The sequence below is a fragment of the Dysidea avara genome, chromosome 1 (genome assembly GCF_963678975.1).
Source record: "Dysidea avara chromosome 1, odDysAvar1.4, whole genome shotgun sequence".
Lineage (NCBI taxonomy): Eukaryota > Metazoa > Porifera > Demospongiae > Dictyoceratida > Dysideidae > Dysidea > Dysidea avara.
The window spans coordinates 51,975,932-52,120,110 of record NC_089272.1 but is presented as its reverse complement, the minus strand read 5'-3'; the positions used below and the strand labels follow the sequence as shown (position 1 = coordinate 52,120,110).

The 144,179-nt window shown below is 37.8% G+C and overlaps 3 protein-coding genes across 3 annotated transcripts; 1 reads left to right on the top strand and 2 right to left on the bottom strand.

Annotated features, from left to right (window-relative positions):
• Window positions 1–38,946: 38,946 nt before the first annotated feature.
• LOC136247374 (eukaryotic translation initiation factor 3 subunit F-like) lies at window positions 38,947–66,258 on the bottom strand. Its single transcript, XM_066039044.1, has 4 exons — window positions 65,837–66,258; window positions 64,287–64,366; window positions 62,951–63,091; window positions 38,947–39,166 (listed from the first exon to the last, which is right to left on the bottom strand). Exons 1-4 carry the CDS (start codon window positions 66,047–66,049, stop codon window positions 38,947–38,949), a joined length of 654 nt encoding a protein of 217 aa, XP_065895116.1. The 5' UTR covers window positions 66,050–66,258.
• On the top strand, window positions 66,075–78,872 carry LOC136250991 (DDB1- and CUL4-associated factor 4-like). Its single transcript, XM_066043357.1, has 11 exons — window positions 66,075–66,157; window positions 67,432–67,735; window positions 69,446–69,530; window positions 70,241–70,296; window positions 70,362–70,461; window positions 70,866–70,915; window positions 72,372–72,526; window positions 73,343–73,467; window positions 73,967–74,149; window positions 74,660–74,783; window positions 78,600–78,872. Exons 1-11 carry the CDS (start codon window positions 66,154–66,156, stop codon window positions 78,788–78,790), a joined length of 1,377 nt encoding a protein of 458 aa, XP_065899429.1. The 5' UTR covers window positions 66,075–66,153; the 3' UTR covers window positions 78,791–78,872.
• Window positions 78,873–86,018: 7,146 nt separating this feature from the next.
• On the bottom strand, window positions 86,019–129,641 carry LOC136247371 (uncharacterized). The gene is made up of 23 exons (XM_066039029.1): window positions 129,627–129,641; window positions 128,051–129,583; window positions 125,865–126,135; window positions 106,652–107,214; window positions 95,840–95,912; window positions 95,701–95,783; window positions 95,516–95,647; window positions 95,349–95,427; window positions 95,187–95,281; window positions 94,930–95,068; window positions 94,758–94,868; window positions 93,679–93,831; window positions 91,313–91,432; window positions 91,135–91,230; window positions 90,923–91,042; window positions 90,711–90,815; window positions 87,221–87,303; window positions 87,099–87,165; window positions 86,883–86,968; window positions 86,735–86,831; window positions 86,611–86,678; window positions 86,388–86,531; window positions 86,019–86,187 (listed from the first exon to the last, which is right to left on the bottom strand). Exons 1-23 carry the CDS (start codon window positions 129,639–129,641, stop codon window positions 86,125–86,127), a joined length of 4,296 nt encoding a protein of 1,431 aa, XP_065895101.1. The 3' UTR covers window positions 86,019–86,124.
• Window positions 129,642–144,179: the final 14,538 nt, after the last annotated feature.

Genomic DNA, 144,179 nt, shown 5'->3' with positions numbered 1-144,179 from the left:
AACAACAACAAAAAGAAAATTTTGTCAATACTGTCTGTCCTAACCTTGTCCCCAATTGTCCCCACAGTAGTCATGCAGGGTCTTCTTTCCCTGCTGGCCCATTCCCTTCGTTGTGGTTTTGCTAGTTACCTGTGTGGGGTCCAGCCATCAATATAATTATATTAAGGACTCTTTGTCTCATTTAAATTGTCTACAAAATCGAGCTCTTTGTTTGACTTGTGATTTGTGGAAGTACGACCACGTGTCACAGTGTACAATAAACCTTGGATGGCTTCCAGTGTATAGTTGTGCAATACAGAAGTGTTGCAAGGATACTACTATCTTGGTGAGGGTACTCTGTTCAATCCACCTATTACGTTAGGTAGAAACATCTCTACAGAACTACAGATGTCCACCATGGTTGTGGAATTACCTGCTATTATAATAATAAGAACTTTAGTCAACATTTTTAGGTATCAAGTTATAGGCTACAGCATGGTGGAACTCATTACCACCTAATTTGTTTGATGATGTACGTTACTGGCTTTTTACGTGTTAAAGTACAAGTCTACTGGATTGAATTGATTTATTGCAATTTTTTTTTATTATAGATTATTTACTTGTAGGTTACGTAATTGTGTGTAATATTATGTGTACTACAGTATGAAAGAACAGTTTTTGCGGAGTGTGTTATGTTTAAAATTATAAGTCAATTAAACTAGAATATATTTTATGAATAGATAAATCTAGTGCATCAAGGGAAGCGATGGGTCACTTCTATATACTTGTACCACAAATACATGATATAAACTGAAATGCCACCTGTGTCTGTCTGTCTGCATACCTTTTGGGTCAGTCAGTTATTTAGCTAAACATTGCACGAGCTGAAGTGGCTTTTGTGCCTCTTGAAGCACTCATCATCTGAGTTTGTTAAAGGAAGATTCTAACTGCTGCAGATTGTTTGTTGTCTAAATGCAAGGGTGTAGAACAAAAGTCACTGGAATTGTGTAAAATGCATGGCAAACCGCTCTCCCAAGTCGTTCAACATCTGCATACTGGTTTTACTGGCCTCAAAGTTGTACTGTTTAGTAGCAAGAATGAATACCTTCTAAGCATGAAGTAGTGTGTTTGATTTCCTCAGTAGTACAATTTTTCCTTCACTTTAGCAACTGTTTCAGTTACAACTTTTCTGTTGTGTGTACTTTTCCATGCATACCTTTTCCCTTGTTATCGACCTTTAGGTGCAACATATATATTTTTTTACTGTTAGCTACTTCTTTTTATGCTATTTTTATGTGCATGCTGTACCTACTGTGCACCTAGCTACCAAAAGCTACATTGTACAGTTTTTTAAAACTTATAATTAGTAAAAGCGAGTATATAGTGCTTACATTACTGCAGCTTTTATTATTATGATTAAAGTACCTGGTAAAGGCAGAGCCTGTATACCAGAAGGCCTTATAAGGCCCAAGATGTTTATATTAACTGCACTAAGTATGTTTGAAAAGTAGGAGAAAGAGAAAAAATCCATGACTGGGCCTGGGCAGCCTTTAAAGGAAGGGGATGACAATAGGCAGGTTGCAGAGTAGTATGTTGGTATAAGTATCTTAGAGTACTGTAAAAGCCATAGAAAGTTTTTTATTTACCTGCATATAGTTTAATGAGCAGTTGTTACTGTATGGGCAATAAAGTTCTGTATGCAGAACATGCACAAGTTCTAGTCACAAACTATTACTTGAATGTATGCTCCTGCATCATACGGCAGGTATCAGTGTTAGTACAACCAATAAATCTAAAAGTTTTGATAGAACAGTCAAGTACTACTCCTACTACCACACAAAAATCTATTACCACAATATTGCATCTACAACAGCACTAATATAGCAACTTATTTCAAACAGTTGGATGATTACAACTGATGTGTCTAGCAATACAACATAATTATAACTACTTGTGTGTGGGTTGTGTCATGCATGCATCAAAATGCACTTAGTCATAAAGTTTAAGTTACTTCTGAAATGGTCTGTTAACATCAAAGCATTGTCGGTAACTAGGTGGTTGACCATTTCCAGAGTCTTGAGGTGTTTTCAAAAATTTTTTCACCTTTCTAAAAAAGTTTTTTAGTGCATCAAAATTTTTGATATTAAAAATGTGGCTAAAATTATTATTTTTTCCTTGTATACATTTCAGCTCTTCACGCTCATCCTGACCAATATTTTCACCAACCCTAATAGTAAAAGTATTCACATCATAAATGTCACTTGTGTTGTGAAGACACTTGGCAGCTTCACAGGGATTTAGACCACCATTAGAACGTCCATCTGTAATCACTATAACATCAATTGGTGCTGGACATTTTTTGTACTGCCTTTTTCCAGGTAGGCCACACTTTTTAGTTAGAATTTCATCACAAGCACATTTGATTGCTTCACCAGTTGCAGTGAATCCTCCATGATATGGAATGTTTTGAAGAGCCAGTTGAATTTTAGATGTGTGGTTATTAGCTGAGCAATTAAAACAGAACTCATGATAGGTGTGTGATCCAAATGTAATGGCTGCTACTTTAGTATTTCGACAAAATAATGGAATAAGGTCAGAAAGAAGAGATACCACACTTTTGAATACAGTTTCTCCAATGCTTCCAGAAGTGTCAAGCATGAGAAGTAAATATCGATCATTGCAAGTGGTCATTCGCCTTTGTCTATGCTGATCATTGATGATATGTAAATGTTCAAGTAAATTAAAAGGCTCTGGAGTTATAGTACTGTCCAAGATTGGAATTTCATAGTTATGCATTGTAAATTCACTGAATAAGCTAGAGATATCTTTCCGTTGTCCTGCATAAAAAGATACTTTAAATTTGCTATATGTGCACAATGGAGAGTTGATTATCTAAAGGGTAGACATTAGTATGACACCCATTCCTTGTATACACAGGCTTGTTCTAACTGAAACTGATGGCATTTCCCTAAAGTCAATTGCTAATTATTCATAATTGCTACCTTCGTAATTGTGTTTGGATAATTGACTCTCCACTATATACACTTAATTGTACTTAATGGACTACTTTCAAAGGAAGTTAACAGTTTCTCTTAGCAACCTGATTTTACTTCATTTGTAGGTGTCAAAGTCTAAGGTAGCTTCTCCAAGTTTTAAAGGGATTGTTTGTATAGGTCTTGAGATATGGCATTTTGAAGTTTGTAGTTTCCCACATAATTATGTGAGGGAGCAACAGCTGTCCCTTCTGGACAACCATATATCTCAGGGGCGGATCCAGGAGTTGGCAAGGGGAGGGGTCACAAACAGGCCAAAGTTATAAGTGGTTGGGGAGAGCCAGATTCTCTAGTTCAGTGCTGCATTTTTGAAGCAGCAAATAATCATTTCTTAATAGTGTCTCACTGTTGATTTTTAACATTTTGTCTTTTATAGGACAATGTTTGCAAGAAAAGATTGAGATACTCTAATAGAACAGTCACAGTATTCAGAGAAACAGTGTAGCAAGCTATACTTAGCTACGTATGTGTAGGGAGATATAGTTGGTGGAGGGCAGTTATTGTCAGCAGGTAGTTACCTTTTTTTGGGTTACAGCTAGTGGACTGGCCCATTGCCCCTGTTTGGTTCACTTTCGTTTCAGGTGAATTTGTAATAAATGCTAGTAAAAATGTGCATATTTTCATGAATTTCTGACATGAAGTTTAGTAGCTATTTTAATCAGAAGTATGGCTGGCTCCTCCACAAGGTGAGGGGGGGCTTTGCCCCAAATGCCATTGTATCTTAGGACCTACGTATATAGTACACTACCTTGAAGTGATTATTTTTGATAATCACATCTGTAAATAAGTTTTTGAATTTGTGGTTTTAGATTACGTATGTTCAGATACAGCAACTGTTGCCTCCTCCCATAGGAAAAACTACAAACATACCAATGTAACTGTTTCTATATAAGGCAGCTTTAGAACACCTTGATAGACCCACAGTTCTATATCAGGTATAGTTATAGAACTGCCAAGAATAATAGCCTGCTTTGGGTGATTAATTATAATCACTAATTCTGGCCAGTACAACCATTCAACCAAGCCAGTTTAGCCTAATAGCCTGGCTGACCATTCAACCCTACCAATGAGACTGGAACCACTGAAGCTGGATCTAATTTATAGACATACTCGAAGATTTCGATGAGGGTTGCTTGTAGTCAACAGAAGTGAATGTTTTTACTACGTTTTGCATAAATGGACAAGTCCTAGGGATATCGCATAATATGCTTATTAAGTACCACAATCAAAAATTATTTAGTTGTTAAAAGATGGATTACACTCATCCAAGCACACAAAAGATTAATGCTTGTGCAACACAGGTGCAATGCCAATTCTACTGATGATAAGGCTACTCCATGAGTTTCTAATTGTTTTGTGTGTCTTGTGTGTTCCTGAATTTGATGGTTCCCTATAACAGTTAAAACACTGCCTAGGCTTGTGCTATATATTTTATAATAATATATTATAGCACTAAATGAGTGGCCTCGAGATGAAATAATTATAATACTGAATTTGCTTCACCTTATGTTACACCCCTGTATATTCATCTCTCACCCATTCTTTGTGTGATATATTTGATGTATAGCACTTGCAGCAGTGCTTTAGCCCTTACATATACGTATATCTCGCACAGTATTTAATAGTAGTATACGAACTGTGTATATATTTTGCCTTGGGATAGTAAATTTTCTCTGATTTCTGAGTCGGGGTGTATATAAGTGCTATACACCCCATAGCCATGGTTTATGATATACGGTATAGCATGCTTTGTAATTAACACACACTGCATGAAATGCTAACAGACCATTATGTACACAAACTAACCTATAGGAAAATTTGCCATAGTTTGGCATGGTAGACTTATCTACAATTCTTGAAGCACTTCTGCTTGTTAGTTGATTGTGGGACTTAGTAAACATTTTTCTGTATGTATATTCTAGGACTTCTCCCTGTATATCAACAGATGTAGGAGCTACGTTACCTACTGCCACCCATCATTGAAGTTGTGAGGTATGTCTATAAATGAATCCACTGGTTTTGAACTCTTACTGGCTAGGGTAATTGAGCACCTGGGATATTGCTTGGGTGATAGATCGTACTGACACCTTAAGTGGGCTATTAGTCTGCAAAGAGGTATGATATGCATTAGAGTCATGTACCTCAAATCATAGGTGAGCATAATATATATGTAATTTGTAGTATGGTGTGTGGGCAGATCAAAGGCTGCCGCCAGTGTTACAAATCAGTTGTAAACTGGTTTACAAATAATTGTAACATGGCTAAGTACCGTATAGTAAAAAACTTTGGCGAATAGCATCACAATCACCAAAATTTTATCCGCCAATTATTTTTAGCAATCACATGAGCAGATTAGACATGTTGAAAGGATGAACGTGACAGGTATTGTGGGTATTCCCTTCAATTGTCAGGGAGGTTCATTGCCCACAGGAATTCACAAAAATCCAAACATTGCTCTCAACATCTCTACAGAATAACTTGCAATGTAATAAATTATAATTCTATAATGGAGTAAGTTATACACGTAGCTGAATGCTCTATTAGGGTGACTGTTCTATTAGAGTATCTCGATCTCGCATATGCTACACGTAGTTGGCTTTGGAATCAGAACTCAGTGGTTTATAATTGGATTCTTCTGTACTACTACAAGGACTTTCTATGATAATTATTCTAGCTATACACCGATTCTCAGCTAAGCGGTTTATCTGGTAGGCGTGAAAACTAAGGCCAGGCTAAATTAATTCACAGTTTATCGTCACCGCCCACATGGGTTTTTAGGAATAGAGCAATAATTTCATAATTCATTATTTCTCACGTGATAATCATTGCTTACGCTTCTGAACTCGTTTTGTATATAAAACATGGTGTGTGCAACAAACGTGACGATTATTCCGAGCCTGGTCTTGTTAGTACCTTCAATAAATGCATTTCTAAAGGGAGATTGCATAAACGAATAGCTAAGTATTAACCGTGACGTAATCAAATAAGCTCTGCAATCATTGTTAAAGTAGCTAGCAACTGTGTGAAGCTATTTTTTAAATGTTTTTCCATGTTAAAAAAATTATGAAATATGAAAAATGACCTCCCGCCCCCATGACTTTTTCAAATATCCCGGACGATAAACTGTCAATCAACTTGGCCTGGCCTAATAGTTTTTTATTCATAAAAATCGATCGAGTAATTGTGACACAGGTTGGGTTTTGTGTCATATCTCGATGGCCTTTAACTGGATTTCTTTCAAACCACAAAAAGGCACTCCTACGATAGTTACTCCATCTACATAGCAATTTGCAGCTCATTCCTTCCAGCGGTTTATCCTATTTGATTTACCATACGAAACTCGTCTAGAGAGACTTGGTTTATATTCACTGTATTGTAGACGTCAAAGGGGAGATCTAATTGAGACCTACAAGATATTGAATGATTACTATGACATCAACCCTACCTCATTTTTCACTTTTAGTAATACGGATACCACCAGAGGTCACCACCGTAAACTCTTTAAATTTCGATCTCGGCTGCTAGTGAGGCATAATTTTTTCACCAACAGAGTAGTTAATTTGTGGAATTCTCTTCCAGCAGATGTTATTTCTGCACCAACCGTGGCATTGTTTAAGAAGAATCTTGATGATTTATGGAGAACAACAAGATATGGGCACTCTCAAAGGCCTGCGGCCTAGCTTGACAGTCTTGTACTGCCAAGCAATTTTTGTCCATTAATAATAATAATAATAATAATAATCCTGTGGGCGTGACAGACCTTCGACGTTATTTTACGCAAATAATCGGTCATAACTCCGTGAATGTTCATCGTATTCCTACCAAACTTAGTACTGAGATTTGCCTTCATGAGCCCTTACAGTGTGCCAAATTACAGCCCGATTGGAGCACGCATTCGTGTTTTATGGCGGATTTTGCAAGTGTGCGAAAAGAAGAAGAAAAAGTAGAAGAAAAAAACTCAAACTTTGGCCGCTTGTATCTCGGAAATGGCTAGAGCGATTATCTTCACATTTCACGTAAGTGTTATATAAAGGGAAAAAGCACAAAATACAGGCACAATACAAAACTACTCTACAACTAAACTACAAACACAATTAACAGCGGTTTGGGGAAAGGAAAATCAGAGTCCTCACACTGCAAAGCCCAATACCGTAAAATCATACGGGCATTGTTTGTCCATAAAGAAACTGAAAGTTGTTGTAACAAATGTTTACAAGCCTGTTTGGTTGGCGCACCACTTCTGGCTGTGGTGCGTTCAGCGATGGTACGAAGGGTTTGAAGCGTTATCTTCACATTTGGAATGTGGACTCCCCTACCTAGCCGGCACTTCTGCAGCAACTTTGGTTTCAATCGGATAAGGAATCACGGAGCTACAAAAGTGTGAAAATCGCGTTTACTTTCTTCCTGTAAACAGTGGCGTAGCCAAACCCGGGCAAGCCAGGGTATTAGACTTCTTTGCCCCACCATCAGCTCCTAGAGTAATTATAAAGACGTGGGCTGGATAGCTCGAGATTTTCCTAAAGTTACTTAACTAGCTAGTCACTGTACAAGAATAAGTATAGCACAACTTATACAACACTCACCGTGTCATTTTCGCCGATGGTTTCCTTCTTTTTGGCTAAACAGAGATGGGGTTATCCAAGGGATTTTCCCTACGAGTAACTTGATTGTGCACAAATAGAGGAGGCAATAAATAGAAGCAAGATCACGTGATTACAAAAAACCGCGCAGCATTGTGGCAAGGAGTGAAGGACAAAGAATTGGTTTCACTATAGTGGACTGGACGGTTTACATTTGGATTAAGTGATCACGGTAGCTATTGGTGTGGTAAAAACTCGGGAGGCAAAGCAGTCTAGAGGTATTTGTGAAATTAGCACCCATCTATCCGTGTGGATACTGCTCAGTTCAAACGGTATGGAGTATTTGTTCAGTCAGCAATTCTTTTCATTTGTTTCCACTTTTCTAGGCTATAACTGTCGTGGCAGAGCATAGTCATCACGTGATAGAGCGCCTCGTGCTTTAATTCAAGAATCTTTGTAGTCTGGTATTAAGACACACGTAGCTAGATGTATGTAATGTTAGAAGGCCAATAGCTAGCTAGGCGTTCGCTTCTATTAGTCATCTTGCATGCAGTAGTGTAGGATGATACATAATGCATTTTAAAAATGTTATATTGATGTCCATATGAAGATGGGCATGTGTACGTGTGTTGCATGGAAAATGGCTTGCCCACCCATTGCCCAGGCATGGCGAAAAGTCTGGCTACGCCACTGCCTGTAAATATATGCGCGGTGTGGCGCGCCGGCTTCTTGGGCCGCACAACACTACCGTGTGTCTTGATAACACTGTAAGTGTTATACACCTCGTAGCCATGGTTTATATGATAATTATACAGTATAGCATGCTTAGCTTTGTAATTAATGGCTGTGATGGTAGGTTAATAGTAAAAAATTTAATAACGACAATTCAAGTGAATTTTTGTGCTGCTTGGTCTTGGCACAAAATTCACTTGAATTGTCGTTATTAAAATGTTTACCATTAACCTACCATCACAGCCATTTCTTGGCCGCCACCTTGGATTTCACATCTTTTTTCACCATAGCCTTTTTTAGGGCTGCACTCTTTTTTTTACAGCTTGGCTGTTTTGGATTAGATTTCACTTCTCTTTGTATTTGTATACCCCAAAATAGGCTGGCTTTGGGACTTTTTTAACCTATTCTATTTTTTCTTTACCACAGGAAGAAGAAAAGATGAAGCAGATGTACTTTAAATATTTCTGATTTTATCAGTAAATGTACAAATTATATATATATATAACACATATTTATTACAGAACTCTCCATGGTGGTTTCTTTGTAACTGAACACTCTACAAGGTGACTTCTTCTAGCTGCTCTCCTACAGGGTGAATTGTTTGTAGCTGAAAGATCTACAAGGTAACTTCTTCCAACTGACAGGGCAATTTGTTTGTGGCTGAATTTTCTACAGGGTGATTTCTTTGTAGCTGAACTCTCTACATGGTGGTTTCTTTGTAGCTGAACTCTCTACAAGGTAATTTCTTCTAGCTGATCTCTCTACAGGGTGATTTGTTTGTGGCTGAATTCTGTACAGGTGATTTGTTTGCAGCTGAACTCTCTACATGATGGTTTCTTTGTAGCTGAACTCTCTACAAGGTAACTTATTCTAGCTGATGTCTCTACAGGGTCACTAGTTTGTAGCTGAATTCTCTACATGGTGGTTTCTTGTAACTGAACTCTCTACAAGGTAACTTTTTCTAGCTGATCTTTCTACAGGATGATTTGTTTGAGCTGAATTCTCTACAAGGAAACTTCTTCTAGCTGATCTCTCTACAGGGAGATTTGTTTGTAGTTGAACTCTCTACAAGGAAGCTTCTTCTAGCTGATCTCTCTACAGGGAGATTTGTTTGTAGCTGAACTCTCTACAGGTGATTTGTTTGCAGCTGAACTCTCTACATGATGGTTTCTTTGTAGCTGAACTCTCTACAAGGTAACTTCTTCTAGCTGATCTTTCTACAGGGCGATTTGTTTGTAGCTGAACTCTCTATATTTTGGTTTCTTTGTAGCTGAACTCTACAAGGTGATTTCTTCTAGTTGAACTATCTCTTTCCATAGTTGCATGAACTCCCTACAAGGTAACTTCTTCTAGCTGATCTTTCTACAGGGTGAATTGTTTCTTATACAGGTTACTTGTTTCTAGCTGATCTCTTGAATTTTCTTCAGGGTGACTGCTCTATTAGGATGACTGCTCTATTAGAGTATCTCGATCTCGCCACTTGCTACACCAAGTTGGATTTCGTATTATAACGCCGTGGCTTTAAGTATAGCGATTTCCAACCTCCTGATTTTACACACATACTTTTGCTAATCAAAATACAACTATTTAATAAATGTTTTACGAGCTTCTGTTCTAGTACGTGATAGCCAATGCTTTGTACTTCGTAATGCACTTTGCCGAATTAAATTTCATCCAGTAATTATTGAAATACGCGAAATCAAAGTTGTAAAAATAAAATTCCCCATAGGAAGCCCATACAAAAAAGACTGTACGACGTATTGTATGGAAAAGTACGGGATTTTACGGCACCACTTGTCAAGAGTTATCGAGTTTTCCGCGAGTTTCTGTGACCTGTGAGGCTGAAAGAAGTCATCCTGGGCAAAGTGGACACGCTGATTTTGAATTTACATTGGTTTTTTGGTGAAGAGACGTTTTCCGGTCGCCCACGACGAAAATATGTCTTGTAAAAAGGTATACCACCATCTAAGACTGATCCTGCGTAACAACCACCCTGGTGTTCAAGACACCCATCCGCATCAGTCCAAGTATAGTTTAACAGTAAGCAGTTTGTTGTATTGTGAGGAATAGCTTAATAGCATACAACATCATGCATAACTTTAATGTTAGGCACATGATACATAGCTACCTTGTAAAGCTTCTTAACTGCCTGTTGTGATATTCTGATGTACTACTGCTGTTATTGTTAATTATTTTGCAGTTGCAATGGTTGTAATTCATGTCAGAAACAGTTTATTGTTGCTCTTTAATAAGTAGTGATGTCATCATATTATATAATAATAATTATTAGTATTCTCCATACATTTAGTGTCGCATATAAAGTGAAGTAGTATCTAAAAATTCTACCTTGTCATAGCACTGAACATTACTGATCATGTATGTTGCAATCTGATTGTCATGTTTTTACAAAGTAATTGTTAATTATGACCTGTGATGCCAAAAGTCATATTCTGTGCAGTATTAATTATACACAGGTACTCCACTTACATTTAGAGATAATTAACTAGTGATATTGTGTGACAGAATGCATTATTCTTAGCAAATTACTGACTCAATCATTAAATATTACAACTGGTCATTCTACAGAGAATTGGTCACTTTAGAAAGGTTTTACTTATCTCATGCATTTTACTACATTGAGTGGTTACATGGTGAAAATTTCATGTCATTAGGAGATTTCTGTTAAAAGTTATGACACTGGATGTTGTGCCTGGTGCCATGCTAATGTACAGAAAAGCCCTAAAAATGTCGTACACAAAATCACCGCTCTACCAACTTCTTTTGCTTGTATCTCTTGATTGGAACCACCGATTGAGATGAGCTGTGCACTAAAATGATTCTAAAAGAATGCATAATATTTGCCATACCAAAGAATTTAAGGAATGTAAACTTTTTAATTTAGTTGGAAATCCCTACTTTAAGTCTAATTCTTCTACACCATTGAAGAGCCTTTCTAAGATGATTACTCCATCTGTACAGCAATTTTCAAAGTATTACCCCAAGCGGTTTATCTGGTAGGCGTGGCAAGCAGTCGTTTTTTATTAGCTAATCTCGATTGCATAATTGTTACACCCTTTTGATTTTTTCGTTGTATCTTCCTGGTTTTTAGCTCGGTTTCTTTCAAACCACAAATGGTTTCAGGTTCAATAGTTAACCTATTCACCCACCGATTTTCAGCTTCTTCCCATACGCGGTTTACCCTGTAGGTGTGACAACATATTGGTGTTATTCTTCATGAATAATCGCTCATAACTCTTTGCCTGTTTATCATATTCCAGCCAAAGTTGGTACCGAGATGTGCCTTTATACCCCCCTTCGGTGTGCCAAATTTCAAGGCAATCGGATATAGCGTTCATGTTTTATAGTAGTTTTTGTAAGTGTGCAAAAAGAGGAAGAAAAATAAGAAGAAAAAAAAACCCAAGAAACTAAGCCAATTTTTGAAGTCGCATATCTCGGGAACACTTGAAGCGATTTCGTTGAAATTTGGAATGTGGAGTGCTGAAGTTGGAGGGCGTGTCCATAGCAAAAATCGTCTTGTTTCATCAAGGCAGCACAGAGCTACGGAGGTGCGAAAATTGTGTTTTCGTTCTTCTTGTCAATATATTCATGGGTGTTGCGTGCCGGCTTCTTGGGCCACACAGCACACTACTGTGTGTCTTGATACATATATAGCAGGCCCTCAGAATTCATACTGACCAACAAATGCTTAATTAAGTCTAGGATATTAATTTATGTATCTGTACACAATTTGTGTCCTCCTCATGTGATACCAGTTGTTTAAATGAGGATGGATCAGGGTGATGGATTATGACATGGCTAGAGTTGCCAAGGGCAGACCACAGTAATATCTGGGACAAAAGAAGCCGAGCCTCCACTGTGTGTCACACACTGCCGTTATCTGACCCATCTACTGAGTGGCATTTTTAAGTATGAGATGGGCCGACATGTCAAAAAATAGTCACATGATGTCTTGGATAGTAGATCGCTGTTAAAGGTGGCAGTGCCTTCAAAGGAACACTCATGGATATGGCACATCGGTGCTCTACAGTAGTGATTGGCATTTCACAGCTACAGGAAATGTTATTATTGTTACTGGGTAGTTAAATAACACAGTACAAACAAACAATGCAAACAGTATTACAATACAACATGAAAACATAGTATACCTCTGTTAATAATCCACCTGAACGCATGTACTGGCAGCTGGCATGGCGACTTGGGACGGCTTACAGCAGCACCTGGCAATTTTCTGAACATTTAGAAAACGAAGATCTGGACACAAACGATTAGTAGACAAGTTAGTAGTAGACCTGCGGATGGTCGCTAATCTTCTCCCAGCCTTTGAAATTATGGGTGTGGTACGGGGAATTATGTAGAATTACAAATTCGTTCAAGTCATCAGCATGAACAGACTTAAGTGTTATATGTTTGTGCCTTTGTTCACCGGTGAGTTTACCCCGGTTAGTACAAGTTCATAAGCCTTGTAGTTTTCCCAAACATTATTTATTATTTATGACGTAATTTTAACTGCATTTCGTATTATTATTAGTACTTGGTTGTATAATTAGACTTTACCTCGGACTTTACAGCATATACTGAGTATACAAAGGCATAGTGATGGGAAGAAAGAAGATACAAATGTTAGTGTATGCTGATGGTCTGGCAGCAACCTGTGCTGCCAACCAAAAAAAAAAAAAGTAATTACTAACAAAAAATTAACAATAAAGCTACTTACTTAATTACTTAACAAAACCACTAAACAGTTACTTAATTAAGAGCTTAATTAGTAAAAGATACAGGGATTTGTAAGGGTTGAAATAACCAAACTACAGTGTGGAGGTAAGAGTGGGGTAGTAATGAAATTGAGAGTATGTTTAGGTATAACCAAGCCCAAAACTGCATTCAGTACGTAACTTTGCTCCAAATTTTAATATTTTTTTTATTTTGTGAAATTTTCTACTCATTAATGCCTTCAGAAAAGTGTAACTCAATAACGGCTAAGGCTTGATTTTTCACTGCTATGTAGATGTCGCTTCAGCCTGACAGGTGCCTTTTGACTTACCACACTATGTACAATGCATGCATCATGGACTTACCTTTGTCTTCCTGTGCATCCATTTCTTTTTGCTTGCAGCACAAGGTGTCAATTCATGGTAACACATAACTTCCCTGTGATTTGTTGACTAACTATTATGGCTATTGTCCATAAAAATTTTCATAGCGCCTGGATTGATTGCAGAGATGCTTCTCATATTATTCTATATTAACATGTTTGTTGCTGTGACGATGCACTCCAGGGGGCAATGGCAATGTCACCACCCATTCAGTACTCCATTCTATATACAGGCTATACATACACACATGCAAAAATATTTTATGGCATGCTTAGTGCCATTCATTCCTTTGATGCAGTATGTGTGGATTTATCAGTCATAGTTGTTACAAGTAAGTACAAGTTTGGGATTAAATGTCCACCAGTACATTTTCAGGTGTAGGCAACTTCTCTCATGTTTTGCTACTTTTTACCTTAACTCCTTGTACACAATAATGAAATTCAGTCAACAGGTCTTTGCATGGTGCGCAATACTTACTTCCTGATGTACAAATCTTATGAATTTCTCCTAGATCAGGACAGGATTTAGTAGCCCTCTTTCGAGGAGAAAATGGAATCCTCCCGTCAGGAGTAGATGTTGACCTCCATATGTATATCGGCCTTTTGGTTGTAGGCCAAGGTGGCCTTCTGTTTGTAAGCCAAGTTATAGTTTGTGTTGTGTTAGTGGCAATTCGGCAAATTTTACACGACGTTGGTGCAGGTGGTCTTGTGGTGGGTGGTCTTGTTGTAGGAAGTCTTGTTGTAGGAAGTCTTGTTGTAGGAAGTCTTGTGGTAGGTGGTCTTGTGGTAGGAGGTCTTGTGATAGGTGATCTTGTGGTGGGTGGTCTAGTGGTAGGAGGTATTTTGGTGGGTGGTTTAGTAGATGGTTTTGTGGTAGATTTTGATGTAGTAGGTGTATGTGTGGTAGATGGTTGACTTGTTCCTAAAGAAGGTGGTGTTGATATACCCAAGTCTAGTGCTTCAATAAAAATCTGTGCTCTTTCATCTAGAGTTGGCTTACCTATATAATGAGCAAATAGAATACAAATAAAGGCATGCAAAAAGACAAGTTAAACATGTTTATATGTCTTGGTAAAAAGTAGAATAGACATGCCTTCCCTCACATACAGTGAATCACTCAAATTACAGATAGAACTGCATCTCATGATACAACAAAATGAACGGAGGTTAATTGGTAATATCACATTGGCGATAGCAAGAGTCCATAATAAGAGACAGACTACCTTGTTATAGTTGTTGTCTATATATATACAATCACAGATGCTGCTATATATGATCAGTATATATACACACTTACAAGTGTATCTAGTTTCCGTTTCATTTTTACAAACTTTGTGATAGTCAGCCCGTGTTCTGACTTCTTTGAATGCTCTCTTAGTAGTACAGTTTTTAGCTTTATATGTTCCTATAAACTCCCATGAACTCCATTCACTACCAGTGTAGTAACAGTGATCTCCAGGCTCTCGGCAGTGTTTAAACAGATTAGGAAGTACAACTCTCAAGTTTGAATTACAAGGTAAGTTTGCAGCTAAGCCTTGAGCTACAAATACTAAAGCCAACAGTAATACAACAATGCTCAACATCATGTAGTCTAACTGCTGCATTTACAGCAACTGCACAACATGCTCTATCGAAGTGACTTATATAACTGTTTAAAATATACATATATGTATACAGTAGCATTGACATGCAATTACATAATCAATAGCCAATATTTCAGATGCTTCAGGTAAGTCATTACCATAAGGTATTTAATGATGTTGAGGGGCTTCCCACAAAAGGGATATTAAAAAATTAAAACAATTTTTATGACTCAGTTGTAACTAGTGTATAGTCTTTATGGGCATACCAGATTATAGGATTAGCACAATATATTGTAATAATTCTATGTTGGCGAGGCAGTGAAGTTTCATTACTATGTAGCATTACACTTTGATGGAAGCAAAACTCCATCAGCTTTGATGAACTAAATGTCATGAAATCATAGAGCTAAAACACCCACTTTACAAAGGCACTAATCGAAGTTTGAAAAATTAAAAGTTGACAAACTCACCAATTGGATCAATTTTGTTAACTTTTTCTTGTGTTATACAGTAGAGGGCCACTTCATACTGAAGTCATGAAGTACTGCTTTTTTCTTATCGTAGATAGTAGAGAGCACACATTACAAGGTGAGCTCTCTATTATTTATGGTCTTGTCTGCTTTTTTAAACATTTAGGTCTGAGATTATGTGTGATGATAAATTAACAAGCTTAATTGTATTGATGGAGTGCAGTTGAACTTACTACATGGAGCCATGCCCACCATTTGGGAATGTGTTTTGCTGTCTGAAGGAAAATGCAGAGCCTTGTGGTTGCTGCTTGTAGGTTCATGCGTAAATTAGTCTGACATCAAGAAAGTCCACTATAGTAGCTATAGCAAACTGGCGTGACATAGGTATATAGTGTAGCTAACACTAATTATTGGTTTAGTAGTTATAGATACCATGTGTGACCCAGACTGGGTCACATATTATTGTACTGTACAATCATCTCATACAAAACACACCAGCAGAAAACACAGATCATATTATCAAGAGTTCATAATATTTGTATGGGGGAGAGTGTCTAACTTTCATTATGGTCTGTACAAACACCCTGCGTAAAGTACACCAAAGTTCACCTTTCATCAAATCAACACCTTCACTGGGGATAAAAAACTGCTGATTGGTGTTGATTAGTGTTGATGAAGACAAATCCTTTGTTCTGAAATAAGGTAGAGCTGTTACTTTACGCGGGGTGTTTGGTAAATGCATTCAAGTTAGACTCTCTCCACCATACAAATATTATGAACTCTTGATATTATCTATGCAACTGAGAAGAAGCCAGACCTCATGGTTGATTGTGCTGTACTAACATTTAATGGTAACGTTACTGACTGAAAAGAAGGTTAAGGGCATAATCGGCAAAGAAGGGGTTATTGCAAACAGCAAAAAGTAATAGCAACGGACACAAAACCAGTTGAAACTCATGATAAACGGTTCCCTCCTTTCAGGATATCTGCCTTTTGTCTTCCAATATCAGAATTTTATGTATTCATTATCTTTCTTGACAACATGTGACATACATATGTAGTTTGGTACATCTGTATGGGAGAGCTGTATATACCAATATACTTAAAAGGTCAGTGCATGCTATTGTAGCATTCATGATATTAATTTTTTAATATTCAAAAATGATTCAAACAGCAAATGGCATACCTTCTGTAAAAAAATATTACGGTAATAATGTAAGACCCATGGGTATTAATAAAGTAGATAACAGCCATTTACTGTGCCTCAATAAAGGTACCAAATATTCATGGTAGGTCATCAAGCCTGAGGTACAGACAAACATGTTTACATAGTTTGGTTAGCTGACTACATCACCACCTGCCTACAAACATTGTCACATGTCTGGTTACCTCAAAACTGGCATGCTCACAGATTACTAAGTGGCAAAACAATACAGATATAGCTATTACCCAGCACTACAATTCAGTAGGGGGTTACTATTCAGTGGACTGGAACACTGGACTGGACTACTGGACTGACATGTTTTTGGTTTTTGTACATTCTATGGTTGGATTTATGGGGTCTTGCTAGTAGCTAAGCACCCTTAGGGCACCTGCAGCCCACTTCTAAATGCTGAAAACGAACAGTGGAATATGTGAAAACTGTCTCTTAACAATTTCGCTACTATTATACAACACTTATTCCTTACCCTGGTGTGTAATGCTGTAGGCAGTGCAGGGAATGTGACAGCAATAGTTAAACAGCGATCAACTTGCCAGTAGACAATATCCTTCGAGATATCCTTAGCAAGCTTGAGGAGCAAGTTAGTCTCGCATGGCCAGGCCTTTAGTTCAGTGCAGGAGCTTACCAATTCGATTTTTCAGCACGGGCACTTAGCTATAATCTTTAATTGATAAGGCCCTGCACTGAAACAGAAGTCTATAGCAGCGAGACTAGCTTGCTCCTCAAGCTTGCTCCTCAAGCTTGCTCCTCAAGCTTGCTCTAAGGATATCTTGAAGGATATATTGTCTACAGGCAAGTTGATTGCTGGTTAACTAATGCTGTCACATTCTCTGCACTGCCTGCAGCATTACTACACACCAGGGTAAGAAATAAGCGCTGTATCGTGGCATAATGTAAATGACAGTTTTTGCATATTCCACTGCTCGTCTTCAGCGTTTAGAAGTGGGATGCAGGTGCCCTAAGGGTGCTTACTAGCAAGATTCCATAATAAATCCAACCATAGAATGTACAAAAACCAAAAATATGTCAGTCTAGTAGTCCAGTCCAGTAGTCCAGTCCAGTAGTCCAGTCCAGTAGTCCAGTCCAGTAGTCCAGTCCACTGAATAGTAACACCCAATTCAGTATTAAGTTTTTTCTGTCTTGTAACATGTCAACTATAAATCGTTCAGTTTGGGGCACTGATGTAGCTCAATGCACCATTATTTAATTTGATACAAATTTTGTATGGTCTCTAAATAAATTTTTTGAAATATAATTTTTACCATGTGGTAAAGCTGCTACATAAATTTTAATAACACAGTACAAGTTTTGGAAATAATTTTAACTTGTGGTTTTTCAATTAACCATTTATTGCAACTGTATAGTTACAACATGTGTAGTAAACAAGTTGAATTTGATTACTGGAAATTTATATTTTTAAACTACCACATTCTGTTTACTCCTAGTCAAATGGCATTGTCATGCTGCTTATAGCACACATTGTCATGAAAGTACCTGTACATACTACATTAGTTTCTACCATCGAATACATAATACAAAATAGAAGTGATTTAGTAGTCAGTGTATTCATTGGATTTGCCAGCTCTTCAGTTTGTATGCTTGCAAATGCATGTAGAATACGATTGCAGTTTTTTACAAAATGTTGCTTTATATGCCTGTATGTGCAGAAACTGTTCTCTGGCTAACTGTTAACATTATTTCTAAGACATAAGTAGACCAATAAAACTAGACTACAATTAGTTCTATGTGCCTTTAATGCAACACTTAATAAGTGATATTCATAGCTATGGCTAAATCATTTTTGGCAGTTGAAAGGAGTGTTCGAGTAAAATTTATTTGAGTCTAGTAATCCAGTCACACTAGTCTGTTTTAGTATATTGGCTACATGCCCATTATTTGGAAATGTGTTTTGTTGTCTGAAGGAAAATGTAGAGCTGTGTGTGGTTGCTGCTTGTAGGTTCATGCATAAATTAGTCTGATATGTATCAAGTGAGTCCACTATAGTAGCTATAGCTAACTGGTGTGACATAGGTATATAGTGTAGCTAACACTGATTGTTGGATTACATAGGTTTTGCAGTTATAGATACTATATGTGACCCGGTCTGAGAAAATCGGTCTTATCGCCTATGTCAGCAGATTCGATTTTTCACCCAGGACACAAAGCTACATGAATAGACTATCTAATTCCACAATCAAGACTTGAGTGGTCTGGTTTTGCTGGCTGCTTTTCCCAAGCCCAGTGGCGATCTGTACGTGTGGTGTGGGGCCTTAATGGAGCTCTGGTCAGCCTGGGGATGCCTGTATGTGGCTGTACTGCTCTGTGGTGTTGAATAAGTAACTCTGCTGTTAATTTGCTTTCATTTTAGCCAATTTTGAGACCTCAATGGCCCAAAACGTGGCCCAATTCATCCCTACGCCTTCCTTATCAATTTTTGAACACCATCTTGTCCGCTTTCCAGGGCCCCCCACCTCCCATCCGATTTGCAGCTCACCTGATACAGTCAACCTCAGTTTAAAAACCATCTAAAATGGCGGGAAACTTAATTGTTGGCTACTTGCACAGTGGATGCTGTGGAAGGTAAGGAATTGGTGTAAATCGTTTATACAAAACCAGTTGTCTGCAGGGAGCCACAAGCCACCGACCAAACTGATGGAGAGACTAATTTGCATGCATGTGTGCGTGTTATTATGTAGCATGTCATTGCATTTTAAAATTATTTGAGTTGATTGAACTATAATGTAGTAGTCATTAATAATATGCTGTATTGCAACACTTACGCCGTGTAAAGTGTCTTGTACTGGAGCGACTTGTCCTGGAGGGAGCTGGTCTATCACATCGTACTTCAGTCCTTTTGCTTTTTTCATTATTGCTAGTGTATAACTAGTCAAGCAATTTTTGGTCCAAATTTACACCAGATTTAACCTCAGATGGGTAAATTCTTACAAAATTTACCCATAGGTAAATAGGGGTAAAGGTAGGTATGATGTATCTGATTTATACCCTGAAAAGGAGACTATCTCATTTGGCGCCAGTTTCAGCTAGCTACTACTTCCATAGTTTACTTGTTGGGGATAACAGAATACCTATAATTAGTTGGATTGAGCTTTCTTTGCTATGCTAGAACTCTATCAGTGATATAGCGCGTGTGATTATAATGATTGTTCAGCCGGATCGTGAATTTAAAAGAAGCTTGTGTGTGTCTCTAGCTCAAATGAGTGGTCTTGGCCTTTAACAGCACTGGGCAAAGGTGAATGGTGACTAGACAAAATGTCATAACAATACATATGATAGCCTTATGAAGGTGGGTAGCGTGAGCCCCTATGTTTTATGTACATTGTTAGAGTTTCCACCGTGAACAGTCAGAGTCACTATTTCTTAGTAATCACTGTGCACGATTGTTGATAAACGAAAGACAAGTATGAATTCACGAAAAAACCGGGAGTAAAACGGTTCATAGTTACGCAACGAAGCCTAATATTTTCAGCCGTAAAGTGACGAAATATGACCACGTGCGTTCTTTGTTTTAATGACAATGAATGAGCTGTAGTGAGTTTGTGAAGCCAAAGGTACGTCATATAAACATACACACATTCTTATGAACTTTTATAGAGGCATATATGAGGTACCACTGGCTTGACAAGCTTACTACAGCTCATTCATTGTCATGTGAACAAAGAACGCACGTGGCCATATTTCATCACTTTACGACTAAAATATTAGGCCTCGTGTGTAGCTATGAACCGTTTTACTCCGGGTTTTGCCGTAAATTCATACTTGTCTTTCTTTTATCAACAATCTTGCACAGTGATTACTAAGAAATGGTGACTTCGACTTTTCACGGTGGAAACCCTAATCCGTTGGCCCCTCGTAGAGGAGTATAATCCAACCCTGACCAAGGGTATTATTAGACATTACGTTTCTGGTAGCACCACCAGAGGTGGGAAGCCATGTTATCGCGCCCATCTTTTTGTGTGTCCAATGGGTCCCTGTACATTCAACTAGTGAATGGTGACCAATGGGATGTCGTTTAGGCCACTCCAAATAAATTCTCTGTTTCCCGTCCTGGATTCAAGCATATTTGCATGCGGGCGGGCGGTCCATTTCCATTAGGATTGGCAGCTTTTCAAGCCATTATTTGCCTGGCACAACCATAAAAAGCTGCATAAAAGCATGCTTAAGCTTGTTCATTCCCTTTTAAGTTGCAAAAATAGCACAAACGTGAAGTCTGTGCCGACTTGATAGCACTGCTGACATGTGAGCCAACCCTGTTTCAACATGGCTTTTACTGAGCCTGTCAGTATGCAAGAATAACTGGAATATAATGGAAGAATACGGAATAATGGAATATTTAGAGCTGACAGTAACTAGATGCGGGCAGTGGGCGGGAAACAGAGAATTTATTTGGAGTGGCCTTAGTTGCTGGCAATGCATTATGCCAAGACAATTTTCAAGAATTTTGATTAAAATGCACAATGCGTGCCAAAAATACTGCAAGACATGAACATACTGCAAATTATTACTGCATTTCATATCAAAAACCTTGCAGCATTATTATTTTTACTATTTCTTGACTGATTATTCAAACTTTATGGAAATAAGATCGAGATACTAATAGAGCAGTCACTTACTCTAATAGAGGAGTCAGGAAATGCAGATAGACTCTAATAAAACAGTCAGTTCTTGAGCATAATCTTGATTTTGAAAGCATAATTTTGAGCATAATAGGCTGCATTTTTGAGCACTGCTCAAAAACATAATAGGCAATTTTCAAAGCATAATTGGCTCAAGCCTAATCAAGTCACCTCCCGGTCTTGACTGGAATTCTTCTATACATGCTCAGGCTTTCAGTAGTCTTCTTGCAGGTCTAAATTCCCCAGATGGGAATAGTGACTAATGCAATTATTAGCACTTTTAAAAATGTGTGCTGTTAGTTTTATATAATTCTTTGGTACCCATTATTAATAGTATGAATTTTCCATTAGGGTAGTTTGACTGCATTACATCTGACTGCTTTGTTAGAGTATCTTGATGGATTCAAATTTGAGACAAGTTTCCTATATAATTACCATTTGTACTGCCTTGCTCTGCTTCCATTTATTCTGTATTAATTGTGCTGCTTAGCTATGATAATCTGGTGTTCCTGCTGCAAGCCTATACAAGTTAATTATAAAATTTCAGAGGTGTTTTCTGGAACCCCAGGAAACCGCCTTACATATGCAGTAAATTTTATATGATAAAAATATGTGTATATATAAAGTAAACTATATTTACTAATAGTCTCATTAATTGTAAATCACAAAAATGACTGATTTCTCCACCAAAACAGTGGATGTAGCAAGACTGGATATAGAACACGAGTCTATGAAAAAAGTCCAATGTTAAACTTTGTTAGTTGTATTAGTATCTAATCCAAAACAGTTAAGCTGTAAAAAAAGTGTGCGGCCCTCAGAAAGGCTATGGTGAAAAAAGATGTGAAATCCAAGGTGGCGGCCAAGAAATGGCTGTGATGGTAGGTTAATGGTAAAAATTTTAATGATGACAATTCAGGTAAATTTTCTGAAGCCGGCCTATGGCCAGCTTTGGGACTTCTTTAACCTATGTTTTTTTTCTTTACTACAGGAAGAAGAAAAGATGAAGTAGATGTACTTTAAATATTTTATCAGTAAATGTACAAATTATATATATAATACATATGTGACCGGATTTGCGAAAGGGGTCTTCCACACACATCCAATTTGCCAACTTTGACAATTGATAACTTCAGATTGGAAAGAGCTATTGCCTTGAAATTTAGGCAGTGGTGAGCACCACTATAGCTGAATACATGGTGAAATTTTCAGGTTAATATGTCACTTGAACACTGAGTTATGGTCTCCAACGTTTACAGAATTGGATGTGTGTGGAAGACCCCTTTTCGCAAATCCGGTCACATATATTGATTACAGAAATCTCCATGGTGGTTTCTTTGTAACTGAACACTCTACAAGGTGACTTCTTCTAATTGCTCTCTCTACAGGGTGAATTGTTTGTAGCTGAACGATCTACAAGGTAACTTCTTCTAGCTGATCTCTCTACAGGGTGATGTGTTTGTAGCTGAATTCTGTACAGGTGATTTGTTTGCAGCTGAGATCTTTACAGAAGGGTTTATTTGTAGCTGAACTCTCTAAAAGGTAACTTCTTCTAACTGATCTTTCTACAGGGCAATTTGTTCCTGGCAGAATTTTCTACAGGGTGATTTCTTTGCAGCTGAACTCTCTACATGGTGGTTTCTTTGTAGCTGAACTCTCTACAAGGTAATTTCTTCTAGCTGATCTCTCTACAGGGAGATTTGTTTGTAGCTGAACTATCTACAAGGTAACTTCTTATAGCTGATCTCTCTACAGGGTGATTTGTTCATAGCTGAATTCTGTACAGGTGATTTGTTTGCAGCTGAGCTCTTTACAAAATGGTTTCTTTGTAGCTGAACTCTCTCCAAGGTAACTTCTTCTAACTGATCTTTCTACAGGGTGATTTGTTTGTAGCTGAACTATCTACAAGGTAATTTCTTCTAGCTGATCTCTCTACAGGGTGATTTGTTTGTAGCTGAATTCTGTACAGGTGATTTATTTGCAGCTGAGCTCTTTAAATAATGGTTTCTTTGTAGCTGAACTCTCTACAGGATGATTTGTTTGTAGCTGAAATCCCTACAAGGTAACTTCTTCTAGCTGATCTTTCTACAGGGCGATTTGTTTGTAGCTGAGTTCTCTACAGGGTGTTTGTTTGCAGCTGAATTCTCTACATGGTGGTTTCTTTATAGCTGAACTCTCTACAAGGTGACTTCTTCTAGCTGATCTCTGTACAGGGTGATTTGTTTGTAGCTGAACTCTCTACAGGTGATTTGTTTGTAGCTGAACTCTCTACAAGGTGATACTTCTAGGTGATCTCTCTACAGGATTCCTTGTTTCTAACTGAACTCTCAACAGGGTGATCTGTTCATAGCTGAACTTTCTACAGGGTGATTTATTTGCAGCTGAACTCTCTACAAGGTGAATTCTTCTAGCTGAACTCTCTACAGAGTGATTTATTTTTTGCAGCTGAACTCTCTACATGGTGGTTTCTTTGTAACTGAACTCTCTACAGGATGATTTGTTTGTAGCTGAACTCTCTACAGGGTGATCTGTTCGTAGCTGAACTCCCTATAAGGTAACTTCTTCTAGCTAATCTTTCTACAGGGCGATTTGTTTGTAGTTGAGTTCTCTACAGGGTGATTTATTTGCAGCTGAACTCTCTACATGGTAGTTTCTTTGTAGCTGAACTCTCTACAATGTGACTTCTTCTAGCTGAACTCTCTACAAGGTGACTTGTTTCTAGCTGAACTCTCTACAGATGATTTGTTTGCAGCTGAACTCTCTACACGGTGCTTTCTTTGTAACTGTACTCTCTGCAAGGTGACTTCTTCTAGCTGATCTCTCTACAGGGAGATTTGTTTGTAGCTTAACTCTCTACAGGTGATTTGTTTGTAGCTGAACTCTCTACATGATGGTTTCTTTGTAGCTGAACTCTCTCCAAGGTAACTTCTTCTAACTGATCTTTCTACAGGGTGATTTGTTTGTAGCTGAACTATCTATATACAAGGTAATTTCTTCTAGCTGATCTCTCTACAGGGTGATTTGTTTGTAGCTGAATTCTGTACAGGTGATTTATTTGCAGCTGAGCTCTTTAAAGAATGGTTTCTTTGTAGCTGAACTCTCTACAGGATGATTTGTTTGTAGCTGAAATCCCTAAAAGGTAACTTCTTCTAGCTGATCTTTCTACAGGGCGATTTGTTTGTAGCTGAGTTCTCTACAGGGTGTTTGTTTGCAGCTGAATTCTCTACGTGGTGGTTTCTTTATAGCTGAACTCTCTACAAGGTGACTTCTTCTAGCTGATCTCTGTACAGGGTGATTTGTTTGTAGCTGAACTCTCTACAGGTGATTTGTTTGTAGCTGAACTCTCTACAAGGTGATACTTCTAGGTGATCTCTCTACAGGATTCCTTGCTTCTAACTGAACTCACAACAGGGTGATCTGTTCATAGCTGAACTTTCTATTGGGTGATTTGTTTGCAGCTGAACTCTCTAAATGGTGGTTTCTTTGTAGCTGAACTCTCTACAAGGTAACTTCTTCTAGCTGAACTCTCTACAGGGTGACTTGTTTCTAGCTGATCTCTCTACAGGGTGATCTGTTCATAGCTGAACTTTCTACAGGGTGATTTATTTGCAGCTGAACTCTCTACAAGGTGAATTCTTCTAGCTGAACTCTCTACAGAGTGATTTATTTTTTGCAGCTGAACTCTCTACATGGTGGTTTCTTTGTAACTGAACTCTCTACAGGGTGATTTGTTTGTAGCTGAACTCTCTACAGGGTGATCTGTTCGTAGCTGAACTCCCTATAAGGTAACTTCTTCTAGCTAATCTTTCTACAGGGCGATTTGTTTGTAGTTGAGTTCTCTACAGGGTGATTTGTTTGCAGCTGAACTCTCTACATGGTAGTTTCTTTGTAGCAGAACTCTCTACAATGTGACTTCTTCTAGCTGAACTCTCTACAAGGTGACTTGTTTCTAGCTGAACTCTCTACAGATGATTTGTTTGCAGCTGAACTCTCTACACGGTGCTTTCTTTGTAACTGAACTCTCTGCAAGGTGACTTCTTCTAGCTGATCTCTCTACAGGGAGATTTGTTTGTAGCTTAACTCTCTACAGGTGATTTGTTTGCAGCTGAACTCTCTACATGATGGTTTCTTTGTAGCTGAACTCTCTACAAGGTAATTTCTTCTAGCTGATCTCTTTACAGGACGATTTGTTTGTAGCTGAACTCTCTACATGATGGTTTCTTTGTAGCAGAACTCTCTACAAGGTGATTTCTTCTATAGCTGATCTTTCTACAGGGTGGTTTGTTTGTAGCTGAACTCTATACATGATGGTTTCTTTGTAGCTGAACTCTCTACAAGGTGATTTCTTCTATAGCTGATCTTTCTACAGGGTGATTTGTTTGTAGCTGAACTCTCTACATGATGGTTTCTTTGTAGCTGAACTCTCTACAAGGCAACTTCTTCTAGCTGATCTCTTTACAGGACAATTTGTTTGTAGCTGAACTCTCACATGATTGTTTCTTTGAAGCTGAACTCTCTACAAGGTGATTTCTTCTAGCTGATCTTTCTACAGGGTGATTTGTTTGTAACAGAACTCTCTACAAGGAAACTTCTTCTAGCTGATCTCTCTACAGGGAGATTTGTTTGTAGCTGAACTCTCTACACGTGATTTGTTTGCGGCTGAATTCTCTACATGATGGTTTCTTTGTAGCTGAACTCTCTACAAGGTAACTTCTTCTAGCTGATCTCTTTACAGGGCGAATTGTTTGTAGCTGAACGATCTACAAGGTAACTGATCTCTCTACAGGATGATTTGTTTGTAGCTGAACTATCTACAAGGTAACTTCTTCTAGCTGATCTCTCTACAGGGTGATTTGTTTGTATCTGAATTCTATATAGGTGATTTGTTCGCAGCTGAGCTCTTTACAGAATGGTTTCTTTGTAGCTGAACTCTCTACAAGGTAACTTCTTCTAGCTGATGTATCTACAGGGTCACTAGTTTGTAGCTGAATTCTCTACATGGTGGTCTCTTTGTAACTGAACTATCTACAAGGTGACATCTTCTAGCTGATCTTTCATCAGGGTGATTTGTTTGTAACTAAACTCTCTACAAGAAAACTTCTTCTAACTGATGTCTGAACAGGGTTAATTGTTTGTAGCTGAACTCTCTACAGGGTGATTTGTTTGTAGCTGATCTCTATACAGGTTACTTATTTCTAACTGATCTCTTGAATTCTGTTCAGGGTGACTGCTCTATTAGGATGACTGCTCTATTAGAGTATCTCGATCTCGCACTTGCTACACCAAGTTGGATTTCGTGTTATAACTCCGTGGCTTTAAGTCTGATTCTTCTACACCATTGAAGAGCCTTTCTAAGATGATAACTCCATCTGTACAGCGATTTTCAAAGCATTACCCCAAGCGGTTTACCTGGTAGGCGTGGCAAGCAGTCGTTTTTTATTAGCTAATCTCGATTGCGTAATTGTTACACACTGTTGGTTTTTTCGTTGTATCTTCCTGGTTTTTAGCTCGATTTCTTTCAAACCACAAAAGGTTTGAGGTTCAATAGTTAACCTATTCACCCACCGAATTTCAGCTTCTTCCCATACGCGGTTTACCCTGTAGGCGTGACAACATATTGGTGTTATTTTTCGTGAATAATCGCTCATAACTCTTTACCTGTTTATCGTATTCCAGCCAAAGTTGGTACAGGGATGCGCCTTTATACCCCCCTTCTGTGTGCCAAATTTCAAGGCGATCGGATAAGGCGTTCGCATTTTATAGCAGTTTTTGTAAGTGTGCGAAAAGAGGAAGAAAAATAAGAAGAAAAAAAAACACGAAGAAACTAAGCCAATTTTTGAAGTCGCATATCTCGGGAACGCTTGAAGCGATTTCGCTCAAATTTGGAATGTGGAGTCCTGAAGGTGGAGGGAGTGTCCACAGCAAAATCTGTGTTGTTTCATCAAGGCAGCACAGAGCTACGGAGGTGCGAAAATTGCGTTTTCTTTCTTCCTGTCAATATACTCATGGGGTTGCGCGCCGGCTTCTTGGGCCGCACGACACATTACATTTTATTTTTGGCTGCTCCAGATATCAGCTCTTTTAGTGGACAGGTATATACGTACTTTCAGTTCTTAGACTTACCCTATTTTTACAGCCAAGCTGTTTTGGTGAAGGATGTGATATACTCTAATATGACTGTATATAAAATATTCAAATACTCTTATAGTGCAGTCAAAGCATTTCATGTTAAAATATTATTCCAGGATTGACCTTCTCATTTCTGAAACCTGTGTATCTCTCTTATCATAGTGTCTGAACACACTGATGGTCATAATACTCTTAAATATAGCTGGAGATAGTTTAACTAACTACTTGCTTTATGCTTTATTTAAAAAAAATATAAATCAGGTGAAATGTAACGTGTAGTAAAACCAGACAACTACAACATGCAATGCATGAATGGGTATAAAGTATGAACAATATGATAATAATATGTTACTAGTATATTAAAAATTATGAATTTAAAAATGAAGTAGGGATCCAAGCGATAAAAAGTAGTGAAACAAGAGACAAACAATGGTAGTTATTACAGCATAGCTCAGTGGGAAATCCCTACTTTGGCAATGAACACAAAATAATTGTTATACCATGCCAAAGTAGGGATTTCCCACTGAGCTATGCTGTAATAACTACCATTGTTCATCTCTTGTTTCACTACTTTTTATCGCTAGGATCCCTACTTCATTTTTAAATTCATAATTTTTAATATACTAGTTTGTTTAGTTTTTTTTGTTAAAGCATACAGCTAGCTATAAACGTGTGACTGTTCTATTAGGGTGACTGCTGTATTAGAGTATCTCGAGTCAGCTTGCAAAAGATGTATGCTTGCCCAAAAAGGGCTCGAAAAGGGTGTGTTCATCGTGGTTTCGATCGATTATTAGACTAGAGTATCTCGAATCAGCCTGCTAACTTGAAGGTGTGTGGTCACAAATGCAGCTAGCGTAAAAGGGGCGTGGTCTCGATCCATAGATCGATATACGTAGAATAAGGCCCCTATTCGGTGATTATTAGTTTCTCATCCAGCCTTTCTAATTATTATGATGCGGGCGGGAGGGTATTACCATTATGCCATTATTTTATAATATTAACACACTGATGTACAGACCTTGTCCAAATTGTCTTTCTTTCTTACTACAAACATTTCCTTCACCAGCTGATTCTAATTTTCGTGATCGCCAACTGTTTTTCGACAGTCAACTGAAAGCCTGCTTTGATGAAGTCGATAGAGCACGATTGCAACTGGCACTGCAGCAATTTGCTAAGGAAAACAACAATTCTCCTGGTGATATATAGCGCATTGTAGCGTTCATCAACAAAAATTATAACAGTTTGGTATCACGTGTTCTTCTGAGCATGCGCAGAGTAAATAATGGCTTACCATGCGGTAGCTTAAGAAGGATGCGGGCGGTGGATGAGAAACTAATAATCACCAAATAGGGGCCTAAAGAATGGGCGTGATCTTGTGACCTATCGTGGAGTACCGGTGTCACAGTGATATATGTTTCCCCGGGTAACGTGTTTCACGCACACATATCCCTAGGGATCCGTGTTTCCCCGCACACATATCACTAGGGATCCGTGTTTCCCACCAAAAGCTGTCAGTGATATGTGTTTCCCGTAGCGATTTTTTAAATATTCACCGCACACACATATCCCTAGGGATTCGTGTTTCCCCGCACATATATCACCAGGGATCCGTGTTTCCCACTAAGATATAGCCATCGTGCAGTAACTCCAAAATCCTATGGCTAGTTGCAAACAGTACGCGATCCAACCATTCAGTAGATATTATTGCTATCTAGCTAATAGACACCCATGCATGCATATTGCATGCAGGTGTATATAGCTATAGTTAGCTAACTAGCTATATAGCTACTATATAAGCTAATACAATAATTATACTATAGCTATAGCTATACTAATAATGATAACTATATAGTCATTTAAAATAAACTTTGTTGCTCTTCTCTGGACCTGCTCAATAAGTGATGTCCTTAACAGGGGCGGATCTAGGATTTATAATAGGGGAGGGGGGGGCTAACGTAAGGTACTAATCTCTTGGGTAGAGAGCATGCTGGAACTAGGGGGGTCTGGGGGCATGCTCCCAAGGAAATGTTGAAAAATAGATGTTAAAATACTGCAATTTGGAGACATTCCCACATAAAATTCATAATATTTTCTGCCTGTAGATTATATATACTGCCTTTAGATTATAACAGAACCAACTATATGCTTCCAGTGAATGTTCTATTAGAGTAGTTAGCTGACTGCTCTATTAGAGTATCTCGATCTTGTACACCTCCAGGTCCTTGTTGCATAAACTTTAGCATATAAATCCACTGATAATACCTTGGAAAGATGTTAATAAGGTGGTTTTATATTATTAGTGATCATATAATTATGCTAAGACAAAATTTCATTATAATTCTCAGTATCATATTGATCAAGTAAAGCCTATAAATATGAAGGGGGGGGGGCTTCAGCCCCCAAAGCCCCCCCCCCCCCCCCCCCCCCTGGATCCGCCCCTGCTTGATATGGTTATATAGGTTTCCAAATCACTGAACAGTATATAACTTGCGATCTCACTAAGGAAATATACAAAGTTCTCTTGGCTGTCACTGTTTGATGCTTGCTAAAGCTGCGATGGAGCAGTCCTAGCATTCTGTAGGTCTTAGGGATTATGTTTTTGTAGTGTTGATCCCAAGATAGGTCTGATGCTATTATAATACCGAGATTTTTATGTGAACTATTTGTTAAAACCTGTGTGTCAGCTATTTTGTAATTAGTGATGACTTTTGCATTAATATAGGTGGACACTCTTTTTTGGATTAAAGAACATATTATATCCCATACTCCACAAAGTTGCTGAGTCTAAATCATTTTGGAATAATGAAATATCTCCAGGACTACAAACAGTATTATAAATCTTGGTGTCGTCAATAAATAGTAGTTTTACTGATGGTAACACAAGATGGTAAATCATTCATGTAAATAATGAAGAGTAGGAGTCCCAAAATACTCCCTTGGGGAACCCCAGATAGAACAGGCAAGGGGGTAGATAATGACTGACTGCATGCCAAAGCTGTAGCTACATTGATTAGTTATACATAGCTGCAATCACATGATTTACTCTATATATAGCTAGAGATAGTATTTTATTGTATACATGTACTTGTAGCTACTGTTTTATTAAACTGATGCTATAGCTACATAGCCAAATCACAGCACAGTTTAGCAGTTATAGTTGAATGCCAGTGAATGGCTTGATTTCCTCCATTAACATGCATAATTACCGTATTTCTATAAATATAAGCTGCGAGAATTTTTCACGAGTTTAATTTTCGTGTTAAAAAATTTTCACCTGTGTCCTCAAGCGACGAAAAATTTTTAACAGTGAATTACGTAACTTATTAATTCTATACGGCCTTTTTCGAGGCCTTTTTGTATACAGGAGAAGCAGAATGACAAGCAGCAAAACTGAATTGTGGCATTTCCGTTCCGCCCATGGAGGCTGCACCCCAGATTCAGAAGTTGTCTGTCACAAGTCAAGCAATGGACTGGAGTGAAATGGCTGTAGCTATAAGCTCATTTCATCAACTTGCATATTTGTGAATATATACTCCATTTAATGTGTCCTGTAGTAGCTAGCTAGTTGTCTATCACGGAATCAGATGGCATCATTAGGCCCCTATTCGGTGATTATTAGTTTCTCATCCAGCCTTTCTAATTATTATGATGCGGGCGGGAGGGTATTACCATTAGGCCATTATTTTATAATATTAACACACTGATGTACAGACCTTGTCCAAATTGTCTTTCTTTCTTACTACAAACATTTCCTTCACCAGCTGATTCTACTTTTCATGATCGCCAACTGTTTTTCGACAGTCAGCTGAAAGCCTGCTTTGATGAAGTCGATAGAGCACGATTGCAATTGGCACTGCAGCAATTTGCTAAGGAAAACAGTTCTCCTGGTGATATATAGCGCATTGTAGCATTCATCAACAAAAATTAAAACAGTTTGATATCACGTGTTCCTCTGAGCATGCGCAGAGTAAATAATGGCTTACCATGCAGTAGCTTAAGAAGGATGCGGGCGGTGGATGAGAAACTAACAATCACCAAATAGGGGCCTTACCAATGTGCGGCGAAATAGATCGGCAGCTCCCTTCTCAGTCTCCTAGGATGAGGGAGGCCTTTGTTTTTAAAAGACCGCAGCAACCTCAATCCAGGTGGCCAGAAAGCAGTTAACCGAATTCATTTAGACATTCAACTTCTCGAATATTACGTTGGTAAAAATTTTTCGCGTAATAAATTTTCGTCGGATGCTAGCTTCGACGAAATATTTTTAACGGTTTATAAATATAGAAATACGGTATAGTATTAGTTGTATAGGTATATGGCTAGCTATGATTATTAAAAGTGCATGCGCGCCTATGCTAACACTGCGTAGCTACGTTGCACATGACTTTATAAAGGGGAAACATATTATCCGGGGAAACACATATCACTGTGACTTGTAGGTCGCTAGCGAGTTAGTGATATGTGTGCGGGGAAACACGGATCTCTAGGGATATGTGTGCGGGAAACACGTTACCCGGGGAAACATATATCACTGTGACACTTGTACCTCCGTAGCCACAGTAGCTTACTCTAAGCACCTTAAATAATTTTGTGGTGTCTATTATGCTGCTTAAAGAAAGTGTTGATATGGAAAATTAACGCCTCGATATGGTTTCGTTGGATGAAGAAGAAGACTGATTGAAGATAAAAGAAAAGACAAGGCGCACACTCGTCGGAACCCCAAAAGGCACATCCCACCGGTGAGCTTGTTGTTGACTTGTAGCGTAAAATGATGACCGTCAGTGGCGTAGCCAAACCCGGGCAAGCCAGGGCATTGCCCGGGCATCAGACTTCTTTGCCCCACCATCAGCTCCTAGAGTAATTATAAAGACGTGGGCTGGACAGCTCGAGATTTTGCTAAAGTTACTTAACTAGTCACTGTACAAGAATAAGTATAGCACAACTTATACAACACTCACCGTGCCATTTTCGCCGATGGTTTCCTTCTTTTTGGCTAAACAGAGATGGGGTTATCCAAGGGATTTTCCCTACGAGTAACTTGATTGTGCACAAATAGAGGAGGAAATAAATAGAAGCAAGATCACGTGATTACAAAAAACCACGCAGCATTGTGGCAAGGAGTGAAGGACAAAGAATTGGTTTCACTATAGTGGGCTGGATGGTTTACATTTGGATTAAGTGATCACGGTAGCTATTGGTGTGGTCAAAACTCGGGAGGCAAAGCAGTATAGAGGTATTTGTGAAATTAGCACCCATCTATCCGTGTGGACACTGCTCAGTTCAAACGGTATGGAGTACTTGTTCAGTCAGTAATTCTTTTTGTTTCCACTTTTCTAGGCTAACAACTGTAGTGGCAGAGCATAGTCATCACGTGATAGAGCGCCTCGTGCTTTAATTCAAGAATCTTTGTAGTCTGGTATTAAGACACATGTAGCTAGATGTATGTAATATGTTAGAAGGCCAATAGCTAGCTAGGCGTTCGCTTCTATTAGATTGATATTAGTCATCTTGCATACAGTAGTGTAGGATGATACATAATGCATTTTTAAAATGTTATGTTGATGTCCATATGAAGATGGGCATGTGTACGTGTGTTGCATGGGAAATGGCTTGCCCAGGCATGGCGAAAAGTCTGGTTACACCACTGGTGACCGTGCGCTGCTTCGTTTGGGTTCTAGGCTTGCGACTGTGGTCCGTGAGTGAGGCAGTTGTACTAAATTTGGAGATTTTGGCGTTTTTTAAAAATTTTATATCCGGCCACCTGTAAGTGTTTTGTTGTATTAATGCTGTTTTATGTATTATATGGACTAGTACTATTCCGTAAAGGCGGTTTTCACCGCATACAATGTTTGTAAACTGTTCAAGTAGTAGATGCCTGGCTAGCATGTAGGATTGTTCCCTCGCTTTCTTCGAAGATATGTCCGTTTCTGTGTTGCATAACTCCTCTCAAACTGACCTTCAAGCCATTATTTTTAGATAATTCACTTTTTAAACAGCTTGTAAGCAGTTCCACTATTCGTGATCAAGCACGTCTGCGTGCTTTATCACATTCTTCTGGCACCAGCAGTGGTTGGCTTAAAGAATTTCCACAGCCTGCTTTGGGTCTAGCTATTCCTCCTCACGATTTTACTATAGCTTTACGTTTGTGGCTTGGCATTCTTTTGTTCCCTTCTTTACCACTCTGTACTTGTCTATCTGTCATTGACCAGTTTGGTGATCATCTACTGGGGTGCTCTCATGGTCCCTTGAGGATCCAGCGTCATAATGCTTTAGTGTCTATTGTACACCATGCCTTGCTCCAAGATCACCCTGGTGTTCTTAGGGAGCAAGGCATTTCATCTGACCAATCTCGTCCTGGCGACATGTACCACCACCCTGACTTTCATCTTGGTCGTCCTGCCTATTTTGATCTCTCCGTCAGGAGTACCACTCAGTCTGCTGTCATATCTTCTGCTTCTCAGGCTGGGGTGGCTGCTGCTGTTGGTGAGATAGCTAAGGACACTCAATACCAGGACATTGTGAATGATAATGGAGGAGATTTTATCCCTCTTGTATGTGAGACCTTTGGTGTTTGGTCACCATATGCCCTATCAATTTTAGGATCCATAGCTGACAGAACAACTGTTAGAAACGGTTTACCTCGAAAGTTTGCTAGGCACCAACTACTCCAGCAACTGTCTGTGACTTTGTGGAGGTACAATGCGAAAATGATACTCCACCAGTATTCGCTTACTGCTGAGGACGAATTTCCTGACTTTGACATTAGTTAAGTTAAGTACGTAGCTAGTAATAAGTATATAGTTAGGTAATAAGTAGTAGTATGGTGTAGTTTTCAGTATGTACATGTGTTTCTACTTGTAAGATGATTTTTAAAGGTGGAATTTTGGGTGGCACGCGAAACATTCACCACGATCCCTACTTAAACGGTACGCCCGTATCGTTTGATATATTTCTAGCTATATACATACGTATAAAGCTGAAAGCTGTCTGACTGTCACACTGCTTACTCACCAAACTCAACACGAATCAACACAATCGGTGCTCAATAATGAAACAATCATCATTTGAAATTATTGTCACGAGTTCACACGTGCTTTTGTTTGTTCTCTACAGCACGTAGAAGGCCAAGGTATAGAGAAAACTTGAGCTACATTCCATTGAAAACCACTGTTCAAGTAGTAGATGCCTGGCTAGCATGTAGGAGTCGTGGGTTCGAATCCATGTGTTGGCACATTTTTTCTTAGTATCTTTTTGTGCACACCTTTTTACATAGTATCTCGGCATGCAAATCACATATCGACACAGGATTTAGCAAATTAAATTCCCATCATCAGGAAGCTTGAGTGTTGTTGCACAAATCAATGCGTGTTTTTATTCTTTATGGGATGAAAGCAAGGCAATTGGAAACAGTGGAACTGGAAACCAGAAACGAGTGGAAAATGGTCAAATTGTACTCTAGAGTAAAACCCTTGTTTAGTGGCCACCTCTGAAATACCACCTTCTTACAAAGACCACTTCTGTAAAAAGACCACATTGCAATTAAATCTCAAAGATAGCTAAGGCATACTGACCTCTTCATGGTCACCTTTATAAAGACCACCTCTTCAAATGATGACTTTATCAAAACAGCTACGTCAGCTTAAAAAGGCTTTTCAAAGCATCATCTCCTCATGAGACCTCAAATTTTGTTGATATAGTAGGTTGTAGTGTACCAGTACATTAATATTTCTCTTGCATGAGCTATTTTAGTATGACATATTCTGGTATAAACTATAAGGGATGATGGTAGATGACTTTAGTGAATTGCCCATGAAGGCGCAAGTTAAGGGAAGGATCACTGAAAAGTTGAGCTACATTCCTGTCAAAACCACAGATAAACAAACAACTGTGGTTGTGGTGATTTGTGAACCTCCCTTAACCCCAAGTGATTCCAACCTACCCCACCTAGGTCATAACTTCTTTCACATCTGGGACTTTTGATGCACCTTTTTGTTCTATCTGTTTGACTGTTTCATGAATTTTTCACAGATATTCAGCACTGGCACATAGACTGCCCTACTTCATAGGGACTCTTATAGCACTTTTGTGGTAGGGCAGGAGAATTGCCAACATATTTGTCCATCTGTGTGTTTGTCCAGTGTAGGTAAAAGCTGCTGTCACACTTAATCTGTAGGATACTTTGTTCAGATTTACCACATTACCGTAATTTGTTTTTTTCGTTGTAAAATAATTTTTGTATGCAAACACTTACACGAATTTTTTACACAAGATCAAACTACTTTAATAGAGCAGTTATTCATGTAAATCATATGAAAATATTTTTACACAAAAATTTTTATCACAAATTTATTTTTACACAAAAATAAAGTGAATTATGGTAAGCAACTTGTGCAGGTACTACTGTGTATGTGAAAAATGATATTACTGGCACCATGCAGACACTAGTTTACACTGAGGAACTGTGTATGCAATTGCTTGACCTGGCACAACTTTTTCACTAATCCTGCTTAAACCTATTCACTCTAGATCTATTAAAGGATCATACATTACGTTAAAGTCATATAAGACATTTATTAATGATGATGATGTTTAAGCACCTGGGGTTTTGTATGGCAAAAGGTATAGCTATGTGTCACTACAACATTAAAACTGAAAGTGCATAGCATAGAGCAAGTTCCAGACCGAGCTAAATTCCTGTCAAAACCACACAAAAACAACTTTGACATTCTGCATTTTACTTGCGCAGATGGCATAAGTGTTTTTTAGAAGTAACATTACGATGCATGCTGCTTAGCTACATGTTGAGCGGTGTTAGCACTGGTGTTTGCTTGGTCTCTGTTCTTGGCATTAATGTGGAGACGGTCCTGCATGTAGGGTAGGTACCAATGCTGGTATTGAGATATGAGTATAACAGTGGCGGATCTAGAAATTTTCAGAGGGGGTTTCAGGTTGAGGAAGATTTCAATAACTGTCAAGGGTGAATCCAGATTTTTTGAAAGGGGAGTTTCACTTCGAAGACCAAACAAAAAGGTAACTTACCCACGGTTGAGGCAAAAGTATGACCAGCAGAAAAAGTCCTAATATAATACACTACATATAACTCTTCATGATATTATCACCCACACGAAACGTAAATAAATTAAGGCACACACTATTGTCAGAGGGGGTTTCAGTTGAAACCATTGCAACCCCCCTGTATCCGTATAAAATATAAAAGTGCTAAAAGAAGGTTTCAAGCGTAATAAGCTCAGGCCTAACTACAGTGTAGTCACGGGCAGTCATTCAAATATTTGAATGCCTATCGATTCTAGACTTTCAAAAAGCTTGCAACCAAGATTGCAGTACAAGATTCTTACAAGAAAAGGGATTTTTAGTGAAAGTTCTTGCAACCTTGCTGCTGTACTTGCAATGTTCCTGCTATATACATATCAACTTGTCAATGAATAAACTACTAAAAGTTCAACAAAATGTCTTCACAAACAGTAACTTAAATATCGCTTCCACACTGAGGACTTAGACATTTTAGTCGTTTAGTTACTTGTGCTAAAATTATAATGATTCGGAATTTTTGTGGACCACACACCCAAGAACAGTTGTTGTTCTGCATTAAAAGCAGCTACATACAAATAGTTACCACAACACAGTTGTTGAAATTATTTTGGATAACAGCTGATTTTGTAATTTGTCATGTCCATGCATTTTAAAACAGGGATGGAGAAATAGAGGGGGCAACTGCCCCCCCCCCACACACACACACTTTTACAAGTGGAGGGGCAGTGCCTTCTCACGTTTTCCAATGCTCAGTTGCCAAAGTAAAACAACTGTTGTAGTCATTAGCCAACTTACTCTGCCTTGATTTACTAGAATTTGTGCTAAAGATTATGCAAGCATGGAATACTGCATGAGTCAGTGCTGGGAGTGCACGAGATCGAGATACTCTAATAGAGCAGACAACTTACTACTCTAATAGAACATTCAGTGGAATCATGAGTTAGTTCTATGCAATTAATTCAATCTGTTTCCATTAACACAGTACATTGATTTTATGCCAGACACAATTGCCCAAGTAGCCAATGCTTGTGAAGCGGCAAAGAAGACCATAAGATCCCAGGCTGCTCGCATTGCTGTCTCCTCCTCTTACAGAATTTTTAATTCTAGAGCCTTCCCGAACTGGAATCTATCGGTTTGCCTAAACTGAACTTTTTTGCATGCTATAATTATTATTCTTGTATTGTAATTTAATAGTGTAAGTCTTTCAAGGGTTCCTGTACTGTCCATCCAGTGCTTGGTACCTCCGAGTCTAGACCCCTGTACTTCAGTTGTATTTTGTCTTAAAAAAAACAAGACATCTGTAATCAAGAGCATGAGTCTGTCTGAAATGCCTTAATTTACTACTGTATCTATAGTATCTTAATGACGATCATTGTTATAACATTATAGGAGTATAGTGCATGTACCACTGAAAATACTCTTAGAGATTCAATCTCAAAGCATTCAGATCCCCCTAGTACTGGCAAGCTTTGCATGTTGGTATGCTTTGCTTACTAAGGTACAGTAAATGATTTAAAATACTTTGTAATTTACAGCCACCCCACATGACTTGCCCCCCACTTTTGAGTACTGTTTTCCGCCCCTGTAAATTTAAAATATATCGTATAACATTAAATGGGAAAGTTTCGGTATAGCTATTGCATGTAAAATCATAAATAAATTTTCCGGGCCAGTTAAACTTTTGGATATTATTAATCAATGAGTTTTACTATAATGATTACAACGTTTGTGACAATTATAGTTTCAATTCAGATACTACACAACAGTACACTCTAAGGAAGCAGTATAAACTGTCATCAAATATTGGAAGATTAATAACTTAATTTTAATGTTATTAAATGTAGCAACACAGCATAACATATAATACTGTTATACCCTACATTTATATTATTATGACCTCTAGCTTAAGTGTAGCTACTGTATATACATGTGTGTGAGTTGTATTGCTACATATGTAAAAACAGCATTAAAGTTAGTGTTATTTCTTCTGAAATGGTCTGTTAGCATCAAAGCATTGTCGGTAACTAGGCAGTTGACCATTTCCAGAATCTTGAGGTGTCTTCAAAAATCTTTTTATCCTTCTAAATAATTTATTTAGGATTTCAAAATTTTTTATGTTGAAGATATGATTGAAATTACTGTTGTTACCTTCTATACGGTTCAGCTCACTTAAGTTAAAAATTGCTCCAAAACTAATAGTAAAGGTATTCTACTGTACTACTACTACCACTACACAAAAACCTGTAATATTGCATATACTGTACAACAGCACTAATATAGCAACTTATTTCAAACAGTTGGATGATTACAACTGATTTGTCTAGGAATACAACATAATTGTTACTACTTGTGTGTGGGTTGTGTCATTTTGCATGCATCAAAATGCACTTAGTCATAAATTTTAAGTTACTTCTGAAATGGTCTGTTAACATCAAAGCATTGTCGGTAACTAGGTGGTTGACCATTTCCAGAGTCTTGAGGTGTTTTCAAAATTCTTTTCATCTTTCTAAAAAATCTTTTTAGGGCATCAACATCTTCGATATTAAAAATGTGGCTAAAATGACTATTTTTTCCTTGTATACAGTCCAGCTCATCTTGCTCATCCTGACCAATATTGTCACCAACCCTAATAGTAAAAGTATTCACATCATAAATATCACTTGTGTTATGAAAACACTTGGCTGCTTCACAGATACTTAGATGACCATTAGAATATCCATCTGTAATTACTACAACATCAATTGGTGCTTTACAGTTTTTGTAATGCCTTTTCCCAGGTAGACCACATTTTTTAGTTAGAACTTTATCACAAACACATTTGATTGCTTCACCAGTATAGGTTAATCCTCCATGATAAGGAATGTTTTGAAGAGCCAATTGAATTTCAGATGTTTGGTTATTAGCTGGAGAATTAAAACAGAACTCTTGATAGGTATGTAATCCAAACGTAATGGCTGCTACTTTAGTATTTCGACAAAATAATGGAATAAGCCCAGAAAGAAGTAATACCACACTTTTGAATACAGTCTCTCCAATGCTTCCAGAAGTGTCAAGCATGAGAAGTAAATATCGATCATTGCAAGTGGTCATTCGTCTTCGTCTGTGCTGATCATTGGTGATGTGTAAATGTTCAAGTAAATTAAAAGGCTCTGGAGTTATACTACTGTCCAAGATTGGAATTTTGTAGTTATGCACTGTAAATTCACTTAATAAGCTAGAAGTATCTTTGCGCTGTTCTGTATAATAAAAAATGTGAAAAATTTCAGTTTGGTATGCACATTGGAGAATTGATTATCTGAACTAATGTTGGAGTGTTTGTATAACTGAAAAGGTATGTAAAATTAGCGCTGATACTTTTTATTCCTTTCTAAGTTGTTTGTCTTGCTCAGATGTGGATGGGGTTATAATAATGTATATGTATGTGCAAGCTTATATGAAGTATATGATCTATTACCAGAGGTGTTTTGTTCAACTACTCTGATAGAGCATATATACCTGTTGACTGAACACCCTGGTTGAGCAGTTATTGTAATATTCAGACAATCAACTCTCCACTGTATTCATTTTAAGGCACTTAATTAATTATATACACACATGTTAAAAATAATGGTTATACTGTACATGAAACTTAATATATGATTTGTTTCTATACAAGTACACAAAGAAATTTGGAGTTTTCAACTAGAGTAGGGACCGGACCATAGCACATCGATAAAAAGTACTGAAACAAGTTGGGATATTAAATCACCGTAAAACAATAAGAAGTGTTATATCCCTACTGTGTTCCAGATACCATAACGGAAATGCACAGTAGAGATATAACACTTCTTATTGTTTTACTGTGATTGACTACTCCAACTTGTTTCAGTACTTTTTATTGGTGTGCTATGGTCCCTACTCTAGTTGATTTTTTTCGTGTACTTGTTTGTTAGCTTTTTTTGTAAATCATTTTATTATGACTGGTGAACCCACGCATACCGCATCTGAAATGGCATCGCATACCCCAGCTATATCAATTATCATCTGAAAAGTGAAGTATTGATTACGCTTTGTTGTCAGCTATGTTCAACCCGTTACGCAGCATTTCGAATCAAGAACTGTTTGGAAAGCACCTCTACAATCCATGCATACCAAAAGAAATGGTGCCGCGTGCCCCAATTTTCATCTGAAAAGTGAAGTATCCATTATGCTTCGCTGTCGGCTATGTTCAACCCATTACACAGCAATACGAATCAAGAACTGTTTGAAAAGCACATCTGCAATCAAAATAGCCACTATGAAAAATACGGATGATTTCCATTTCGAAGGGAAGCCATCACATGCTATCACCAAATCGACACCTTTCCCTGTCAGCAGAGATGAATGGGACACAAAGGAGAGTAGGTGTGGCCCACAAAATAACATCATCCCAAAACCAGCCTCAGTTTTCCCTGACGACGATGAGGCAGTATTGGTGAGGTAAAATTAAGCCCAAACAAGCTTTCAGATCAACCCGAAACACTTTCAACAAGTTGCTACAGAATTTTTTTTAAATTTTTATTCGACAGAATTTTCTACTGACTGACTGATGCCTTCAGACAAGCATAACTCGATAACGGCTAAGGCTATGAGCTTGATTTTTTCACTGTTCGACATCGCTTCGGCCCGACAGGTGCCTTTTGGCAATTGACATACCGCAGTACATACAATGCATTCTTCCTTTGTGGTCCCCACTATACAGTTACTATCGTACTGTATGATAATAAATACAGGTGCTTTTTTACGTATAAACTAAATCATTAGTTTAGGAATTTTGAATTATTAATTAATTAATTACCCTTACTTAATAACCTATTATTTTGAACCAATTTAATGCTTGGCACATGGTTGGAGTTCAACATTCATATCAACTATACCACATGCGCTACCTTGTTCTGATTAATTAATCCATATAATGTGGATTCTTGAACAGAAATAAAGAGAAAAAAGTATGAAGATGATGCAGCAGCACACTGTACGAGTTCGTAGAAACCATGCATGTATAATAACAGCAAACTATACGACCTAGTAAAAATTTCAATGGCAGGACCAAAAAAGCAGTCGCATCTATACGTATGGTTCCATATACCGCTTGCTATGTCACACTCAAAACTTATGCTATTGTTTTTAGAATTAAATTATTGGTTACTGCTCTTTTGGATCAAACAGTAGAGCTAGTTACTGAGTAGAGTAAAGATTAAAAATTTACCACTAACATTGTGAGTGTTAGTAAGTACGTATAGACATCATCACCTCTTTACTATACCATAGTATGATCAGGAAAAGGTTGCCCATGCAGTAACAAAATTTCTCATATAAAAACATCTAGTATGACAATGTGATAGCAACAAACAGATGAAAATATTTAATAACATTTGTAGCCTTGCAGGTAGATGAAGGTTACAATAAACTGCATTCTAAGTACTGATGAAGCTTTGTGTTAAATTCGTGATCATTCACAAGAAATGGACAGATGCAGTTATAGTACAACTACATAGTGAAACACATACTGTACTTACTTTCTAATGTACATATCTTATGTACATCTGCTACTGGATCGGGACAGTGTTCAATAGCTCTCTTTCGAGGAAAAGATGGAAATCTACTACCACTGGAGCCAAAAGGTTGAGATGTGGCTAATGAAATTGAATATCTTTTTAAAGGAAAAATTATATGTGGTTTTGTAGTACCTGTAGATCTAGATCTGTTGCAATAAATTCCACTGCATGGTAATGATAATGCAAGATGTCTTTTAGTAGATGGTGTTCTAATTAAAGCATATGTGTTGAGTGATCTTGTGGACTGTCTTCTGGTTGGGGGTTGTGTGGTAGATTTTGGTGTTACAGTGGTAGTTGGTTGACTCGTTTCTGAGAGTGGTGGTGTTGATATCCCCAAGTCTAGTGCTTCGATAAAGATTTGCATTCTTTCATTTAGAGTTGGCTTACCTATAATTTGCACATAGAATACACATGCACCATACAAAGCATGTAGCTACACAGCTTGTCATAATAATTAAAGGTACATCTATGTTTTGGTGTTAGGAAACAACACAAACAGTACATCATATAGTTGGTGTTAAAACTGTACTTATTATAATAGCTAGGACTGCCTACTGTGTAGCTATAATCACTGCGTCAGGCATAATAAAGTAATTGTGGTGACTTGTGTTACAAAACGGTGCGGTGACTTGTGTTACAAAATGGTGTGGTGACTTGTGTTACAAAACAATATAGCCACACAAAAGCTTACAAGTATATTTAGTTTCTGTTTTATTCTTGCAAACTTTGTAATAATCAACTCGAGATCTGACTTTTTTGAACGCTTTCTTATTAGTACAGTTTTTAGTTCTAAATACTCCTTTATACTCCCAAGAACTCCATTCAGTGTAATAACAGTGATCTCCAGACTCTTGACAGTGTTTAAATAGACCGGGGAGTTCAAACCTCAAGTTTGAATTACAAAGTAAGTTTGCAGCTAAGCCTTGAGTTGCAAACACTAAAGCCAATAGTAGCACAACAGTACTCCACATCATGTACTGTAGTCTTAATTCTGCATCTACAGTAACTACATAGCATGTTCTATTGCAGTGACTTATATAGCATCTTTCAAATGCACATGTATGTATGCACTAGTATAGTAATATTGGAGTATGCATTGCAGTAATAATAATTTTACTATACAGATACCTCAGATAGCTGTTACCATATAGGGCAATGTACAGGCTTCTCCCAAAAAAAAAAGACGGTGAAAATTTCATATACCAGCGTAAATGCTGTACGTATGTATTCTTTTGGAAATTCAGTGGAACCTATAAATCAGGACGCTTGAAAATGAAGACACCTGCTCAATCTGGATACTTGATAATAGTGTTAAAGCATCCCTTAGCATGCAAACCAAACTAGAAAATCAGGACATATTGGGTTGGTCCCAAAGTATCCTTAATACACAGGTTTTACTGTATCAGTTTATTAGATTAGTGTAATACATTGTAATAGAACATAACTATGTTGGTGACTTAAAGCTGAAGTTTCATTACGCCATGCACTAAAAGACCAAAGAAAACTTTGATAGAAGAAAAGTTAACAATCCATACTCCATCAGCCATGATGAACTCAATGTATTGTACTGCTCCTATACGTGTACCAGTTGGTAATCATGTACTATATCACAAAGCACTTTATCCTTATGATAGTGCCTTTATCTTGTAAATTAGATGGTTGCATCAGGCAGGTTACTTTGTCCACAAATGATACTTTTGGAATTCATAAACTGGCCAATGACATAGTACTTTTAACCGTATTCATGCACCTTGATCCTCCTTTGTAACATGTCTCTGCTTGCCAGGCTATCAGTCCTCTACCGTAGGTGTATTTGGCACTCATTAAAAACATTTTTAATGCACCCATATAGTACATACCTATATTAATGAGATTGTTAATTTGATCAAAATTATATGATTTGGTTATTAAATAAGTTTTCGCAAATATAATTTTTACTCATGTGGTGAGCTACATGAACATTGATTAACACAGGCTTTTGAAATTTAATAAATGAGTTGGAATGAATTTAACTATGTGTAATCCCATAGTCATCAGTATCTGAATAAGTAGCATACTAATGTACAGTAGTTTGTCTAGAAATATCAGTGACATAAATTACTAAAATTAGAATAGAAGGGACCTAGTACAGTAACTATAGTGTATGGGACACCACTTAGTACTCCAGAGTAGCATCCATCACATATAGCCTGAGAAGATAGAGACTGATATTCAATTTAAAGTTGACGTTTCTAATTCTTTAGTGGCTAAGTTTGTGATACATGTACAGTAGCTAGACTAAGTGTAAAACATAAATTACATATTGTTCTTATAAGTTGTATGTACTGTATGATAGTAAAAATAAATAATTGCAATATGTATTGGCGGATCCAGACTTTTGGAAAAGGGGGTCAAAACATTACAGGTAAGGCAAACCTTCATCCTCGGGGGTCTGCCCTGAAAATTGGATTTTATGAGATGGGAGCTGGTAGGATGACAATTTTTATTCAACTGTTGTATTAGATCTCTAGGGGTGACAGCTCTATTACGGTATCTTGATCTTGATGTTATGGTAAGCTATTGAATAATAAAGTAAAAGCTATTGTCCACTAAATACATGCCATGGCCATCCAGGAACTTTTTGAACATTAGAACCTCTGAATTGGTATGTGTGGCCGATTTCAGTAGTTTATTAAAATAGCTGAATTAATTCAACATGGGTGATTGCTTTATTGAGGTAGCTACAGGTACTATCATGGTTAATGACACTCTATGTTGATGACTGTATCTTGTATTGATTACTCATTTACACAGAGGACACCACCATTCTATAGCATGCCTTTGTGTTTGAGAAAAGTTATGGCAAACATTCCTAAGTGCACTGTCCTCCATGTTGGCAGCCGCAGAAGCCATCAATCAAGTGTTTATCTATACAAACTTGAACTAAAGCCAGCTGATGAATCAAAATAAAGTATACTACGTATATTACTAAGAAACAAACCAATCCCTTGGTTTATTTCTGTGATGAAATCTATCAACAGCTTCTCAATACATTAAAGAACAAGCATACCTAACATATTACTTTATGTACACCACAAACTAGAATTTGCTTTATAATTACAGGGCATACTGAGGGGGGTTTCCAAGGGTTTTTCAGGAAACCCCTTTGGAGATTTTACATACCACTTGAAACTTCAGGTTTCTAGAATCTGGAATCTAACATGGCACATTTTAAACTTTTACCTTAGTTAAATAATGGTTTCTCACATGATATAGCACTTATAGCATTGTTCTGAATGGTGAAAGATTGAGATACTCTAATAAAGCAGTCAGGCATTATAAACTACTCTAATATAACAGTCACTTCGCTGTATGATAGTGGAACCCCTTTTCAAAATTCCAGCGTATGCCCCTGAATTATACAGTATGGAACCCTATATGAATGATTCCCATTACAGACATAGGGAAGCCATCGCGCTACCATGAATAAGCACAGCAAAAAGAAATGGGACACAAAGGAGGACAAAGGTAAGTCCATGAAGCATGCGTTGTATGTACTGTGGTATGTCAAAAGGCACCTGTGAAGCTGAAACGACATAAAATCAAGCCCATATCCTTAGCTGTTATCAAGTTACCATACACCTATCTGAAGTAGGGTTAGGCGGTATTGGCAATTTCTACTTGAGAGTATTGCGACAAGGTGACCGTGCAATAATTGCAACTATTGCCATGTTTGGTAAGAGAAACAAAACACGTTATCAATCAAGATTATTTAGTGCATTATTATGGGCCTACAATATCCAAATAAGATACTGACGTGTAATTGTAGCACAAGTTGCTGTCAGAACTTCAGGTCCAGTTCTCTAGTGTCTGTATCAGTCCTGTACAACGTTGAAACCGGGTCACTACTACTGACCCGGATGACCCACTGACCCGGATTGACCCGGATGTGACCCGGATTAATTAAAGCCGAGACGTGTTTCGGCTAGTCTCAGGTGAGCGAACGAGTCTACATTGTGAGCGTTCGATTCGTGTTGAGTAAATATTGCAACTTCAGCCTAGATGTAGGTTGAAGACCAAAAAAAAAAAAAAAGGTCTTCACTTACTGACAATAGCTACCCCTCACCATAGATACCCTCAGTTTCGTGCTACATTCTGCACTTACTAACAAATAGGCGTGGCTGAGCATATGTTGGTAATGCGATAAGTGGGCGTGGCTCACGAAAGAGCTACGCGATAGCGTTTATAAGTTCCACGTCGTCAAACGAACAATTTAGTTTCTCACGTGATCCAATCCTGGTCAGATCCGGATAAATTGTAAACCGGGTCAGACCCGGATGACCCGACCCGGTTTCAACGCTGGTCCTGTAGTCACCATATAGTGCTAATAAGTATTAATAATAATAATTAAGGCTTCTTTAGTAGTCAGTATAGTTTTTCACTTAGCAATTATGCAGAAAATGCAATAATATTGCACAAACGGTATTGTGGTATCTGCGGTACTCAGTATTGCACATCATAATATTGCATTCAGATGATAATGTTGAAATATTGTCCAACCCTAATCTGAAGGCATCAGGCCAGGCAGTCATAGCAGGCAGGGAAGGCAAACAATATCATTCGAAAATTCTACTGAATAAAATTATTTTCATATTTGTAGCAATCTATTGGAAACATTAATATTTAGTGTCATACTGAGTCACTTTTGGGCTTGGTCATTAATACTTCCAAGATGCCAGGATGGTATTGTGAAGCTGGTTTTGGGGTGATCTTTTTGGCCAGAAAAACTACCATTACACTGTATGATGCACCCCATCACATAACTTAGTATTGGGATAGAATATCTACCATGCTTGATAAAGCCAACATTGTTAATGTTTATTATTATTGTTTATCTAGGCCCGGGGCAAACACAACCAAGTACAATCACCAATGGGACAACCTACTAATGGGGCATGTTGTTAGAAGTATTGTGCTTCTGTGACAAAGTGATCTCACTCCTGGCACTGAAAGGCTTCAGGTTGAGAGATATGTATTTTCACACAGAAACTTATTAGCTGAAAACTGTGCTGGCGTTAACGTTCTCCACATAATGGCTTGCCAGGCCCAATACAACACTACTGGTAACTGATTGCCGGTAAATTAATAGTGTGGCAATGGCATAATGATGTGTAACACAATACTGTACAACATACAGGAGATGCAGTTTGTACCATAGAATTGTATGTAGCAATGTATTATTGGCATTGAACACTGGAGATGGAAATAATTCAGCTAGCAAGCCAGAAGTATACAAAATAATACAAATACACAACAAACAATCATGTTAAAGATACCCTTAATCTTGTTCATCACCTGAAACGTGTCCACTGGCACCTGGCATAGCTACTTGGAACTCAATGTGCCACCTGAACATACTTGTAATCTTGTTGTTTACGCATAAGGTGGCCTCTGGCTTTCCTACAATCACTCCTGCCTGTTCGCTAGTGCCTGTTCGCTAGTGCCTGTTCGCTAGTGCCTGTTCGCTAGTGCCTGTTCACTAATCTTCTCCTTCGCACAATCTGAAATTAAAGCATGGGTGTGGTACTGGGCGTTATATAGAATTACATGTACGTTAAAGTCATCAGCACGAACAGGTGCAACGATTATACGGTTGTGCCTTCGTTTACAGGCGAATCGATTCCCGGTTAGTTAATGTCTCTAGGCCTCGTAGTTTTCTCAAACATTAATAATTATTTATTTATTTATGACGTAATTTTAACCGCATTTCGTATTATTCTTAGTACTTGGTTGCATAATATCTAATCAAAATCAGCCAAGCCATAAAACAAGGTGTGGCCCCCAAAAAGGCCATGGTGAAAAAAGATGTGAAATCCAAGGTGGTGGCCAAGAAATGGCTGTGATTGTTGCTTAATGGTACAAATTTTAACAAGGACAATTCAGGTGAATTTGGTGCCACTTTTTCACCATGGCCTTTTTGGGGACCACACCTTTTTTTACAGCTTGGCTGTTTTTGATTAGATATCACTTCTTTTTGTGTTTGTATAGTGCAAAGCCGGCCTGTGGCTGGCTTTGGGGCTTTTTAACCCATCTTTACCACAGGAAGAAGAAAAGAACTTAAAGATTTTTAATACTTCAACTATTTTAGATTTTAGTAGTAATTATACAGATTATATACATGTATTTATTACATGCCAATTATTCCCCACAGGATGGTTTCTTTGTAACTGATCTCTCTACAGGGTGACTTGTATCTAGCTGAACCCTCAGGGTGATCTGTTCACTGCTGAACTCTCTACAGGGTGATTTGTTTGTAGCTGAAGTCTCTACTGGGTGAATTTTTTCTACCTGATCTCTCTACAGGGTGATTTGTTTGTAGCTGATCTCTCTACAGGGTAACTTGAACTCTCTACAGGGTGATTTGCTTGTACGTAGTTGAACTCTCTACAGGGTGATTTGCTTGTACGTAGTTGAATTCCCTACATTGTGTATAATTTCAAGCTGATCTCTCTACAGGGTATTTTGTTTGTAGCTGAACTCTTTACAGGGTGATATGTTTGTAGCTGAACTCGCTGAACTCTTTACAGGGTGATATGTTTGTAGCTGAACTCTCTACAGTATGATTTGTTTGCAGCTGAACCTCTGCAGGATGATTTTTAAATAAATGAACTCTCTACAGGATGATTTGTTTGTAACTGAACTCTCTACAAGGTGACTTCTTCTAGCTGATCTCTCTACGGGGTGACTTGTTTCAAGCTGATATCTCTACAGAGTAAATTGTTTGTGGCTGAAATCTCTACAGGGTGTTTTTTTGTAGCTGAACTCTGTACACAGTGACTTTTTCTAGCTGATCTCTCAACAGCATGATTTGTTTCTGAACTCTGTACATGGTGATCTGTTCGTAGCTGAACTATCTACAGAGTGATTTTTAAATTTTTTTATAAATGAGCTCTCTACAGGATGATTTGTTTGTAACTAAACTCTCTACAAGGTGACTGCTTCTAGCTGATCTCTCTATAGGGTTACTTGTTTCTAGTTGATCTCTTTACTGGGCGACTTGTTTCAAGCTGAACTCTTTCTAGGGTGATCTTTTCATAGCTGAACTCTCTACAGGGTGATCTTTTCGTAGCTGAACTCTATCTATTTGGAGCTGAGCTCTCTACAGGGTGACTTGTTTCTAGCTGATCCCTCTATAGGGTGACTTGTTTCTAGCTAAACTCTGTACAGGATGGTTCCTTTGTAGCTGAACTCTCTACAGGGTGGTTTATTTGTAGCTGAACTCTCTACAAGATGACTTCTTCTAGCTGATCTCTGCAACTTGTTTCTAGCTGATCTCTCTACAGGGTGATTTGGTTGTAGCTGAACTCTCTTAGGGTTTGTAGCTGAACTCTCTACAAGGTGATTTGTTTGTAGTAAACACCCCTGCTTGGTGAGTTGTTTATAGCCGAACTCTCTACAGGGTGATTTGTTTGTAGCTGAATCCTCTGCAGGGTGTGATTTGTTAGTAGCTGAACTACAGGGTAGTTTCTTTGTGTCTGAACTCTCTACAAGGTGACTTCTTCTAGCTGATCTCTCTACAGAGAGACTTGTTTGTAGCACGTTTCCTATCCAGTGTGATCTGTTCTTAGCTAAACTCTCCACAGGGTAGTTTTTCCTAGCTGAACTCTCTACAAAGTGACTTCTTCAAGCTGATCTCTCAACAGTATGACTTGTTTCTACTTGAACTCTCTACATGGTGATCTGTTTGTAGCTGAGCTCTCTACAGGGTGACTTGTTTCTAGCTGATCTCTCTATAGGCTGACTTGTTTCTAGCTGAACTCTGTACAGGATGGTTTCACTGTAGCCGAACTCCCTACAGGGTGATTTATTATTTGTAGCTGAACTTTCTACAAGGTGACTTCTGTTAGCTGATCTCTATAACTTGTTTCTCTCTACAGGGTGATTTGGTTGTAGCTGAAATCTCTACAGGGTGATTTGATTGTAGCTGAACTCTCTACAAAGTGATTTGGTTGTAGTTGAAATCTCTACACGGTGATTTGTTTGCAGCTGAACTCTCTACAGGGTGGTTTCTTGTATAGCTGAACTCCCTACAAGGTAACTTCTTCTAGCTGATCTCCCTACAGGGTGATTAGTTTCTAGCTGAACTCTCTACAGTGTGATTTGTTTGTAGCTGAATTCCCTGCAGGATGATTTGTTTATAGCTGAACTGTCCAGAAGGTGACGTCTTCTAGCTCTTGTTTCTAACTGATCTCTCTATAGAGTAACTTGTTAGCATAGCTGAATTCTTTACAGGGTGGTTTTTGGTTGCTGAATTCTCTACATGGTGACTTGTTTGTAGCTGAATTCTGTAGAGAGTGACTTGTTTATAGCTGAACTCTCTTCAGTGTGACTTGTGATGTTCTGAATCTCTACAACGATACATTTGTAGCTGAACTCTCTACAGGGTGACTTGGCTAGTAGCTGAACTGTCTATAAAATTAACTGTTTGCAGCTGAACTTTCTACAGAATAACTTGCAATGTAATAGAAAATTCTATAATGGAGTAAGTCATAAACGTAACTGAGTGCTCTATTAGGGTGACTGTTCTATTAGAGTATCTTGATCTCGCATTTGCTACATGTAGTTGGCTTTCAAATCATAACTCAATGGTTTGTAATCCGATTCTGCTTCTTCTGTACTACTGCAAAGACTTTCTACGATTATTATTCCAGCCACATACCAATTTCAGCTCATTGCTCTAAGCGGTTTGCCTGGTAGGCATGAAAATTGTTGGTAATTTTACTCACGAATATCGATCGCGCAATTGTTACACACCTTAGGTTTCGTGCCATATCTCCATGATCTTAATTTCAATTGCTTTCAAACCACCAAAAGGCGCTCCTATAATGGTTGATCTATCCACAAACCGATTTTCATCTCATTCCATGAGGCGGTTTACCCTGTAGGCATGACAACAAATCGATCTTGCTTTACACAAAAAATCGGTCATAACTCCTAAACCATTCATCAAATTAACATCAAAGTTGATTCTAGAATTTGCCTTTGGACTGCCTTCATATGTGCCAAATTTCAAGGTGATCTGATTATGCATTTGTGTTTTATAGCAATTTTTCAAAGTGTGCAAAAAGATGAAGAATAAGAAAAAAAAAATGTAGAAACAAAAACGAAATTTTGGCCACTCATATCACATGCTGGCAACTTTTTTGCAGTACTATCACTTGTTGTATTGTTTACTTTTCTATTACACTGTATTTTTAAAATTTACTTGGCATTCCTACTTTCCCTTGTACTTGGTTATTTTTGTAGTACAATTTTAGACTGGTGAATTCATGCATACTACATCAAAGGAAAGAATAGCACCAAACATTGTAAAATTTTTGTATTACGCACATAACATACTTTCTGATAAATATATCTTAATGATGATCAACTCTGGTACTAGGACAGTAGTGATCTATAGCTCTCTTTTGAAATGGAAAAGATGGAAATCTGCCACTACCACCACAAAGGCTGAAATGTTGAATATGAATATTATGTAGCTAGTGTAGGTGGTCTTGTAGCAACAGTGAAATGCCAAATTATTGGTGGTTTTGTTGTACTGAAAGGATTTTCACTATAATTGCATCTACTGCATGGTGTGGTAGGAGGTTGGGTGGTAGGTGGTGTTGTTGTAGGAAGTTGGGTAGTAGGTGGTCTTGTGGTAGGAGTTTGGGTGGTAGGTGGTCTTGTTGTAGGATGTTCAGTGGCGGATAAAGGAGGGTTGCAATGGTTTCAGTTGAAACCCCCTCTGAAAAAGTGTGCGCGCCCATAATTTATTTACGATTCGTGTGAGTTATAAAATTACCAACAGTTATGCATGGTGTATCACACTGAGACCTTTTCTACTGGCCAAACTTCATTTTTGCCTTTGAAATCACTAAAAATGGCATTGCGGCATTGAAGCATATTAAGCACTTCTAAAAATAATATTTGTTTTAGTGCTGTTTTGCTTCAAAGCTTTCTGCGAAGGCCTGGATCAACTATGAAACAATGTTTTGGAGTGATTTTTTTTATGATTCACTATAGATCTATGTATAGCTATAGGCCACTGAGCTATAAGACTGAGTAAACAACCCTAGCTGGACTAAAGCTAAGTGCATAGGTTGGACTAAAGCTAAGTGCATAGGTTGGACTAAAGCTAAGTGGGATCAGTTATTGAAAACTTCCTGAACCTGAAACCCCTCTGAAAATTCCTAGATCCACCACTGATGTTGGGTGGTCTTGTTGTAGGAGGTCAATTGGTAGGTGGTCAGGTGGTAGCTGGTTAATTGACTTGCTCCTGTGGGTGGTGTTGTTGATATGCCTAAATCTAGCGCTTCGATAAAGATCTGCCTTCTTTGATCTAGAGTTGGTTTGCCTAGAATTTTCAAGTGTATATAAGCAAACGGACTTCAGTGCACATTTATGCAGCTTAATTTATGTATATGTATATATATATATATATATATATATATATACCACTTTCACACCTCACTTCAAAGGGAAGAGAAGGTGTATAAGTGGTATAATAGCACTGCTAGCAGTGCTCAGGAATACTACCTCCTATTCTCATTAATGCATTCCAAGCATTCTCAGAAATCATTTGATTTCTTTGATGAAACTGTGTGATCTCCTCTTCTTTAATATAGCGACACTTCACAGGATTGATAGTGGGTTTTAGTTTTTGTAAAGTGAGCCAAAGCATAGATCATGGACTTAGGGAAGAAGATAGTTCATTGTTTTACTGAATGAAGAAGGCCACAGGTTAGTTTATATAGAACATGTTACATTCAATAGTCACGCAGTGATGTCCAGCACTGAGACACTGGGTGTAGTGCTTAATTGATTTGGCCATTAGTGTTAATAGTATTCACTACTTTAGTTTATTCATGGCTAGTAAAGTAAGTACTTTAGTACAGTTGAATCGTCTTTACATTACTGTTTTGACACCTGTCGAGATGTCACACACATGTAGTGACTGGGCGTGGAGCTTAATTGGCTAGGCCATTATAGCGCTGTAAACATATTCACTGCTTTAGTTTATTCATGGCTAGTATAGTAAGTACTTTATAGTGCACTTAAGCTTCATAATTAGCTGTTCAGCTCGTATTTGGGCTTCCTGTGTTTAATTGTGTACCCACAATTGAAGCGATCTGCATGCTAGTGACAATACACTTACGTTCGGCCTCTCAGCAGCGCCTTGTCGTTGCTCTTATGACGTTACCCACAATCGAAAGTCACATGGTCCCATATAAATACACTCACAAAGCATTCCTGCAGTTTCCATGTACACTTGCAGGTGAGTCACCCGAGTGGAATATATTAGTTGTAACATGGGCACTTGTGATTTGCCTGAAATATACACACTCACACTCCGGCTGCGTCCTCGTGCTCGTGTGTATATTTCAGGCAAATCACTCATGCCCATGTTACAACTACTACAAGCTGTAAAAATAGAGTGCGGCCCGCAGAAAGGCTATGGTGAAAAAAGATGTGAAATCCAAAGTGGCGGCCAAGAAATAGCTGATGATAGGTTAATGGTAAAAATTTTAATAACGACAATTCAGGTGACTTTGGTGCCGCTTGGTCTTGGCACAAAATTCACCTGAATTGTCGTTACTAAATTTTTTACTATTAACCTACTATCACAGCCATTTCTTGGCTGCCACCTTGGATTTCACATCTTTTTTCACCATTGCCTTTTTGAGGGCCGCACTCTTTTTTTACAGCTTGGCTGTTTTGGATTAGATTTCATTTCTTTTTGTATTTTATACTCCAAAGCTGGTGGCTTTGGAGCTTTATTAACCTATCTTTTTTTCTTTACCACAGGAAGAAGAAAAAGATGAAGATTTTAAATACTTTAACTAATTCTGATTTTATCAGTAAATGTACAAATTATATTATATATATATATATATATATATATATATATATATATATATATATAATATCAAACGGTACAGTCGTACCGTTTAAGTAGGAATCCATGTGAAATTTTCGCGCGACGCCCAAAATCGCGCCTTTAAAAATCATCCTAGAGATATCTTACAAGACGAAAATCACCTTTACGGAATAGTACTAGTCCATATAATACATAAAACAGCATTAAATGCAACAAAACGCTTATAGGTGGCCGGATACAGAATTTAAAAAATCGCCAAAACTTTGAATTTTAGACTGACTGCCTGACTGATCACAGTCACAAGCCTAGAGGCCAAACGAAGCAGTGCACGGCAACCATTTTATGCAACACTAGCAAACTCACCAGTGGGATGTGCCTTTTGGGGTTCCGAGTGTGTGCCCTCAGCGCCTTGTCTTTTCTTTTATCTTCAATCAGGCTGCTTGTCTTCTTCTTCATCCAACGAAACCATATTGAGGCATTAATTTTCCGTATCAACACTTTCTTTAAGCAGCATAATAGACGCCACAAGATTATTTAAGGTGCTTAGACTACACTACTGTACAGAGGAATAGATTATATTCCTTACTGATATAATCTATGACGGAGGGTACTCTATGGAGGTACTGGTACTAGCTAGATAGCTTCACGATGGGTCACAAGACCACGCCCATTCTTCATTCTATACATTATTGATCTACTGATTGAAACCATAATGACACACCCCTTTTGTGCTAGCTGTATTTCAGTGACTACACACCTTCAATTTGGAAGGCTGACTCGACATACTCTATAATCGATTGAAACCACGCCCATTTTTGGGCAAGGGTACATCTTTCAGGCTGCCTCGAGATACTCTAACACAGCAGTCACCTTAATAGAGCAGTCACATGTTTATAGCTAGCTGTATGCTTTAACAAAAAAAAACTAAACAAACTAGTATATTAAAATTATAAATTTAAAAATAAAGTAGGAATCCAAGCAATAAAAAGTAGCGAAACAAGAGAAGAACGATGGTAGCCATTACAGCATAGCTCGGTTGGAAATTCCTACTTTGGCATTGAACACAAAATAATGGCTATATCATGCCAAAGTAGGGATTTCCCACCGAGCTATGCTGTAATGGCTACCATCATTCTTCTCTTGTTTCGCTACTTTTTATTGCTTGGATTCCTACTTTAGTTTTAAATTTATAATTTTAATATATAATTATTCCCTACGGATAACTTGTTTGCAGCTGATCTCTCTACTGGATGACTCAATTTAAATGTAACTGAACTCTCTACAGGGTGATTTGTTTTTAGCCGATCTTTCTACAGGGTGACTTGTTTCTAGCTGATCTTTCCTTTTTTTCTAGCCGATCTCTCTACAGGGTAACTTGTTTACACAGTAGCTGAACTCTCTACATGTTGGTTTCTTTGTAGCTGAACTCTCTACAAGGTGACTTCTTCTAGCTGATCTTTCTACAGGGCGATTTGTTTGTAGCTGAATTCTCTACATGATAGTTCCTTTGTAGCTGAACTCTCTACAAGGTGACTTCTTCTAGCTGATCTCTCTACTGGGTGATTTGTTTGTAGCTGAACTCTCTACATAGTGGTTTCTTTGTAACTGAACTCTCTACAAGGTGACTTCTTCTAGCTGATCTCTCTACAGGATGATTTGCTTGTAGCTGAACTCTCTAAGGGTGATTTGTTTGTAGCTGAACTCTCCACAGGTGATTTGTTTGCAGCTGAACTCTCTACATGGTAGTTTCTTTGTAGCTGAGTTCTCTACAATGTGACTTCTTATAGCTGAACTCTCTACAGGGTGACTTGTTTCTAGCTGATCTCTCTACAGGGTGATTTGTTTGTAGCTGAACTCTCCACAGGTGATTTGTTTGCAGCTGAACTCTCTACAAGGTGATCCTTCTAGCTGATCTCTTTACAGGATGACTTGTTTCTAACTGAACTCTCTACAGGGTGATCTGTTCATAGCTGAACTTTCTACGGGGTGATTTGTTTGCAGCTGATTTGTCTACATGATGGTTTCTTAGTAGCTGAACTCTCTACAAGGTGACTTCTTTTAGCTGAACTCTCTACAAGGTGATCTTTTCCTGTAGGCGTGACAAACCTTCGACCTTATTTTACGCAAATAATTGGTCATAACTCCGGGAATGTTCATTGGATTCCTACCAAAGTTGGTACTGAAATCCGCCTTAATGAGCCCTTTAAGTGTGCCAAATTTCAGCCCGATCCAAGCACACATTCATGTTTTATAGCGGATTTTGCAAAGCGTGCGAAATAAAGATAAAGAAAAAAACGAAGAAATTAAAACGAAATTTTGTTCACTCGTATCTCGGAAATGGCTGGAGCGATTTTCTTCAAATTTGGTATGTAGACTCCCTTAACTGGCCGGCACTTCTGTAGCAAATTTAGTTCCAATCCGACTAGGGATCACAGAGCTACATAGGTGTGAAAAATTGCGTTTTCTTTCTTCCTGTTAATATACTCATGGTGTGGCGCGCCGGCTTCTTGGGCCGCACAACACACTACCATGTGTCTTGATTATGTCCTAATAGTTGATAACAACAGATGACAGTTGGGATACTATGTATACTTACTCAGAAGAAGTTTTGATGCATGCAGTTGCATAATTGCAATGGACAATCGCAGTGTCAGTTTGATACCTAATGCAAAGCAAGTATAATGCAAATTTTCCATTTCATTATTGCAAATTTGTAATTGTCATACCGGGCTCTGACTTCTTCAAATGCTTCTTCAGTAGTACAGTTTTCCGTTTTAAATACTTCCAAGAACTCCATTCAGCATAAGCACAAGTGAACGATGTTTTTCTGATTTTAGACAGTGTTTAAACCAATCAGAATGTACAATTCTTAAAAAGGAATCACATGGCAGTGGCTCTATGGATAAACATGCAAATGTTAAGGCCAATGGTAACACAATGATCCTCCACATTGTGTAACTTCACAGTTGCATTTACAGTAACTAAACAGGAAGCACAGTTGTAGTGATTTATGTAGCTACAAGCTACTTTTGGATATGCATATATGAAAAAGTCATACATCATTGCAGTAGTTAGCCTAAGGGCAATATAGTTGATGGGCTTCCCACCAGAGGATGATTAAAAGATATTCATACATTGGTGACTTTTAAACAGGTATATATAGACCTTTACCTTGAAATGGCAACTTTGGTTGTTGTCTTGTGGTGTTGCACAATTCTTTAGCTACAGAGACACTATTCTATGCATGTGAATGGCATCTGTGATATGAGAAATATATCACATTTATACATATTATACCACTTTATGTGCATTTGAGCCTGTGGCCCTCATGCTTGTACATATTTCATGCAAATCATTTATAACCAAAAACATGAAAGAAAATACTTAGCTAGGTAATACATTATTCATGATAAAGAACTCTTTTTTGTTTGTTTGAGTTTAAATGATAATAATTTTTAGATGCTTTGAAGGTAGCAGCTACAGTTTCAGATAATTTCATATGACAAATGGAGTTTATTGCATGATACAATGATACAGATTTCTGTAGGAAGAAGCTAATGTTGATTTTTGGCTTCACCAAATTGCAAATGCTTCATTGGTCAAGGTTCTTTACGAATGGGGTTTCACTGAACTACTGAAATCCTTCCTAGATCCTCCACTGCATAGTAGCACATAAAATGGCACACTGATGTTAATACAAAATGAAAAATTAAAATATCAAGATAAAAATATTTTGTTGTACGTAATATTAAGTTAAATATAATACCCCTGGTATAGCCAAAAGGGAAACCAATATTATGCACCATTCCCTATATATCATATTACAATCAGTCTGTGCAAACATGCATGAATACTATAACATGTATTTTACTCATGATTTAGTAAAGTTAGCTTATGAGCAACTATATATTGTATACATGCAATTATGATGGAGACAAAATGTATACAAAAATCTATCTCTATTCAAAGTTATAATATTTGAGAACCTGACATATAACTTACATGCTCTACAGGTAAATGTTAATATCTATAATCTCTCTGTGAACTGATTGTGATATGTAATCTATGCTTTCCTTACTTTGTAACAAGTACACTTCAGCTCATCCATCAATGGGTAATTAATCATGGTAATTCCAAATATAATTTGATCTGTTGGTTAAATAATATTTTTGTAAATAATTTTTATCTTTGTGGTGAGCTAATGAACTCCAATGTTTGCTAACATGATAATATTTGGCCTAAAGATTTCAATTAGCAAGTAATAATATTGCAAAATATACTTTTGACTGCAGCTACAAATGAAATATTATGACTACATTAATTTTATTATTGTTATGTAGTAGCTACAGTGCAGTTCAGTTCATTTATGTTCGTGATATGATTCTGACTGATCCAAGCAGTGAAGACTTCTGTAACACATATTTGGTAACTGAATATATGCTAGCTAAATTTAACTATAGGTTAGAAAACTTTGCGACACAAGTACACTTCTCAAAACACCAAAATTGAATCTCCCTTTTGCAACATGGCGGATAGAAATGGATAGCTGCAGGTTCAAGGCTGCCCATGGATATTTTCTCCTTTCTGCAACTTTTCAAACATATTTAAGAATAATGTAACATTTTTAAACAGGCTGTAGGACCAGGTGTCCTACAGACCTTCAGCACTTGTGTTGTAAAATAAGCATTTATAAATAAATGAAGAACCATCAATCACAACTATGTCTGGTCTAGTGGTGTTTTATATAGAAGAGATAGATTATTATTGTAACATACACTGAAAATTGCTATGTTGGTCAGTGAGGATCTGGAGTCGGAGCACTAGCTCTACCCAAACTCTGGGAGCCCCAGAACCCTTCATAGCAAATGTGCAGAGCAAAGAATAGCACCTTTAAAAAGTGGAGCTATAGGATGCTTTCCCTTTAAATATTGGGAGAGAAGGATCCAGACATACTTTCACAACAGGGATAATAGTAACAGACTTTAAATTCCAGTCTCTTTAACTCAATGCATATAGGCAGTGTTGGGCAAGTTACTTTTTACAAGTAACTAGTTACATATTACATATTACTTGCAACTGAACTATTTAGTTACAGTTACATATTACCCATAAAATAAAGTAACTATAATAATATTACATATTATATTACTTTGTGTCCACAGCCTTAAGCTGTCACGTGTGAAACTACCGGACAACGTGCAAATCTTGGTTATAAGTAAGAAGCGGGTGAATAAGCTTCATTCAGTAGGCTTCATTACTTCGTTGTGACAAGGCGTTACTCAGTGATTACTAACGAGGTTGTTACTTGTAGTAATAATATTATGTAATATTAGATTCGTTACAGCAACTATATTACTTAGGTAACGTGTTACATTTGTAAGTAAAGTAACTTGAGTTATATTACCTGTTTTTATAGCGTAGTTCGTTATATTACTTAGTTACACAAAAGTAATAATATTACATAATGCGTTACTCCCAACACTATAGGTCTTGCTATTATTCAGTCTCCTTGCTAATAATGTTAGTGTCAGCAGGAACAGCTACGTACATCATTTAAACAGCAGAGCGAGTGTAATAACTATATCTGGGCGATGGGCAGAAATGCGACGATCTGTATGGATATCAAAGTCCCAGAGAATCTTCACTTCATTGACTTGAACCAGCGCTGTAAGTGGGTCAGTACTGTTGACCCGAATAGTAATCCGGATGGGACCCGGTTTAATTAAAATAGAGGCATGCCCCAAGAGCTAGATTAAAAGTCCACAAGTTCCACTAGTCAGCCCTACATTTTTTACACTATAAAAAATTGTCTGCAACAAGTGAGTAGCTACATATTACCAAGTGGGTGTGGCTCCATGTACGTATTATCAAGTGGGCGTGGCTCCACATAAGTTTACATGCAGCTACAGAATTTCCAGTAGCAACACGGATCTGGTGATGCATGTATGCCCACAGAGCATAGCTGGTACAATTCCTATAAGTGGGTGTGGCTCTACATACCCCACACAGATAGCAAAGCATATTCTTGAATAGTGGGTGTGGCTCCACGTAAGTTTCTTGAGTGTTTACAACTGTATTTCCATCAATACAATCGAGCTTGTTAACTTATAGTCACACGTGATCGCATCCGGGTCAGACCCAGATATTCAGTGAAGTGGATAAGACCCACTTGACCAGGACAAAATGTGACCCAAATGACCCAGATAATCCGGCCCACTTACAATGCTGACTTGAACCACAGACTCTGGAACATACGACCAACACCCAAGTGGGTACAAAACTCTTGTGCATGAGCGAAGCAATAGTTATGCCGTGTGAGATACTCAGTACCAGTGAGCATAGGCAATGTACTCAGTGGATGATAAATAGTTTTAGGGGCATATCCTACACAACGGGTCCTGAGAATACCTTGACTTTAAAAGTATTAGTAGATAGAGCTTGATCTTGAAGCAAAGCCCCTGTATCAATCTTTAGCTATGAAACATGCAACCATGTCAATTATTATTCTATTATTACAACAACTACAAAAACAAAGTATGAAATGTAACTGGAATAGCTAAGGCATAAGCAGCGTGAGGTGCTATCAGCACTTGAGAGCCGAAGAACCTTCCTCAAAATTGTAACACTTCCCAGAATTGCTGTTTTCTGCAATACATATTGATTCAAACTGTGTACGATAATTATTATTATTGAAATACACACAGAAAATGAAATCAATTCTGATAAACAGCTAGCTACAATAATCATCAAAACCTAACAAAGGTTTAAAGATGAATGTTCAGTATTCGATGCAACAGTCCAGCAGTTCACAGTAAAACATTTAAGTAAGACACAGTGCTTCAAAGTAATAGTAACTCTCTTCAATCAGTCATTAAACTTGGGGTCAGCTCAAAACGCCAAGGGCACCAAATAACTATTGGAATTACATCTGCTAGAGTCTTTGAATCTCAATTAGTAAGTCCTGATACTTGTCAACCTTTTCAACTTTTTTACTAACAACTTTAGAGTCAAAAGGACATGAAAAGTCTACCAAAAAGCATATCTATTATCTTTCAACCATCAGGGTAATTGGCATGGATAGTTCTGTCAGTTATATACAGTGAAGTCCCATAAATCTTTCACACAAACGTTTCCACCATTCTCTCACAAATGGGAAACACTGGATGTGGGAGCCACTGTAGCATGTTTAGTCCCTGAAAAATTTTAAGCCTGACACAGTAGCAAAAACTATCACTTGAATCAATAAAGTTGTTATACTGTATGATAAACTTCAAATTTCACTATCAAACAGAGATATGCACTCTTTATAGTCAATAGACACAAGAAACAACAATTAGTTACTTAACACATTCACTGTATATTGGTAAAACCTTTCCAACTGATACTTAATTAACCTTGCCCAATTGCTTTACAAGATAGCACTGGATGTAAAGCCAAAAAAGAGCATTCACAGAGGATGTTGGACACGATTTAAGCTTTGTCAACTGGAGATATTTTACTAACAACACAAGATGTACAACTTTAATAATAATACACATTACTTTCACAGTATTTGTTACTGTAAAAGGAGCACAAAATTAAACTTCTTGGGGCTTTGTAAATATATAGGCTGTCACCATAATATCGATTCTGCACATGTGTACAATTTCAAGAAAGGCTGGAGATCAAACTATGTACATATTTGTAATAGTACTACCTATAAAAGTAAGGGACAAACTTTTTGTGAATTTTGCAAAGCAAAGTTGTACTGATGTCCACGCAGCTTCATGAAATATATGCAGTTGGGAATGTGTTGAGGTTATCTGTATCACTTTTAATTGTGGCAAAAGCAAGATGTGTTGTTTTCCTTTTCAGAATAAAAATAAGAAACGTGCTTTTTTTTGCAAAAATTCATCCCTTGAATTCATATACTGTGTATTGATGCATACACATATTGTAGCTGAACACATCACCTATGGTTACATTAGCAAAAAGTGGAAACTCATTAATAAGACCACCTCAAGAAAGTCCTAAACAAGAGCTAAGCTATACAACATGATCTCATTAATAGGACCGCCTCATTAGTAACCGTGTCAAGAAAGTCCCAAACAAGCTGGTTTACTTCATGACAAACCACCTCATTTTGTGACCACGTCAAGTAGGTGCTAAGGTGTACTTATAACCTCATTAGTAATACCACCTTGGCCATCAGGGGGGTAGGACATGATGTCACAACACGTATAGTTTAATTTAATTCCAATGATAATTACATAATGAAAAACTAACATACCAGCTACTTGCATCATTGTAGATGCCAACGCGCTATTGCAAAATTCACCGTAATATCGCTGGGGATTACCGGGGATTAATAGATAAAATGATTTCTACTGTAGTGAAGTACCACTTTTGAAAATAAACACAATGCTAAACTTCACGGTTTACTAGAGCTTAACCCTATGGCAAAATGTACATTATCGTGACGCCATGTCCTACCCTCCCTGCTGGCCATAACTGTACTCACAACCGACACCTTATATGAAGTTTCACTTCAACACAGTATCAGGACTGGTGCAATACACCTAATAGAACACACCCTTATACTGAGTAGACACTAGATGTTCTAAAGTTGGAATTACTGATGGGAGAGGGTTTTTACAGTGAGCATGTCTTATTGACCAACCAGAGAGTATAGGCCTTCTCAGAGAAGTGGTTAGCACATGTACACAAATACATAAACTATCAAACTAGTACATGTAAAGGGAAACTGTCTGTTTGGTGGATATCTAAATAACTCCTCACCTCCGACCAACTCTGGTGCAAAGCTACAAATATACAATCATTATACACATTCAGAGAAAAGCAAAAGGTTTGGAATAAAGAAAAACGTTCTAAAATGGTCTGGTTCCCAAGTGTGACATGTCCATTACAAAGAGATTCACTATTGTCAATAACTCACCCGATGTAGCTGTTGATTTCCATGCGGCCATTTTGTAGTGTGGTATCCACGGTAACAAGGATTGCAGGACCATCAGAAATATGGTTGTAATAATCATGGATGAGTTTAGAATGTTCCGTAATTTCTAAACCTGTCGCAAACCTGTGAAACAGGAAATGAACATGCAAAATAAATAGACCCCTTTCATTGTACACTGTACATTATAGCATTGAACAATGTTCGAATATGAACAGAAATTTGAGTAGCCACTTTTAAAACCGCCACACCTCATCAAATATTTCACATTTTCCCCAGTTTCAAAAACTTCTCATACAGCAGTACACACCAGGGCCGGGTCATCCGGATTATCCGAGTCACATTTTGTCTGGGTCAAGTGGGTCTTATCCACTTCATTGAATATCTGGGTCTGACCCGGATGAGATCACGTGTGACTATAAGTTAATAAGCTCGATTGTATTGATGGAAATGCAGTTGTAAACACTCAAGAAACTTATGTGGAGCCACACCCACCATTCAGGAATATGCTTTGCTGTCTGTGCGGGGTACGTAGAGCCACACTCACTTATCGGAATTGTACCAGCTGTGCTCTGTGAGCATGCATGCATCACCAGATCCGTGTTGCTACTTGAAATATACGTAACTACCTTCTGGAAATTCTGTAGCTGCATGTAAACTTATGTGGAGCCACCCCCACTTGATAATACGTATGTGGAGCCACGCCCACTTGATAATACGTACATGGAGCCACGCCCACTTGATAATACGCAGCTACTCACTTGTTGCAGACAATTTTTTTATAGTGTAAAAAAATGTAGGGCTGACTAGTGGAACTTGTGGACTTTTAATCTAGCTCTTGGGGCACGCCTCTATTTTAATTCAACCGGGTCACATGCGGGTCAGATCCGGGTCCCATCCGGATTACTTTCGGGTCAGTGGGTCAAACGGCTCAATAGTACTGACCCACTTACAACGCTGGTACACACACAAAACTAAAATACTAACTGATGGGACATTATGTGACTCGCACAAAATGACAGAACAAGGCTGCGATCATTAGTACACTAAGTAAAACTGCAGTTGGGAAACAAGTATCTTCCATCAAAAGTTTTATACAACAGTGTAAAACCCACCTATTCCAATTCACAGAATTATTGGTGAGGTGGCCTGATTTCAGGGGTCAATTTAAACATATACGTATACTAATAATAATAAAACGAGACCATCACAGACAGGTGTCCTAGTTTTCAAGGTCCTTATAATCCTTTCTGAGAAGTTTGACTATGGATACACTTTTCAGTTAGTCCCCACCACACATGTTACATCACTACTCCCTTACCATCCTAAAATAACATCTGATTGTTTCACTTTTTTATGCAGCTCAAACATGCCTTGGGCAAACTCCATATCAACTTGTACCTGTGTAGGAGTAATAAGAGATAACAAACAGGCAGTGTGTGTTAATAAACAATACTGCTCAGTCTCTAATACACCACACTTTCAAATCTACTAACCTCCATTGGCGGCATGTCATCATAACTCACCCATAACTCACCTACCCTGTAGCTACAAAAGTTCTGTATCGTGCTAGGGTAGGGGTGGGCAATATACTGGGTTTTAGTTATACAATATTTTTTAAAACTGAATCACTAAATTAATATGTAACATTTAGTAATACCGCATACCGAGAATATCGGGAGAATACCAGAAATTATTGCAAATTATTGAATAACTTTAAATAATTTGGTTTTAAAATTATTTAAACAAAATTATAGCAGGACTTGTTAGCAAGAGTGAACCAAAGAGCGTAGTATAGGACTACTAGTAAGGTACTAATGGGAGACCAGTCAAATATGAGAGTGCTATTTGTTACCTCTGTCTAAAACGTTTGTTGGCTAACGCCTCCAATTTGTTTTCCCACTTGAAGACTAAGCACTGTGAAGTCTACAATGAGGCTATTGATACAATGGAAGCTTATACATATTTAGTGGGTATTTAGTAACACCACAATATTTATCCATGATATGATATTGATCAATATCGCCCACCACTACATTGCACATTTCATAGCAAGATACACTAGTAGCGAAATGGACACACCCGTAGGGGCCAAATTTATTGGACACATTTATTATGTTAAAGTGTAAAGTTTTTCTTTTTTTAGTACAGGTGTTAAAGTGTTCTCTAAGTTGAGTGATAGTAAAGAAAGTGTTATACCTGTACGTACATTGTAGATTCGACAGCTTATACTAGTTAAAGCACCGCCGTGCGTACAATGTGGAAATAAAAGCACGAGGGCATGGGCGAGAGACTATAATATAGCATGAGGGTGAAGCCGAGTGCTATAATAGGCTCGAGACCAAACTCAAATGCTTTTATTTTCCTATCGGTTGTACTTGGAATACACCACTACTGGATTATGTTCCAAATATTGTTTGGAATATAACTGCAAGGGAAATCATTGCAAATGCGCACTAATCTCTTGGGACCAGTACACTTTTAATCCCTTTATCAATCATCATTGGGTAGGGTGGTACAGTTCACATTGTTTACATGTGATGATTGACAACACAAACATGCACATAGCTCATGCGTTTGAAGTCAACTGAGCAGGATTAGTATAACACAACAATTTTGCACAATTTGTCATAGTCATATAACAGTTAAACTCGTTCAAATGATACATATACTCCAAAAGCAGCTAAATAGTAGTGACGTGCTTGTAATCAATAAGCTATTATTTGGGATGAACACATCCCTGTCCAATGATGAAGACAAACCCTAGGATAGATCCAGAATTTCTGGAGAAACACGAGGATAATTTTAAAAATTACCATCCTTCATTACTGTAGCACAAACCACATGAACAACAACACACAAAGTACACACCTCGTCTGCAGTTTCATTATGGGGAACCGTAAATGCGGTCTTGACCTCTAAGATGTTACGTTCGCGAGAACCCAATACAGTTCCTATGATTCGCTTTTGGGGCGTTTTGGGCACATCCCTCCTTGCTTCTGTATCTGCACGCCTCTCATATCCTCCTACAATCGTGAACAAAGCCACCGGGTGAATGTGAACCGTCAAGTCTATTGCATCCATCTTTTTCTAATTAACGCTACGCAAAGCGTGAGTGGAAGATTCGGGTTTCCTGGCAGTATTACGGAAATATCCGTTCCGACATTGGTGAATGTAGCACATCTAATATGGGTGAGAGTGTAGTGTGGTCGGCACTTTGTACATATACTCATAGCTGGGTTATTGCACCTTCCAAAACTTCAGGTAACTCAGTGATCAGCTAGGCAATTTCTGAAACCCACAATTACAAGTTTTGCATATGCTAGCAACGTATTAGAGCTACCTGCGCTGACAGAATGCACCCACGTGTATGTCATATGATTATACTAAAGTTGCTGTACTGCATTTTGTATGGGTGTATGTATTTGATCAGTTGCAAGGCCATCATTGTTTGTGATTCTTTGTATCCTGTCACTGTCTACATCAATTTTGTAGCTACACCAAATTGTAAGTATTTGATTATAGAATACGAGTCATGACAACACCATAAAGGGAGGCACAGTATGACCAGATCAATGACCAGTTTGTAAAGTTGTTGATTAGCAGTGTTGGGAGTAACGCGCTACGTATGTATCGCGTTACGTAATATTATTACTTTTGTGGTAACAAAGTAATATAACGAAATACACTATAAAAACAGGTAATATAACTCAAGTTACTTTACTTACAAGTGTAACGCGTTACCTAAGTAATATAGTTACTGTAACGAATCTAATATTACGTAATATTATTACTACAAGTAACGAAGTTACTAATCTCGTTAGTAATCCACTGAGTAACGTCTAGCCACAACGAAGTAATGAAGCCTACTGAATGAAGCTTGTTCACCAGCTTCTTACTTATAACCAACATTTGCACATTGCCCAACAACGCAATCATGTCACGTGATAAGGTGGTAGTTTCACACATGACAGCTTAAGGCTGTGGACACAAAGTGATATAATATGTAATATTATTACAGTTACTTTATTTTATGGGTAATATGTAACTGTAACTAAATAGTTCAGTTGCAAGTAATATGTAATATGTAACTAGTTACTTTTACAAAGTAACTTGCCCAACACTGTTGATTAGTCGTGTCCACTGATTAGGAAAAGTCCAGCTGTTATTTGCTTTTCCTAGTCAACTTTCATGTACAGAAATTCTCCCCTGTCAATGCCAGACAATTTTTAATGTTGCCTTGAATATCTGCAGGTTTTATCTGACTTGATCATCTGTTTGTTCTGTTAGATGGTGTTGCTGGTGTGGTGAAATTAAACTAACCGTGACATCTTGTGTACTAAGTGCCTGCCTATTATCTGTGTATTGAAGCTGGGAAATTATGGTGCACAATCACCACTCCTACAATACATATGTTATGTCATGTAGTGATACAACTGTGTGTTATGTACCATTGTAACCTATAGATATACCTGGTTACTGGTATGACCCAGACAAGAATCGTTACTACCGCATCACTAATAATCCCTCCATGTCATCTCTAGTGAAACCATCAGTCAGTAAGCGATCTCCAGTCAAGTCAAATAGTACCAGTAGCAAGAGAAGGAAGACTTACTCCAAATTCACTTCTTCACAATCTAGTACTCATACTCAAAACTCATTGGGAAGTCGACTTACTGAAAGACTATGTCAACTTACTGCTGTTGGTAATTGTAGTAGTATAAATGAATTACTTCAGTACAGAGAATATGGGATATCACAGTCAAGAAGGTATGGAAAGAACCTAGTGTGCGTACGCGTTAGTGCGTGTGTATGTTTCTGTGTGTGTGTGTGTGTGTGTGTGTGTGTGTGTGTGTGTGTGTGTGTGTGTGTGTGTGTAGTGTGTAGTGTGTGTATTGCGTGTGTATTGCGTGTGTGTAGTGCACATGTGTGTTGTGTGTGTGTATTGCGCGTGTGTGTGTATAGCATGTGTGTAATGTATGTGTAGTGTGTTGTGTGTGTGCGTGTATGTGTATGTGTGTCTGTGTGTATTGCGCGTGTGTAGTGCGCGTGTGTAGTGCGTGTGTGTGTTGTATGTGTGTAGGTGTGTGTGTGTGCGCGTGTGTGTGTAGTGTGTGTTGTATGTGTGTAGGTGTGTGTGTGTGTGTGTGTGTGTGTGTGTGTGTGTGTGTGTGTGTGTGTGTGTGCATGTGTGCATGCGTGCGTGTGTGTGCACGGGCGTGTGTGTGGAGGGGGACTTCAATATTTCCCCTAGTTATCAAATGCCGTATGATTGCTCTATTAGAGTAGTTAATTGCTTTAATTTTGCCCCCTAAGGATATATTGTATAAGAAATTACAATTTTTCATGTACTCATCATGCAACATATCCTTTCAGTTGTCGTAGTACCCCCTGCTGTAGGTTTAGATGATTCTGTAATTACACACTCCTAGCTGCTTCATACGTGGTATATTGTACTGCCACTAGTCTATGTATGCATTATGATGTGTGAAGTTAATGTAAAATTTTACTTTATTATTTGCTACAATGTGTTATTGTATAGTCAAATATTTATTTATCTTGTGTAATTGACTGGATTGGATATTGCATCATCACACCCTTACCAAGTATTTAGTACATACTGTATTTACTGTATAGTATAGTTTTGGTGTCATACAGCTGTACATATGTGTTGGTTAATATAATCATGTACAGTGGGTACCCGATATTCTAACCTCAGTTATTCGAGCAACTGATTACCTGAATGTCAAAAGTGACTGTTGTATTAGAGTACTTTGTCATTAGTGTGCTCTCTATTAGAGTGATTGAACAAAGCTCTGTATATACATCGTTATCCAAACAATTTCACTTATCTGAACACTTTTGGATAACTGTAGGAACAAAAGTGTTCAGATATCTGAGATCCACAGTGATGTATTATTACCACTTTTTACCAGCTGATCTGATCCAAATACATTTTACGTACGTAGATGAGAAATAGCCAATCTGCCAATGGCAATGCTTTGTCATAGATGCATTATTTACAAGAAACGACTAATATTTCCAATATAGCAGCTACCTTCCTAATGACTTATAGTACTGGCTGTTGGTTTAGTTGCTATCAATTGCAATTATCACATATATAGCTTCAATAATTGTTTCATGACTTACTACTCAAATCAACTGTTCTAATAATCATAATCACTGGCTTCTTTTAAGGAAATTATCGATTATATTTTTCTGTAATGGTCCATTCAACTTGCTGCACATGCCACCATCTTAAAAGAAATCATAAATAGTATCAGTTTTGGTCTCAATCGTTTATACCATAACCAATACAGATAATATTATGATATTACCAAAACTGACTGATACCAATAATATTGGTAATGGTGTGCTTATATCTAAGGGTCATGTGTTGTATTGGTTGGTGTGTTACACTGATATGCTGTGTCTGTTGGTATTGCTTTTGCAGACTTTACGTGATGTTTGTTTTTGCAGGCTAATGTACTCTGGTATTCCTGGCCTGTTAAACTCTTCTGTTCAACTTTATGATTTCAACCATTGTGTCATCAAACACATTGCAGTGAGTGGTCACACTAGTTTGTTGTTGTAATAAACTCTAGGCCTAATATTCAGTACTACTAACAACATGGGTTCAAGTTATTATGGTCGTTATGATTATGGTACACTGCACAAAAAAGTAACAAAAGTTGTGGTGGTTTGCACACATTCGTTAGGTGCAAGGCTTTGCGAGATGGTTATATAGGCATTACGAACATTATGTGAACTACGTACCCTGTTGTGTTGTATTTACTAATTGAATCAGACTGTAAATCATAAGCTGTTGATATAAGGTTATGCTTTGCTCCTATTGGTGTCATGGGTAACCTAGCAACAGACAAAAAGCCTGCACCACTTACTTTTTTGTACACTGAAATTTGAGCTGTGGCTATTTTTAGATCACGACACATGTTAAGGTTGTTAAACAAGAAGAACAAAAGGACAATTTTCATGCTAACGTACAAGTGGAAATATTTTTACACACATTAACAACTTTATTATGCATTACCCCTGTAATTTTCACTTATATTCTTTATTATCTCTTTCCTGGGGCCTAGATTTAGAGTGTCTTCTTTTGTACACTTTACAAAAATCATTGTAAAGTACATCAAATACTTACAGTACATCTATAGAGAAAAACAAGGGGTCTATGGTGTTTTGAGATCAACCTTGAATGCTTAATCACTAAGTTGTGTATTTTACTGAGCACTATGTGTGCTTTTGTGTTCACAGATTCATCCAACAAATGAAATCATCGCTGTTTGTGTTAGCCATGAATCAAGGGACTTGTACGTGAGTTCGTAAAGTGACATGTCACACACATAATATTGTGTATGTTTTTTGTGTTCTGTAGTTTATACACCTTCGACCTTTGCACTAATTCATGGGAAGCATCTAATCCTATTTTATCCATTGAGAGAAGAAACCCACTAGGGTTTACAGGACGCTTGGAGGTGTGTGCATTAATGTAGTACTGTCTAGAGCTCAAATGAATAATAATTCTGTGAAGATTTATAAACATTTGAATATGGTTTTGGATGGTATAAAATTTAGATCTTTTTCAAGTGGTCAAGTCCTCTGTCATGAAGGTGTACCATAAACATCACACATCTTGTAAACCAAGTATATCCTATACAAATCCCAATATTTGATTTGTGTCGTAAAAGAATATTTAATATTAAATGTGCAAGTCAATTCAGATTAAAACAGTGTGATATGGTAAGCTTTTAATATCATCAACAATGTCAAACTCTTCATTGCAGTAGACCCTCAGTTAGTGTACCCTCATTTATCTGAAATTGGAAATGACTGTTCTATTAGAGTATTTAAAAAGTTATAGACGTGCATTCATTTCTAGGGTGTAACTGATATGAAATTTTTATGTGGAGGAGAAGAAGACATGTTAGCGTATCCTTCACTGTAATCATGCAAAGCACCATACATACTCTACATATATACACATAGGTATGTTTGTACACTGTAGTATGGTTATACAAGTAGTATTATGTAACTTCCTATATATACCATTTTAGCGTGGGCATTGATAGGCGCTACTTGGAGTTCAACTCATATTTCCCAGGCCATATCAAGGGAATGCAGTTTGCTCATGGCTTTGATGCCCAACCAGTTCAAAGATACAAAATAGTTAAACTCCATATATTGAGTGACATGGAGCATTGCGTTGTGGGATTCAGTACCAGTTTCTTTGCAAGGCTGAGTGTAGTTACAAAATATTTATTGATAAATGATCACTAAAATTGTTTGGGTGATGCGTGGATGCGTAATTAGCCACAGCATCATGCAACTAAACAAGATCTTCACATTGAAAATCTAAGTACTTATAGCCTTAATGTAGTACCAAGAGTTCATAATACAGTAGTACTAAAGAGTAAAAAAAACAAAACATAATTGTAAGTTGCAACATTATGTGTTGAACCATAATGACATGTGAATAATGTTCTGAGGGCTATTAGCCCATAATCATTAAAACCACAATCAATCATATACCAGTGTATAGAACAAATGGGATGAATGCTCTGTAGTTGTTTACTTATACAATGGCTGCTTGGGATTTGCTGATATATAGCTGAAGGTGAGATCCATTTACAACATGTCAATCATTCCTGCCTCTTCATACACTAAGGACAGTGTATGTTTGTCTTGATATCTCCAAATATAGGGTTTTGCAGTGACCTCACTGATGTGTAGAATTTTTGATCCAGCAACCCATGCTGTGTGAAGAACTTCGTGCATGAAGTTTTGTAAAAAAATTGTTAATACCTTTCTCCAGCAAGTATATAACAATTTCTGATCTCCTTGTCTTGGTGGAAAGGCAAACTAATCAACATTTTAAATACCTTGCTTTCCTTATTAGTGATACACACACACACACACACACACACACACACACACACACACACACACACACACACACACACACACACACACACACACACACACACACACACACACACACACACACACTTTGACAAGCTACTTTGTGCATGATATTACGCACATGTTGCTTTGTTTTACACACTTTGTCCTATTTATGTTGCTTGTTTCATTTTATCACGTCTTCATTAGGTTTGTGGTATAGTTACCATGGTCCCTCAGTTATCCAAACTATGGAAGTGACTGTTCTATTAGAGTATTTTGCCTAAATTGTATAGTCTATTAGAGTATTTAACTGAGCTCTGTATAAAATGAATAGGTTTCGTTTATCTGAAAGTTCCAATATCTGAACACATCTGGGGCCCAATAAATTCGGATAATGGAGGGACCACTGTAACGTTGCTTTTATCAATTAAAGTACTTGATCCTTACTTTTCTAATGGTATTTACACTTAACTTTTGTAACTAGCTTTTCATCAATACGTACCCAACCAAACTCTAGATTTGCAGGTGCAACAATTCACCGGTTGTTTGATAATGATGGTGGTGGTGAATGTCATGAATACTCAATAGATGAATGCTTTGGTTTCTCATGGAATCCAAGGATGAATTTGATGGCATTTGGTTAGTAAGACTGATTATTTTTAAGTACAGTGAACCCCCCCCCCCCCCACTTTATGGATAACCCTGATTTGTAGGTAGACCCACACCTATCTACGTAGGTCCCAAATCCATAAGTACTGCAATTACATCCTTTAACCTAAAGGCCACATAAATTTAATTATTAGTTTCTCATCCTCCTGCACTCAAAATAGCAGTGTGGGAGGGTGGATTTTTATTTTATTTTTAGTGAGAAACTAATATTTAAGTAATAGCTGAATTAGCTAGTTAAAATGACTGAGAATACAATTTTCTTAGACTGCTCTAGCAAGGTGCCAACTTTAAAAGGTGCTGGATGGCTGCACTAAGCCACCAGTGGTGCAAAAAAATCCTTGATGAGGTAAGAAAAACGGCAATGCGGGCGGGGATGAGAAACTAATAGTTAAGGTTATGTGGCCTAAGCCAACTTTTTATGAAGGATAAAACAGCATTGTACAGGTCAATAATTCTGGATAACCTGGTATACAGACACATTCCAGTAAGCACATACAATATGGAAACCTGTAGTCATCCAGGTAAAATACTGCATGTGAGCCGTCCTCTACGCAATTCTCAGGTAACATAATTAGCTTTAACTAAGTATGCTGATAAGTGAATTGTGTTTTTGATTGTCATCCACAATTGGATGGTAGTCAATGTTGTATGGTAGATTTTGTATACAGCTAGAGAGGTTTTCTACACAGCTAAGACAAAAGATAAGGTCTGGCTGCACAAGATTTATTCTTTAGCTATATAGATACCCAACCTTTGCTAGCACAATGAGTTTATTCTGTGTTGTAGGTGAAGGCAAACAAGTGTGGGTAGTGAGTGATTGGGTAGAAGATTATTATAACCACCCAAATGCAGGAGTCTCAGAGTACTTTGCTACTGACAGTGATGTACTGTGTACTCAGTTTGGTACAAAGGTATGTGATACACGTGGATTTATAATACAGTTAAGTGGTGAATGATAATCATCTACAATAGGTTCTATACATACAACAGAAATGCTTGCATTATTTTAGAGCATAACTTGTGAAGCATGCTAGCATATAACATGCAGATCCTAACTCACTTGTAAAAATAGCATGTCATAGAAAAGATTGATATACTCTAATAGAGCAGTCCAGTAAGTATTTGACATAACTGTTTTATTAGACTATGGCAATCAAATGTTTCACAATGCAATCAAATTATTAAGTTTTTCATAGGTAACAATACTTAAATTATTGTCTATTCAGTAACTGCAAAATTTATTAGTTAAACGTGGGAACTGAGGCATAAACATTATCAGCATATTAAGCAGTGTGTTTGAGGACTGCAGCTTAGTAAAAGTAAGCATGCTGTGTGTACATACACATTGTATCACCCTCCAAAGGTAATATTTAGTGCCATAAAAATTATGTGCTTGTCCATATCTTTCAGACTCCATGTGTGATGTGTGGTACTAGAAATGGCAAGATCATCTTGTGGGATATTAGGGAGTTGAGGGGTCACGCTCCACCCACTATCATGTTACAAGTTCACAAAAGAGTAGGGAATTCAGTCACTTGTCTAAATGTACTACGAGATGAGAATTACTTGATAAGCACTTCAGCTAATGGAACGGTTAGTGCGTACAGCTGAATGTACAGGTGTGTATGTAGTGGTACAAGTCTCTGGACTACGTGTGCAGGGATGTAAATATCCAGCTACAGTGGAACCTCAGTTATCCGGACCCCACTTATCTGGATTCTCAGTTAACTGAACTACGGAAATAACAGTTCTATTAGAGTAGTGATTGTCCTATTAGGGTAGTTGATAATACTGAAAATTAAAAAAAAATTTTTTTGTTAAAGTTATTTATACAGTTTCAGATTACAGACTTTTCAGACTAATAGACAACCCCTGGTCCCAACGGTTTTGGATAACTGAGGCTCCACTATATGTATGCATAAATGGGCGCTTAGCTTACACTGTATTGCCTTAGCTCACACTATCGCTTTGGCCCACACTGATTTCTGTGCTTTTAAGTATTTGGAAAACATGTGTATATCTGTTTATTAGTTACACCAGAATCTTTATACAGTAGGTAAAGGCACTTGACTAGGGTTTATATTGAGTTCATGCTACACGTAGGTATTAGAATGGGATCTGAGAATGAGAAGAGTGGTGATGCCATTTTCACATGGAGTAGTGGATGAATCATCTTTCTTCTATACTAAAAGCTGTGTTGATAGTAAAGAAATGTTTTTGACTTCAGGTGAGAATTAGCAAAGCTTTAGGCTGTCGTCAGAAATACTGACAAATTGTTTGTGGCATATCCATAGTTATGCCATATTGTAGGATTACTTGTACCAGGGTTGATATCGGGTCGGGTCAACTGGGTCATGTTCATTTTTGCTCCAACCTGGTTTGTATAGTATCCTTGTCTGACCTAAATTGTGCATTGCATTTTGTGTAGTGATTATATTTAATGTCTTGTTGGATAGTGACAGTTGGAAGTGCAATGCTCAGAAATAGATCAGTGCTAGTGATCTAAGAAAAATAGAAAGGAAGTAGAGTGTTATGCAATTTCAAATTAAGCTATGTGACTGCTCTATTAGAGTATTTCAACTGTTTGATGCTTATCTATCAATGATCACTCATCGAGAAAACACCAATACAGCCAAAAAATGTTACAGTTGTCTAGTTGGAGCCACGCCAAATCTTTCATATGAGAGTACGTAGTGATAAATAAGCTTGCCTACAGGTGGTTTATATACGTATTCACTTTTGCTCTTGCAAATATAATATAGGAGCTAAGGGCAGTACTGCCTGAACATTACAAGTGACATACATTTTATATATCGAAATCTGAAAATGTATCACCACAAGTTCACCTTTTCTTGTTTATTGAGAAGTGATAGTTGTTGAAGCCTTTTGTATTATGCTATGAAATACAGCATTATTACTGTACTTGTGGCAACAGTTTGGTGACTTGGACACCCCACACTTCTTTACTGTATTGCATTTTCTGTATATCCTTAGTAAATTGAAAAGAAGGGTTGACTAGATGTGCTAATTCACTACTCTGTCAATTGTCCCCTGTGTGCATCTACTGCTTTTCTCATGATCAGCTGAGTATGGCTACAAAGAAGTTCAATTAAATATCACATACCAGACAGCTCAGGCTCACCCCAACATGTTTTATCATCTGTCTAGTATAAAACCAATTGAAGTACCCACAATGAAAAGTTTAGCACACACCCCTGTTATTGGTACAGACAATGTACTCAACTATGAAAAACGTTTATTATTATAATTATACCATCCCCCCATGAAAGAAGGGTCAGTACAATAACCTAGATACAACAGAATAAACCAAAAGAAAGAAAATGTTACACAAAAATGACCTAGAAATACTACTAGCACTACAAGTTACAACAATAGTTAAAAGACCCTTTGACAAAGCATCTGCCATGACATTTCGCTTTCCTGGCCATGGTATGTGGCGTATATTGAGGGTGTACTCTTCTAGCATCTAACTCCACCTCAATAATTGTTGATTCCGGTTCTTTGTACGATTAAGGAAAACCATAGGATTGTGATCAGTAAAAATGTCTATAGGAAACAGAGCTGGTGTTATGTAGAACTCTTAGAGCCATTATCAGACCCAATTTCTCAATCTCACTGGTGTAGTTCCATGGGCACTGTTAAATTTCTTTGAGAAATAACAGATTGGATGCTCTAACTTATGCACATCTCCTTGCATGAGGACAGCTACTTCTCCCAAATCACTGGCGTCCACGTGTATGATGAATGGTTTCTTGAAGTCTGGCATGGCTAACACTGGGGCAGTGATGAGTATCCTCTTGATCTTACAAAACACTTGCTGTTGGTTATCTGTCCAAGTAAAGCTGTGTTTCTTCTGAAGGAGTCTTGTCAGAGGCTCAGCCACAACTGCAAAGTTATTGCAGAACTTGCAATAGAAACCCACCATCCCCAAGAATTTCATTGGTTGGCTCTTGCTTGTGGACAGTGGTGTAGCCAGATCTTCAGTGATGGGTGGGCACACTCACCCACATGTTTCACCCCATGCAACTACAGTGTAACTAGCACAAAATATGAGTCCATCTTTAGTGGACCCTACGTACATTTGGTTTAAAAACTGTTCAAAGTGTACATATGTATCTAGCTAGCTAATAATACGCTAAACTGCTACTCCTGCAGCTTATTTAAGTAGTCTAATGCTACTGCATGAATGATATAGAAACCAGAAATGAAAACTTAACTTATTACACCTCCTTGTCTTGTTCTCCTGTACTTGTACACAACTCTTTATACTCCAGCCTGACTCTAAAGATAGTTGTATGGCTTAATTCAGTCACCATTGAATATTGTTCATCTTCAACCGATACTAGAGAAATTAATTTCTGTCTATTCATATCACTTCTGGTTATAGAATCTCACCAGCAACAGAATCTGAGCTGGTCTCATATTGTCACTTGTGATGTCACATATGCTGATGGCACTTCTGCAAGATCTACAAGTCCCTTCTGAACAACCAGAACTGGAGCAGGCTATTTAGCTGGTTGTCCAGAACTGGAGCAGGCTGTTTAGCTGGTTGTCCACTGCTCTCTGATCTCTCAACATATGGCTTCATTGTTCACATGACACAAATGCTGAGTCTTCCACCTATCAGGAGTTGAATTCTTCTACTGAAATCATCAGACAAAGCTTCTCATAGTCCTTTGCTACTTCTTTCGATGTGCACCAGCGATCAAATAGAGCTTCCTTTGTGTGGGAAAATTCTGTGTAGGTCTGTTTCGTTTCCTTTCTACGCTTCCTGAAATTTTGTTTGTATGCTTCTGGTACAAGTTCGTACACTTTCAAAACAACCTGCTTAACTTGATCACACTGTGAGCTTTGCTCAACACTTAAAACGGAATATACCTCCTTAGTTTTGCCAGTAAGTACACTTTGCAGTAACACCATCCACACTTCCTCCTTTGGCCATGCTAGACTCATTGCCACTTTCTCAAAATGGAGGAAGTACTTATCTACTTTTTTGTCTTGAAACTGTGGCAAAAACTGTATGTGTTTGCTTACATCAAATGCTGTGGATACTTCAGGGGATTTAGTTGGTATAACTGCAGCTTTCTCTAATTCTTTCATCTTAAGCTGCACAGAAAATTTCTTCTCTCGTATCTCAAGTTCATGTAGCTTTAGTTGGCTTTCTTGTTCCCACTCACGATCTTGCAATTCTAGGTGTTTAAGCTCTAGTATGCGCTGTTATCCACAGTGCGCGAAGATTAGTCTTCAATGCTTTCCTCAGGAACTAATTCTTCATTGAATAAATATTCCATAACCATCTTACAAAGTTTGTCCTTTCTAGCCGTGGTGGTCGTTGATAGTTTAAAATATGTGGCGATTTGTTGAAGGTATGTGTAAAGTTTGGACAACTTGGAGCGAAGGTTCATTAACAAAAGTTTCCTGATTAAATTCAGTGGACATTTTGTACAAAGTATTAATAGAATACAACAAATAGCACCAAAAACCTGTCAAAAGGAAACAAAATAACAACAAAAATGACAGAATAATGATGGAATACCTTTGTGGGTACTGTTACCAGGTACCAAGGACTTTGAGTGGTTGGTTAAAAGTGATGGCGGATGTTTTGGTGAAGTCCACACTTAAAGCTAAGATAATACTGACTTCTGAACAGTCTCAAAGATAAAGACAGCTGCAACAATAGTTTCTTTTGTCGTCTATGTCGATTAGGAGGTTGGTTTTCGATGCATCGACTCCCGGGCAAGCCCCCAGATTTGTTACAGTACAGACAACGTGCTCAACTCTGAATAACACCCGCTGTGCACCTAGGCGCATTGTTATAATTATACCATCACACCTAGATTACAATGCAAGTCAGTTGTTGGTCAGTGATGGTGACTTGATTTCAACCCTGATTTGTACTATACACTGTTTGTGCCGCATACTTTATGTAGTGATAAATTAGCATTCAGTTTGCTGAATTTTCTTTGAAATTCTGTACTAGGAACTCGAATCGTTACATATTTCTGTACATTTACCTATGTAGCAAGTCAGTCAAGTATTAACATGTGGTCACTACTAAATGGTCACAAGCTACAGAGTGTTCCAGTACTAGCTGACAGCCATCACTTACCTGCAGTGTGCTTCACTCATCACTACTCTGGGGGTAACAGGTACTGTCCTGTCTTGATAGCTGGAATTGGGTCATCACTCAAGGCATACTCTGTAACTTCATAATACTCATGCAAGCCAACAATTTTGTGTATGTATTGTACGTATGTACATAAGTGTACATTTGAAATATGCATGTATGTACGTAGCTACTGTTACCAATGTTGTCATAGCTATCATAGCTGTAGTATTCTAGCTAGCTGTAGCTAATATACACACAGGAGCCCGTAATCGTCTACTATATGGTAGTTATTCATGAATGTAAATTATATGCCTAAATTGATTGTATGCAGCCTTCGAATCACTTTCTATGTTTAAAATATAGTACTGGAAGTTTAGGTTATCATGTAAATGCCAACATCAGTTGGTTTTAGTATCTCAGTATACTACCAAGGCAATTAAAAATATCTCAGCAAAAGTACAACTACAGATGTAATTTATAGCTGATTGATGACCTTACAAAAGCAATTAAAAAGCATGATGTGTGTATATATTCACTGTTGATGTGCAAAGCTGTATATTATCTGCAAGAAAGGTTGTATGTTACAAGATGTGGGGAAAAGCAGGATATAATGAAATTTACTACTGTATATACTTTACATTACTACTTTACACACTTGACCTATATTACGTACATCACACACACATGCACACACACACACACACACATACACACACACACACAACACACACACAGACGACCTATGTTCTGCATGGTTAACTACGAATCTCACACACAAATTCTACTGATGTGCAATTTTATCGATGATGCAATTACTTGATTGTAGCACTAATCATGAAATGCAATACAAATCGATTAATTGATGCACACATGCATGCACTGTTAGACTACCGAGTCCCACTAACTCTCTTTTTACCTTTCATTAGGCTTAATAGGCTAGCAAAAAATCGAGCATTATGCCAGCAAAATAGATGATTTTCAAGATTTTAAATTAAATGCACATTGGGTGCGCCAAAATACAACAAAACACAATCACACCTTAATTCTGCATTTCATATCAAGGAAATGTGCATTGTTATTATTTTTATTGTTTCTTGGTTGATTATTCACACTTCACGGAAATAAGATCGAGATACTCTAATACAGCAGTCAGGAAAGGCTGATATAACTTGCAAGAGGGCTGCTAGTAAATAAATCATTACTCAATTGTCTGATGTGCTTACTGCCACCGACTTACTCCCTATTCATGGGGAGTATAAACTCTGGATATATATCGGAACTACATAATCTCTTTACTATATATGATTTTGTTTGTGTGTAGATGCAGTTTCCAGCTGGATTATTTCAAAGTTAGAATCCATTGTCACTCATTTCCTCAATAAATGGCTTAAGTTGCCTTGTAGTACTTCCAGGGTTATACTGTACTACCCAGGAATTTGTTGCCCAAGTATTACTCATGTGTCCAGGAAAGCAAAGCTTAGTCTGTTGTCCTGTGTTAGTGCTACTTCTGACCCCCAGCTTCAAGAGCTAGATCTGCTTGAATGGTTGCCCTGTTTCATTGTCTCAGCAGCGCTACACTTATCGACATAATCAGATGCTCTCTATCCTTGCTACTATGCTCATTGCGGTTTTTGCTGATTACCCATTTGTTCATGTCTTTACATAACCACTGAGGCCTGTGAAGCACCCCAAGGTACCATCACAATGTGATACCTTTGTATTGCCCTGATATTGTTGTATACAACTTGCAAGTCCATTGTGTTGCTATGCTGGAATTAACACGTCCATTATAGACTCTGTCCTTTACAATCAGCATAGAATAGGAAGCAATTGAAATTGAACATTTGCAATTATTAGCAGAATTTGATAGGTTGAACATCTCCAGTTTTTGTGAGACTATTGAAATTTCAGCACTTGGCCATTACCAACCAGCCTCCATTGGAAATTTTCTGAATTTTAATCAAATTTTCCAACTCTATCATAGCTATCTCCAAATAATCCATTAGAAAATGGTTAGAAGATGCTGCCTACCAGAGTATCCTAGCCTCTAAGAGGATATTTTTGGCAAGGGATTGTAAAGGAAGGTTGTATCCAGCTAATATTAACTAACTTTATGTAACTTTCTACTGTAATTATTCTATTTTTATATCTACACACCCTTGCCATGCCCACTCAAGTCCTCTTTTAGGACTGTCTCCATGGTCGAATGTGTCCAAGGACTCACTTGCATTTAATTTTCATTATACAAAATTGTCATTGTCATCATTTAATCATTGACGATTTTCTCTCTAACAAAACAGCCGACTCTAGAGCATAGTCTTGATTTTGAAAGCATACAGTAAATAGGCTGGATTTTTGAGCACTGCTCAAAAGCATAATAGGAATTTTTTAAAGCATAATTGACTCAAGCCTACATCTCATGACGCTGTTGAAAGTCATACTCGTGGCTTATCTTCTTCGAAGTCAGAAGAGACTTATGAGAATCTTTTAGTGCTATTATCCATGACAAGCTGCCCAAAGAAGTTGAATAAAGCATAGCTAGAGAAAAGGTGGTCACTATCTCAACTAATGTCAGCCATCCTCTCAATATATAATATATGTTAGCATTATTGTTGTTATTGGGTAAATAGGGCAGACAACCGATGCTGATTAGGCCCTAGAAGGTACAAATAAACATGCTGTGCACATTACAAACAATCAGTTATGGCTCCTGAAAACTTAGTTAAATTGTAGTGGTACTTGTAGATGGTATTATGGATGATGTGTAGTATGTGTGGTGGTGAAGTGGTAGAGATAAACCAATCACGCCATACATATTGTTAAAAGATGTTAAGTTGTGGGATCTCTCCTTACGAGAATGTCTACATGTCCCCCATTAGTGAGAACTCGTTGCCTCTTCCTTGACTATGAAACGATTTTGTTGTGGAGGAAAAGTACACAACGTACCTACAACGGACTTCAACATATGTGACTGGATTTGACAAAACAAGGCTTCGACGCACAAAGCTTTGTTAGGAGATATGGCGATTTTAAGGAATCATTGTGTAATAACTTCCCAGTGCCTACAGCTGTGCAAACAAAATTTGCACCAATTGTTCATCTGTTCACTAGCTATCACTGAGTGGGTGTATACATTTCTGATGCCCAAAATTTGCCCTGTTTTGAGCAGCTTTTTTCGAGCGGGTAATAATATCACAGATGGTAGTACTAAGGGTGGGAGGGTGGGGGTGGACGGTGGTTTTAATATACGGGTATAAAATGGAGTAAGAAGACGATTGGAGTCCAGAGGCCAAGTTTGGGCTCTCCATGGCCCTCCATGGCCCTCAAATTACTCCAAATTGACTGAGAACACTATTGGCGAGCTCTCTGTGAAGTCCCAGTTCACTACACACCATTATCACAAAGCCATGGCCATTTAATGGTGCCAATCTCACACTCGTGGCTTTGACAGGGTCGGAAGAAAGCTGCTACAGAAACCAGACTTGTCAGTGCTGAAGGAAGTACAGTGTGAAGTATGATAGTGTTACTTTAGACCAGCAATCCATTTCTGGTAAAATCGTAAGTTTGATTTTGTGTGTGTGGAAGCCTTGTTATATGAAATCCAGTCACATATTTCCTTAACTTCTACCCAGTAAGCATGCATGCATCCCGTCACCAAAATGATTGTTGTCGATACTCATCAGAGACTACACCATGGAGGAGTAAAATTAATAATGGTTGCAGTTCATAGTGGATACCATGACATGTACAATGTGTCCAGAGCATACTGAGAGAATGTGTACACTGTAGAAAACTTATAGGAAAGCCATACAGAAATCCAGATTCCTTACCGATATCCAAAGTCAGAGTCATGGAAATAGGAATCAGGAAATTATGCTCCAAATTTTCATCATTATTCTATTCCGAATTTATCTAAAAAGATGATCATTATGCTTTTATTATTCCCAAAATGAAGTCATTATTCTCAAAATTATTCCCAATTTTTATATAAAGATATTTGACTTTTGCTATTTATAATGTTTAGAATAATTAAATTATGCTCTTAAATCACTTCAAAATACCAGAATAATTCCCAAACCCATCATTATGTATGCTCAAAATTATGCAGGCATAATATATTAGGCTTGAGTCTAATATGCTCCAAAATTAGTCTATTATGCTTTTTGGCATTTCTCCAATTTTCTGCCTATTATGCTTGTTTTTATGCTTTTCAGAAATGCATTTTGCTTTTATTTTGTGTTTTTTCTTTGTGCAGACAAGTTCTTCATATGATAGAATGTAAATGGAGAAGTGTCACTTCAACTGCAACATACAAATAATATCAATAGCATGTGCTCCAGAGTTCGTAGGCATATATATTAGAGCAGGGGGTCTATCTATAGTCCCTCAAAAGCTATAATACATTTTATTGTCTAATATCTTTGTAGTTTTGCTATGCAAATAAAATATTATGCATTGTTTCTGATTGATCTTCTGAGTTGTAGCAATTGGTGTTCAAAGGACAGATCAGTATTATATGTAACTTGCATTTGCATCACCATGCCAAGAACATATTAGCCTCCTGGGGATAAACACTCATTATTCTCTCTGTTGCATGCAATGACTGTTCTATTAGAGCGTTTGACTGTTCTATTAGAGAATCTCGATCTTTAGATATTTGTATTTTAGGCTTATTCCTGTACATCCAAAGGCTTATGCCTGTACATTTGTGAAACTTTCCTGGTTTGATATTAACCTTAGTCTCAATCCAGACCTCATGCACTATTTCAATGTCCAGATATTCACTAGCTATCTGACCCAACACTAACTTTATTATCATTAGAGCTTTATTGTATTGTTTTCCAATTGAGCTTCCTACATCATATCACATTTTATTCAAAATCAGCCTGAGATGAGTTATATATTACCAAATTCAATGATTGAAGCTCAGCTAAACTGGTGCTGGTTGGCACATGACTGCATGTGCCCTGTAAAAATCAAACCCACAATGAAAATAATAATTTTTCAAGAGATGTAAACTTGTAGTATTGCATTTTTCTACTCGTTATCAGAAATCATTTCACCATCCAAAACAGGTTAGCCTTTGACTTTGTGACTGTTATAGCAGAAGTTATGCTTATTGTAGTGGAAATTTGTCTATAATTATGCTCCATTATGCCAGCATTATGCTTTATGCAACTTCATCCCCATATTATGCCAATAATTATGCCAGCATAATCTATGCAAGCCTAGGCATAATTTCCGGATCCATACATGGAAATGCCACCGTTTACAGTCATCGGGGTTGACTTTACCATGGCATTGTATGTCAAGGAGAGAGAGGTGTTCTCAAGTCCAGTTACACGAGCTGCACATTTAGAAGTAGTGGCAGAAAATTAATGTGTTTGCTACCAGGTCCAAAAAGATGATATCAGATAACACCTCTACATACTGTACTTGGCTGAGGCAGAGGAATTACAGAGAATGTTAAATCAGAAGCTCTAAAGGAAGCCCTGGAATCCCAGAATGTCACTGCATTTTATCCCGAAGCGTGACCCATGGTACGGAGGATTTTGGAAACATACCATTGGATTGACTAAACAAGCAGTGAAGAAAATACTTGGCAAAGCATTCATCACCTTGAAGCTGCTGGAAACTGTTATCACTGAGATACAGCTGTAGCTACTTCAGTACAACTATTGTTATGAACAACTCTGTCATTACCTTCTGTACACTTTTCCACTATAAGCGTTCAGTAGATATCAATAATAACCAGTACCAGGTCAGATGGTTTGAGTATAGTTCAAAGTGTAAGTAGTTTCACTCTGCCTTTGATCATGAGGATACGTTGATATCACAAGACAGATTCTGGCAGTGAACTATGAAACAAGCTTTAGGTAGTCAGTGATTAACCTATCAGGAAAGTCTACACTTTAAATGAGAGGAGGTTGGACGTGTTCATGTGAGCAATTCCCTTAATTGCATTCTATGATTTGGTATTTCATGTGATCCTCAATAGTCACAATACAAAACTGAAAAATGGTGGGGATCGCTTGGTGATCGTTAGATAATTTTGGATTGTCCTTCATGTAAGCTTTAAGGCAAGGTACTTTGTTTTGTAATCAGTGCTTGAATTATGGGTGAAATTAATAAGTTACAGTTTGGTGTACACTACTTCACCAGTCTTCACGTATGTATTCTATTAACCAAAACGAGATGATTCAATGAGATCATGATGTATTAACCTCCTCAAAAAAATGAAATTTGTGTAATTTGTTTTAGTGGCACTTAAAGTGCGTCCAACCCCCTCTGACTTGAAATAATATTCTCATTACCTTCACAATGGTAGATAGATGCATATGACTCAATAAGTACAGGGGCGTAGCCAGGGGGGGTTCAAGGGGTTCGGACAAACCCCCTTTTCAGAGTTAAGTTTTTTTTTAATCGTGATACTGGTTAACTAGAACTGAATTAAATTACACAAATCCACTGAAATGGGTAGCTACAGGTCTTCAGGCAGAGGAATTCAAGTACCTCTACTCGCTATTGCGAATGAATTTATAAGAATACACATGTTTACACGTGTACACGTGTACACGGCCCCAGACCCCCGCTGTGGAGATTCTATACTTAGGGCAGAACCCCCCTTTTGGAAATCCTGCCTACGCCCCTGAAGTATATACTTTTTAAAATCATCCATTCATAAAACTGGTCAAAAACAAGTAACTGTGTTCATATGTGATTGGATCTGGGAAAACCGGTCTTATCGCCCATGTCAGCAGATTCGAGTTTTACAATCAAAATTAGCTAGACTTGAGTGCTTTTCCCAAGCCGGCAATCTGTACATGCAGTGTGGGGCCTTAATGGAGCTCTAGTCAGCATGGGGATGGCTGTATGTGGCTGTAAAGCTCCTTGGTGTTGAATAAAGACGTGTACTGTGAGTTGCCTTTCATTTAAGCCACTGTTGAGACCTGAATGGCCCATACAGTAACTTGACCTAATTCATCCTATGCCTTCCTTTTCAATTATTTAAACAGCCTCTTGCTCTCCTTCTGGGTCCCCGCCTCCCTCCCTTTTTGGAGCTCGCCTGATACAGTTTAAAACCCTAAAATGGCAGGAAACTTAGCTGCTGGCTACTTGTTGATGCTCAGGAAGGTAAGAAATTGGTGTAAAACATGTGAAAATTTGGTACGCATAGCTTCAACCATTGGAAAGGTACAATACACTAAATAATTAAAACCGGCATTTCTCAATACTTTTAAATAGGCGATAGCCGGTTTTCCCAGACTGGGTCACATGTATAGAGTACCTACAAAATAACCTTAGTATAACATTACAAGTAAATCAGGTAAAACAAGTCATTAAAACTATAGCAGAGGTTCATGAGTATACAATGAAATAACAACAATAATTAAACCATATTTACACAAGAGTTGAAATGTACATATATGCAGGACAGTTAGCAATACCCATCATCATCGCCAGGTTGTGTTGAAGTCGCAGTGACAGGATTTGTAGTTACCTAATAAAATATTGCTAAAACAGCATGGTTGTGCACACACAGTACATATATTCCATACACATGCACAATAGACACCTCCCAAGCTCTGGTCACTAGCATCTAAACATAAACACTTAATAAACAGCGCTGTTGAAAAGTGACTTGATTATTGAGGTGTCCCACTGTGTCTTCTAATGGTGTATAACATTTCAAGCACTTACGATTGCTGGTTGGCTACTACTAGAGAGTATCCTTGTGCTTGTTTGAGACCCATCACACACTTCACAGCATCCCACAATTATAGTAGATTTACATGTCACTGGTGAGCACAGTACTTCTTTCTTATGACAGGTCCATTCGTTGTTCTGAGTAGTAAAAATATTATAAAATGTGGACAGTATTTGAACATACAGATATTCAATACCATACAATAGTACCACCTACCTCACAGATGCATTCAGTACAACTGTTGTTATGAACAGCTCTGTCATTATCTTCTGTACACTCTTCCACTATAGGAATATGACGAACATTCAGTAGATATCAACAACAACCCAAACACCCATACCTTCACATTGTGGGCATTTGCCCTTTCCTGTACTTATCAGCAGTTCCTTAGGACAATTAAACCCAAGTCCTTCGCCTGTACATTGTATCTTACCGTTCTAATAATGAAGTCAGTAGTAGACCACTTATCTTCTCCCTTGTATATTTACCTTGCATGTACAAGTTTTACATGAGTCATTAGGGTGAATGAAGTCTTTGTTGTGATTGAATTCCTGACCACCAATTTGACAAGAACCTACTGCATGAAGAAAATACTGTAATGTTACAAACAATAACTATTAGATGTGTACAGAGTGTTGAAATAATTATATTGTTGTATGATATAAACTATATTGTGTACTGTGTAAGTATTGTACCATTAATACCTTTTCTGCAACTTTTACAACAAGAGTTTGTGTCACATTGGCAAGGACAGCCATCCCATTCTCCATTCTGTATACAAAGTACACTTATTGTAACTTAACAAGTCACTATTCATGCTACTTACAAGGCAAGTACATTTTCGGCAATTGTGATGTCCTCTGTAGAAGAATCCATTATTTGGAAATGCTTCATTATGGACACAACCACCTGTTTAAACAAATAAACATGATGGCATACACTGGCGATTCTAGAGTTGTCAAACAGGGGGGGGGGGGGGCACATGCTCACCTTAATTGATGTATGCTCCTGCTAGGGGTCTGGTGGCAGGAAATTTTGAAACATTTACTTTAGAAGGATGCATTTTTTAAAGTCAGTCATAGAAATGGTCACTATATGTACATAGCTATATATACGAACCTCAGATACTAGTTCTTTACTGTATTTGCATCCTTACATTAGACTATTATAGTACATAACCAAGTGATTGAGGTGAACCTTATAGGTAATGTGAATGGCATTCTGCATGTCCACGTAAAAATATAAAAATATACAAAGTGTAACTAACAATTAAAAACCAAAATCAAGTCTTCGATTTCCACTCCCTGCAAATTGTTGTAAAATATTTGGAGGACTCAGTTTCTCAGCAATGTCTTGTTCAACAAAAGGCAGCATGAGACCCACTAACCGCTCTTGACACATGGTAGTTCTGAGTTTAGATTTAAATAGCACAAGTTTGGAAAAGACTCTTTCACAGGAAGCACTTGTAAAGGGTATAGTGCACAGTTTAACTAACAAAGACGTTAGTTCTATATAGACATTTGTTCTGTTATGCTCTGCTAACTGTTTAAGCATTTTGTAAGGTTTTGTGGCATCAATAGCACAATCATTAACAAAAAGTGAGCTTTCATATTTTAAGGAAGCTAGATCCAATGAAAAATGAGCTGATATTTCAGCAAATAGAGAATCCGATGAAAGCTTTCGTTTTTGTAAATCCCCCAACAATGACAAGTAAATTCTTGATTCTTGATTAAACCTTGACTGAAATTCATTTAAAATTATATCTAAGACTTCATAAAAGAAACAAACACGCAGCCTGTCTTGATAAGTGGCAGGTGTATGCTCCACAGACCAATTTGCATCTAAACGATGACTAATTTTTCTTGCTCTAGGCTCAGAAATCTCTATTCCGACATTGTCAGCAAATTCAGTAGTTTCATCGTAGAATAACTTGAACTTAGCTTCATTTCGCATTTCTTTTATGGTTTTGACTGTTGTATCTACAACTTGTAAAGCACTGACTATATCAATATCTTCTCTTTGAAGATAATCACTAACAGTGCGGCATTTGAAAAGAATATCCTTTAAAACTACAAGGCATATGCAAAACTCAAACTTCATTATTGAAAACACAAGTCCGCCAGCATCTGCAGCAACTCGGCCATCTGAGCTTTGCTCCTCAATTTCTTCTAATGCCTTTTTAATAGCTGTAAAGTTTTCATATACAGCTTGAATAGCATCACTCCTACAAGCCCACCTTGTGTCTGATAATTTTTTGAGACTTTTAATCCGTGGTTTAGATTTTAACTCAAGCATCAGTGATTCAAGTTTACTGTGTCTATGTGGACTAGCTTCAAGGAAATTGTAAAGATTTTGCAACACACCAAAAAAATTTCTGGTATACTGATTAGTGGATGCAGCTTCCACAAGTACCAGATTAACACAGTGGGCATAACAGTGACTATAAATAGCTTTAGGTTGAGCAGCTTTAACTTTGACCTGCACTCCAGCATTTACACCACGCATGTTGCTTGCTCCATCGTAGCATTGGCCTATTAATTTGTCAATGTTTAAACCAACTTTAGAAAGGCTTTTTAGTAAAATTTGAAACAGAGTTTCAGAGTCTGTGCTATCAGTATGTTCAATGTCAACTAAACGTTCCTGAATTATGTAATCCTTATCTACATACCTTACAACAACTGATACCTGTTCTTTATGACTCAGATCACTAGACTCATCCATCATAACACTAAAGCAATTAGCTGCAGATAATTCTTCCTTAATAAGAGCGATCATGTTTTCATAAATTGCAGCTATTAAGTCATTTTGAATCATCATGGATGTATACATAGCATTCCGTGGGCCTTTCTCAAAATGGTTCTTTAAAACGATATCATATTTTGCTAGCAGTTCTGTAACTTCTAAAAACAATCCTTTATTGTTTGAGTCACTGTGTTCCCGATGGCCACGTAAGGATGACCTGTTTTTGCTAAAAGCAACACAACATCTATTATACGATACAAAATGTTTCTATTACATTCCTGCTGCTTTTCCAGCCTATAAACTTTTCTGTAGCAGCTTTATCCAACTGAAGGTTAATTGGAATACATTTTAGAAAATCGGCGTGGAACAAAGCAGATTGTTTGTGCACAAAACAACTTTGGTGCTTTGATAGAGCACTTCTAGCTTTTTTTCATCGTTGAGCTCGAGTCCCATTTGTTGCAAATGCTGGATCGATTGTGCCTGTATTACTAGGGCCCATTACTTTGTGAGCAAATATACGGCAAAAAAAGCAATACATTTTGTTGGTGATAGGAGAATATTCCAACCAGTTATAAAAATCATACCATCGTTGACAGAAACTTCTTGCCTTTCCATTGTGTCTTGTTACAGTGTAATTATTCAGTCGAGGTTGGTAAGGGCCTTTCCTGATACGTGCATTTCTTTCAGTCTCATTACTTGGCAGAGGTAAAGAAGGATCGTTTAAATCATTATTTGTTTCTGCATTTGCAATAGACTGAGAACAACAAGGTGAATCAGATGACAGTACACTAGTTTGTCCACATGATGACTCAGGATAACTCTCTGTATCTGATTCTGATGTACCTGACTCACCTTCATTCAAGTCACAACTACTAGAAACATATTTTAAAATGCTCAACTGACTCATCAATAGTATATACACACTAGACACTAGAACACCCGAGAACAATCAAAAATTAATAGTTAAACAAAATAAAAACCCACTATCAAAATGTAATATTTGTACACGTGGGTGAGCATTATTTAGAATGATACGTATGGCGCCAGTTTTCAGCAAGTTCAAAGGTAAGATACAGGGGCGGATCCAGACTTTCAAAAAGGGGAGTTCCACTTTAGTTTTGCTGACTATACTTCACAATTTCTAAAGCTGAGACCAAAAAAAAAAAAGGTCTCAGCAATTTTAAGTACCCTTCCTCATCTGTTCAGCTCAATTTAGTACCGATACAGGTCAGTAAGTTGCATTATTCAAGCTTGATTTCTATATTTTTTATAGTGAATGTTCTATTAGGGTGACTGCTCTATTAGAGAGTTTCGATTCTGCTTCACTGAAGCTGACACAAAAGGGGGGTTCCATGGAACCCTTTGAACCCCCCTGGATCCGCCCCTGAGATATCAATGTACGCACATCATGAAGATATGATTAGATGTTTACAAACTTTAAATAATGTGGTAGCCTATCAGTGAGTGTTAGTTAGCTGTATTATATGAAGTGCTACATTTGAACAAGGGGGGCCTGTGCCCCCCCGTAGAGTCGCCTCTGATGGCATATCTGGTACAATGAGCACACCACATACCTCTGCAGTCTCCACTTGCGCACCGACACTTGTAACTACCATTTGTGTTCTTACAAGTTGTTGTGCGTGGACAATCATAAGTTCCTTCGTTGCATTCGTTGATGTCTGTAGGAGTTACAACAATAAAATGTCAATACTTTAAGGTACATGTTATATAAAAAGTTGCCATTCGGTTTGTTGTTTGTGAAAATACCACAACAGAGTGCACTTACCAGTACAAGTTCTTCCATTGCCACGGTAGCCATCTTTACAAACACAGAAATATCCACCATGAAAGTTGATACAAGTGGCATGTTCACTACACCCATGGTTACCATCACACTCATTGATATCTACAGTGACAACATAGAGGAGCTACAACTCAACGACCTATATACAATAACACAGTGACCCACAACTATCTGATATCATAATTATAACATACCACTCTCACAGTATCTTCCAGTAAGTCCTCCAGGACACATACACGTGTTATTAGCTGCACAAGTTCCTGCTGAATGACATGGTGGATTACAATGAGCTACAGGTAGAAAGAAAACTCTTTAAAACTTTCCTGGTCAGATACAATGTTACTACACAGCAGAAGAGTGTAATATACTTACGCATACAACCTTCTCCTGCTCTGATGTTACCAGTTTCACAGGTGCACTCATATGAACCATGAAGATCTTTGCACAGCAAATTGTTAGGACAGACAGAGTCATCTTCACATTCAATGATATCTATAGCGGAAAAGACATGAAAAGTCATGACGTCAAGATAGTAACAATGATACATATCAAGACATCAAGATAGTAACAATGATAGATATCGAGACATCAAGATAGTAACAATGATACATATCAAGACATCAAGATAGTAACAATGATAGATATCGAGACATCAAGATAGTAACAATGATACATATCAAGACATCAAGATAGTAACAATGATAGATATCGAGACATCAAGATAGTAACAATGATACATATCAAGACATCAAGATAGTAACAATGATACATATCAAGACATCAAGATAGTAACAATGATAGATATCGAGACATCAAGATAGTAACAATGATACATATCAAGACATTGAGATAGTAACAATAATATGATAGTAACACAATACTAGTAGAGCGGCTAAGTAAAAACATTGTTCATTTTTTGATAAAAACACCAAATTTGGTACAACATTTGCTTAATTCATACTATTTCATAGTAGATACGGTGCCATTAAAATTACTAATCATATTACGCTCAAAGAACCCGAAAAGTAAAATCAATAGAAAATGTACTGTGAAGCCATAAAAGTGCTCAGAGCTGGCTCAATAGTAGTTGAAACTTTGCATCAGGATAGACAAGCAAGGGATGGTCATATCTAAAAGCTGATCAAAGGAGGTGCCTATCCAGCTTGCCATGTTAAGAAGCACGGAGGGTCATGGTAATGACGGTATGTGACCAGGCCTGCGAATATAGGGCATGTGGGCACATGACTTTTGCCACCTACTTTTTCAAACTTCCATTACTCATAACTTTTTATACCATTATGTTATTACAATGCAATTTTTAGCTCTTGGTAAGCATTTAATTGGCTTTATGATGCAAGTTACAGAATGCAGATATTCTGTTTCAATACTGAGATACGTATAACCTGTAGAGTGATGGGGTGTAGTTTATGCCCACATTCCCTGTTTTCGCAGGCCCGGTCACGTATATGAAGCCATAGATGTGTGGTACATTATTTCTATTGGATTGTACCTGTACTTTAACACTGAAATATTTGCTCTATTAGAAGTGTTTAAAAACAGGTTATTTTACCACATTTTGAAAGATTTTCTGATTATACCTGTCAATTTGAGATACATTCATGCTATTTAATTAAAAACAAAGATATTGAATGCACTTGTATGGTTTCCTGACCAGCTAGAAATGGGCTTATAACCTAGTTAAAAGTTACAAAACATGCCCTAAGGCAATGATTTTGACGTGGCACCGTATCTCAAATGATTTAGTATTCCAGGGAGAAATCATGTGCAAGACTTGCAAGTTTTCAAGCAAGATTATTACATGGAAAATGTACTTTCTTGCAAGATTCTTGCAAGCAATGCAAGTTTAATTGCCTTGCAAGTAATTTGCAATATTCTTGCAAGAAAGTTACAGTGCAAGATTCTTGCACAGAAAATGTCCCTTTTCTTGCAAGTTTCTTGCAAGTCACTTGCAGTCTTGCAACTGATTTCTCCCTGGGATACCTTATCAACTTCCACAGAAAATTTTGCCTACTCTATTCCACGGACTGGACTCCCGGACTGAGCTGGAAGCAGCTTTTAAACAGTAATCCAGGCATTATCCATCTCTTGCAACACTGGAGACACTTACTATCGAGCTACAACTGCTAGTACTGCTCTTCCTTACAAGACATAATCACACTAGCGCATGTACTAATTAATTAGAATACACTTACAATACACGTGTACTTGCAGTGATAAAGCATGACAGAGGTTATTGTTGTAGTGCATATGTTTTCCTTTGTTGCTTCAACACTTAACACTATAGCATTAGGGCTGTTGTGATGAGCGAGTTCTACCTAAGAAAAAGTACTGGCTCATCGCTACAGCTGTAACACTAGTGCTAAAGCAACGAAGGAAAACATCTATGCTATAAGAATAGCCTCTATCACACTGTATCACTGCTAGTACACATCAAGGTACACATATATCGTAAGTGTATTTTAATTAATTAGTGCATGCGGTAGTATCATGACTTGTAAGGAAGAGCAGTACCAGTAGTTGTAGCTCGATAGTAGTGTCTCCAGTGTTGCAAGAGATGGATAATGCTCGGATTATTGTTTAAAAGCTGTTTCCAGCTCAGTCCGCGAGTCCAGTCCGTGGAATAAAGTAGGCCAGAAAATTTGGTGCTTTTATCACAAAGTGAACGATTTCATCAAAATTTGTTCCTTAGCTGCTCTACTATACACTACAATTTGTACTTGTACAAGTTGATGAGAAGTCTCCTCGATCAGTAAAGTTAAACCCCACAGGACACTGGCATGTAAATCCACCCTGAGTGTTAATACATCTTGCATCAGAGGGACAGTAATGTCCATATTTGTCAATGTGTCCATTACTGCACTCATCAAGATCTAAAGAGATTAAGAATTATGTGACAATCTTTTCAACAAAACAATAACTAGTAATAATCTTACCGGTAGTGTCTAATCACTGGACCGGACTACTGGACTGGAATACTAGAATGGACTACTGGACTGACATGTTATTGGTTTTACACATGTACATTTTTAAGGGTTGTGGGGTTACTGTACATTTGGGTTACTTCATTTCAGCACTGAGTGTTGAATATGGTCCTAAAAAGTAGCTGTAATAAGCCAAATGGATTCAATTAAATGTATTCTATTTACTACTTGACAGTATCTACTCTACTGTATAGCAGATACTGACTTGTAGGTATACCCAAAAATGTTTCTCTCACTCTTAGGCACACATGATTATTGCGATACAACTTCATATGAACTGGTGACTAGTCACTGGAGTCCCTGTGTGTAATGGGGGTACATTAAATTAACCTACTTTAAAACTTGTACACACTGTATGCCATTGTGCTATGACCATGCAATTTTCTACTCCTACTAACAGCTAAATGGCATTGTAATACAATTAACAGAATGCAGACATTTCATTCCAATAATGAAATATAACCAGTTATGCGATGGGATCTAGTTTGTGTGTTCATACACACCATATAAAATTGTATCACACAATAATCACATGTGCCTAACAGTGAGAGAAACATGTTTGGGCATACACACATGTCAGTCTATACAGTAGAGTGGATACTGTCAAGCAGTGAATAGAATACATTTAACTGAACCCATTTGGCTTATCACAGCTACTTTTTAGGAAAATATTCACCACTCAGGCTGAAATGTTGTCACAAGTCACCCAAATGTACAGTAACCCCACCCTTAAAAATGTGTAAAACCAAAACAATGTCAGTCCAGTAGTCCATTCCAGTATTCCAGTCCAGTGGTTTGACCCTACCTAATCTTACCTTTACATTTGCCTTCATCCTCAACAAAACCTTTCTTACACTTGCAAGTGTAATCATCACCTTTCGGTATGCATTCTGCATGTTCTAGACAGTCACTCTGCATTTGACAAACTAAAGGAAGAATAATTTTCAAAGCTGCTATTTTAAAAACAACAACTTTTAAGTTACTTACCAGTACAAAATCCACAACAACGTGAGGTAACTTTCTCTTCTACGGTCCATTTTTTAGCTTCAGAACAGTTTTTCAGTCTATCAGTACACATGTATTGCTTAGGTGTCTCTGCTCTTTTAATGTATCGACCCAAAATTGGCTACAAAGAAAATCAACACTATATTATGTTAAACATTTTATCACTACAAAAAATTTAATACAGATGGCCATTTGACAATGTCTACAAGACTGTATAAGCATGTTAACAGATTACCTACATGTGATACATGGCATCTTGTCAAAGTGCATTTGCCATCTTCTCTCTTAGTGTGGTAATGATCAGCCAATATATCTTCCCCATTAATTTCACAAGCTACAATATTTAGCACAAAAAGAAGAACAGTAAATTGCACCTTCTGCTTAGAAATACAGGTACTTACTTTGTTCCGATCTTGTTTTTACAGCTCTACCCATTTTTTTAAAGCTGCTTGGGACAATACATCTCGGAATGGGACCAGTCTAAAAAACACAGTTGTTAGTATTAATACATGCTGGCAAGAAATAGGGTTATCTGTTATTAGCCATATGCTTTAATATATATACTCACGATGCATATGCAAAGTCTTCCATCTTCTCTCCAGAAGAACTCCTCAAAATCATATTGTTTGTCATCAATGATACATTTAAATGGTTTGGTCATTAGTTTCATCATGGACAAGTTTTGCTTCAACTCAGCAACCTACACAGACAATAACATAACCAGTACTCTTGTGAATTGCTTTAAACATTTACCTCTGCCGTAAGTTCAGTATTAGTAGCCATCAGCGTGTGAGCTGTGTCATTTAGAGCTTCGTAAGAAGCAGTGTACTCACAATCTATAGAATGACATACAAATGACATCCAATAACTATCACTACTCATGTATGCTTACCAGTAGGAGCTAACGGGCACAACCTTCGAATATCACTTTTCCTAAATGATATCACCAGGTCTTGTAGGCATCCCTGAAAACAAGAGAACAGTTTATAGTAAACACAACCTTCATTGAGTATACACAAGATTAACTTGTTTTGTGATGTAAACAGAAAAAATACATGACTGGTAGTCAGAAGGTGACATCCAGGATATGTCACTGTTCATCATGTGACATATCATGTGTTGAGATGCGCCCATCGTGACAAGTCAGTTACCACTTTTGTACTAAGAATATGTGTGTATGTTGTGCATGTGCAGTGTAGTGTATGTGATGCAGTGTATATGTTGTAGTGTACGTAGTGTAATGTATATGTTCAGTGTGTAAAGTGCAGTGTGTGTGTGTGTGTGTGTGTGTGTGTGTGTGTGTGTGTGTGTGTGTGTGTGTGTGTGTGTGTGTGTGTGTGTGTGTGTGTGTGTGTGTGTGTGTGACAATAGAAAATTGAACTCCTTCCATCATAGATGTATTGGGATGATTCTGGGCATCCCCAACAGACAGCAGTAGTCTGAACGTATCACTGTGACAGAAGTGAAGAAAAGGTGGGGAGATTTGGAGACAATTATGTCTGAGGTGGTTTAAGAGCAAGGGAGCTAGGATTGGCGGTGTAACTTACTAGCTGGATGTTGATGTGGTTGTTTTTCCTGTCCCTTTTTAGACAAGCATGGCAGCTTATCAACAGGACTTGCGTGTGTGTGTGTGTGCGTATGTGTACGCACATGTGTAAATATGTGTCAGTGTGTGTTTATGTGCGCACGCGCGTTTGTGTGTGTGCGCACGCGCGTTTGTGTGTGTGCGCACGCGCATTTGTGTGTGTGCGCACGCGTGTTTGTGTGTGCATGTGTGTGTATAGGCTTGAGCCAATTATGCTTTGAAAATTACCTATTATGCTTTTAAGCAGTGCTCAAAAATCCAGCCTATTATACTCGAAATTATGCTCTCAAAATCAAGATTATGCTCGAGAGCTGACTGTTTTATTAGAGTATATCCTGACTGTTTCATTAGAGTAAGTGACAGCTCTATTAGAGTATCTTGATCTTATTTCCATAAAGTGTGAATAATCAGTCAAGTCAAGAAATAGTAAAAAATAATAAAACTGCAAGGTTTTTGATATAAAATGGGGTAATAATGTGCAGTGTGTTCATGTTGTGCAGTATTTTTGGTGCGCACATTGCAAGTTTTAATTAAAATTCTTGAAAACCGTCCTATTATGCTGGCATAATGCTTGATGCTTTTGCCAGCCTCGAAGTGCAAGTCTAGTGTGTGTGTGTGTGTGTGTGTGTGTGTGTGTGTGTGTGTGTGTGTGTGTGTGTGTGTGTGTGTGTGTGTGTGTGTGTGCGTGTGAGTGTGTGTGCGCGCGCGGTGTGTGTGCATGTGGTGTGTGTGTATGTGTGCGTGCGTGCGTGTGGCGTGTGTGTGTGCATACCTCTGTGTGTGTGTAGTTTAGGGATGCGGCGATTATGCTGGTATAATAGGTATGTGTGGGAATCAGGAATTATGCCAGTATTTTGAAGTGATTATAAAGCTTTAACAGTAGGAAAATCTGCATATTACACAAAAGATTGAGATGTTCTAATAGAGCAGTCAGAAACTCTAATAGAACAGTCACTGAATCAAGACAGTGCAGTCTATCATCAATGCCCTCCGGTATTCTTTTTTTGGCAATACACCATTTATATGGAACAATATTCCTTTTGACATTTTATCGTCGTCAAATCGTACAGCTTTTCGTCATGCTGTAAAGCACTACTTTTGTAATCTGTTAGTTTGTCTTGTGTGTTGCGTTTTCTTGCTTTTTGTACATGTCAGTTCCCTGTGCAGTTATATATTTTTTTGTATGCTATAGTAACTTATATGTATACGTATGTGTGTAATATTTTGGGGAAGCACCCTCGTGCAGGCCTAGCCTTTTGGTGCCACCCCTTCCTATTTGGATGAATTAGATAATATAAATAAATAAATAGACACACGGTAGTCCACATTCCAAATTTGAAGAAAATCGCTCCAGCCATTTCCGAGATACGAGCGGCCAAAGTTAGGGTTTTTTTTTCTTCATTGTTTTCTTCTTTTCGCACACTTCGCAAAATCCGCTGTAAAACACGAATGCGTGCTCCAATCGGCTGAAATTTGGCACGCTTAAAGGCTCGCTTAAAGGGCTCATTAAGGCGAATCTCAGTTCAAAGTTTGGTAGGAATCCGATGGACATTCACGGAGTTGTGACCGATTATTTGCGTAAAATAAGGTCGAAGGTCTGTCACGCCCACAGGGTAAACCCCGTGAAGGAATGAGCTGAAAATTGGTATGTAGATGGAGTGACTATCGTAGGAGTGCCTTTTTGTGGTTTGAAATGAATCCAGTTAAAGACCATCGAGATATGACACAAAACCCAACCTGTGTCACAATTACTCGATCGATTTTTATGAATAAAAAAAAGGGGAATGTCTATTTTACGGACCGGACCGGACCGTCGGACCGGAAGTTCCTGTTTAGCAAGCCAAGTGTTTAATACGTTCAAGTTTATTTTACGGACCAGACTAGAAATAGTCTGTGTGCCAGCCCACGAGCATTTTGCCAGCTCTGTCGTGCCCGGATGATTGTAGCTTCGCATTGGTCTGGTCACTCTCCAGCGTACTGGGCGTACGCGTATCTAGCTATAGCTATAGCCTTGCAAAGCCATTTTAACTACATGCAGTAACTGTAGTTTACAGTAAATAGCAACCTTGATAACAACTATTCACGGGCATAGGCGGCGGCTAGGGGGCTGAAGCCCCCCCCCTCAGAATGATATCACACCGAAATTATCTTTCTTGGAATGGGGCTGAAAACCGTGATAAAGATCGAGATACTCTAATAGAGCAGTCACTCTAATAAAGTAGTCAGTGTGTAGCGAGCTATGTAAGGATTTTTATGTAGTTTATCAGCTAAAAATGGTAGCTGGTGAGGTGGAAAGCTCTTGTTAGTTGGTTGTGACCTTTTTTTTTTTTTTTTTTTTTTTTTTTGTTGGTCTCGCCTTACCAAACTATAGAAATAAGTCTGGGTCAGCCCAGCCCCCCCTCATATCAACTACTTGCTCCGCCGCTGCAGCTGTTCACGGGTGAAGCTTGCTCGTTCATATCAGAGACGACGATTATCTTAGCAATCTTGCTACTGGCTAGCTAATGCTTGGGTATTGGTAAAACCGGGAGGGGAGGGGGAGCGGGAGCGGGAGATTTCTTGGTAAAACCGGGACCGGGAGCTGGGAGATCACGTGCACAATACTACAGGAAACTGTTATTTTTGCACTAAAGTAAAGATGGTTTATTGATGCAGAAGAGGACTCATGCAAGTAGTCTCCCCTCCTTTCAAACATGAGATATTATACGAACATATTATACAAAAGATCGAGATACTCTAATAGAGCAGTCAACCGGAACAGTCTCATGTTCTGTCTCTTAACTGCCACTGACTGCCAGTAGCTTGTTAATGTATTTTTAATAACAAGGTGAAAAGTCTTAGTGCTAAAAAAAATCTTGTTGGGTGGGAATCATGCTCCCAGAATGTCACCCATATCATTGTGTTCCCTTTTGTAGTTGTTTGCTTCACTCCATGTATGACCTTCATTGCTATAAGTTTACCCAGACTCTTTGACCTGCTCCACTGATTTTATTCTACCAAGTTATTGTTGCTCTGGTTGTGTAGACAGTTGCTAGATCCAGACGGTGTGTGAACTTTCACAGTTAGTTATTGTCAGTTTATAAATTCAATAACAATTTGGAGTTTGTACAGAAAAAAACTTTCTTTGTGAGTTAGCAATAAAAGTTCTTAAATTATCAGACTGATTTGATTGATTGATTTATAAATTACCCTCTGAGTCTCTGACAATTGGCAACTACCATTCTTCCTTGCCAGAACAGTATACAATACAGACAAAGTTAATGAACATAGCTAGCTAACAAGTACAAAACTTAACTTTCGGGAACCTAAGACAAGTGCTAGCCATCTGACTTCCTAGGATCCAGAGAGTTCAGATGAGACAGGACCAAAGATTCAGAAATCTTAGCAAAAGTGATGAATTAGTGTCACATGAAGTAGCAGGTATTGCAAGGTTGTCAGCTAGCAGATTGATGTGATGAAGTGACACATCACTGCTACAGCTTTAAAATGTTTATTAAGAGAGTCTGAAGTAAATGAATCATTCAATGCTGCTTTTATGGTATCAATTCTTCCAATTATGTTATTAACGCATGAGTACATATAAGATGGACAATTCTTGCTCTGCAACACCGATGACTGAAAATGATCTATCTTGGCTTGGTGTAGGTACCATGACTTTGAGGACAAATTTCCATTCCTATACTATCTAATAATTATATAAAAGAGATTTCTGATAGTTACGTTCTTCGTCCTTTTTTCTTAAATAAATAACATGTATCATTGTCTATATACATTGGCCATATCTCTGGAATGCTTCAAGGTATCAAGTTAATATTTAACACAAGATATAGATAAATATTCAGTGCCTTATATTTTAGCTACAAAAGAGAAAAATTGATCATTGAGCCAAATTGAAAAAGGATGCATGCACCTAGAAAATCATGAGTAGTGAATACTGTGGCAAATAGTGAACTTTACTACAACTTCTTAGTGATGCTCACTATTTGCCATGGTAGCTATTCACTACTCATTTTTACTGTTTGGTTTTCCAAAGTTAGGTCACATTAATGATGTCAATTCATCAGGATGGATTTCATAAAGAATAAGATGTTGCCAGGCAAATGCATTAAACACTACTCTACACGCGGACACTCAAAGAGATTCTTACAGTTACCAACAAGAAATAATGCCTACTTAAACTCTTTTCTTCCAAGCACTCTTTACCAGATGATGTTGTAATTGTTTCAGGCCTCAATCTTTTCAAACAAGGAATAACAGGACTGTTATCTTAATTCTTAATTTTTGTAATGTAACTACTTTGTGCATACATGCACCCCCGGGAGGCCTATAGGCCCTATACACAGTAATAAAATAATTAATTAATTAATTAATACAGTATAGCTACCACCATTAAGTCAGTGGAACAAGCCATAGCATGAGAAGGACAACAATGAGTCTGACAATACTAATGGATTGGACTTATAGAATATAGTGTTCACATCAGCATGCATCACTTCAGGGACTGTGCATGGGGACAGAACTCAAAATGAGACCCAAGATAAATGTTGATTTAGTGGTAAGAACAATTGAGTAGCAGAGCATGAGGTGGACTGGTGGAGCAGGTCAAAGAGTCTTATAACAATGAAAGTCACACATGGAATTTGAAGCATATATACAGCTATAAAATGCAGACAGTGATAGATGTCACAGTATAGAGCAAACCTCGGATGGCTTCCCATGTCTGAGTTTGTACAGTATCGAACTATTCTCACCATGTTTGGTCAACACTATCTTGGTGAAGGTATCTTACTTCAGCCACCAATAGACTTTGGTCATAAACATTCCTACAGAACTAGATGTTCACCTTGGTTTGCAGACATTTTTCGATTCAAAAAGAACTTCAGTCAGCACCTCTTTCGGTATCAGGCTACAGTGTGGTGGAATTCACTGCCACCTAATTTATTTGATGACATTACTAATTTTCATGATGGTCTGCTCAAGTACCTAGCTACATGACTTGTCTTGAATTGTTTGTTCTTTTGTAATTTAATACCGTGACAGTTGTAATAGTTATTTATTTATGTTTGTCATAGTATAGTTTTGTTTGCTGTGTACTATGTATTGTGTATTATGTGTACTCCAGTATGGAAGAACGGCCTTGCCCGGTACTGCGAGTTTAAATAATAAATTAATCAATCAATCAATCGGTGACTTTTTGGGAGCATGATTCCCACCCAACATAATTTTTTAAGTTGCTCTCTAAGGCTATAGCTATTTTTAGACTTTTCACTTGTTATTACAAATAAATCAACAAGCTACTGGCAGTTAAGAGACAGAATATGATATTATGAGACTGTTCTATAAGAGTGGCTGACTGCTCTTTTAGAGTATCTCGATCCTTTTGTAAAAAGTATTGTAATTTCCTAGCTTATAGCTAGTTCGTATAATATGTCATGTTTGAAAGGAGGGGAGACTACTTGCATGAGTCCTCTTCTGCATCAATAAACCATCTTTAGTGCAAAAATAACAGTTGCCTGTGTCGCACGTGATCTCCCAGCTCCCGGTCCCGGTTTTACCAAGAAATCTCCCGCTCCCGCTCCCCCTCCCCTCCCGGTTTTACCAATACCCTAATGCTTTTAGCTACCTGGCAGCACAGCAAACCGGCGTTTAGCTGATATAGTGTTGAGCATGCTGTTCAGGTGATAGAACAAATCAAATGATTGCAAATAGTGGCCACTCAACAATATATCAGTCTGTACATGTAGCAGCTTGAAAGCTTTTCATACAACCAAATAATCAAGCATGTGTATAGATAATGATTTGAAGCACAGCCTGAATTTGTAAGCAATACTGCATGACCAAGGAAAATATCTGTTCGAAGCATCCTTTTTGCCAAAGTAGCTACCACCGAAGCCCGAGGGTACTACTTTTCATCAGATCACTGATATCTGGTTGTCTTGGAATGTAGAATCACACTGTTTTGCTGTCAGACTTTACTTGAAATGACCTCTTCTTATAGAAGTTTCCTTTACTATAGGAAACATTGAAAACTATAGTGCTGTATGATCTTGAAGACATTTCAATTAATTCCCACAGCTGGTCATAAAGTAAAGATTCAAGTTGTCAACCGGCCAAGGCACACAGCAACGGATAAGTAATGCTAATAATTTATATGCCACAGTCATCAAGATTCTCGTGTATGTATGCACGTCTACAAAATTTAGAATATGCATGGACTCTCTGTCTGTCGCAAACAAGCCATTTGAGCTCAAACATGATAGTTAGCTACATGCTATATAACATAAACGTATGTAATTCCTGGCCAGTGATGTCTGTCACCATCATGTAGCTTGAATATAATTATCACTGACTGCTGAGTATGTATAGTTCATTGTGAGTCCATTAAAAACATTTTGGCTGATTGCACAGGGTAAACTGGCTGACATTGATAATACTGCAATTTGTCCATGCTCCTGTGGTGATCACTGCATGCTTTATCAGAAACCCTGAGTATAGTGACTTGTATAACATGCACGTACATTATTATTATTATTATTAATTGCAATTACACCCAATCATGAGTGCCCCATTGTCATTTAAAGTTTGCTTGTTAGATGGGGACATGATATTGAGGAGACATCAAGACCATTTAAGACAACATCCAGAAGCCATTGTCATTGAGCCATTTGGATCATCTGGGGAAGACCCAATAGCAGAGACTGTTCCCTCCCTTCTGCCACATTATAACCCAAGATATAATTGTATCAAATCTTTGCTTCGTTGCAATAGACTCAAGGATATGCAATATATGGGCATTTGTTTACATCACGTCGAAACAGTAGTACGCGATCAATCTTTCTTCACTGATTTCGCCTTTGTATGTAGTGAGGATAGGTACTAAAAGGAGAAACTTACCCAGTAATCAACTTTCCTATTCGTGGCAAACATGATGATGTAATTTTAACTCTGTATGGCATTCTGTTTGTAAGTTACAATCATTTTAGTAAGCATCTGTAATTTATTTTTCAATGCTACTTTGTAGGGCTGTAACTCCCGAAACTTTGCCAGAACATACACTTGGCTAATTAGTTTATAAATATTTCATAAACAGGAATTCAAAAATGCGCAATTGTGTCAGGTCTTTGTAGATCCGGTCACACATAAAGTGGAAAACATGACTACAAATTTAGAGTGTAATTCCTTAAGTAGCAAGTAGCATAACAGCAGTAGCAGTGGCAGCAAAATATTGAATTTTCATCCTCTTCAATGTGACTTTCAGTGAGCATAAAACTAGAAGTGTACTGATATGATCCGATATTGATGCCACCAAAAGAAGCCGATAACTGATAGCCGATCCGATATTTGCATTATAGTTTTAAGCAAACAAAAGTATACATTTACCACAACATGTGCATGTACTCTGCCTGTGGTGGTATACAGCTTGGGTTTCTATTGTGCAATCCAGACAATTAGGCACCCTCAAACATTTTCATGTATACTCCCATGAAGCCTTAAAAGGATATTTCTGCATTACTCCGCATTCTAATGGCTTGTGAGAAAGCTGGTACAGCAATGTGACCCTTCTTTTTATTACAACGATACTCTATAACTACTTCATTTGTAAACACTGTGGTAGGCTTTTCAGTAACAAACACTAGAATTGCGTGTGTTTGTATGGCTTCTCGTAGCGTAGCGCTTGTTGCTGAGTGAACAATAAGCCAATGGCACTAAAGAGCTACATGGATAACGTAGAAAACCAATGCATAATCCGTTTATGCACAAACTATTGCTGCTGTATAAATATCGGTAGCGATATTGGTCCTCCTGCTGTTCTGTATCGATACCGATATTGGTAAAAATTACCATATCGGTTGCCGATATTTTAGCTGACCCGATTATCGGTACACCTCAGTCTACATAAAACCATAGGGAGCTTTGTATTGTTCTTTGCTAGCAATGTATGTTAGGTCTCAGCTCCATTAGAACTACTAGTGTTCTGTGTTAGCTAGAGCATGCAGTGTTTACCTCTTTGAATGCACATAATAATTCAGCGTACCTTGATGTTACTCTGCTCACAATGGATATGCTGTACTGAATATGTTTAATCCGAATACTTGCAATGCTAAATTTACAGTTCTTGTTCCAAATTTGTTAGGGAGATTGAAAATTTATGTGCTTATTACGTGGTGTTAGTCTATAACCATTAACGTATTAGTTGCAGTGAGTGGACTGAATGGTTTGTTGCCAGTGGAAAAGCCAGCTGTTTTTGCTCCAATCTCATCACCAGGGCTATCTGTACTTTAGATTGAACTGTAGTAGCCAATTAAGCTGACTTATGATGTGTCCTCATTGGGCTACACTTTTGTTTATTGTGTGCTAGCTACACCCTAAATAATTTATTGACATTCAGTAACTTGTTTTCTATCATTTTTAGTGATGCACGTATATAATTATACAGACCAAGAATAAAATAGCAGGCCAGGACTCCATCGGTAATTGTGTCAAGCATATACTAATGTTAACTTTCCCTATACTTTAGAGAATTGTTAATCCGTGAGCACCCTAGGAGTGATGATCAGACAAACAAAAGTTGTGATAGGTGAAGGTATTAATTTGCTTTTTGTTATTCATGCATATTTTATACTGATTGTATTTTTAGCCAGATTACTTCATCTCAGCTGCTGAAAGATACATGATGATCATGATGATAGCGACTACTGATTTTCCTGATCATTAACTATCTGCTACTGTATGCATTTGCTCTACTGTTTCTGTATTTAAAAAAATTAAACTTTTAATTCAATTATGTTCGGTGTATTTCAAAATATGATATGGATATCAATGGTTACGGAGACTAGCAAGGCTGAATTCTATTGGTCGAATCATCGAAAAGCATCCGGTGATACTGAGATAAACTTGGAGAGGGTAGTGTAGTACTGCCAGTGAAACTGCTGGTCTGTGTAGTGAAACTGCTGGTCTGTGTAGTGAAACTGCTGGTCCATGTAACTTTTACCCACTAGAAGGTGAACAGTAACAGGACTACCGATCAAATTGATGGCAGTCTATCTCAGGATCTGCGATGATGTACTGTCAAAATTACTAGTGTTCCACTGATAATCAGATTGGTATTGAATCAGAGCCGAGATGGCACATTTTGGTATCGATCGGTATCGATCGGTATCGGTTATTAAGTAATCTGATACCCGAATTAATAGTCACCCGCGCCAATCATCATCATAACTATCATCATAAATGCTATGCTAGTAAAACTTCAGGTATAACAGGTAGGCCTGTGTCAAATATGCCAGCATAATAGAAAGCATAATAGGATGGAATGCTATAGCTACCAGTATAATGCTAGCATACTACGTGGATATTTCAAACTATGAAGCTTAATTCCATGAAAATAGATTGATACTCCCTAATAGAGCAGTCAGTGGAAACTACAAACTGTAATAGAACACTCAAATGCATTGCACATAACTCCTTACAAGGATACTCTCTAATACAACAGTTACTTTGTAATGAAATACTCTAATAGAGTATTCATTGATGAAAATGTTCCTGTAAGAAATATTGCCAAGAGTCACCAGTGAGTAGTATCATAATAGTGATAGAAATATTCGCGTAGTATCCTCACGTTGATGTGACTATAGCTATTCGTTTGCACCTTTGGAGTTGCTCATGCAGCAACGCAGAATACAGATTGTACCCCTAGAAGCTTTTTTCTCTGGCTGGAGAGCTATTGAATCGTGTGTGTGGTGTCTACATTGCTAGCAGAGGCATGAAGATAGCAGCTTAAACACGTACATTTTTGTTCATAACTTGCGCTAAACATTGGTAAAACAAAATTGCCTCGGTCAAAATCTACAGAGCTAGATATCATCTGCAAGTTAACATCACCATTTAGCTGTGAGCATCTTGCCAAAAGTACTACAAAAAAAAGAAACCACCTAATTACTTGCAAACCAAGTACAATATACTCTCCCACATGGGAGAGTAAAACTAGCATAACCAGCAGCCATATAAATAATTGCCACAGATTTTGTAGCCACATTAAAGGCTATTAGCAATTAACATTACACATGGTGAATTGATTTTTTCTCAGTAACACACTCACATGCATAATACCTACTGTACCTTGAAGAATTCAGTATTCTGAGAGTTGCTACCAATACCTAGCTTCAGGTCATCTGGTAGACAGTAGTCAGGTCGTATGATAACTCTTTCTCCAACTTTCTCACAGTCAACATATATAGTGACAAGTTTACCATCCAATGATACTATGATAGTATGCCAATCTGATAAGTCACTGAAGGTATAGTTAAATGATATGCCAAATGTCACCCCACCATAAATGAAGCCAACTTTAATGGTATCATCATCAGAGTCAACTTCAAGTGAAAATACAACCACATCACTTTTTGTGTGTATGAATACTATTGGTCCATCTGCCACACCATCAAATTTCACACTAGCATGGAACACAATCTGTTTCCTTTTACACAAATACTGGTGTAGTCTCTTGAACACGAGACTGGTGTTGTCAACACTGATACCATGGGTACCATCTAGTATGATGGCTGGAGATTTTGAACGTGGCCCATCAGTCAAATCTACATTTTCAAGATATTTAGTCTTTAGTACAATACTTTTGAGAATGTTAATGTCATGTGGATGAACTTTACACAGTCGTAGTGTACCTAAACAGCAACAAGATATCATTAGAACAAAATCCATTAGGCATATAAAGTGATACATTTTAGAATTACTCCCTATACTAAGCAACAGTGCAACACTGCATAGTAAACAACAAAATAATTATATAATAATCATTCACTATTTCAAAATCTTGCTAAATATGGACATAAATTCCCTTGTGATGTGACAATTGAGGAAGTGGGAACTACTGAATGAGATAGGCCTCACACACCCAACATTCCTTGTGTCCATGGAATGGCCACCATAGTACCCTTTGCTTGCACATACGTAGTTGGACAACAGGCACATTCCTAGCTAGAATATATATGATATTTGTTGGTGGAAAGTTTCATTTCTCAATCTTCAGATGTGCAACAAGTTATAATAAATGTGTATCACTACAAAGGCTTGTTAGCGGCCATGCCTACTAGTTAAAGTACACACAAAAAAGAAGGAGGCTGGGAATGATACAAGCATGGTTGATGCTTCTTATTATTGACAATTTTATAATTTTCAATGCCCTGTGTGCTAATGGGATATGTTTTAACATTTCCTTTTAAAGTGTGACTGGTTTGTTTTAAATAAATATAAAATATTCCCCAAAACCCTTAGTTAAACATTATGTGAAACACACCCTGTTAGTACTAGTAATAGCATGGGTAGCAGTGAAATTTGGGATAAATATCACGAGTGTTGTATTGGAAATGGGGATAAATTTCACGAGGCGAAGCTGAGTGAAATTTACCATTTCCAATACAACAAGAGTGGTATTTATCCCAAATTTCACTGCTACCCATGCTATTCCCAGTTAATACCATACTCCCTGCATATACGCATGCTGTGCATTAGCATTGCTATGTACGCAATTTGTCACTATGTACTAAACATGCGTCGACACTAATTGGCGCTACATTGTTAACATAAATTCTAGCCAATGAAATTACAATTACAACTTTTTCACTGCTGTCAGCGAAATACGGGATAAATTTCACTGCTACTATTGAGACTTTTGTATGGGCAGTGAAACAGGTATGGTATTAGAATGAGAACCATTAAAATGTCATTAGAAAACTGTTCCACTTTCAGACAAATGAATGCAAACAATATTATTGTACAAATAGCACAAACATGAGTTGATTACACAACAAGGGAAGAAATAAAAAGCTAATTCACTATATGTAGCTCTATCCATACACTCCTTAATAAAATTCCAGTAACGACTAGGTTTAGTATTGCCTTATACGCACAGAGGCTTGCTGAATGGACAGAGGCAACAGACAAAAATCATTTGGTGAGGTTTTCAGAATTTACCCTAACATCAAATGATAGAAGCCAAGTTAATTGACAGTACAAGTTATGGTTGATCCATTGATACAGAAAACATAAAATGTCAATTGTGCCTTTTAACACTCACTTCCTGACACCAAGTGATCTCTTCATAGCAAATCATGAGTACTTAGTAACTGACTATCTAATCCAAAACAGCCAAGCTGTAAAAAAAGAGTGCGGCCCTGAGAAAGGCTATGGTGAAAAAAGATGTGAAATCCAAGGTGGCGGCCAAGAAATGGCTGTGATGGTAAAAATTTTAATAACGACAATTCAAGTGAATTTTGTGCCAAGACCAAGCGGCACCAAATTCACCTGAATTGTTGTTATTAAAATTTTTACCATTAACCTACCATCACAGCCATTTCTTGGTCGCCACCTTGGATTTCACATCTTTTTTCACCATAGCCTTTCTCAGGGTCGCACTCTTTTTTTACAGCTTGGCTGTTTTGGATTAGATTTCACTTCTTTTTGTATTTGTATACCCCAAAGCCGGCCTACGGCCGGCTTTAGGGCTTTTTAACCTGTCATTTTTTCTTTACTACAGGAAGAAGAAAAGATGAAGCAGGGTGATTTCTTTGTAGCTGACCTCTCTGCAAGGTGATCCTTCTAGCTAATCTCTCTACCGGATGACTTGTTTGTAGCTGAACTCTCTACAGGGTGATTTGTTTGTAGCTGAACTCTCTACAAGGCGATTTGCTTGCAGCTAAACTGCTGAACTCTCTACAATGTAACTTCTTCTAGCTGAACTCTCTACGGGTGGCTTGTTTCTAGCTGAACTCTCTACAGGGTGATTTGTTTCTAGCTGAACTCTCTACAAGGTAACTTCTTCTAGCTGATCTTTCTACAGGGTGATTTGTTTGTAGCTGAATTCTCTACAGGGCAATTTGTTTGCAGCTGAACTCTCTACATGGTAGTTTCTTTGTAGCTGAACTCTCTACAATGTGACTTCTTCTAGCTGAACTCTCTACAGGGTGACTTGTTTCTAGCTGATCTCTCTACAGTGTAACTTGTTTCTAGCTGAACTCTCTACAGGGTGATTTGTTTGTCTAGCTGAACTCTCTACAGGGTGACTTGTTTCTAGCTGATCTCTCTACAGTGTAACTTGTTTCTAGCTGAACTCTCTACAGGGTGATTTGTTTGTAGCTGAACTCTCTACAATGTAACTTCTTCTAGCTGAACTCTCTACAAGGTGACTTGTTTGTAGCTGAACTCTCTACAAGGTAACGTCTTCTAGCTGATCTTTCTACAGGGTGATTTGTTTGCCTCTACAGGGAAATTTGTTTGCAGCTGAACTCTCTACATGGTAGTTTCTTTGTAGCTGAACTCTCTACAATGTAACTTCTTCTAGCTGAATTCTCTACAGGGTGACTTGTTTGTAGCTGAACCCTCTACAGGGTGATTTGTTTGTAGCTGAACTCTCTACAAGGTAACTTCTTCAAGCTGATCTTTCTACAGGGTGATTTGTTTGTAGCTGAATTCTCTACAGGGCAATTTGTTTGCAGCTGAACTTTCTACATGGTAGTTTCTTTGTAGCTGAACTAGCTCTCTACAATGTAACTTCTTCTAGCTGAACTCTCTAAAGGGTGACTTGTTTGTAGCTGAACTCTCTACATGGTAGTTTCTTTGTAGCTGAACTTTCTACAATTTAACTTCTTCTAGCTGATCTCTCTACAGGGTGACTTGTTTCTAGCTGAACTCTCTACAGGGTGATTTGTTTGTAGCTGAACTCTCTACAAGGTATCTTCTTCTAGCTGATCTTTCTACAGGGTGATTTGTTTGTAGCTGAATTCTCTACAGGGCGATTTGTTTGCAGCTGAACTCTCTACATAGTAGTTTCTTTGTAGCTGAACTCTCTACAATGTAACTTCTTCTAGCTGAACTCTCTACAGGGTGACTTGTTTCTAGCCGATCTCTGTACAGGGTGACTTGTTCCTAGCTGAACTCTCTACAGGTGATTTGTTTGCATCTGAACTCTCTTACATGGTGGTTTCTTTGTAGCTGAACTCTCTACAAAGTGACTTCTTCTAGCTGATCTATCTACAGGATGACTTGTTTCTAACTGAACTCTCTACAGTGTTATCTGTTCATAGCGAAACTTTCTACTGGGTGATTTGTTTGCAGCTAAACTCTTTGCATGATTGTTTCTTTGTAACTGAACTCTCTACAAGGTAACTTCTTCTAGCTGATCTCTCTACAGGATGACTTGTTTCTAACTGAACTCTCTACAGTGTGGTCTGTTCATAGCGGAACTTTCTACTGGGTGATTTGTTTGTAGCTAAACTCTTTGCATGATTGTTTCTTTGTAACTGAACTCTCTACAATGTGACTTCTTCTAACTGATCTCTCTACAGGATGACTTGTTTCTAACTGAACTCTCTATAGTGTGATCTGTTCATAGCGGAACTTTCTACTGGGTGATTTGTTTGCAGCTAAACTCTTTGCATGATTGTTTCTTTGTAACTGAACTCTCTACAAGGTAACTTCTTCTAGCTGATCTCTCTACAGGGCAATTTGTTTGTAGCTGAATTCTCTACAGGGTGATTTATTTGAGCTGAACTCTCTACATGATGGCTTCTTTGTAGCTGAACTCTCTATTAGGTACCTTCTTCTAGCTGATCTGACTACAGGGTGACTTGTTTGTAGCTGAGTTCCCTACAGGATAACTTGCAATGTAATATAATTGAGTAAATTATACATGCAGCTGAATGCTTTATTAGGGTGACTGTTCTATTAGAGTATCTCGATCTCGCATTTGCTGCACGTAGTTTCCTTTCGAATCATAACTCAGTGATTTGTAATCCGATTCTTCTGTACTACTGCAAGAACTTTCTATGATGATTATTCCAGCTACATACTGATTTTCAGCTCGTTGCTCTAAGCGGTTTGCCTGGTAGACACGAAAACTAATAGTTTTTTTATTCATAAAAATCGATCGCGTAATTTTGACACAGGTTGGGTTTTGTGTCATATCTCCATGGTCTTTATCTCGATTCTTTTCAAACTACAAAAAGGCACTCCTACGATGGTTGCCCATCTACATATCAATTTTCAACTAATTCCTCCAAGGGGTTTACCCTGTAGGCGTGACAGACCTTCGACCTTATTTTACGCAAATAATCGGTAATAACTCCCTGAATGTTCATCGGATTCCTACCAAAGTTGGTACGGAGATCCGCCGTAATGAGCCCTTTAAGTGTGCCAAATTTCAGCCCAATCCGAGCACGCATTCGTGTTTTATGGCGAATTTTGCGAAGTGTGCGAAATGAAGAAGATGAAGAAGAAAAAAACGAAGAAATTAAAACGAAATTTTGTTCGCTCGTATCTCGGAAATGGCTGGAGCGATTTTCTTCAAATTTGGTATGTAGACTCCCCGTCTCTAGCAAATTTGGTTCCAATCGGATAAGGGATCACAGAGCTACATAGGTGTGAAAATTGCGTTTTCTTTCTTCCTGTTAATATACTCACGGTGTGGCGCGCCGGCTTCTTGGGCCGCACGACACACTATCGTGTGTCTTGATCTGCGAAGCCATTTGATAACCAAAAAAACACCTCAGTACCAGCACACACACACAACAGACTACTCAAATAGAGGGCCAACCACTGCGGTCAACTAGATGAAAAGCTGTGAGGATACAATTTTTGTTCCTTATGCAAGACTGAAATGTTTTGCAGAGTGTTGATAGGTGGAACATTGTTAGCACAAGCTCCCGCATGTGCAGCTTGGCATATTCTCACACACTTTCCACATGCATTATAGGTTGTCCCAACCTTGGTTTCTCCTCCAGACTTCTACTACACCACAAACCATCTTTGTGTACATAGGCCTATTCAATACCATTACTAGTGCATAGACAGCATACGAGCTGCAGGAGCAATACTACCATATGGCTACCTAATGCTTGGTAACCAGATAATAAAAATTGCTGCAATAAATCATATTTGTAATTGTTTTAAGCAAAGATGTTGTGAAATTCCTCACACTCTAATACCTTCTTATTATCAGTAGAGACCTATTACTAACACATTCAGTAATATACATAGCTACACAATGGCACATGTTCACGCACACACACACAATGAGAAATAGTAAGAGAGCATTAGACACTTCAATAGTTACTTACATTGCGATCATCACAAGTGACAAGCAGGCCAGGAGAAGAGCAATTACTGTTGTAAGATGATATCTCATCCTATTCTTTCTGCTTGGTGAAAGATTGGATCACTAAATGTCATAAGTTTTGTTTGTTGATCGGATGGCGTTGTACTATTGGGATATCTTTTTATGCAAAATCTTTCTTTGATTTGTGAATAATCCACGGAAGTAATTAATATCAGAGAGGTTGCGTTGTTGCGGTGGTGAACACAAAGAGAAAACAAAGCAAAGCAGAAATATGCATGAGGTCAGATGACAATAATATGGAACTTGATTAGTTTTTCTAGTGCAGAAGATATAATTAGCAGCCTGGCCAACAGAATATACTAAGCAGAAATATGTATGAGGTCAGATGACAAAATTAATGTAGAATTTGATTCGCTTTTCTACAGCTGGCTGAAGACCGACTGTGGGTGCACGCCTGGTTTATTGAAATTGTTTTTGTATGTGTGTGTATATGTGTGGCTACCTATCTACCTAAGTTTGTTGTCCGTACGTACCATGTGAGCAAAATCATTAAATGGTAAAAGCAGCTTGCACGTAATAAGTAAAAGTGAAATAAAGTCTGTATTAAACTTCTGCACAGATAAACTTTGCTCTGAAGTGGTTTCTTTTTGGCGGTCTGAAATACAGGTGTGGTGACTGTTCTCAGATTTTGTGAATTGTCTTCCCTTCGAGCTTTACAGGCATTTAACAGCTGAAAAACAATGGTGCAGGTCTCGTAGACTACCAGGAATAGCCTATCCCTTCAAGCTGGTTAAAAGGAATGTGACCAGTGTTTATCCTAGGGCTGTTAGGAGGGGAACGTCCTCCCCCCTAAAATCTCACACTTGTTCCTAAAATTGTGAGTGACTATTACACTGCACTTAGGTTAAGCTTGCTATTAAATGGAGCACAAAACTTATCAAAAATACTCTCAGATTCAATCTCAGCTTTAATATGTAAAATTTTTCCCAGTTAAAAATTACAAATGCAACCTTAAAAATGCTCTCAGATTCAACATCAGATCATTAATTGTTAAAAATCTGCTATATAGGGTACTTGATTATACAACTAACAAAAAATTCCTACATCACTATAGTGGCTATTCAATATCTGAGAGCCCAAGTTTACCCGGCTTCTTAGTTTGTTTGTTTTTGTTGTTAATACCATACCTGTTTCACTGCCCGTACAAAAGTCTCAATAGTAGCAGTGAAATTTATCCCCGTATTTCACTGACAGCAGTGAAAAAGTTCTAATTGCAATTTCATTGGCTAGAATTTATGTTAACAATGTAGCGCCAATTAGTGTCGACGCGTGTTTAGTACATAGTGACAAATTGCGTACATAGCAAAGCTAATGCACAGCATGCGCATATGCAGCGAGTATGGTATTAACTGGGAATAGCATGGGTAGCAGTGAAATTTGGGATAAATACCACTCTTGTTGTATTGGAAATGGTAAATTTCACTCGGCTTCGCCTCGTGAAATTTATCCCCATTTCCAATACAACACTCGTGATATTTATCCCAAATTTCACTGCTACCCATGCTATTACTAGTACAAATAGCATACTTAACTTTCAAAAAATGTCTTTAAATTCAATCTCAGAAAGTGTATTTTAAAAGTTGCTAAGCCAGTTTACTTTCAAACCGTGATGGCATGCACAGCCAGCAAAATACCCTGAGATTTAATCTCAGAAAGCCTCATTTAAAAAAAATTCCATAATCATGAAACCCTAATGTTCTGAGTAATATTGAATTTCAAATAGCCTAAGTCTCTTGGAAGACATCCATCCATGCAGATCTTCCAATTAGTTAGTGCTTTGTGGTATCATATATACAGTGATGGTCAATACATGCAATATCTCAGTGATCTCACACAAATTGTTTATTTGATATCAGAGATTCAATATAATATGCGGTGTACTACTGTATACTAATAGAATAATTGTGTACATGATCGAGATGCACATGGTTGTCCTAGATATTACATCATTATGTCATCACTACTACACTCATGCATCAAGCTCTACCAACCATAAGATCTGGCTTCACCTACACACAAAAAACAAAACCGACTGCACTCATGACACAGCCATATGACCTGCAGCCAAATTCTTGAGTCCCTCCCAAAGGAGAAATCCTAGAATAGATAATGGACATGGCCCTTACATATGTGAACAAAAACGAAGGGCAGTTTTGAGGTTTTGTCAAGAGAATTCGTGTGAAAAAAAAAAACAAGATGGTCAAACTATAAAACAGTTTAGAAGATACGTACTTCTGTGCATAATATATATGTTGCAAAAAGTGGTTTGTTTAACAAGCACTTCATTAGCAGTGCATAGCAATGTAATTGTATGAATTACAATATCCAAAATTACAATAAATTAATTATGTATTATTGTAAAACCAAAAACCTAATAACTAAAATAATAACATAGTAATACATAGTTGGTTAATTCCAGTTAGCTGCATGGGCACCTGGTTTTTACAAGTAGCACAACATCAACTTGTTTCTCAAATATTTGTCTTTGCCTTTGGTGTAAGAATGACCCATAGGACATTACTTACCCAGCAATGGGTTTGCCTGGCTATGGAGAACATGATGGTGCAAATTACGGACATCTCCATACAAGACTGATTTCATAAGTTATAGCCTTTCTATTACGTGCCTGCAGTTTATTTTTTGTTATCCCCGCAAAAATATTTTTTTTTGTTTTCTTACCACTTTGTAGTGCTATAAATTCTAAAGTATTTGCTTCTAGGGCAGAAACTTAGCTATGGCTATCTAGATAAAGGAAAAGCAATATAATGGAATTTGAAAAATGTGCGAACCTTGCAAGACACATGGTAGTGTGTCATGCGGCCCAAGAAGCTGGCATGCCACACTGTGAGTATATATGATACACTTGACAGTTTCATTAGCATCCAACTAAGTTTCTTGTCCCATAGCATACTAACCTAGGTATCCTGGTTCTTGGATTGTCCATAAGATAACACTTGCAGGCAGCTTGATGATGGTAGCATCTTAACCACGTGCATCATCTAAAACTTGTGTGGGTGGGTCTAATATTATGAGATCAACATCAACACTTTCAGGCCTGTTATTATTTGCCTAATCACTATAGGTACAGTATGGTAACCACTCCACGAGTTTCTTCCACCCCACAAGTTTGCTCATCTTGAATACTACAGTGAATGCCATCCAATTCTAACTCAGTAAAGATCTTCCTGCGAAGTAAAGATAGAGCTTGATCAGTAATTCTTTACTCAGTAAACGGTGTTTCTGGGTATGACTGATGCCATAGCGTGTACATTCTAACACAATATCCACGTTCACTTGGGTTTGTTTCATATGTAATAACAGTGTAAGACAGCTTCGTTTCTGTTCTGGACCAACTGTGACACTGAGGAAGAGAACCATTGTTATTCCAATAGATCTTCACTCTACTCACTCTCAGACAATAAAATCACCAGTTCTCAGTAAAAATACTGTAGTTCTAGCCAGTGTTGGGAGTAACACGTTACTTATGTAGCGCATTATGTAATATTATTACTTTGTGGTAACTAAGTAATATGGTAACTAAGTAATATAACGAAATACGCTATGAGAACAGGTAATATAACTAAAGTTATTTTACTTACAAATGTAACGCGTTACCTAAGTAATATAGTTACTGTAACGAATCTAATATTACGTAATATTATTACTACAAGTAACGAAGTTACTAATCTCGTTAGTAATCCACCGAGTAACGCCTAGCCACAACGAAGTAATGAAGCCTACTGAATGAAGCTTATTCACTAGCTTCTTACTCATAACCAAGATTTGCACATTGTCCAACAACGCAATCATGTCACGTGATAAGGACACGTGACAGCTTAAGGCTGTGGACACAAAGTTATTATAATATGTAATATTATTATAGTTATGGGTAATATGTAACTGTATTTAAATAGCTCTGTAGCAAATATGTAACTAGTTACTTTAAAAAGTAACTTGCCCAACACTGGTTCTAGGATCACCTTCAGGACGAAACTGCTAACAGAATAATAGAAGGGCAATAACTAAAGTCAGATGACGAATTACATCACACTTCTTTATCAACACACCATAGCCAGCACTCAGAGCAGTGTGTGTGCGCGCAGAAATGCATACACAGGCAAGGGAGTTTGACTAGCATCATAAATCATAAAAGGCAAGTGAGTTATAGTGGTATTAATTGATTTGTTCATACTGTATTGCACAGATGTAGGTGTGAGATGTCTCTGAAGGTGTAAGAAGAGAGGCTATGCATGGCAAGGTAGTGATCGAAGGCCAGCACAATCAGCATATGATCCCAAATCAAGGCAATATGGCACAGACTAAAGGCCACTGGTAGCTAAGTCAGTGGTAATGTCACATTGATGTCTTGGAAATGGTTATTATTATTATTATATTATTTAATAATTGTAAACCTCATAAATGAGTATAATACAATATATAAAGTCATTGGTTGGTCCTATTAACAAAAATAACCACCATCTTGTCAGGTATGATGTGGCAAATCCGTTGAACATCATTCCAAGTCCATGTACTATATGATTATTATTATAACGTTTTACAGTGACCAGCACTGAAGGTCTGACAGCAACATGTGCTGCAGCCTTAGGATTATCTGATTCAGACTTAAACAATGACTTATAGCTAGTATGTGGAAGTTATGGCCACTTACATTTTGACAGAAGTTATGGCCATTTATATTTCAATAAAGAATAACGCCTTGAGCAGTTGCACTGAAGCCATCTGACTGTGAACTCGGTTGCATAAACAAGTGACCTCATCATGTATTCACTTTAAATGTCATGTATCTATTTTTAGTAGTTAACTATATACGCTTTATTATTCATTTTGCTTTATAGTATTCACACTGTCTGCAAGAGAGTTCAACCTGGATCAGTTGGCACAGTTCACAGACCATATTCTTGATGCTTCACCCACACCAACTGTTGCAGCAACAGATAGCATTACAACCCAACTCACAGCCCAAGTCAACTATCTCACTAAATACTTAAGATGAGCTAACCTCCAAATTGTCACAAACACCATCAACAAATTCTTGTGTTCACCCAGTGGGATACTGACGATCTTCTACTCCTTTCAACAATAACAGCAATCTCTGCTTGTACTACTGGATGTTCGGTAAGCAAGCCAAGAAATGTCAGCCAGTTGGGAAGCTTCCAGGCCGGCCGCTAGAGGTGACAAGTGCCACCAGCCAAACACTTAGTCACCTGCTATTTTTGACTGCTGACCATTGTTTTTTATTGATACAGGTGATAAAGTCAGCATCATCCTCTTCTACCATTTAGCATAAGAACAAGCAGGTGTTCAGGCAGATATCCACACTCCGATCATTATAGCTTGGTGAAATAACTGTTTTTGAGTGGACAAAAGTATCAAATTTTGCATACAGTTTGCCAGCTAGGTGGTACTAATTAAAGTTAGACTAGGAGCCCTCATTCAATTTTTAGCACATGCCCCCCTAAAAAGAAAATGACTGCGCTGGTGTTAAAAATGTTCAACTTTTCAGCTAAACAGAACATTTTCATGGTAAATAACAATTTTGTACTCTACAATTAATGAAAACTATATTATGGTATTTGTGTTCACTAAGAGCTTAAAGAGTCATTACATTTACAGTAACAAAGTGGCGAGCATGTTAAATTAACTTTTCCACACTTGCAGTTTATACAGTCTTCTTTACAAGAACATTTGATTAGTTCACTACACGCTTTTGATACATTGGGAATTGTCATCTAAAGTGGCTGCCATGACTGTGTAGATGAAGTCTTGGTCCAAGCAAAACCTTGTGGGGATGGAATCATCTGCTGTACCTGAGTACTGGTTGTCCATATTCCAGCCTGGTAAATTGCCCGTTGTGAGTGCTGTAGAAGTGCATTTTGGGTAAGTGGCATCCTGTCCATACTTTGGCTCTTGCAGCAAAACAGATCTTTTCTTGCATCATTTACAGAACTAAGTGGACTTGTCTTGTCATACAGGATCACTGTAAACCATTCAATTTTCTGAAAATGAATAGAATCATTATTCAAAAATTCAAAAGGATGAGAAGCCAGGTATTGGAATGTCTCAGTGACAATTTCTCATGCTTATCAAGTCTGCTTTGCTAGCTTCTTACCCTTGCCTCTAAATGCTGAAGTGGTATCACAGCCAGTCAGTGCATGAAATACAGGTAGTGCTCGTGACCTTGGTTCTCCAATGGTGGTACAAAAATTCTGGTATCTGCTTATTCGTGGTTGTAGTTTGACATAATTGGATTACCGTCACCCAAAGACACTATAGATTCACCAAATGTAACATAAACAGAGGAAAAGTGGACTCAGAAATCTTTTCTGTGAGAAAGACAAACAGCTCCTTTTTGTTGTTTGGTTCATGGAGAAAATCAGTCCAGTTGCTTGGGATTTTAGTTTCACCTGACACCTTTCTGTGCACACCTTTACCTCTCTTCTCCCTTGTAGACTCTTTCAAGCTATCTGGTATGTATGTGACAATGTCTAATCTCATGCATGCAGCCCTGTAACTGCTTACTTATGTATGGGACAAGCACCTTGTCTGCATATTCGTTAAAAGTACTCACTCCTTTGGTTGATAAAAAGTGGACAACTAATGACAGCACCATCCAGCACTATGCAGTCATATTTTGAAGGTGGGTCAGGTAGTCCTGGTTGGTAGAGACATTTCAGCAGATCAGACTTCGTGTTTGGTAAATGGAGCTTTCCTAAATCAGACAGAGATGGTGAGAAGGATTGTATCTCGTGAGCAAAGAATTCATTTAAGTTTCCATCACGGCTTTGCATGGAAATGTATAGCCGACCAAATAGAGCTACATTGTTCTGAAACGCTTTAATCCTCTTTCCCTGCTTAGATGTTGCTTTCACTTGAGGCCTTTTGAAAAGTTCAAGTAAATTTCTTTTGATTGGAGCATGAATGGAGGAGGTGCAGATTTCAAGAACTTTTGTTACAAAATCCTGGTACGGTTGTTTGCCTGTGTCTTCTAAGGTGTACAGGGCTAGTGCGACTGATTCACCCACACAATTACGATTGTCCAGCATCACAAGTTCTGGAAAATCATCTAAGAAGGGATTCCCCATTCTCTCAGTTGAGCTGAACAGACTGTTAACCTGCTTTTGAAATGTTTTCTGTGTTGTGAGACCCTGCTCATGATTCTGAAAATTCCTTGGGTTGTCTGGATCATTATCAGAAAGGTATTCATCCTCAAACTGCCTTTGTAATCTGGCCAGTTCCGGACCTGATAACATCCATCGCCTGAATGCAGTAGGGTTCTCTGTAAGTCCAACTAAACCACCAGCACCTTTCAAAAATGCATTCTCCTGTTCATGTGCCTGAAATTGCCGAGAAATTATTGTGTTAGTTTTAGATAAAATCCAGTGGTATTGCACTGCAAACTCAGGGCTTGGCAAAGACTTCATGTCTCTGATGTGGACAGGCACCCACCTTGAATAATTAACATGATCCAATGCAATTGCATTGAAAATGGGTAAAGATTTCACTCGGCTTCGCCTCGTGAAATTTCCATTTTCAATGAAGCAAGAGTGGTATTTATCCCAAATTTCATTGCTAAACCCATGCTATTCCCAGTTAATACCATACTCGCTGCATATACATATACATTATATGCTCGCAATTTGTCACTATGTACTAAGCACGCCTCAACACTAATTGGCGCTACATTGTTAACATAAATTTCTAACAGTGTACTCAATTTGTCACTATGTGCTAAGCATGCTTCAACACTAATTGGTGCTACATTGTTAACATAAATTCTAGCCAATGAAATTGCAATTACAACTTTTCAGTGTTACCAGTGAAATACGGGATAAATTTCACTGCTACTATTGAGACTTTTGTGTGGGCAGTGAAACAGGTATGGTATTAACAGTAGAATCAGAATACCTATTTTCATGTTAAAGAGAATTATCTGACTGACAGTAAGGCAAGCCTGTGACTCATGTTTATCTTGATCTTCTAAGTTGGGGTCATTGAAAATATAGGAGACAAGTGATTTGAGGCTAGAAGGCAGTGAATTCTCTTGACAATTTGGTGTGAGACTTCCAGTAAATGATGGCATGGATAATTGAACACATCATTTCAAATAATCAATGCAGTTTTAGCCAAAATAACAGCATGCATCTTCAGAAAAATCCCTGTCCTTTAAAGCTTCCCTTAACATACTTTACATTGCTTTGTTGAAAACAATAATAGTGTTTCTGCCATCATATTGCTCTCGTGCACCTGGGAAGTGTTTCATCAAAAGTTATTTTAGTTTACTGTCTTTACGATGCCTAAATCCTTGAGACGATTCACATACAGAGAATGAATCTTGGAAAGCTTCAAGAGTAGTATTCCTAATTCTACACTTTTCTCTATATAGCTTGCCAGTTCTACAAATACCCTGGACTCACTCATTCTCACTTCATCCATGCTTTGTTTACTTTCATCTTGATTTAATTTTCTTATGTGACTTCTGTAACGATTACTCAGTGAGGTAAGGCATTTCAAGTGGTACTTCAGTTCCTTTGCAAAGAGATCTCCTCCATCACTGTGAGCCAAAAGCTGACTATCCTGTAGTGCTGTGATCATTTTCTGTATATTATAATCAGCATCAAATGTTTAAACCAGATGGAGATCACCTTCTTCTTGTCCTTTCCCACAGAATATACAGTTGTAAACTTCCATTGCTTGTCATTTCCAAGGTGGCCTTTTTTCAGGCTCATTGTCTGTATTGTTAGCTTTCCTTTTCTGTGCCTTTGCCAACTTAGCATTATTATACTTTAAATGACAAGATTTGTGCCAAGAAGCATTATGTGCTGCAAAATCAACAGCACTTAGTTCATACTGAAAATGTATTTTAGTGGGAAGAGCATTAATATCACTGAACTGTTTTACATTGGCTAAGAATGATTCATAGGCATCCGTCACCTTGTCACAAATTCTTCCAGGAATATGCATTGGGCATTTCAGTGGTTCAGATGTAACTTCCTGGCAAATGATACATCTCTTCCAGTCAATCTCCATGTTCTACACAAACATTGCAATGATAGTTTACCATTCCTACAAATTAGCTACTAGGCTACTAACTCACCAAGGCTACTAACTCACTTACTCACCTACTAACTCACTCACCAACTCACTAGGATACTGGCTCTTGGCAGCTGCGAAATCAGCAATGAATTTAATAAAGGTTATGAGCAGGTTCCTGTCTACATGGCATCTGTTGATGGTTGATGGCAATGAATTTAGTAAACACTATGAGAAGGTCCTGTATACATGGCTTCTGTTGATGGTTGATGGTTTCAGTTGTTGCCACAAGTACAAGTATTGAATGGCTTCCGTCCGACCAAACAAATTAGTAAAGAAATAATATTTACAGAAATAAAACTATGTGTATATGTCACTACTATAGTACGTTCACGTTGAGCTGAATCCTCAAAAACATTTAATAACTCATGGATGCAATTACACATGATCTTGAAATTTGGCTCATTTGTAGTACTGCTTGATCCGCTAAAAATATTTTGAAATCTTTTTGTTCAAATGTTTGACATAATATTTACGGCCAATCAAAATTTTCACAATACATTTCCTATGGGGAAGCCATGTAAGCACAGTGTCCATTACAGCCCTTTCCCGAACTTGTAATGGAGCCAAACTGTACATGTCTGTTGTTGACACCTTTACTGTTACCAATAATCATCTGGTTGGCTGAAATGTTAACTCTGTTGAGAAAAAATCCACTTTTAATTTTTAGCTGTTTTTCAGGATTCAGCTCAACGTGAACATACTATAGAGAAATTCACAAGGGCTCTTAGGATAATATTGATCAGTGTCATAAAAGAGTGTCATGCAAAATTTGGCACTTTGTCTGCTCAATAACTGTAATGCTAAAAATGACGCTAAGCTACCTGACTATTAGAGCCGACACCCAGAGAAAATATGGGTGACCTATTCAACATGAAACATGGATGACTGATTGACATGACAACCAATCTCAAACACAAGGTACATTAATCCTGCAGTAGGATAGTGAGTAAAAAAATCACTACAAGCTTCTTATGATTCAGTGATCATTCCATGTTATGAAGAGACATTACAGCCCAGATATTTCTGGCCACAGACAGTCTAAAGTTGTTTCTTTTGACAGGTGGCTATATCGATGGCAACAGTTATTTGAATGTAGTTATTAACTCTAACATTTCACCTTCACCAGTCATCCTCACCACCACACAGTCATCATGTACTGCTATTCCCTTATTGTCCCAGTCAACATCACAACAGCTTAGAACTCACTCTGGTTGCCACATACATTGGCCTAAACGATTAGCAGACTACAGACCACTCACATAGCAGTTCACTGGAGTACAAAGCAGCTACAGCATCTGACTGTGAACTCTGTTGCACAAACAAGTGACCTCATCATGCACACGTCACACTTGAATTATCATGCATCTATTTTTAGTAGTTAATTAAGGTGGTTCTGATTCAGTATAGTTTCTGTATGACTTCACCATGAAGGGCCTGAAACAAGCATACTATTTACTAACAAAAATCAATGAAGCATTTTGTTCTCTATGCTTTACAACAAACAGGAGCTCTCTGTGATGTGTGTACTATACTGTGAGTTCCAAGTTTAATGTCTCAGAGTGTATACTTCCTTTGCACTTGGCACTGGATTTACTGTTAGACATTATTTACCTGATTATCAATCATACTTTTCTTATGCTCACATGCCAATGTCACACAAGATTTGAAATAGGTTTTTTTTTTAAATTCGCCACTACCAGGCAGAAGTGAGTTTAACAATACAGCGCTTGCTAATGCACCCATCAATGTCATGTCCCATCCCCCCACCCCCGGGTAGGATGGGAGAATACAGGGGATTTGACAAAGTATAGTGACAAATTCTTCAGTACTGGGGCTAAGAAGCTTGTCAAAACCCCACTATGTTAAAACTTCACCACAATGTGCCTACATCACACCAAGCTGCAATCGGCTTCCACACAATTGCAGCTTATTTACTACTACTGCTTGCCCATTCAAAATTTGAGTCATATCTTGAACCAACTGTTCATTTTGCATGAGGCTTCATGCTGTGTGATGTGCACTTACATAACATAAATTATATTCATTTACAAATGACAGGAAATGATGGTCAACCACAGTAATGAATACAATCAAGACTCACTATTGCTTGCATAACACTGTTGAAGTCTTATGAAAACTGTACCAGGCCACCTTCCAAAAGTAGAGTGCGGGTGGGTGGGTCATTACCATTATCCCTATACTTTCCACAACATATACCTCTATACTCTCCAGGGCTTGATACTGTCTGCATAACAGGCAATATTTGCCAATTTAGCTAACTCAACATAGCTAGTTTGGCATCTTTCCTCTTTAGATGTAGCTACACAATTATAGCCCTTCATCACGTGATCAGTTCCACTTGAGGATTAACTCTTACTTGTAAACTTCATCAAATATTTCACATTCTCTTGGTTAGCTAAATAATGCGTAGCCATTGTACAAGTGCAGCAGTTTTGAAAACTGAACTGCACATCCTTAATATTGGTTAATCAGATGAAATAGTGATTAAATCGTTAATAATGGGGAAATATGTGTAGCAGCAAAAAAATACATGCTGGCACTGATAAACAACAGAAAATCATTAATAGTGGCCTTAGCTTATTGTATTCGTGAACTGATAATTGTCTTGTAACCATATTCTTTTTACTGGTCTTGTGTCCTTTTGTATTTCTTGTGTATATACAGTATGATCAGTGTTGTATGGAAATTAACTTGTTAAACAAAGTTAATGAAGGGAGATAATTTGTGTGTGTTTGGTGGTGTAGCAACACATTGCAGCTAGCCAGCATTAAATAGATATGTAGCACACCTGCAGGCATCACAATGCTAGTGTAGTATAGAACAGTAGGTATTAATTGGAAAATATGTACACATGCGCAGGAAAAATACCACATGTATGGATCATTCCAAATGTGTAACTGGCTAGAATGAGAAGTGAACAATATCAGCTTGAAACACTTGGCTGATTATTCATGGTTCTTTATTTAACGACCAACATTAATATCAATCTACATCAGTGTGAGTTGGAGCAATTTTTCTTAGATTTAGTTTGGCAACCGTACAAAACTGATTTGTTTATCCTTTTCCTTTCATTCAAACACTTAAACCTTGATATCATTCAATTTCCCATTCATCAAGGAATTCATTAAAGTTTATCCCATCCCTGTATATCAAAATAATTATATGCGAATGCTACATTAATTAATGTAACTGTGTATATTAACATCTTATTTGACTCAGTTTACGCCTTAAAGGTTACACCAAAAATACTGATAACAATCCCAAAACAAGGCAACCTCTGAAATTAATGCTACATTGATTTGTTGGAGCACATGCACATTAATCCTTTGCAAGATTGAAAGAACAACTTAATCATGATGCAACGTATCAAACTTGTTGTTTAATTTGATACCATAAATGACAAAGTTTGACACAAAGTGAATCAGCATATTAAGCAATTTGGCAAACGAAAGGTTGGAAAATTTACCATGCAGCCAACACTGAATAATAAATTGGCAAATGAAATTTGGCATACTCGATATGACTTCCCGAATTTGCCAAACTTTAGTTACACCAAACTTTTGTGGTTTGTGGTATATGCATATGCACTTAAATATCCAGGTCACCAGGACAGTTGGTAAGAACAGAAATATATGATTAACTTTATGTGGGTTAGTCAACCTCTTTATTAATTGGATGCTTTGGGTATTAAAGTATAATTGACTGTTGTTTTGCGTACTTGTTGTTGTAGAACATTTCTCTCTTTTATTTGAACAAAGTGACAGTATTGACGCTGACTGTTCTGGAGAACTTTGACCCTGTGATCTTAGTCCTACAAAACCCAACTGGGTAGCAAAAAGTTTTGCTTTTTCCTCCAAAGTATGAGATAAATTAATAGCATTAGCACTTACAAATGTTCTACCAACACACACACACACAAAAAAGAATAACAACCTTATATATATATATATATATACTGTACAACAAGTGCTGTTACATAATACCATGCAGCTTTTGGTTGGTTCTTACACAAATATCTGTCCTCTGTCTCATTTTTGCAATCCTTTTTAAGATTATACTCATAACGATATCTAGTTTCTCGTAATGCTCTTTTGCTTGTACAGTTGTCTGTGGATAATACCTCAACATCACTCCATGTGCTCCACGGCCTATAATGACAACTTCCACAATGCTTGAACCCTTCATGGTCAGGAAGCAGAAGCCTTAATCTAGAATCACATGGCAGGTCAGCCAAAGCTCCACCAGCTGCTACTAAAACAACCAGTAACACTGTAACTTTCTACATCATTACATATAAAACCACTTGTTAATTCTTGCTATTTTATACTCAATTGGGCTGGTAACTTGTATGTCTTTTGAAGCCATATAACATACATTTTTGTATGGAGACAGAAACCAGAAACACTAAAATTACATCTCAAATATGCCTAAGGCATACACTTATAAATAAATAAGAGCACTTCATGGTCACCTTTGTAAAGACCACCCTCTTAACAAAGACCATCTCTTCACATTGTAATAATACCTAAGTTCCAAACATCTATTTCATGGCTTTGTCAAAACAGCTAGGTCAGCTAAAAAGGCTAGGCTCTCAAGGTGATCTCCCTTATGAGATTGTATTTGTTTGATAGCTACAGTAGGTTTTTATCATACAGTACGATATCATACAGTACAATAGTACTGTATATTAGGGACATCGAAAGTGTGGGGGCGATCCGTGATATTCAATTCAATTATTAGCTTTATAGTGCAATGCTACACGTGTACATGGCTGCACAATAATAAAAGTGAGTTTGTATACAATTGCACTAAAGGTAATCTTGTAAGTACCGGATCCCATAACTTAAATTAAGTACTATCATTACTTATATAATTACAATTAGCTGCTAAATGTATCAAAGTTGGGTGGCTTGGTATGTTTGGAGCAGATGCTACAAGGACATGTAAAATGGAAACTATGCTGGTTGTCTGGATCGAAGTTTCTCATAAAATGTTGCCATAGGATTTTAGTTAGTTGAAATTTAATGGTAACAAAAGGTTGAGTTAAGTCAATTACTGGTAAGCTGTTGAAAGTTTGAGGAAGTCTGTTGAGGTTTCTTTGTTGATTAGATGACATAAAAACATGTTCAAGTTTGTTACTGGAAGAAGACCTAGTAGAATGATGACAGAATTTGATGAAAGTACAGATGTCGAAATGATCGGATGGATTTTGAATTGATTTTATGAAAAACAGAAGGTTACACTGGTCATAAATATACATTAATGGTAGTAGGTTGAGTTTGATAAGGCGAGTTTTACAATCAGAAACATAATCGTTGAGGATGTATTTGGTAGCTTGGCACTGTATTTTTTCAAGAGCAGAGATATCTTGGATAAGGTAGGGATGCCACAATGGGGAACAATACAGTAGCTGAGACCTTACTAGTGCTATGTACAGAGTTCTTTTAGTTGTAGTGTTAATAGAATGGCTGAATGTACGTCTAAGCAATCCTAGGGTTCGTTAAGCTTTGAATGAAATGTGGTGATAGTGGTTTCTCCAGGACAGGTCAGTGGATAGAATGATACCAAGGTCACGATGGGTGTTGCTAGATATTATCGAGGAATCATCAATGCTGTAAGAAGTAGGGAACCTTGTATTAAAGGAGAGGTGAATAAATTTCTTAGTGTTAAAAGATATGTTTGAGTCTTGAGACCAGTCAAATAAGGAGTTGAGGTCATCCTGGAGTTTGATAGAATCAAGTAGTTCAAAAATGAGTTTGTAGCATTTAGTGTCATCTGCACTGAAAAGATAAAGCATTGGAGTGATGAATGGATAGATACAAATCGTTAATGAAAACTAAGAACAAAAGTGGGCCAAGGATGCTCCCCTGGGGCACACCTGATAAAACTGGAAGTAGAGTTGAGTAGGAACCATTGAGTTGTACACATTGGTATCTATTATAAAGATATGATTTTGTGGCGTGGTGCACTCAAGCGACGACGACAAACACAATTCACAATAATAACCGCTAGAAAGCACATGTACAGAGTCACGTGATGAGATTCTAATTAAGGTTACAATGGCGTATTCTAATTAATGTTACATAACAATTGGTGTACAGTAGTGTGTGCAGTGTTGAGTAAGTTTAATACTATACCAATGTTACATCACTCCCTCACCAGTCTTAGCATCCTATCAAAGATCAGTGTCGTACATAATCATCCAGCCTTGGTGGAGGCCTGCGAACTCTCTGAGGGCGAGTGTCGGGTTGTCTTGGCTCTGGTACATCCTGTGGTGGCAGATTTGTACAACTTATGTATCCTGCTACTCCAGACGTTCGACCAGCTGTAATGTCACTGTAAGAGTGGCCCTTCGGTTTCTGAACCGTAATTTGCTGTGGTGGTGTCTGACAGAGTTTTAGTCGGTTCCTGTGGACCACAAATGTCTGAGTTCCACCAATCAGTTGAATTTTGTAGTTGACAACACCTGGCTTATCTATTACAGTGTAAGGACCCTTCCACAACGATGCGAACTTCTTTGTACTCCCCCTCGGTACCACAGGATTGTACAACCATACTCGATCACCCACCTGTAACTCTTCTGCAGTACCATGATGATCATGTAGAGCCTTTTGCCGAGCATGTTGTGATTTCAGCTGTTCTCGGACAATGTTCTGAGACATTTTCAATTGCTGGTGAGCTGCTTGCACAAACTGGGGATAGGATCGGATTGCACTGGTCTGTATTCGGCTAAGCATCAAATCAATTGGGAGTTGAGGTGAGCGACCAAAGTTGAGGTGATATGGGGTGAAGTTGGTGGATTCATGAATTGCTGTACGGTAGGCAAAGAGGGCCTTGGGAAGTTGGGAATCCCAGTCGTGTTGGTCATTCTCTACCGTTTTTGCCAAGATTGCTTCAATAGTCCGGTTGAATCTTTCTACTTGTCCATTGCCCTCAGGATGGTACGCTGAAGTTCTTGTGGTTGTAAATCCTAACAATTGACAAAGTGATTTGACGACAGCACTACAAAGGTTTGCCCCTTGATCACTATGGATGTAGGTCGGCACTCCATAACGACACACTACCTCATTCAGCAGGATGTTGGCTAGGGTATTAGTTGTGGTATCCTTGAGGGGAAATGCTTCCACCCACTTGGTAAAGAAGTCAGTGATAACGAGGATGTACTTATTCCCTTGTGCTGAAGTTGGGAGGGGCCCCATTATGTCCCAAGACAGTTTCTCGAAAGGTCTGGATGAACTGATGGTCCCTAATGGTGCAGGAGGGTTTGGTTGTGGGGGATTACGCCTCTGACATTGTTCACACTGCTTAACCCAGGACTCCACAGCTTGTTCGTAACCAGGCCAGTAGAAACGAGTTTTTACATGGCCAAGGGTCTTCTTTACCCCAAGGTGACCAAGGTGATCATGCACTTCCTTGAGTACAACAGTTCTGAGACTATGAGGGACAACTGACTGTGTGTGTACCAGCTGGGTGGCAACCTCCTTATATTCGCGGCAAATAATGCCATCTTTGATAAAACATTTCCGTAGGCCTGGGGGGCACCCACTTGGCACAGTCCCTTGTTCCAAATGCTGCTTCAAGACAGCAAGCTCCTGGTCCCGGAGTTGCTCTACCTTAAGTGTGTCCGGGTTGGCCAAGGAGATTTCATCCACGGTTGCTGTGAGCAAGTTTTCTGAGACTGGGGGTATTCTGGAGAGTGTGTCGGCATTGGAGTGACTTGCCCCGCTCTTATATTCAAAAGTGAAATTGAACTGTTGGAGGTATAATAACCAACGGGCAAGACATCCACCAGTGTCTTTAAGTCCCTTGAGTGAAGTCAAGGGGTTATGATCTGTCAACAGTTTGAATGGAAATCCATACAAGTACGGATAAAATTCTTTAACTGCGCTAACAACAGCAAGTGCCTCCCGTTCAATAGTGGAGTAGTTCTTTTCCGCCTTTTGTAACTGGCGACTCCAATATGCAACTACCTTCTCTTAGCCATCTTGTATTTGGCTGAGGACTCCACCGATAGCATGGTCCGAGGCATCAGTTGCAACTATGAAAGGTTCCTTAAACTGAGGGAAAGTTAAGACTGGTGGAGTGGTTAGTTTGGTTTTAAGGATATTGAAAGAGGTGTCGCACTCAGCTGTCCAAGCAAAAACCTTATTGTTCTTACGAAGAAGCCGATGTAGGGGCTCTGCTATTGCGGCATAAGAAGGGATAAAACGGCGATAATAGTTGGACAATCCTATGAACTGTTTGACCTCCTTGCTGTTTTGAGGTGTTGGGTAATTGGCCACTGATGCTATTTTAGCCTTGTCTGGTGTAATCCCTTCGTTTGAGATAACATGACCAAGGTAGGTGACATGTGCCTTGGCAAAATGGCACTTCTCCGGCTTTAGCTTCAAGCCTACAACTCTGAGCCTATCAAAGACAGATGATAGTCGGGTTAGGTGATCAGCGAAATTCGCACTAAAAACAATGATATCATCTAAGTAAATTAAGCAGTGCATGCCAGATAGTCCAGCCAAGGTACATTCCATCAGACGTTGGAATGTGGCTGGAGCATTCGTCAGGCCAAAAGGCATAACGTTAAACTCAAAATGCCCCCTTGATGTGGAGAAGGCTGTTTTCTCCTTGTGCTTAGGGTCGACCTCTACCTGCCAATAGCCGGAGGCCAAATCTAAAGTTGTGAATAATTTCGAGCCAGCAAGTGAGTCAAGGGTGGTATCTATGCGTGGTAAAGGATAAGCATCGTGGTGGGTCACATTATTAAGCTTACGGTAGTCCACACAGAATCGCCAGTATCCATCTTTTTTCTGTACCATGACCACTGGTGAACTCCAGGGGCTAAAACTCTGGTGAATAATTCCCTGTTGAAGCATCTTCTGTACTTCTTCATCAATAGCATCTTGTAGGACTAATGGCTGGCGGCGTACAGGTTGCCGGATGGGCGGGCCCTCTGTGTAGATGGTATGCTTTACCGCTGACGTGTGTCCTAGGGGCTGATCCTTAATAGCAAACAAATCCCTGTATTGATGTAACAGCGCAAGAAGCTCCCGCTGTTGGTCAGTAGAAAGATCTGAGTCTGTAAAGTCTACATTAGGATCAAATTGGGACATGGATTCTGTGAGGTCTACATTAGGGGTGGGCTGTGACATGGATGACTGTTCGATGGCATCTACCATAAGCAATTCTGATAGCGGTGTAGCAATCCCTACTTTGGTCCCCTTATAGATGGTGGCAGCTGTTGGGCTGCTGTTCATCACCTGGAGAAGGGCACGTCTGCCACTTAGGACTGGACTAAGAGCTCTGGCCGCCATTAGGTGTTGTGGAAGCTTAGCGTTATCAGTGGGCTCAATCAAAATGCTGTTTACATCCTGCTCCATCAATTCCTTGGGTAACGAAACATCCACTAGCTGCACTGTACGTCCTGGAATGGTAACATTCTTATCGGCACATATCACCATATTGATAGGAGGTTGAATGACATTTGCTATTCCATGGGTCAGGGTAAACGGTATTTCATGGCCCTTGATAGCAACATGACTGTGTTTATAGTCAATTATGACTTCATGTGTGACTAGGTAATCAGCTCCCAGTAGGCAATCAACAGTTAAAGTGTTTACAACAGTGAATACCTGTTCAGTCTGATAAGTACCTATCTTCACTGGAATCTGGATCTGGCTAACCACATCCAACGGGGTTCCACTTGCTCCCACAGGTGCTGATTTGGCTTCTGTAATCTTACATCGGAACTCACTGGGAAGAGTGTCCAACCGTACCACTGACATCGCCGCACCCGAATCTAATAAGATAGTTACTGGTGAATGACCTAGCAGACCATTTATTCTTAGAATTGTATTAATGCTATAATACTCACTGCTATTAACACTAGAACAAGTAGACTCACTGTTGTCTCGGTGTTGTGGCTGGTGGATTATGGGCGGCGAGACCAGCTGTCGTCCACCTTCGGGGCTGGTCCATAGTAGTTTAAAGGACAATTACGGTGTAAATGGCCTTCCTCTCCACAATTGTAGCATGGTCCAATGCGGCGGTCTCTGCGGTTCCTCCTATCCCTGCCATAACCAGGCCTATTAGGTGTTTGGGATTTCCCTATCGTCACTTCCAGGGACTCTAGCCTCTTGGTGAGGGAATCCAACTTCTGATGTAATGCAGTGGCATTGGACTGTTCTGGAGTTGGCTGAGTTGGCCTTATGGCATGAACACCATCTTCCTCTCCACCAAATTCCAAGGCGTACTCAATCTCTGTGGCATCCTTAACAGCTGCAGTAAAGGTGGTTGGTTTACTGCGCAACAGTAACTGGCGGCTGATTTCTGGGCGCAAACCAGTTAGGAGTCTCTGAAGTAGCACTGATGAAGTCATAGCTTCTGTAGGAAAGGCACTCTTAAATAACTGTTTAAGAGAAGAAGCAAAATCTGACACCCTTTCACCTTGCCCTTGGCTGCGTTGGCTGAAGCTTCTTGAAGCAGCTAGTGGATCCTCCTTTTTTCCCGCTCTCTCCTCGAGTGCTGCCCTTAGTAGTTTCAGGTCGCCCTTAATAGTGTTGTCAAAGTCCACGTAGTAGTCTATCAGCTTCCCCCTCAGCAGCGCTGGTATTACTGCGAGTTGTTTGGCTGCGTCCCATTCCTTGGCCGTGGCGACGAATTCGAAGCGAATCCAACCTCGTTTGAAATCTTCCGCAACTAATTCTGGGAGTGGTAGCTCCAATTGTGCCATCGCGCAATGACGTAGGTACAAACTAAGACAGAGTCAGGAGAAGAACAAATACACAATAGTCGGATTGCTTGCCTTTGCAGGTACCGTTTACGGGATTGGCAGCGAATTCCGTCCCACGGTACCAGGGTAATCGTTTACAGTCGAAGACACTTCCAATCCCACTCCTGTCACCAATGTGGCGTGGTGCACTCAAGCGACGACGACAAACACAATTCACAATAATAACCGCTAGAAAGCACATGTACAGAGTCACGTGATGAGATTCTAATTAAGGTTACAATGGCGTATTCTAATTAATGTTACATAACAATTGGTGTACAGTAGTGTGTGCAGTGTTGAGTAAGTTTAATACTATACCAATGTTACAATTTGAACCACCACCACAGGTTGCCAGTAGTGCCAATTTGCCACAATTTTAGGAGTAGTTCATTGTGAGGAACTCGGTCGAAAGCTTTAGAAAAGTCTACTGAATAGATTACGTCTGTTTGGGTTTTGTGCTCATAAATATCTTTGAGGAAGATAAGTTGTTGCAAAGTTGAGCGAACTCAAAAACCTGCCGCGATTTTTCTTCACAACGACATGACAGCATTGGTTGGGTAAAACCAAGCCCAAAAGTGTCTTCAGATCTACCCGAAACGTTTCCGTAAAGCTGCTACAGAATTTAAAAAAAATTTTTAGTCAATGGAATTTTCTACTGCCTGCTTGCCTGACTCCTTCAGTCAAGCGTAGCGGAAAACTGGCTACAGCAGTACAGCCCTAATTCTTTCGCAGAAACATTTCTAGATGGCTTAAGAAAAAACCTTTGGTATATTGATAAACATACAATGCTTGCGCTATTGTGTTACCTATTATCCTTCTTTACCATGGCCATCAGTCAAGGTTCTACCACTGAGTGTTAATAGACTACAGTACGGCTTCCATACCAGTGTAGTTGCATCAAACTATTCGAATACACGTGGTCGCCGGTTGTACCAAAAACATACGTATACGTCAGACTCGCTGTTGATATCGATCAGAGAGAGCAACTCATGGCGAACTATATAGCAATGTGTAAGTCAATAAGTATAGTTTATTTAGTAACAATGTTAAACCGAGTCGGGTCATCCAGGTCCTGCTTTACAGATTATTCGAGTCTGACCCCACGTGCTAAATTAAATGTGGACGTGTTGTCATAGCGTAGCTCTGCTTCTTTCGTGAGCCACGCCCACTTACGTAAATTACAGTCTGTAGACATATGGTAGCCACGCGCATGTAGATATGCACGAATCCACGTCCATTATTGTATGCAGGCTTATGTAGAGCCACGCCCACTGATCAGTTATTATTGTATGAGTCATAATCTAGTATAATAGTGCTGTGAGTAACCCAGCAGATATTTAGTGGTCATGAGCTTGCAAAAAAACTTCACAAACAAGTATAAGAAAAATTTGGAATATTAAATTAGATTAGGGACAGTGTATAATATTAATGCTGCAATAAAAAGTGCTGAAACAAGCTGGATCGGAGTAGTATGTATTATGTATAGTTAAACTAAAATTAAAACTCGATTTCCTTTATTTACTAAACTTAAACTAACATTTACACTTAGTTTTTACTAAACTAATACTAAAATGTATTTTGGTAAGCATAAATTACTTTTTGTAGACAATACCAAGCCAAAACTAAAAGTTTTTATCTTAAGTTTACTATATAAACCTAAAATAAAACTAAAATGTTTTTTCTTACTGGTACTAATTACTAAACTAAAACTACTGTAAAATGAAAACCTGTGATAAAACAACACTAGTATATACCTGTCTTGTCATGAAATTTTTAGTGAGTTATAATAAGGTATATATTGTAAACCAACAACATGTTTATCTTTCTAAAAAACAAAACAGTAAAACAATGCATTACTAGATGCAGAACCCTAAAATTAAATTTGTACTAAAAGGGATACTTTTATGTTCTTATCAAACTATAATAGTACGTGTGACTGGGCCTGGGAAGACAGGGCATGTGGGCACATAAAATTTGCCAACTTTTTCGAACTTTCATGACTCATACCTTTTAATGTCATTATGCTATGATCATGCAATTTTCAGGCCTAATGTAAGTTTTGATTGGCTTTTTATCACAAGTTACTGAATGTAAATATCTTGTTTCAGTACTAAGATGTGACCTGTTGTTTTACAGGATGTAATTTGTGCCCACATACTCTGTTTTTACAGGTCTGATCACATACACATTGAACTGATACTTTAATAACTTCATTAATTCATTATGAATGGATTTACCTGCGTAATTGCAAGATCAAGAAACTTAGTTCATAAATTTTATTTTGTAAAATATATAGTAGTAGAGTCTACTTGACATGCTAAAAAATATTTCAAACTCTTTTCATACTTTTCACCATGAAGGAAAGAAGCCATAAACGTACAGTCTGTTATGGTCTTTCCTTATACTTGTTATAGAGCCAATGTCTGCTCTTCATGCCTTTACTATTATCGCTAATCATCTCCATAGTTGGCTAAACTATTACTTCTTTGGAGAAAAGAAAACATTTTTCTGTTTTAAGTATTTTCTCAGACATAGGCGGATCTGAGGGGGGGCCAAGGGGTGCTGTGCCACCCCTGGCCCTTCTCTGGCCCCCCTTGGACCTACAGTACCATATGTATACCAGAAACTAGAATCATGCATTCACACTGCATTTAGAAGTATAGAAAGCCAATTGGCAAATAGAAGACAATGCTTATAAATGTGCCTAACATTTATAGTTAAACTGTACACCTTAAAGAAAGTGAGGCAAATAAATTTGAATTTTGTGCAAAGATCGAGATACTCTAATAGAGCAGTCACTACTCTAATAGAATAGTCGCAATTCTGATGTCATCAATTTACAAATTTTACAAATCGTAACAATGTTAGCTACTCCTTATTTTGATTTGGTATACACTTTACCATCGAACAGGTTATCTTAGATAGGCTAACCAATCTTTGTACGCATTACAAATCATACACTTTTTAAGCTAAGCATTATCAAAAATGCTCTGAAATTCAAACCTGGGAGGTCTGATTTTTAAAATTTTCTCCATCTACAGTTTTACAAAATGTATGTCCATCGTTCATCCAGCTATATGCTGAATAAGGTTTTGCAAATGAATATAACTTGTGTTCTAGAATTTCCCCATAGCTCATAGTAGAATAAACACTGTTGTGCACTAAAACTTCTTTCCCCCCCTTGGCCCCCCTTGACAGTGTCTCCTAGATCCGCCTATGTTCTCAGATATTATTAGAGCACACTTATGTAACTTAAAAATAAGGACACTTGATGCAGTTGTGGTTAGGATAATACATGAAACATAGCCTTGTGGTTTCCTTTGGTCTGACGTGTCAAAGTGACATATCCAAATTTAGACACTTCCAACCACTATATAGTGCATTCCTGACCATTTGGTATAGTGCATCATTATTTCTCCATAGACCATGCCACCAATCACAATCCATAAATTTCCACTTTGAACTGAAATTTGTCAGGCTAACTTTCTTATAATTGGTATTATATGTAATCCCTATTAGGTAAGTATACAATGAAATCTGTTAATCAGGACACTTAAATGAGGTACACCTACATAAACTTGACACTTGGTAATGTTTTCAAAGTTTCCCATTACATGTAAACTGACCTGGATAATTAGGATACTTATTGTTGGTCCCTAGGCATCCTAATACACAGGTTTCACTGTAGGAGTGTGTAGGTAGCTGAAGAGATGGGATAGCTACCATGTGCAATGATCTTGAAATATGTCTATTATAGCAGGAAAGAAGGTTTGCACTTATTATTACAATGAATTCATACTAAACGATTTGACAGGTTTTATTTTAATGAAATGCTGATGTTTGCCAGTCCTATACCACGGCACCTGTCCTATTTATTATCCTGAGCTGTGGCATGTATTTTGAACAGCATCAAAGGTATACCGTAGCAGACACAGATGCATTATTTTTGTATGCATGCATGTGTGTGTGTGTGTGTGTGTGTGTGTGTGTGTGTGTGTGTGTGTGTGTGTGTGTGTGTGTGTGTGTGTGTGTGTGTGTGTGTGTGTGTGTGTGTGTGTGTGTGTGTGTGTGTGTGTGTGTGTGTGTGTGTGTGTGTGTGTGTGTGTGTGTGTGTGTGTGTGTGTGTGTGTGTGTGTGTGTGTGTGTGTGACTATGTTTATACATAACTATATAATTTCACTTTCTATTTTACTTTGTAAATAGAAACATGTGTAGAAATGTTTATGTGTACTGTAGTAGGTTAACAGTGAATAGTCCCATGATGGAAATAAACATCACATTAACAATGACTTAATTGTAAATTATGAAACTGAAGAGGTACAAACTGTGAGAAGATAAGGTACTTAAACAAAACATACATCAAATTAATGATGAACTAAACTTCACACCAAAGTATGTAGATGAGTTTACTATGAAAGTGATCGCAATATTTGTAATATTAATAGTACAAGACGTTTTTGCTCTCAAGACATACCATGTCTTACCAGAACTTCACAGAGGCAGATATGAAACAGAAACAGCAGTGTATTTATCATGGGAAACAATTCACCATGACTCTTTAAGGTACTTCATATCTCACAGAAATATCATTTTTGACTCTGGAGTGTACAACTTAAACAACCAGCTGTCAATAGCAGGAGTACAAAATCTTTCAATTTCAGGAATAACTACTGTCACCATCAAATGTAAAGGTGATGCAGCAGGCATATGTGTTAACAGCTCAATAAATGTGACTGTGCAAAATTTAACACTTGCAAACTGTGGGATGATTACTACATCCCCCATCTTACACAATTTTACAGCAGCAATCAGTTTACTCAATGTACAGTCAATAGTATTGTCCAACATAACATTTGAGAACAGTCTTGGTCATGGTATAGTTGGTATAAATGTACTGGGATCATCAACACTTGTAAACATCACAGTGTATCAGAATTATAACAACTTGTCAGGTAACTCCCTCAGACCAATGGGTGGAATTATCCTTGTGTATGTGGATACAATAGATGGTGTCCATCACAACCAAACACAATCAGAGAACAATGTTTTCATTCAGAGCTGTACAATATGTTGTATGAATGATCAGTCAGGTCATGATAAATCAACGCTTATCAATAATATATTAAATCCTTTTATGTTGGGTTTGTTCTTTCATCAACGAAGCTTCTCAATTGATATTACAATAACGGACATGGTTATAACAAACATTGCTTCCCAAAACACTCCACTTGTTTACTTTGCATGTAATTCAACTACAGCAAACTCAATTTCTATTCTCAATAGTAGGTTTACAAATATTAATATAAAAAGTAGATCAACTTCCATCATTTCATTTAACATCACTTCACAACCAGATAGCCATTCACAAATGTCAAGTGCTGTTTTTTTAATAAGCAACTGTATTTTTCAACATAACAATGCAACATTTATGAAATTTTATAAACTTGCTAGCAGCCTATCACCAGTGAGGATTGCAATAACCTTGTCTTTGCTGATTGTTCAAAACAATGTAGCTGTTGGCTACAGTACTTGGGAAACATCGTCTAGTGATGGTTTTACCTTTATAATGTTTGAAAAGTGCTCATTTAAGTCAAATACTGGTTTTAAATTTAAAATAAAAAATATCTCAAACATTAAACTAAGCAATAATATATTTCAATTCAATAAATTGCGATATTCAGGGCAAACATTTTTCGGATGTGGAAACACAGTTGTAATTTTCATACAGTACAATGAGTTTTCCTTTAACACAGCTGATGTTATCATCACCTTGCAAAGGTACTTAATGTTAAAAGAAGGGACCACACTTAACATTTCATACAATTGTGCTAGATCAATTAAAAAAGAACATCGATCACTAATATATTTCAGTACAGTTTTATCAATCTATTGGTGTGCATTTCAGTTTTCTTCAACAAAAGGAAATTTGGTTCACAAAATTGTGAACAACAGTGACATCGATTTCAATGTGGTATTTAGCAACAATCACAATTATACTAGTGCACTATATGGAACTCTACTGAACAGTTGCTCTTGGGAGCAAAACAGTGCATTTCACAATGTCACTCCAGGTGATGTATTCAAAAGAGTAATTCACTATGATAAATCAACCAATATTCTGGCAACACAAGGGGCTACATTTTGCTATTGCGATAATGTTACTGGAGAAATTGACTGTATTAGAGATAACTTCACAGCCACATTGATATACCCTGGACAAACAATTCCTATTAGCTTAATACAAGTGCCACCTTACCAAATAACAGTCATTTATCCAGAGAATTGTGAGAGTGTACAGTACTTCAACACCTTGCCATCATGCATGTTAGTACCATCAAAGTCACACAGTATATGGCAGTTTGTGTACAAAGATTGTGCACCATTACATTACAGAGCAGTTACAAATTATTCAAAGTCATGCTCTGTATGTTTCAGTGCAGCTGGCTTTAAAAAATATTCATATATCTATAAACTTGGCTTCAAGAAAGGATGTCCACTTGGTTTTGAAATCAACAATGGTGTATGTGATTGTAATAGGCTACTGAAAACAGCAATCCCAACTCTGACATGTGACATAGACACACAGACAATTGACCGACCTGTGCACATTTGGATAGGATATACAAAACAAAATGCTGTATCATTTGTTGAGCTGTGCATCAGGGCATTTTGCAATAGAAAGCTCAACAAACTGCAGTTAGATAATCCCAACACTCAGTGTGTTGGAAACAGAGGAGGACTACAATGTGGACAATGTCCTCCTGGACTTAGTGCTGTGTTTGGTTCCTTCAATTGCAAGAAGTGTTCAAATTACATGTTGTGGTTACTACCAGTTTTCTTTATAGCTGGAATATTGTTAGTGTTTTGTCTGTTTACTCTGAACTTGACAGTAGTGGACGGTACAATCAATGGCTTTATACTGTATGCTAATTTAACTGTTGGTAATGGTCACTACATTATTTCATCACATAATGTGCTTTTAATAGTACTGTCATTATGCAATTTAGATCTTGGTATTGAGACATGTTTCTATCATAGCATGACAGAATATGACAAAACATGGCTACAGTTTGTTTTCCCATTGTATCTTCTCTGTATTGTTGCAGCATTAGTGCTTGCAAGTAGATATTCTAGCACAGTTGAAAGACTCACCAGGAAAAGAGTGATACCTGTGATAGCAACCATCTTTCTGTTATCATACAGCAAAATATTGCTGACAACAACTAAAGTTTTATTCTCTTACACAACCGTACATGAAATTTATGAAAATGGCAGTAAGGAAAAGTTGATATGGACTTGGGATTCACATGTAGAATTAATTGGAATAAAATTTGGTTCACTTTTCATAGCATGCTTGTTGATATTTCTACTCATACTTTTGCCTATGAAATTTCTTTTGATCTTTACCAAATTGTCTTATAGATGTAAATGTGTTTCTAAATATCTAAAGCCATATTTGGATGTTTGTCAAGCTCCGTTCAAAATTAACTGCTACTACTACTCTGGGATAGAGCTCTTGATTCGGGCTGTTGTGTTTGCCATCAGAAATATAACATTTACTGACATTTATCAATTTATCACCATTTATAGTGTCATTTTTGTAACAGGTTCACTCTACTTGTGTGCATTTAAACCATTTAAAAGCACCATAACTACAATACTGTATATCAGTTATGTTTTAAATTTAGGATGTCAGGTTTTGTTAGTATTGTACTACAACACAGACACAACCAACACTTCATGTGCCATTTTGTTCAAGACACTTGTAATCATTGCTCTTACAGAATTTGGACTTACAGTTCTCTACTACTTGTATACTGGCCATCTGTACAAGTTCAGGAAAGTTTTAAACTTAAAAGCAAAAGTTACTCAAGTTATGATTGCATTTCGGAGAAAGTTTACAACAAAGCCTAAAGACACAGTAATCACAATGAATCCAAATGCAACATTTGAACAATTACAGGAAGAACTGTTGACTGCAGATCCAGACAAATAACATGCACCTACACAGACCACTATGTATGTATAACTGTATCAGATACGTAATAAATCAGCTGTTCATTTCAGTAGACAACCAGTGTCACTACATGTGTTTGAGTCGTGAAAAATGATTCATTTTACTGTATATAAATTTAACTATTGTATACAGTACATTCCAGTATTAATGTCACACTCTACATGTCTTTTGCTCAATACATTATCTTTAAATTATCACAGCATGTGGGTGTAAATATATACACACTGCACAATTTCTATATGCAAAATAATTATGTACATTTATATTAACCTCCACTGCAAACCACAGAACTGGACTTGCATACAGAAGTTGTGGTTAGGTTTCCAGCCATATTAGGTAGCATACTTTCTTGTGCAGGTTTTTATGATTACGCTATTGATTTTTTAATTCAAGTTATAATATTGTGGTATGCAGCATTGTAAATGGCCTTTATCATCAAAAAGGTACATATATAATGCGTTGTAAAGAGAAGGCAGTCATGAGCATTGCCATATTTTGTATATATCAGTCCATGCATGTGTTTGTCTCGTACACTATTATGTTGTATCTATATAGAAGTGAAGAACTTTTTTTAATAACGTTCATTAGTCTGTCCGCATATAGAGTTTGTAAACTCCATGATAGGGTACCCATAAAGTAATTAGTCTGTGTACACATTTTTCTACAACTAAAAGTGTGTGCAACCTTCATCATGAAGTATACATATAATTACTGCTAGTCATTTATGCAAAAGGGAAGTACATTTGATGTGAAGACCAATACCATCAGAGTTGCAAGCTACATGTAACATTTTCTATGCACTATTGCAAATGATTCAAAAACACTTATTGTTCTTGTTGGAAACATACGAAGAAGGTTTTCATGGGGTTCTGGAAACTAGCAAGACACTAAAGTATTATTCTATTAGGTAGTGTATGTACATAAAGACAATATCAAATTAATATAAATTCTTCACCTTCCAGTTTTTCACAATGGTGAGCTTCTCTGAAATAACCCTTGATCTCTCAAGTATTGTGCAATCATTTTACACTATACTCCACATACGTATTGCTTTATATCTGATCTCCTACATGCATTAAGGAAATTTTCAGCACCAGTTCTCTACAATTCAGTGACCGATTGAGAACATCTGAGTAATCATAAAATAATTCACTAGGATTGAGCTAAATGTAATAAAATTTTCATCAAAATTATGATAAAAGTTTTTGGTATTATTGGATAGCTACATTAGCTATTCAGTTAAAACTTGGAAAAGAATAGGATATTCCATGATGGTGGAAATAAAATTATTCATTTCTGCATGAAAAAATAAAAATACGAATAGCCATTGTAGGTGTGCATGGCTTCATCAGCTGTCAGGCATACATTGGCAATTGTCACTATTCAGATAATATATACTTCTCTTAGTGGCATTAATACAGACTACTTGATCTCACACTACTTGATCTCACATAACAATAACACCTATGTACGGTATGACTTGACAAATGTGATCCCAGCAAGTGAATGAAAGTTCCTTATAGTACTGTAGGATATAGACAAGGAAACTTCAATAGATGTTTGACTACTCACTAGTGTTGTATAGTACAACAGCTAGTGCATAGTCAAAAATCTAGTGACAATATGCCACGAAATACAGTACTATAGTCTAGTCTATATGTCATTGTCACATATTTCTGTACAATAATACAAAGCAAGTCAGTCAGGCAATAACATGTGGCTATTGCAAAATGGTAGTGTATAGTATTCCAGTACCAGCTGACAGTCATCATCATTTCCCTGCTGTGTGTTTCACTCATCGCTATTCTGGGGGTAGCAGGTAGCCACAGGCCTGCCTCGATAACAGGAATTTGTTCATCATTCAATGCATGCACTATAGTATTACAACTATATTATTTACCAGCCAATGGTAACCATTTTGTATATATTATATTGTGGTAGTACACTGCAGTTCTGAAGTATCGATCAGGGAAGAGGGTATAAGACCTTTTGTAAAGCTTTTTTATAGATGGATTGAGATGCTTAATAGAGTATATGGTCAGGTATACAGTGACGTGCATGTGAAACCTGTTAATCAGCACATGTGCACTTGAAAATGAGAACACCTATGGAATCTGGACACTTGGTATTAGTCTCAGTTTATGTAATTATAAACTTACCTATAAAAGCAGGATAATGAGGAAATTTTTGATTGGAAGGGGTCCTTGTTCATACAGGAATGGAATGTTAATAAAAGATAAGAACCCATGATTATCACTGTTTCTATTAAGGAATAAGGGCCTTTTCCAAGGCTGCCACTTGCAGGTATGTTTTACAATACACATAATGTACGTGTGTTCATATAATAGACATGATAACAGCTGTAGAATTCAGGAGAATATAGATATATAGTCACTATGGTTACTGCATTATGTAACATCACACTAGTGTCTTTTGATTCGAGATTGGTATTTGTGAGAGTGCATTAGTTATAGTGGCTACTTTAGTGGAGTCCTTAGTCCTATAGAACATTTACCTAGCCAATGAAAGGACTAATGACATTCCTATATAGTCATTTTTCTGCATTATTTGTGGAAACCTATTAGTAAACTTATGTAGATGGACTGCCAGGAAAATACATAAAGATCAGAAATAACATGTATTATGTGGCTTTCTACTAACCATAATGTTGTAAGGACTATAAGGTTTTTGATCAGCTGACTTGAGCATCTATCTCCTAGAGCAAAATGCATTGAAAATTTAATGTTATCAAAATGGTGATGTTGTTTAATATGTGATAGCACCATAAAACACAATCATATATATTGAAAATGCTGCTGATTTTTGTTGTGTTTCTCAAGCTGCATGAAAATATATTTTTTGAGTAGTGTACAGAATGTGATCCCCATATTTGCACTTTTGACAAACAATTAAAAGGTTAGACATTCAAGTACAGTACCAGAACTTTCAAATTGTGATGAAGCATTTAAGTCAAACAATCCATCAAATTTGAGTGAACAGTACATACATATTACATGTTAATTGTTGCTATATCTATACATATCCACACAGTGTATAGTATCTACCATTTAGGCACAGGAAGTCTGGAATGCACACATACAAATCTGTATTTATAAAACTCATTAAAAGCGGTTACAAAGAAATCTTCAGGTGGTGCATACAGAATATATTATACTAGTGAATGAGTGTGCTGTTAAATTAATAAGCTATATCTATCTTTGACCAACTCAATACTCCACAGTTATTTATCAGGATTTATAGTTAATAACTCTTCTTGAAATTGTTCATAACTGGCAACTGGCAATAGTGGTGGTGACGTCCCTTGAGGTCTGTTTGTAAAACCTTTATGAACTTTCATTATCAAGTCACTCACTTTGACAATAAATGTTGACAACTTGTTGATCTTGTATAAATAATTGATATACAAGTAGTAGATGACAGTAAAAGTAAACTCTGTAACAGCAGTTAATATCAACATATTCAACAAAGTTGTATACAGCTTTCTGTCTTGGTTTATGCCAAAACATATCACCAGTACAAGAAG

Bases quoted from the DNA above. Each gene is read 5' to 3' on its own strand.
- LOC136247374 (XM_066039044.1), bottom strand. From the start codon at position 66,049: ATGGATGCAATAGACTTGACGGTTCACATTCACCCGGTGGCTTTGTTC. The intron at 63,092-64,286 runs GTAAGGGAGTAG...CCTGTTTCACAG, and splicing joins TCAGATGTTATTTTAGGATG to GTTTGCGACAGGTTTAGAAA. The intron at 39,167-62,950 runs GTGAGTTATTGA...TTTTACTATTAG, and splicing joins GAAATCAACAGCTACATCGG to GGTTGGTGACAATATTGGTC.
- LOC136247371 (XM_066039029.1), bottom strand. The intron at 95,784-95,839 runs GTAAGCATACAT...GTCATTCTATAG, and splicing joins GTGCCCGTTAGCTCCTACTG to ATTGTGAGTACACTGCTTCT. The intron at 95,428-95,515 runs GTGAGTATATAT...TGTGTTTTTTAG, and splicing joins GAAGACTTTGCATATGCATC to ACTGGTCCCATTCCGAGATG.
- LOC136250991 (XM_066043357.1), top strand. The intron at 70,462-70,865 runs GTGTGTGCATTA...ATTCATTTCTAG, and splicing joins GGTTTACAGGACGCTTGGAG to GGTGTAACTGATATGAAATT. The intron at 73,468-73,966 runs GTATGTGATACA...CATATCTTTCAG, and splicing joins GTACTCAGTTTGGTACAAAG to ACTCCATGTGTGATGTGTGG.